Raw genomic sequence first — 131,088 nt, 5'->3', positions numbered from 1 at the left:
TTTTGCCATTTGCAACAATATGGATGAACTTGGAGGGTATTATGTTTAGTGAAATAAGTCAGACAAAGACAAACACTATATATTATCGCTTATATATGGAATATAAAAAACAAAAAAAAACTATCGAATACAACAAAACAGACTCACACATCTAGAGAATAAACTAGTGGGGAGAGGGAAAGGAGAAGGGCAAGATAGGGCTGAGAGATTAAGAGGTACAAGCTAAAATAAGCTACAAGGATATATTGTACAGCACAGGAAATACAGCCAATTTATAATAACTATAAATGCAGTATAATCTTTAAAAATTGTGAATCACTGGGACTTCCCTGGTGGTCCAGTGATAAAGAATCCGCCTTCCAATGCAGGGGACGTGGGTTTGATCCCTGGTCAGGGAGCTAAGATCCCACATGCCTCGGAGGAACTAAGCCCGCGCGCCACAACTATTGAGCCCTCGTGCCTCAAGGAGAGAGCCTGCGTGCCGCAAACTACAGAGCCCACGCGCTCTGGAGCCTGCGCGCCATAACTAGAGAGAGAAAACCCGCACACAACAACTAGAGAGAAGCCTAAGGGCCACAAAGAGGAGATGGCACGCCGCATTGAAAGATCCCACATGTCTCAACGAAGATCCCGTGTGCTGCAACTAAGACCCGATGCAGCCAAAAAGATAAGGAAAATAAATAAAATAAACATTTACCAAAAAAATTGTGAATCACTAGGTTGTACATCTGAAACTTACATAATATTGTAAATCAACTATACCTCAATAAAAAAAAGAAAGAAGAGAAAAATGGCATTTATATTCATTTATTTACTGTATAACCAATACATATTCTCAGGGAAAAATATGCAAATGGTTAGAAAAATTTACATCTAATATCATTCCATGATATATCCTCATTTTGATTTTCATCCTTCTAGATTTTCTCATATGCCTGTACATATGAATAAATATATATTCACAAAACTAGGATCATAACTTTGGAAACCTGTTTCCGTCACCTTATATGTTATGTCTATGATCATAAATACACATCTACATTATCATTTTTCTAGATGCTTAGTATTCAGGCTGATTCCCATTCTTCCCTGTGATAAACAACACTGAGCTGGGATGACTGTGTTTGTGGTGCTATCATTGTGCACTTGTCCAACCATTTCCTTGGGCCTCATTTCTATAAGGGGAATTACTGAGTCAAAGGAAGTCACATATTTAAGGCGTTTGTGCATACTAATAAATGCCCTCAGAAAAGGCTCTTGGCTTGGTTAAGTGCAGAGATGATATGAATTAGCAGTGACACAATATTCCATTTACATGCTTATTAACTCCAACAAATTATGCCCAATCATTCCTGTGATAAGGTTTGGGGCCTGTTTGTAGAAAGGAAGATCCCCCCTTGAGTTTCCTATAGGGCAGTGAATGGTAGACAGCAGTCTTCCCATTTAATAATCATCTGGATTAGTTCTTTTTCATCTCTCCATCATATCTTCATAGCTGCCTATGGCCCTACCAGACATCCCTGAGAGGGTTTCTGTATCTTTAGACCTGAGTTCAGGTTCAGACCCAATAACTCCAGGCTTTGTCTTCTCAAAGTCAGAGCTAGCTCTCCAAGTGAGTATGGCATGCGGGCTGGCCAGCCTTTGGGGGTTTCCTCCAAGAGGGGCTGGCTCTTTGCCATTTTGGTGCCCTCTTACCTCCGTTTCCCAGCACATGTGCCTGGCACATATTGGACCCCCGGGAAATGTTTGTGGAACAGGTGATTAACTCACCATCTCATCTGCAGCTTCCACTACTTTCCTATTATGTAAACTTCTGACACATTAAAACAGAACTATTATCTATCTTCCTCTTTGAGGATAGATCTTAATCATCTTTGGATCCCAAGTTTCTAGCACATAGTAGGTTTGCAATTAGTATGTGGGCCATTGTTCATTTCATTCCCTCTGCCTGGAGTTCTTCATTTTAGGCCCACTTCAGCCAGGCTCTGGACTTGGCTGAAATCTTACCTGTCCTGAAAGGATCAGCTCAAAAATGCCACCTTCTTCCTTGGTTACCTCAGCCCAAAGAGTAATAACTGATATTTTTTACTAAGTACTTTACACCTCAACCATTCAAATTAAGTATTATCCCCATTTTACAGTTCAGGAAACAGAAGTAACTTCCCCACCCAAGGTTAAATGGGAGCAAATGACAAGGTCAGGAATCAAACTCTGCATGAATGAACTTAAAGACAGTGTCTACAGCCACTAAACTCCTCTCTCTCTGTAGTGCATTCCTATCACATCTTTGTTTATTAGGTCGGTATACAATCTGTCATATCATCTGTATGTCTCCATGTTCTACTGAGCAGAGAGAGCTCCCTGAGGGATTTCTTTGTATTTCCAGGGTCTAGACTTATGGTTGATGATCCATAAGTATGTGTTGATTGACTTGTGCTCCATGTTTACCCATGTCTAACATTCATGCATACCAGGTACACAAAACCACACGGATTCATTCCCACAAATAAGAACTCTTCCTACTATCTTGAATCGGTGAACGTAACTCTCTCACGCCCTTAGAGTTCTTATTTATCATGATTTGTTTGCTTGCCCCTTTAAACTGGTAGCACCCCAAGGACAACTCTTACACGTGTTTAATCTCTTTATCAAACTCTTGACATAGCACTGAGGTGCTAATAAATGTTCATTAATATACAAACCTTGGTTACCCCTCTCCATCATTAGATGGGCTGCAGACATTTACAGGCACCCCACCCCCTCCCCAAAGGCAACCTTGCCCAGAGTACAGATACTGGGGATCACACCCCTGGGACCACTGGAACACAGCCCCAGCCAGGGTCCCACCAAGCTGGGAAACAGGGTTTAATGTTTTAGCCTCTCCCTGGGCTCCCTTGGTAGGGCTGTAGACCTGTCCCTAGTCTCCCCATGGCCTCTTTCTTTGTGTCCCTGTCTCTCTTTGTCTCTGCCTGTTTCACTCTTCGTTCCTCTGCCTCTGTTTCTCTCCAGGTTCCCTGCCTTTTCTTGTAGTTCTTCCGACTTTGCTTCAACGACTTTATGTCTCTCTTATCTGTTTCTACATGTGTTTGTTTCTGGCGGCCAATCTTTTGCTCTTGTGTTTCTGGTCTGCTGCAGTCTCTGTCTCTCTGCCTTTGCATCCTCTCTGATTCAGGGCTCTTAGGTTACGACTCCGGATCCAGGTCTGTGTCCATCGGCCTGCCTCTCCTCAGCATTTATCTGGCGTCTGCCACTAGCTCCCGCTACTGCCTGTCTCCCCCAGCCCAGCCCAGCCCCCACGCGCGGCCCTCTGCCTCGCCGACCGGTCCCGCTTTGTTTCCCGTGTCTCGGCGCCCCGCCCCCGCCCCATCTGGGGTCTCCGCCGCCCTCTGCCGCCCTTTGTCTGCCTTGGTCTTTCCCCCACCCCTTTCCCCGGGTCGGCCTTTGGATCTCTCTTTGTCTCTCCGGGCCGGGGTGGCTGGCGCTGTTGGCCAGCTCCGGAGTTCCGCGCGGGTGGCCCGACACAGCGACAATTAAGAAGTCTTCGGCCCACCACATCCAGCTCCAGACCAGGAGGCACACGGTTAATACCATCGAGTTCGGGCAACTGTCCTCGGCTCAGAGTAGCCCTCTCCACGGCACGCGGCTGCCCGCCGGCCACAGAGCTCTGGAGGACGAGGGCTGCCCCCCACAAGCGTGCAGCTCCTCCAAGGTCCTAGAGCGGCCGGGTGCCACCCGGCGCTTCCGCTTCCCGTCCCCGCCCCCGGCGGCCGCCCCAGGGGAACGCCTGGGACGGAGCCCCCTCCCCGTTTGGCGCCGAGCCCACATCCCCGAGCCGTTGGCGGCGCGGGCACCGGAGCCCCGCCGAGGAGCTCCGGAGGGCGCCGGGGTGGCGGAGGCGGCTGCTGCGGCGGCGGCGGCGGCGGGAGGAGAAGGGGAGCGGCTGCGCTCCGGAAGGAGCAGCAGGTGCAGGGACGGCTGGCGGCGCGGGCGGGGATCACCGGGAGCCGCGCCCCGCACCTCGGACCCGAACGCTGCCCGGTCCCCGTGCCGGCCAGCAGAGGGCAGGGCGCCGCCGTCCGCACATGGCTGTGTGACCGTGAAATTGTGTCTGTCCCCTTGCTCAGGGCGGCGTGCCGGCGATGGAGCGCTCGGTGGGGCCCTGGGGCGCGGATCTCCATGGCTCAGAGGACAGGGAGCAGCTGAGAGGCACCCGCACAGGTGAGGGCCAAAGCGGTGCACCGCCGTGGGCAGGTAATGGCCGGGTGAGGACCCCGGTGCTGGGCTCTGCCTGGCCCAGACCCAGAAAAATCGGACATGAACTGTGCTTCCGGGGGGGGGCGGGGGGGGGCGGGCGGGGAGGAGGGGAGCAAAAGCCAAGGGATGGAGCCAGTGTTTCTGAGCACCTACTATGCGCCAGGCCTTGAGGGGCATCATTTCAAGGACTCCCTCCCCGTCCCCGACAGTGATCAGCAGGCTTGCTGCCTCTGCCCTACTTCAGGCCTCATTCTGTCTCATCCCGGCAATTGCAGCAGCCTCCCCTCAGCCCTTTTCTCTCCAGTGATGCACTGTGCAGCCACATTGATCGAAGTCCAGATCTAATCCTGTCTCCCTTCACAAAAACCTTCCCTAGCTCCCTTCTGCTACTAATTAAAAGCCTTAGCCTAGTGTTCAATCCAGATCTTACATGCTTAATCTAGTCTCAGCATCCCTTTCCATGGTTTACTCTTTTCTCTGCTGTGAAAGCCCAGCCCTGTCTCTTTATTTCCTCTCTCTCGTGACAGCACAGTTATTCTGAGCCTGCAATTATAATTTTTTGTGCCTATCTCTCTTACCCATCCTGAGGGACAGGTGTGTGTCTGGGTTCTCTCAGGTACACACAAGATGATTGAAGTAATAAGTTACAGACTGGGCTAATATAAAAAAGATATAATGTAATTAGCAAATACCAGGCAATATAATGTAGGGGTTAACACAGGCTTGAGAATCAGACAGACCTGAGTTAGAAACCTGGTTTTGCTACTTTATAACTCACTTTGAGCAAGTGACTTAAATTCTCGGAGTCTCCATGTTGGGTAAAATGGGGGTAGTTAACAGTATTACCTCATAGGATTGTTTGCAAGGATTCAGTAATGCTTGGTTAAGTTATTGGCACGTATGAAGGGCACGGTAAAAGGAAGTTACTGTTACTGAGAGGCACAGACAATAATAAGTGCTTCAGAAATTCAGAGGAGAGAGAGCAAGAGAGATCCTTGCAACCACAGATGGTCAAGGACGCCTTTCTGGGGAGGTTGCTATCAAAGATAGCCAAAGGGCAGGGTCTACAACTCCTTTTTCTTTCCCCAGGTCTAGGGAGTGAGAACGTGGAGATTTCTCAGCCAGATGAGTTTGAACATGCCCCACAGGAGGATGACTTGGGGTTCAAGGAAGAGGAAGATTTGGCCCCAGGTCATGAAGTAGGAAATGCCTCTCTCAAACCCGAAGGCATTCAGACCTGGGATGACTTGTGGGTCCAGAGAGTGGGACCTGGGAAACCACAGGCCCAGGACAGAGGCCCTCGGCTCCTGGGAGAACCACGCTGGGGCCAGGCTAGTGATCGGGCTGCCGTGTGCGGCGAGTGTGGCAAGAGCTTTCGGCAGATGTCAGATCTGGTGAAACACCAGCGAACCCACACAGGGGAGAAGCCCTACAAGTGTGGGGTCTGTGGCAAGGGCTTTGGGGATAGCTCTGCCCGTATCAAACACCAGCGAACTCATAGTGGTGAAAAGCCCTACAGAGCCCGGCCACCAGCCCAGGGCCCCCCAAAGATTCCTCGATCCAGGATCCCTGCTGGTGAGCGCCCCACCATCTGCGGTGAGTGCGGCAAGAGCTTCCGGCAGAGCTCTGACCTGGTGAAACACCAGCGGACACACACAGGCGAGAAGCCCTACAAGTGCGGGGTCTGTGGCAAGGGCTTTGGCGACAGTTCTGCCCGCATAAAGCACCAGCGGACACACCGGGGGGAGCAGCCCCCCCGGCCCGTGGTGCCCCGACGGCTGCCATCTCGAGCAGCCACGGCAGCCGCACAGGGACCTAAGGCCCAGGATAAGCCATACATCTGCACTGACTGTGGCAAAAGATTTGTACTCAGCTGCAGCCTCCTGAGCCACCAGCGCAGTCACCTGGGGCCCAAGCCTTTTGGCTGTGATGTGTGTGGAAAGGAGTTTGCCCGGGGCTCAGATCTGGTGAAGCACCTGCGGGTGCACACAGGAGAGAAGCCTTACCTCTGCCCCGAGTGTGGCAAGGGCTTCGCTGACAGCTCCGCCCGGGTCAAGCACCTCCGCACCCACAGTGGCGAGAGGCCTCATGCCTGTCCAGAGTGTGCCCGCACCTTCAGCCTCAGCTCCACCCTTTTCCGCCACCGCCTCACTCACGCGGAGCCCCAGGACTTCAGCTTCCCAGGCTACCCCCTCGCCCCCCTGATCCCCAGCCCACCCCCCAGCTCAAGCCCACCCCCACCTCCCCTTGGCACCAGCCCCCCGCTGACGCCTCGAAGCCCTTCGCACTCAGGTGATGGCCCTTTCGGCCTGCCTGGCTTGGAGCCGGAGCCTGGGGGCCCACAGGCTGGGGAGCCACCTCCACCGCTGGCGGGTGACAAGCCCCACAAGTGCCCTGAGTGTGGCAAGGGTTTCCGCCGAAGCTCGGACCTGGTGAAACACCATCGTGTACACACGGGGGAAAAACCCTACCTCTGCCCTGAATGCGGCAAGGGTTTTGCCGACAGCTCTGCCCGAGTCAAGCATCTCCGCACCCACCGTGGTGAACGGGCTCGGCCACCACCACCATCCACTCTCCTGAGGCCACACAACCCCCCTGGCTCAGCACCCACGGCCCCTCGATCCCGAGTCCGGGCTCAGCCCTCTGGGCCCAGCCAGCCCCACGTGTGTGGCTTCTGTGGGAAGGAGTTTCCCCGGAGCTCGGATCTAGTCAAACATAGGCGCACACACACCGGGGAGAAGCCATACAAGTGTGCAGAGTGTGGCAAGGGTTTTGGTGACAGTTCTGCCCGCATCAAACACCAGCGTGGGCACCTGGTCTTGAGGCCCTTTGGGACAGGGGATGGTCAGGCAAGGCCCCTCAAAGAGGAGCCACCAACGGGACTGGAATGATGGGGTCCAGGGTGGGTGGAGGCCCAGGAGACCAAAGGGGAGGGTATCTGCCGCTTAAGCAGAGAAGAAAGGGCCTGGGAGGCAGTGGGAGGGAGAAGGAGGGGAAGAAACAAATGGGAGAAAGGAGTGGATAGATAGCAATAGAGATTTGGAGACCATGACCTTGAAGCTCAGGAAACTCCTGGCTGGGCTCAGTCAGGACCTTGCCAGTGTGGTTTATACCCCCAGCTTCTAGAACACTGCCTAGTATACAGTAGGCAATAAATATTTGTTGATGAACAAACTGACCTTAGCCTGAGGGCCCTTAAAGAACTCTAAATTCCTGCTGCCTCTTAACCTGTAAATTGACCCCTCCCAACCTTGCCCCTGGGAGACCAGCACCCGGAACCAGGGTTTGTTAGACCTATGAGCTTCAACAATGAGACTTCTGAAGTTTAGGGTGACAGAGTGAGGCAAGGCCATCTTGACCACCCTACTGATGGTGGGAGTATTGTGAGGCAGGCAGTACCCAGCCTCAGGCTGCTGGACGTGGTCTTAGCCAGGAAGAGGACACTTGGAGAGGCCAGACCTATCTGCCCTGGAGAAGCCCAAACTGCCCTGACACCTGGACACGGCAGAACAGGTCAGAGACAGCAGAAAGAGCAGTCATCTGCCCTGGGTGCTAAGCCCAGGTCCTGGTGGACGGCAGCAGAGATACACTGGCAGAAGGGCAGTACAGGGATGAGAAGCCAGGGAAGCACCAAGGCCTGACAGCCACATCTCCATGTGTCTCGCCAATAAACTGCTTCTTGTCTGAGGCTTGGACTCTTGTGTGCGTGTGTGCGTGGTGAGGGGTGAAAAAGGTGCCGAAGGGTCGCCACAGGCAAAACCCATAAGCCATGTTGTAAACTTGCTCTCTTTGAGCCCTGTCAAATAAAGAAGTTGGGTTGTCATAGCTGCTTTTTAGCTCTGACAACGGGTTAAGAAAACGGCCACCAGGCCTGTCAGCTGATGCCTCAGACCTGAGTTCTGGCTGCCCACAGGAGCCACCTACGCCACAGGCTCGAGCGCGACCCTTAAAAGGAAAAACACTCGGTGGGAGCGTGGGGGGTGGAGGGGTGGGCGGGTGTTCTGCGAGCGCTGTTGCTATGGCGACAGGTACCGGGAGAAAAGTGGCTGGCAGGAATTGGTACCAGCTCAGAAGACCCCGACACTGATGTTCTGCTTTCTGGGAAACCCCACCTCCCTGTGACCCTTTTTTTATTTGTCGAGAAACAGGTCATTTGGTTGCATAGTCCAAAGGCAGGGCCAAGGGGATGTCTCTATACCCCAGAAAAGGCAACCGTATTTCCCAGCCATCCATGCGTCATTAGGTGCAGGACTCCAACTCCTAGCTTTTTCCGAGGAGGGCGCCAATAGGGAGGAAGGGGAAAAAGGAACTGACCTGATTGGCCAGGGACAAAAAAGACTAGGGCGGTTCACCCATCTAAGAAATGAAGTACAAGACTCCCTACAACTTCGCAGGCTTGGCGTCTCAGCTAATTTGCGTGCGGGAACGGTCCCCGGGTAGAAGCTCTCGCGACATCTTAACCGTCGGCCGGGCTTCCTTAGAAACCAATGAAAGCTTGCTGCAGCGCGGGTCCTCCCAGTCCTCCCACCCCTGCCAAGTTGTTAAACAGATTCGAAATCCCAGAATTTTGAGTTCAGGCCTGGAGTGCTCAGCGGCTTCTGTCCTAAGTGCACACAAACACCCATAGACCTGAATGGAGGCCTTTGGGGCTTTGGGAAGATCCTCCCTGCTGGTTGCCGTGTCTCACCTCCCTACCAGGTTGGCCTCCAACGTAGCCTGCAGTGAACTTTGTAAAATCTGACCACTTCACTCCCCTATTAAAAACCCTGCCGTATATGCGCATGTCCTCTCTATAAAACTTAACTCCTAGATGGCATTCAAGGCCTTCCACTTGTGTGGTTTCAGACCCGTGCCTCTTAAATATTCTGTTTTTGTAACTTGGAATGCCCCCCTTCCCAACGTGTTAACCTATCCAAACACCTCAAGTGTTACTTCCTCCCAGAAGCCTTCCCTAAACCTCCAGCTTGGGTTAGAACCCCCTTCATATGATGTGTTTAGCTCCTTTAACACATCGAGAGCTTCTTTAGGATAAAGAGACACTCAACAGCATTACCTACTGTGTGCTGGGTACTGGGCATAGAAAGATGAATAAGACAAAGTTTCTGCCCTCAGTTTCTACGCAGAAGCTAGACATTGAACAAATATTTTCAAGCGTGGTAAAGACTATGCAGGAAGCAGGCATGCAGGAGAGACTCCCACATGGTTCAATGCCTCTCCAAAGAAGAGGCAATTATGTTAAGACGTAAAGAATGACTTGGAACAAGCCGAGAAAGGAGGAGGTGGGAGATGAGATGGCGGATGGTGTGTTCTATGCACCAAGTCCTTGGGATTCAAGAACTCAAGTAAACTTCTAGTGAGGCTGAAGGCAAATAGTGAAATGCAGAATAGTGAAAAGTAAGATAAAGATTTCCAAATTCAACTTTCTACCTCCCAGTCCTAAAAGGGGCCTGGCACACAATAAGGCTCACTCAATACTTTGGTGAACGATGTCCTTGGGACATGATGTGCTCTTCACGAGAGTTTACAGTCCCACAAACTGCTACCTCTTTGTCCATCTGGCAAACTCCCACTCATCTTTGAAGGTCCTTTACATTTATCTCTTTGGTGAGGCCTGCACCCAATATCCACTCCCTTCCAGGGGGCTGTCAGAACACCTATTGTTTCCTTTTCATATGTATATAATATATATATCATATACATATATATTTTTAAATCACCTTCTTGAGACTGTGAGATTCTCAAGAACAAGAACTAGCTCTGATTCCAGATAGATACTTGTACATGTTCCTCCTTCTGCAAGCATCTGTTCCAAAGTCCTCCCACAGTAGGAGGACCTTCCAGTAGGGACTTTCGCTGCTCCCAGCTGAGCGTCCTCACTGATTCTCTGAATTAGGGGAAGCACGCCTTGCCTTTCGCTAGAGTTCCTGCCATAATCTGGCCCTGCCTGCCTCTTCTCCAGCTCCCACACTACATTTCCATTAACTCACTTGGCTCCAGCCATACAAGCCTTCTTTCTTTTCCTCAAACATGCCAAGCTTAATCTCACCTTAAAGTCTCTGTAGTTCTGTCTAGAACATTCTTCATCTAGATTTTCAAATGGCTAACTTTTTCTCATCATTCAAGTTTCATCTCATATATTATATCCTAAGAGATGCCTTCCCTGCCCACATTAAAGAAGCTCCCAACCATAGCCACTCCTTGTTGCATCATCTGGCCCTATTTCCTTCTTACACCTATCGTTACCTGAAATTATCTTATTTACTTGTTGACATTTTTTACACCTTGAGAAGTGCCATGGTAGCTAAGATTTTTGTCTCTTTTGTTCACTACTGCATCTCCAATATCTAGAATAGTGCCAGGTACATAGTAGGGTTCAATAAGTATTTGATGAGAGAATTAACACAATCAAAGTGGCTTTTGGGATCCTGAGGGTGAGTATCACACTCATTTACCCCCTTTTCCCAGCTCTGAGGAAGAGCAAAACTTTGACCAGATGTAATCCCAACATCCAAATTATGTTATGGGCTCTGCAGACTGAGGATCAGGCTTGAGTCCTGGCTCTGCTACCAATTTCCTCATGTAACCTCATTTCTGAGAGAGAATTTGGTGCAACAGGAAGAGCATGAGGTTTGGAATTGGCTACTTACCAGCTATGTGACTTTGAGCAAATTACTTAAGTTTTTAGTTCTGTCATTTGTCAAAGGAAGGTAATATGATTGATCCCCACAGGGTTGTTGTAAAGAGACAACTAGGGATTGTAAGCACTTACTGAATGTAATTTCTCTTTCATCATTTCTGAATCTTCGTTGCCCCATTCATAAATTGGGAGAATTAGGTATCTTTTTCAAGAGAAGTGGGAAAATACAGATCTTTACATGAAATACCTCAATTTTTAAATGTTGGAAATTAAATTTTGTAAAAGACCTCTCATGCTTCTTTTGAAGTTAACTTTTAAGCTTGAGAGCCAAACAAGATACTTCTGTGGACTGGATCTGGTCCGTGTGCCATAATTTTCCACCTAGGCTACTGGGTTGCTGGGGATGCTGTGACAACACTTACTGTGTAACTTAGGCAAGTCAGTTAGCTTCAGTTAGCTCATCTGTGAATTTCAATTAGCTCATCTGTGAAACGGACCCACCTTTGTGCGGATCGAGATCAGATGTGCAAAAGGCTTAGCATAACGATGGCGCATAAGAGGCACACCACGCAACAAACAGCAGCGGTTGCTTGGGTGTATGTTGGTAAGTATGTATTCGAGGAGCAAGATATTCCAGAGACCAGGAGACCGTGAAGGCGACGCTGCGAAAGGAGAAAAGATGGGAGAAGAGGCAAAAAGAGGGAAGGGAAGAGGTGAGGAGGCAACAGGGTCCGCCCTCCAGGCGGGGCGCCAGCGAGAGGCCCAGGCAGGGGCGGGAGCGCACGTGGCCTATTTCGGGCGGAGCAGACGCGCTTGGCCGCAGCTGAGACCTCCGAGGCAGCCGCAGGAGACGAGCCTTTAAGGTAGGTCACTACCGGACTGTGAGGACCTTGAACACCGAGTAGGGCAGCCCGGGGTCTTTGGGAGTCGGAGTTGAGCGGAAGGCACTGGGTGTCGGCTCGCCACCCTCCCGGGGCAGTTTGGGCCGGACGCCTGGGTCCTCTGGCCCCTCCCCTAGGGGGCGGGGTTAGGTATTCTGACCAATGGCCAGTCGTCACCGAGGCCCCGCCCACTCCCCGCCCCCGGAGTCGCGGCGTCGCAGAGTGCCCAACCGCCCGGCGCCCTGGCCTGGGGCAGCTCGAGCGCCCGAACCTGTGGCTGGTGAGTGCGCACCCCCTCAGGGTCTCCGTCCCGATCCTGACTCCAGCCCGTGCCCTAGAGCTCCGGGCCGCGGACCCAGGCACCGGGGAGTGACTCAGCGCGGGGAGGGTGGTGACTCACTGGGGCTAGAGATTCGAAGTGTTCAGGGCCTTGAATGCCGGGATGAGTGGGGTGAACGAGAGTCTTCCGAGCTGGTCCCGGGATAGGGCTGGGGCCTAGGGCCGGGCTGGGATAGAGGGAAGAAGGTCATACACAAAGATCACAGGAGAAGCCACGGCTGCACCGCCTTGTGTGGGCCAGAGCCATGGTGGGGGGGCGGGTCCTGAGCTTCTGACTCAGCTCCCTGCCCCAGGACACCAAGATGCCCGGTGAACAGCAGACAGAGGAGGAGGAGGAGGAAGAGATGCAAGAAGAGATGGTACTGCTGGTGAAGGGTGAGGAGGATGAGGGTGAAGAGAAGTATGAAGTGGTGAAACTCAAGATCCCCATGGACAACAAGGAGGTACGTGTTCCACACCCTGGGGTCCCTTCGCCCCTAAACCTGGTGCAGGTCCAGCCTCCCTCACACAGAATCCAGGGATCCTGTCCCTACTTTCCCTTGACTCTCAGGGTTGGCCACCCATCCTTCTGTCCCACAGTCCATGCTGCCATCATACAGATGTCACGCCTACTGTGCCAGGCTCTGTGCTGGGTGCTGGAGAGTACACGCTCTCCTCGGTTCCTCGAGGAGCTTGATGTCTAGCAGGGTTAGACTGACAAGGGTGTTGAAGGTTTAAAGAGAGGAGTTTTAAGGAGATCAAAATATGAGTTAGATTTACCCATTAGAGACCCTAACTGCCACTAGGTATAGTTCTACTTCCCAAAACCCTACAGGACTCCCACCCACAGCCAGAGCAGCCCTGAGTCCAGCTGGAAGACTCCTGGGCCAGATTTGTGGGCCCAGGCTCCCTCTGATTTCTTCCTGCACAGGCGCCAGTTCCCAGAAAAAGAAAGTTCTGCTGCCCCCTAGTGGGTGTGGTGGGCCCTAGGGGGAGGGGGCTGGCTTCTGTGGCCTCCTCTTCCAGTCAAAATAACTATTTAGGGAATTCCCAGGCGGTCCAGTGGTTAGGACTCTGCGCTTTCACTGCGGTGGCCCGTTTAGTTCTGTTTTCTCAGGCTTCCTTGGCCCATCCTCCTAGCTCAGCCTGCCTCTTCCGGCCCTGTGAATCCCCTGGTCTCCACCTTTGGCCTATAAGTTAAGAACTCAGACTCCAGAGTTTAGGGTGGACTTCCAACACTGTCACTCACCAGCTGTGTCACCTTAGGCAAGTTTAACCTCTTTGTGGCTCAGTTTCCTCACTGGTACAAGGGAAATAATAATAGCACCTACTTCTTGGGGTTGGGAGGATTAAATGAGTTAATACATGTAAAGAGTTAGAACTGTGTCTGGCACATAATAAACACTATGTAAGTATTTGCTGCTATTATTCATTCTTCTCCCTAAAGTTCAGGACCTTGGGCTAGGTCATCCTTCTGGAGATTTTTCTACTCATTTTTATCAAGGCCTTTCTGGGCTGAATCCTGAGGCTTGGGAGTGAACAGGGAAACCTAGAACATGGAGGCCTAGAGGATTGAGGGCAAATAACTCAAGGCAGTGGGGAAGGCTTCATGGAAATGACTTTGACATGGGCCTTGAAAACTTAGTGGGAATTTGGCAAATGGAGGAGGAGGAAGGGCATTTCAGGATGAGGAAACAGCAAAAGCAAATGCTCAGAGAAGATAAGGCCAGAGAAGTAGGCGGGGCCAGAGAGTAAAAGGTGTTGAAAGCCAGCTTAGGAATTTGGACATACTCTGTTAGGTTATGCGGTGCCATCAGAAGCCTCAAATGAGAGGAGAGACATGATCAGATTTTCTATTTAGAAGAATCGTGGGCTGCTGTGGGGAGACCAGGTCAGGTATGGCTGGTAGCCTGCTCTAAGGTAGTGGCAGCAGGGGAGAGAAGATGGAAATAAGGGGGTTTTGGGGAACATTGATTGGACTGGATGGAGCTAAGGATGGGAAGGGTGGGTGTAGGCATGGCTAGTCATGAAAAGGCTGTAGAGCTAGACTCTGAATGGTATCCTGTAGCGGTTAAAAGCATTGGCTCAAATCCTAACCACTATTTACCAGTTTTGCCTCGACAGCCTTTTCATCTATAAAATGAGATAATGAAAGTAAGATCTTTGAAATCCAGTCTAAGTATCACGTGGGTGACTGGACTTGGAGGAGGGTGGAAATGAGAGTTACACACACATCCCACAAAGATTTAGCACTGTGCCCACAAGATAGCTCATCAACTTGCTGTGTGGTCTCCCTGAGTCTCGGTTTCTATGAAATAGTGGTCCCCAAAGCTCCATCTAGTGTCAACATTCTGTGACTCTCAGCTCTCACCCAGTCCCATGGCCGGTCATTGTCCAGAACAGGCCTTAATTATGCTGCACTCAGTAGCTGGAGTATTCTCTCACTGCCTATTAAAATCCAAACTAGATTTAATGAATAGAAGGGTTTTGTCAGAGGGCTCTATGTACATCCAGTCCTGTCTCTCCCTGCTTAAAACTGAACCCTTGAGTGGTATTCTGTTTCCCTCAGCTCCTGCGCCTGGCATTCAAAGGTCTTCATCGTCTGACCTCATGGCTTCATCTCTAGTCACTCAGCACCCATCCCATGCCCCAGCTTCAAACACACCTGACCCTTCTTACCTCGAAGACTTTGCCCATGTGGTCTTTCAACCTGTAAAACCCTCTTCACCTTTCCCACCTGCTTTCCCCAGGAGTAGTGCATCTCCTAGATCAGGTTTCTTCATTTTTAACATGCGTACATATCACCTGGGGATTTTGTTAAACTGAAGAGTTTGATCCAGTAGGTATGGGGGGGACTTGAGATTCTGTATTTCTAACAAGTTACCAGTGATGCTGACGCTGCTGGTCTGTGGACCACACTTGCTTTAGCAATGAGCGAGAGGATAGGGATTGTATTTTATACTCTGTACTCAAAAGAAGGGAGATTCTGACAGCTAAAAAAGCCCAGGTGAGGGAGACAAACTGTGTAGGTAACCTTAAACTTCTCAGTGAGATAGAATTGCATCATTCTATGAGAGAAGAGGTGTTTTAGATAATGACAGACTTCCAGTGTAAACCCTGACCCTGCCGATGGATTAGCTGTAGGACCTTGGTAGTCACTTACTTCTGAGTCTTATATCCTTATTTTAAAATGGTGCTAATACAGCCTAACCCAAAGGGTTGTGAGAATTTAAAATAAGAACATGGGTGGAAAGCACTTACCACACTTCCTGGCACATAGTGAGTGCTCAGTAAGTGGTAGTTATTGTTATTAATTAGAAAAGTAATGGCTGAGGAAAAAACTGGAATGTTTGCTCTGGTTTAAAACAAAAACACCTTAAGCAGGAAGACGAAATCACTAACTTTATTTTTTATTTATTTTTAAAATAAATTTATTTATTTATTTATTTTGGCTGCATTGGGTCTTTGTTGCTACACTCAGGCTTTCTTTAGTTGTGGTGAGCAGGGCTTCTCATTGCGGTGGCTTCCTTGTTGTGGAGCACGGGCTCTAGGCACGCGGGCTTCAATAGTTGTGGCTTCTGGGCTCTAGAGCGCTGGCTCAGTAGTTGTGGGGCACGGGCTTAGTTGCTCCGTGGCATGTGGGATCTTCCCGGACCAGGGCTCAAACCTGTGTCCCCTGCATTGGCAGGCAGATTCTTAACCACTGTGCCACCAGGGAAGTTCCAAAATCACTAACTTTAAATACTTGGATTATCATATTCTTATACTACATGTATCCCCCTAGTACCCTAATGTTATAGTACAGATACCCTGTATTCTAATTTTTAAATCTAACAGCTGTAGAACTTAAAAGGCATGTAAGTCTGGTATTTGCCAGGCTTCAGTCACTTACCTGTTTGCTCATTTATTTAATGCTCTTCTTCAGATAGATTCACATTGTTTTGTTAAATAAATTTACCCTCATCTGAGCAATAATACTGATGAAATTGTGGGTTTCATGTGATCTGTTGTTTTTCTAATATCCATGAAAATAAATACATAATGATCATAGTAAGATAAGAGTTAGCCTACATAACACTTAGAATCCTCTTGCATTCTGTGATGTGCATACCTCAAGTCGGGAAATATTGATCTCACCTAGCCTACCTCGCCTTCCTTGGTCCACTGAGGCAGGGGAAGGGAGGGACTTGCCTGGGGTCTTAATGAGCTAGACTCAGCCCCTCTTATGAAGATTCTTCCTAGGGCACCCGAGGCCCCTCCTCCTGGAGCTGGAGATACCAAGGGTACTTGTGTGAAGGATTTCTTCTTCACGAGATAGTGAATCCAGCATAAGGAAGTCCTCAGGCTGGTCAAAGTCACCTTAAAGAAGGGTGCCAAAGAAAAACGGGCCAAAAAATACAGATATGATGAGAAAAATTCTCTCCACGATGGCTGACGTGATGAAATAGATGTCAAAACCAGGGCAAGACTGGAAAGCATGACCTTGAATTCAGACTGCCGAATTTGCTGTGGGGAGTTTCTCGATTTAAAGTATCAAGTTGTATTTTAACCTTGAATCCCTCTTAGAGAGTGCCAGGCACTTGGAGTCCAGCGGCTGTCACATCTTCATGCTGTGTGTGCAGGGAAGCAGTGTAGCCTACTTGTTAAGGGTGAGAACCCTAAGGTCAGTCCTGACTCCCACTGGCTATGTGAATTTAATCTCTCTGAGCTCAGTTTTCTCAAAAGATAATGCCTGACTCAAGGGGGAGTGACAGGAAGATTTAATACAATAATGTACATAACATAGCACTGTCAGATCTTTACACTGTAATGTTATCATTATTATCATTATCATGATAATAGTATTTAAGCCAGAGTTCCCTTGGCTGGTGACCAGTTTCCCAAACTGCCTTGTTTTCAAATTTCTGAGGTGGTTACCAAAAAGCTACTGTCTTTTTAACAAAGGATCTTGAAGGCCCTGAAGGTGCCCTCCTTACAACTTCAGAAAGAAGAGGCCTCGCCACTCCCTAGTTGTCATTTACCCTCTCTTAACCTGTTTCCTTATCTATAGAAGAAGAATAGTGATAATCACTTGGTGGAGATGGAATATGGGGAGAAAGAAGCTAACACTGTCTTATCCTTAATATGTGCCTGGTTTTTCATTTGGTCATGAATTAATATCCTATTTGCTTAGTCCATAGTAGAGATTTAACACCACTTTTGCTAGGATGAGCCTTCTCTTTTCTAAGAAGGAAGCAATGTTTCCTCAGTATTCCTCTTTACTGTTAGTACAAACTGTTTTCCCTTCATCTGCCTCTTATAAAGCATTTCTTTTTCTGATTTTATCTCCAGAGGCCCAGACCTCATGAAACTGGCTTATTTTTGAATTTTTTTCATTTCAGGCCTCAGAATAGTATTTGGGTTTCACCCTGGCTGCCTTTTTTGCAGCTTAAAAAATGATAGGTGCTTGCTCTTGAAAGTTTATTAGAGAGCCTGGACTTGATGGTGGCCTGGTTTCTAAGACACCGTGCTCTCCTGGGTCTCTTACTTCACTGGCTGCTTCTGCTCAGTCTCCTTTGCTGGCTGCTTTTTGTCTTGCCACCCCCATTTCTCTCTGCCTATTCCTCGGGCGAACTCATCCAGTCTCAAGGCTTTAAAAACCACCTCCACGCTGATGCCTTCCCAATTAACATCTCCAGCCTGGGCCTCTCTCCTGAGCTCCAGATGTGTCAAGGAGAACTGCAGATAAGATCAGAAACGAATAGTAGGTACCAACTTGCGCCTCCCTCCACCCTCAGCTCTGTAGATGGCATTTCCGCCTTAGCAGTTGCTAAGCTCAAAATCCTTGGAGTCATTTTTACTCCTTTCTTTACACCTCATGTCTAATCTACTATCAAATTTGCTGTCTCAAACTGCAGAATATGTCCAGAAGCAGACCACTTCTCACCACCTTCACTTCCCAACTTTGTCACTGGGTCCAAGCCACTGTCTTCTCTGGCTTGCAGTACAGTAGCCTCCTCACTGGGTTCCTGCCCCCTCCCCTCCTTTATTCTTTTTTCTTTTTTTTAATTAATTTTTTTTTTGGCTGCGTTGGTTCTTTGTTGCTGCGCATGGACTTTCTCTAGTTGCGGCGAGCGGGGGCTACTCTTTGTTGTGGTGCGTGGGCTTCTCTTGTTGCGGAGCACAGGCTCCAGGCATGTGGGCTCAGTAGCTGTGGCTCACAGGCTTAATTGCTCTGGAGCATGTGGGATCTTCACGGACCAGGGCTTGAACCCTTGTCCCCTGCATTGGCAGGCGGATTCTTAACCACTGCACCACCAGGGAAGCCCCTGAAACCTTTTAAAATATGAGTCTAATCTGTTCCCCTCCTTGCTCAAAACCGTCTAACATCTCTATTGAGTCCTCACCTCATTCACATGCAAGGCCCTATGCTAAGATATCCCCTTCAGGACCACTCCATGGATTACTCTTCCCCTCCTGCCGTCCGCCCTAAGCAGTTTCTGGCCATTCGTAGAACAGGAAAACTCCTGTCTCAGGACCTTGCTTTTCCCTCTGGAACCTGCTCTCTCACCTCCTTAGGTCTTCGCTCATGTGACATCAGCGAGGTTCCTCAACCCTATTTAAATTTGCAGCACCCCCTCCAATACCAGCACTCCTTACCCATTCTTCCTGAAACTAGGAATTAAAAAAAAAATTTAATGTTGAATCCCCAGTTCCTAGAACAGAGTCTGGCACATTGTACGCGTTCAATAAATACTGTATGAATTAATAAAGAATAGCTAGAATTACACTAGGCATTGTGCTATGTGCGTTTATGTTAATCTCATTTAAAGCGCACAACCGTCCTGAGAGGCGCACCCCGTGGCTTTTCCTACTGTACAAACGGGGGACGGAGAGGCTGCAGCCGGCAGAGCCCCAGGTCTCTGGCTCCCGAGCCTCTCGGTCAGGGCTGACCTGTCCCCTGTCCCCTCTCCCCGCAGGTCCCGAGCGAGGCGCCAGCGCCGTCGGCGGACCCGGCGCGCCCACACGCGTGCCGGGACTGCGGCCGCGCCTTTGCGCGCCGCTCCACATTGGCCAAGCACGTCCGCATACACACGGGCGAGCGGCCCTTTGCGTGCACCGAGTGCGGCCGGCGCTTCTCGCAGAAGTCAGCGCTGACCAAACACAGCCGCACGCATACGGGCGAGCGGCCTTACGAATGCCCAGAATGCGACAAGCGCTTCTCGGCCGCCTCGAACCTGCGGCAGCACCGGCGGCGCCACACGGGCGAGAAGCCGTACGCATGCGCACAATGCGGCCGCCGCTTCGCGCAGAGCTCCAACTACGCACAGCACCTGCGCGTGCACACGGGCGAGAAGCCGTACTCGTGCCCGGACTGCGGACGCGCCTTCGGCGGCAGTTCGTGTCTGGCGCGCCACCGACGCACGCACACGGGCGAGCGGCCGTACGCATGCGCCGACTGCGGCACGCGCTTCGCTCAGAGCTCGGCGCTGGCCAAGCACCGGCGCGTGCACACGGGCGAGAAGCCGCACCGCTGCGCCGTGTGCGGCCGCGGCTTCGGCCACCGCTCCAACCTGGCGGAGCATGCGCGCACGCACACAGGCGAGCGGCCCTACCCATGTGCCGAGTGCGGCCGGCGCTTCCGCCTCAGCTCACACTTCATCCGCCACCGTCGCGCGCACATGCGGCGCCGTCTCTACATCTGCGCGGGCTGCGGCCGGGACTTCAAGCTACCCGCCGGAGCCACTGCCACTGAGCGCTGCCCAGATTGTGAGGGCAGTTGAACCGCCATTCTTGTCTCCGCGGGGTGCGAGCTGGGGAGGGGCACGCTAGTATCCCGACCTGGGGCTGCGTTAACCTGGACAACTCCCCGCCCCGCCTCCTGCGTCTCAGATGGGGTGGGACGGCGGGCCTGGCTGCCCTGGAACTGGGAGACAGGGAGGATCCCCTACCGGGGGTCCCTGGAAACGCACCCACCTCCTCTCATTACATCCCCTCGGCCCGTGTTAGAGTGAATAAAGTATTATATCCTCACCCCACCCGTGCCTGTGAATGAGGTGGGTGGGGTGTGAATTAGGAGGAAAGTTGGGGGTCTCTCCAGGCTTAGGTGATTTAGGTGAATTGTCATGGAGTCAAGTGGGGCTATAAGCCCAAAAGTGTTCCAGGAACTGGTTTTGTCTGTGTGTGGTCATTCCACGCTTGGCCCTTGGTTATGTCTTCATGACCTCAGACCTAGAAGGGTCCATAAATTTAGCGCATTTGTGATCAACAGGCAGTGCATTCTGCAGAGCTTTGAGTGAGCCGGCATGAACCTCATGGAACTTGGTCTAGTAAAGAGAAGCAATAGTGGAAACTTTAGCATGAGGTTAAAGAACTTCAGTGCTACATTATTATTAGCTCATTTTCATCCTCAAAGCATCCCAAAGTGAGGTAACTCTTTTACCTCCATTTCTGCAGATGAGTAAATAGGTACCGACAGCCAGTGAATGGCACGGTGAGGACGAGTACACAGGCAAGTGCAGTCCCTTGTCATTGGAACTCTGATGGGGGAGTTGCTGGATAGGAGAGGTCTTCGGTGCAATCTTGGAGTTTAGAGAGGCTCTTCTCAGAGGTGGCATTTAAGCTGGTCTTAAGGTCAAGAGAGTTGGGGTTGGGGATGTATGGAGAGAACCCCTGAACCTGCATGCCAGACTTGTTAGAGCTTGCAGATGTCCTCTGGGGTGGAAGGCAGGGACAACAAGCAAGGACGTTGGCAGGAGACAGACCACTAAGGACTCTGAAAGCCAGGTTAAAGGTTCCAAGGCCACAAAGAAGCCTTGAGGGATTAGAGGGGAGGGAGGCATATGGCATATTATTGAGCTAGAATTAATAGGAGTTAAAGTGGACATGCGGAAAGGAGAGATGGGGCTGATTTCATTTCTCAGCTTGGGTGACCACAGGCAGTGTCATTGAGATGGGGACACAGGAGCAGGAGCAGGAGCTGAAGTGGCAGCAATTGTTACACCCCAACCTGGACACATTGAGTGTGAAGTAAATGTGGACGGGTCAGGGAGGTGATTGGAAGTAACATCTTGGGGATATCAGGTCTGGAGGGCATGGCACCACATCCAGAAGAGGGTAGCAGAGAACTTGAGTCTGTGACAGAACAGCCAGAGGTCGAAAAGCAGAAGTGTCTTGTCTGGGAAATCTAGAGGAAAGTGTTTTATGGAGGAAACAGCTCAGCCAGATGCTGCTGTGGTGTCCACTGTGTGTGAATTCGGGGAAAGTGATGAGAATGGTTTCAGTGGAGGGGTGGGGGGTGAAAGCCAGCGTTGAATGGGTTAGGGTAGAAATGAGACAATGAAGAAGCAGAGTGGATGGGTGTAGATCCATTTCAAGAGGTTTGGCTGTGAAAAGCATGAGGGAAGTAGCTAGAGTTTTGTTGGTTTTGTCTTGTCAATACGAAAGAGACTCAAGTATGCTTTTTTATTTTTTTATTTATTTTTTTTTTTTGCGGTACGCGGGCCTCTCACTGTCGTGGCCTCTCCCGTTGCGGAGCACAGGCTCCGGACGCGCAGGCTCAGCGGCCGTGGCTCACGGGCCCAGCCGCTCCGCGGCATGTGGGATCCTCCCGGACCGGGGCATGAACCCGTGTCCCCTGCATCGGCAGGTGGACCCTCAACCACTGCACCACCAGGGAAGCCCTCAAGTATGCTTTATGTGCTAATGGGATGGGCTAATGGAAAGGAAAAGACTTCGATTATATGGAGGAGAGAGGAGATAATTGATCAAGGAGACAGGATGAAATAAGAGATCAATAAGCTAAGGCTCCTGCTATCACTGGTGGGCAGAGGAAAGGAGGGTTTGGGAAGTTAAAGCTAAAGCAGTTCCAATCTGATGGATTCTCTTTTACCTAGGAAGTAAGAGAGGTCACTGGTTAGGAGGACGTGACATCATTAATAAGAGTGAGGCCAGTAAAGGGAAATGCTTTATTTTACTGATGTGGAATCAGGTTTCACCCTGTGAAGGCGGCAGGCTGCTAGTTCCCTGGGTAGCTCTGAAAAGAAAGTGATGTGCCTGGGGTCACACAACGGGTGAATCATACATACCCAACACTATCTTTAGGTGTAGAAGTGGAACAAGCAAATTGGCCTTGGGAGAGAAGGAGGGGGCTAAGGGGTCCAAGCCCCAAAAGAGAGGAAGCCCTGTTCTGCTTCATATCAGACAGACCTGACCCTGATTTGTGCTGGGGGCCAAGGGGGAGGGGCAGAGAGCTCTCTCAGGGCCGGGGTCCTGATGGACAAGGCCCACGCCTGCCTTAACTGTTGAAACTTCCTGCTCTGTGCCCCTGAAAGTTTTGAGTTGAGAAAGCAAACATGACGACAACTGCAAACTTACACTGTCCTAAGCACTCTACTTAGAATAACTTACTTAAACCTTACGGCCCTATGAGGTAGGCAACATTATTTTCATTCCATTTCATTAACTAATTTATTTATGTTTGGCTGCGCAGCACGTGGGATCTTAGTTCCCCTACCAGGGATGGAACCCACGCCCCCTGCAGTGGAAGCGCAGAGTCTTAACCACTGGACCGTCAGGGAAGTCCCTTATTTTCATTTTAGATGAGGAACTGGAGGCACAGAAAGATGCCAATATAATCCAGAACATCATCCAGTATCAAAGATGGCATTTGAACCCATACAGCCTGGCTCCAGAACCTGGGCTCTTATCCAACACTACATAAAGCCTCCAGTCTTGTTTAGAGAAGGGGAAGGGACTTACTTGCATGAGGTCAGACAGAGAACTTACTAGAAATCAGACCTCTCTGCTCTGCAGGTGGGAAGTATAATAGAGAAACATGGGCTTTGGGCTCACAGGTATCCCTGGTACCCCTCTCCAGCATGTGCTGAGACAGAGAGCCTCCCCAGCTGCCCCAGGAAGAATCCAGAAGTTGCTAACCAAAACTTTTATTGAGAGAGAAAAAACCAGGAGGCTACCTACTGGAGGTTCTTGGGCCTCAGACCTCAAGAAGGGTAGCGCCCAGGCCCATGATCTGTTAGGAAAGGACTAGAATGAGGTAGCATGGCTGGAGCACCCTCTGCTCCTCAGATGCCGTGCTGAGTTGCAGGTTCTGTGCCCATGTTTCTAGGTTGAGGCCTGACCTGTGGACTCACAGGCGAGGTCTGCAGGCCCCACAGCCTGGTTTTCAGAGGTGGCCCCATGGGGCAAGTCTGTGTACTTGCGGGCAGAGCCGCGGGACAGATGCACTGGGTAGCGTCGCCGGTTGGTGTCCATCTTGGAGAGCACTGCTCGGGGCAGATCTACACGGCAGCGGGCTGCCAATGCTACCAGGTAGATGAGGACGTCACTGAGCTCCTCTTGAAGGGCTGCTCGTTCCCTGGGGGGCCAGGCTTGGGGCCCAGGCTCCTCATCCGGCTTCCACTGACTGGGGACAGGACACAAAGACAGGCACACACACATAGATGCTAGCTAGGCCAATGGGCTCCACCTCTCTTAGGGGCACACCCCAGGCCTTGCAGCAATGAACTCCCACCTCCTAGGAAGTTCCTCCAAAGACAAGTCAACCCAGCTAGGCCCTGGAATCTTCATGGTGGGGAAGAGACCCCATCAGATGATTCACCCAGACCTCTGTGTCCCTACCTGAGCCAAGGAGTCGCCAAAAGGACACTTCACTTATCGAGACACAATTCTACTCCTCCCCTGCCGGCCTTAGCCACTGCCACCCCAGGCTAAACCTTGGACCTGGACCACTGCAGAAGCCTCTAACTCATCTTCTAGTCTTACCCTGCACCATCTTTTAAAAGCACAAATTACATTTTGTCCCTCCCCTGCTTAAAACTCCCCCAAGTGTGCTTGGAATAACATCCAAACTCCTACCATGCCCTCCAGGTCCTGCATGAACTGACTCTTTCTTCCAGTGTCATCAACCACCATGCTCCCTCTCACTCCCCACCTAAACCCACTCTGGCCTTTTCTGCCTTGCAAATGGGCCAAACTGTCACAGGGCCTTTGCACTTACTGCTCCCTCTGCCTTGAATGCTCTTCCCCCCCATCCTTCCCATGGCTGGCTGTTACTCAGGTCTCAGCTCAGATGTCACCTCCTCAGAAAAGCCTTCTCCCTTCTGTTACCTTCTTTCTCATCACCTTGTGTTACTTTCCTCATAGAACTTGTGACAATTCCACATCTTTTAAAATTAGTTCACTTATCTATTGTCAGTCTCCTTGCACTGTGATGGTAGGAACTGTGTCTATCTTGTTCAAGGCCATATCTCGATTCTAGAGGACACAGCACACAGATGGTGGTCATGAATCTGTAATGAGCAAATGGCTTGCCCTCACACACATCAGTGCCCTCATTTGTCCATCCCACAGTGACTGCCCTGACTTAGGTCTCACCACCTTTTGCCTCATCTACACCAGCTTCCTCACTGGTCTCCCCTGACCCAATTCTCTTGGGGATCCAATGCACCCTGCAGACACAGTGACCTTTCTACCATTCAAATCTGGTCAGGTGTTCTGTCCAAACTCCATTACTTCCCAGCCCTGATTCTATCATTCTGTGTTCCTATCCTACCCCTGTCCTCCACAGCCACAGTATATTGAGTGCCTATTGTATCCCAGCCACTTGGGACACACCAGAGACCAAAACAGACAAAAGCCTTGCTCTTCCTCAAGAAGCTTACACTGAAGGAATCTTATATTCTCCCTGAATTTAACTTGCCCTTTCCCACCTCACTACCTTTGCAAATGTAAACTCCCCCTGTCTGGAATGCCAGAGGCAGGTCTTCTATAGAATACCTGCCTTTCCACCCCAGAGGCAGAGGTAAAGGACAGTTACCACTGTCCCCTCTTAGACCTGGACCTGCCTTGCTGTTTTCACACCTTTCTCTCCCAGGAGACTGGGCACCCCTAGAGGGCAGGGACCCATAAGTCATCTTTGTATGCCCAGCAACCACGTACAGAGCTTGGTAGTGAGGAGGGGAAATTGGATCCAGGGATATCTAATGGTCAAATAAATCCTCCCCTCCCCTCCCCAACACACAGACTCTTCCAGAAGCCTGTCATCTACTCACAAGAGCTCTGCCAGCTCCCCTACTTCCCCCACCAAGGCCAGGAGGAGGTTCCGAGGTTGGTGGAACTGGTCCCAGTCTCGTTCAGCAGCAAACTCAGCATGGAGGCGGCGGCTGGAATAGGAGAAAGGGGTGGAAGTCCAGGTCCCAAGGTTAGGGGATGGGGGAGGAGATGCAGGGCCCTGGCAGGTACCTCAGTGATATGTAATGGGGGCATGGGCATCAGGGGGGATTCTGCAACTAATTCCTTGGGTGGCCTAAGCAAGTCGTTTCCTCTTTAGGGAACTTGGTTTCCTCATCTATAAAATGGGTGGGACCTTACACAGACGCTAAATTATCGAAATCTAATAATACCTTCTTTTTCATTTTTCCACCTCCTGCTGCTGCTTCTGCAGTTTTTCTCCATCTGGAATATCCCTATCTCTGTAGATCTAAATCCTATTGATTTTACAGAATACAGCTCCAGGATACTTCCCCTAAGAAGCCCTCTTTGATTTGCTCCAGCAAGAAATGCCTCCCACCTCTCAACACTACATTTACCACCGTCCTACCTCCCGCTCCTGGAGGGCAGAGACAGGGCAGAAGCAGCATCGTACTCCGGTATATCCCCTGCCTCAGGTGTGCATTAAGCCCATTTTACAGAGGAGGCGGTTAGAAGGCTCGCCTGCGGGGGGTCAGCCAGCAGAGCTAGGACCTGAGCACAGCAGCTAGCCTTCTTCCCGACCACGTGGAGGGGCCCTCCCCAAACGGAGGGAGAAAGGGGGCGATCTCCCCAGCCCAGCCTGGGCAAGGACGGCTTACATGTCCTCGAGCGTTGGTTCCGAGCTGAAGCTGAAGGGGGCGGCAGCAGCAGTGCCCTCTCCTCCTGCATCCCCACGCGTCTCCCCACCCGCGGACATACCGCCCGCCCCGCCGCAGCCCTGACTTGCTGAAGAACCTGGAGCCAAGCTCGGAGCCCCCGCCTCCAGAGCGCCTGACCAATCACAGGCGTTCATGATTGCTTCACGGGGGCGGAACCAAAAGAAAGACCAATTTCTTACGTGAAGTTTGCTACAGCCCGCCCCTTACCCGGACAGGACCAACCTAAGAGGACTTCATGCTTGCGTTCTTTGGCGCCGGCCCCCTAATTCTTCAGTCTTGACCAAGCATCTTAAAGGTATAGGTACCAGATTCGACCAAGGGAAGAGACAAAAGTCAGAGAGTGGAGAGCGCAGGCGCATCACTTCCCTTTTGGGCGCCAGATGGCGCCAAAGCAAAATGATGGCGGGGAGCCCCGTGGAGAACCCCAGCAATGAAGGGTTTAAACGAGAAAGGGGAATTTATTAAAAGGATACAGGAATGTCTCCAGGATACAGCTGAGCCTGAGGAGTGAACTAGAAGTAGGGTAGCTGTTTCAAGCATTTTACATATTTATTTTTTGGAGGCCCTGCTAAATCTATAGTTTCTTTTTATTTTTTGATTTTTATTTATTTTTTTTATACAGCAAGTTCTTATTACTTATCTATTTTTTACATATTAGTGTATATGTGTCAATCCCAATCTCCCAATTCATACCCCCCACCCCACGCCGCTTTCCCCCCTTGGTGTCCATACGTTTGTTCTCTACATCTGTGTCTCTATTTCTGCCTTGCAAACCAGTTCGTCTGTACCATTTTTCTAGATTCCACATATATGCGTTAACATACGATATTTGTTTTTCTTTTTCTGACTTACTTCACTCTGTCTGACAGTCTCTAGGTCCATCCAGGTCTCTACAAATGACCCAATTTCTTTCCTTTTTATGGCTGAGTAATATTCCATTGTGTATATGTACCACATCTTCCTTATCCATTTGTCTTGTCAATGGGCATTTAGGTTGCTTAAGCATTTTACATATTTAATCCTCACAGCAACTCATTCAATCCTCAAGTCAACCCTCTGAGGTAGGTAATACTATAATAATCATCCACATTTTAGAGATACGGAAACTGAGAGATTGAGTAGTTTAACTCAACACCTAGTAAAGTGGTAGCCAGATTTCAAATTCAGGCAGTTTGGCTTCAGAGTCTGTTAACCCCTATGTCATATTGTCTCAAATGGTGATAAGTACGATGAAAAAAGAATCTGGGACTGGTAGGTAGCAAGACAGAAAGGACCGGGATCCTTGATAACATTGCTGAGCCACTTACTTTTACAAGTTACAGAGATGCCCTGATTTAGGACTCTGGTTATATAATATAATAAATCCCTTTATCGAGGGACTTCCCTGGTGGTTCAGTGGTTAAGACTCCATGCTCCCAGTGCAGGGGGCCCGGCTTCAATCCCTGGTCAGGGAACTAGATCCCGCATGCTGCAACTGAAGATCCTGCATGCCACAACTAAGACCTGGCACAGCCAAATAAATAAATAAAATATTTTTTTTAAAATTGCTTTATTGGTCAAGCCACTTTTAGGTTTTTTGTTTGTTTGTTTTGGGTTTTTTTTGTTGTTACTCGTCTTTGAGAAAGTGATATTTAAGCTGAGTAAAAGTCAAGGGGAAAAATCAAGAGTACTAGGTAGAGAGAACACCAGTGCTTAAAGCAGGAAAGGCTTGGCATGTTCTAAAGGCAAGAAGAATTCCAGCATGGCAGGAATGCAGTGAGCAAGGGGGAGAATGGTGGGATATGGTGTTGGAGAAGAAAAAAGAGGCTAGATCAGATCAATCAACCATGGATTTTATTTCATATTTTATTTTATTTTGGATTTTAACTATTACGGGAACCCTTTGGAGGATTTTAGGCAGGGGAGCAGTATGATCATGTGTTGTATTTCTGAGCCCTCTGACTGCTGTGTTAAGAATGAACCGAAGGGGGGACTTCCCTGGTGGCGTAGTGGATAAGACTCCACGCTCCCAATGCAGGGGGCCCGGGTTCCATCCCACGTGTTGCAACTTAGGAGCCCGCCTGCCACAACTAAGACCTGGTGCAACCAAATAAATAAATAAATATTTTTTTAAAAGTAGCATTCTATGTAATTTGACCTTATATTTAAAAAAAGAAAAAAAAATGAACTGAAGAGGGCAAGAGTAGAAGCAGAGAGATGAGTTACTGCAGTTTTCCAGCAACAGATGTTGGTGCCTTGGACTGCTGATGGCGGGTGAAGATGAAGAGAGGTGGATGCATATTTTGGAGATAGATCTATAGGCTTTGGTGGTTTTGAACTAGTGAGATGGGAGAAAGGATAGAATCAAGCATGGCTTACAGGTTTTGAGTGTTGAGCAACCTGGTGGATGGATGGTGATTCATACTGGGATGTGGAAGATGAGGTTCAGGATTGAACACATGAGGCATCAGAAGCGTGTTTTAGGACAAAGCAAGTTGAAGACGCGTATCGAATTGGCAGGTGGATTTATGAGCCTAAGTTTTAGAGGAGAGATCAGGGCTAGAGATTCAGATTTGGTAGTCTTAGTCATTTAAACAGTACCTAAAGTCAGGGAATTGGAGAAGAATAACTAGTATAAGAATCTAGGTAGACGAGACCAAGATTTGGGCTACTCCAACATTTGGCAGCTGAGCAGAAGAGAAAGGTGAGGTAGGAGAAAAATTGACAGAGTGTGAAGTTACGGAGCCTAAGGGAGGAAAGTGTTCCAGAACGAGTGGACATCTGATGCGGCTGAGCTGCTGGGTAAAATGAGAGCACAGAACTTGCTAGATTAGGCAACATGGAAGTTGGATATAGGGTGCGGGAGATAAGAGGGAGTCCTGGGTAACTCCTTGTTTTCTGGCTTGAGTAAATTGGATGGATAGTTTTGTCATTTGCTGAAATGAGGACACAGAAGACCTGGGAGTTGGGGTAGGAGGGAAGACAACGAATTTTAGTTTGGAACACGTTGAGTCCAAGATGACTCTAGAACACCCAGATGATGTCCAGCAGGCAGGTGGACAGACAGGTCTGAAGTTCAGAGCATTGAACTACCTTATGGATCTGGGTACTGAAAGTTTCAGGAGCCAAGTACCACCCCTAGCACCTTCCCTGGTGTTTGCTAAGCTTCTCCAGACCAGAACCCAAACTCTTACTGGAATGTAAAACATCACTTGGAGAGCAGTTTTCTCAGGAGTCCTCTGCATCTCGGATTTTTGAAGAGTCAGGTTTCCAGGACTTCTAGAGTTCCCAGGTCAGATGGTCCTTGGAGACGGACCTGAAGGAGGAGGCGCTCTCTCTGAGACTGCCTCTGCCCATCTCCCCTAGGAGGTTCCCTGGCTGAGTTGTAAAGCTCCTGCAAAGCATCCTGCAGGGACATCCAAGTTCTTTGCTCCAATGGCATCATCCTCTAAAGACCAACCATCAGCACGGCATGGAGTTGGGGGTGGGGGCGGGGGAGACCCTCACGAGGGAGAAGGAACAGACATGAATATATGATTGGCCCCATCATCTGGACTTCTCATCCCAGGCTCTTCCTGAACCTTCACCCCATATCCTGTTAGTTTTCTCCATTCTCCTCAGTCACATCTAGGCAACCAGACTTCTTTAGTCAGGGCCTCAGTGTACTTGGTCTTGCTTTTTGGTCCACATTTGTGATTAGCCCTTTAGAAGTCTATCCCCCCAGAGACTAGGTGCCCTAGTCTTTTCAAACCAAAGGTGTTTTCCCCAGTGCAGGCTAATAAATGTTTAATGACAGGGTGGACGGGCTGGAACAGGCAAATGTGTCAATGCACACATATGCCCTTCTGGTACTCAGGAGTTTGGCCACCTTCCCCACTACAGCCAAACAGATGCAGCTGGTTCCAGTAAGGCTCTTTGGGAAACCCTGGAGTAGAAGTGTCAACAGCAGCTGGAGAACAAAATAACAGAAGCCCATAAGCTGGGTAGGTGGTATCAGGGTGGGGGAACCTAAGCCAGTCGGAGGTCCCAGAGACAGCAGCGTGTGGTGGGAAACTAGGAGTCAGGTGATTGGGAACCTATCTACCAATGCTCTTGGGAAGATTGTTTCTCTTCTCTGAGCCTCAATTTCTCTATATAATGGGGGTCTGGCCTAGGTGGCCTCCACAAGTGTGCTAGGAGGACCAGGACAATATATATTTTGTTCATGGCTGGATCCCGAGAATCTACTGCAGTGCTGTTCTTATTTGAGGTAGATCCATAGGCCTTGTTGGTTTTGAACTGGGGGACAGGAGAAAGGGTGCTGCTATAATTAAAAATATTTCTTCTTGAAAAAAAAAAAGAAAAAAATATTTCTTCTTAAATTTTTCAGGAGGAGTCATGACAGAGGCTTTTAGGAACCTCTAGCCTAGCTCAGTCAGGCCAGGGAGTCCCCAACACCCTTAGAAGTCCTTCCCCAACCTACTTACCCAGCTGTATCCCCCTACACACATGCTGAGCAGGTGTTCCCCACTCTCCCTGCCTTTGCTCACATAGTTCCCTCCATCTGCAATGCCCATCCCCCTTCTCTGCATAGCCAAATCCAAATTCCACCCATCCTGTAGAGCCCTGCTTCAAAGCCACCTCCTCTGGGAAGCCTTCCTAAACTTCCTCCAAAAGAACATAATTTGGTTTTATTTTATTTTATTATTTATTTATTTTTGGCCACGTTAGTTCCCGACCAGGGATTGAACCCGCGCCCTTGTCAGTGAAAGCACAGAGTCCTAACCACTGGACCGCCAGGGAATTCCCAGGACATAATTTGGTTTTATAAAGCACTTCATCCACTCTCACTCTCGTGGCACTTACCACTTCTTGCCTTAATTTGGGGCTGATTGGTGTTCCTGTTCTAGATCTCCCCCTAGACTGGGTCTCCTGGAGAACAAAAGCAGTGTCCGGCTTTTGTTTCCCCGGGACCTGGTACTTGAGTCGATCTAATAAATATTAATTTAGAGGAGCAGGTCTCATGGGATCCTCTCCATAACTTGCCTGCCATAGGTGGGTATGGCTGCACCTATTTTACAGATGAGGAAACTGAGACCCAGAGAGGTCAGGAGACTTGTCTGAGACCACACAGAAAGGCGAAGGCTGAAGCTCACCAGCACTCCCCAGTGCTCTTCAGCAACTGAAAGACGTCTCCCCACAAAGGAGTAAAGGAGGCAGCTCACATGTGCTTGGGTATCTGCTGAGGTCACCTTGCCACTGCCTTTCCTTCTGCCCTTCTGTCCTTTCTTTTCATCTTCCTCTCTCTCTTTCTCTACCTTCAATTTCCTCTCCTTTTTCTTTTCTTCCTTTGGCTCCCTTTTCCTTTTCTTCCTCTTTCTTTTCCTCCATCACCTTTCTTACCTCTGTTTATACCTGTGATTCTGTTCTGATTTCCACCCGAGGCCTGTCACCTCCACTACCTGCTACCTCCATTTTGCTGCCCAGCCCCTCCCCAAGGAATAGTTGGGTGCCTACCTTGCTTCCAACCCTTAACCCTTTCTAGGTTAACTAAGAGGACCCAGGCCAGGGAAGCATCCAGTCATTTTCCTGCCCTTTTCTACTGCCCACCCCAAGCAAGAAAATAAACCAGTTAGAGAGCTGTGTAAATTGATAAGCAGAACCAAGGCCCAAATTTCTTCTCCAAAGCCTTGTCTTAAGAGATTGGTGGTACCAACTTCCACCACTAGGAGACACCAAGAGCAAGGAAAGTGTGAAAACAGAGGGTGCTGGGGTCCCCAGTGTATACCTCACTCAATCATTGATTCAGTATATTCCGAACACTAACTGTGGGCCAGACTATTCCGAACACTAACTGGGGGCCAGACTATTCTGAACACTAACTGGGGGCCAGACTATTCTGAACACTAACTGTGGGCCAGACTATTCTGAACACTAACTGGGGGCCAGACTATTCTGAACACTAACTGTGGGCCAGACTATTCCGAACACTAACTGGGGGCCAGACTCTTCCGAACACTAACTGGGGGCCAGACTATTCCGAACACTAACTGGGGGCCAGACTATTCCGAACACTAACTGGGGGCCAGACTATTCCGAACGCTAACTGTGGGCCAGACTATTCCGAACGCTAACTGTGGGCCAGACTATTCCGAACGCTAACTGTGGGCCAGACTATTCCGAACACTAACTGTGGGCCAGACTATTCTGAACACTAACTGGGGGCCAGACTCTTCTGAACACTAACTGGGGGCCAGACACTGTTCCAGTGCTGGGATACAGAACATCCTCTGCCATCCTGGAGCTTACACACAAGCAGAAAGGGACAATTATAAAGTAAACTAAGACATTTTCAAGATAATTACAGATTAGGATAAAAGCTATGAAGCCAATAAATACGGTGATGAGTTGGGAGAGTAGCTGGGTGTTGGCTGAGGTCAGAGAGGGCTTTTATGAAGAGGTTTTATTTGAGCTGAATTAGGACTAAGAGTGAGCCAGCTGCATAGAGGTGAGGTTCCAGGCGGAGAACAAAGGATCTTGATTTGTTTGAAGCACCATGGAAAGGCTAATGGGCTAGAGTTTAGTGAGAGAGGTAGGGAGAGTGCTGTGAGATGAAGGGTCACAAGATGAAGCAGGGATTTTGTGGAAAGCTATTTGAGAGCTTTGAGCTCTGAGCAGGAGAAAACCCGATTGAATTTATCTATTTATTATTTATTTGTTGTTGTTGTTAGATTACATTTTGTTTATTTTTCAAGGTTTTCTTTTTGGCTGGAGTTGATAACTGCCTCATTCTTTTTTTTGGCTAATTTTCTACATAATTGGTAATTGTCACTAATTCTATTTACATCTTCTGATAACCTTCCAATACAAGTTATCACACAATTAAACATACCAATCCTCTATCAGTTCCATTTTCCTTTTCCTGGAAGCCTTCCAGGCTTCTGCTCCAGCATGGACTGGTTCTTCTCTATGCCTGCTGGACCGCTATTACCTTGAGAGCTCCCTTCACCTTCCACCTGTGCTGGGTTGGGTTTCCCGGACCCCATGTTTTTCTCTTTCTCTGTTTGCTCCCTTGTTTCTCTGGAGCACATCTTCCAGTAGTTTCTTGAGAAAGAGTGAATGGGATGAAACCACTTTGATACCTTCCATGTCTAAAAAATATCCTTATACTATTTGTTTGAAAAATGTAGCTAAATATAGAATTACACAGAGAAGATCATTTACCCTCAAAATTTTGAAAGCATTGCTTTGTTGTCTTTTAGCTTCCAATTCACTGCTGAGAAGTCTGATACCAAACCTTTGTTTGTGATCTTCCCCTCCCCCCAGAAGATTTAGGAGAGCGCAATGATTAGAAGCCTGGACTTTGGAACCAGGCTGTTTAGGAGACTGCCAGGGCAACCTTGGACAAATTTCTCAATCTCCCTGTACCTCAGCTTTCTCATTTGCGAAATGGGGTGGTTGGAAGTTTACAGGAGTTAATACATATAAAAGCACTTAGAACAGTGCCTGGCAAAGAGTATGTACCAGGTAAGAATTTGCTATTGTTATTATTAGGGTCTCTTTATCCCTGGCATTTTAAAATTTAACAGTAAAATGAGTGTAGGCCTTTTTCCACTCACAATGCTGGGAATTCAAAAGGCATGTGACAGTCGCAATTTTAAACTTTAGAAAACTTTCTTGTATTATTTTTTGATCGTTTTCTTTCTTCCATCTGCTTTATTATCTCTTTCTGGGACTCTTCTCAGACGTTGAACCTCCTGGCTCATCTCTGATTTTCCTACTTTTTTTTCCTTCTATCGTGCATCTTTTTGTTTGTCTCCTTTCTGATAAATGTCAACTTTACCGTCTAAATCTTCTACTGAACTTTAAGATTGTAGCTATATTTTTATATTCTAAGTGCTTTGCTCTCTTATTATCTTTTAATGGATACTTTATCTTCTTTTATTTCTGCTTTTTCTTCTTTTGCTCTCTGTATTGTCTCCTTCTTGAGTTCGTTTGTTTGCTTTGACTTCTTTCAAGTTGGAGGCTTGCCTCAAATATCTGGTGATCCTTGCCTGCTCATATTTGAGAATGAGGCATTAAAAAGAACATGCTTGAGTGAAGCTTTTTAACTGGGAGGCTTCCCAGTACAGGGATTTTCACCGGGGACTCCCTAAATGTTTGTATTTATAGGTCTTTTTTCTGGGCAGGTTTATATTCTCCAGAGGAGTATATTCCACCTGCGCCAGGCAGGGGCGGTATAAGCTTCCTGGACAGTGTTTCTAATAGCTAAGCTGAGGGAGGGGGCTGGACAATCTCATTTTTGTCTTTATTCTTGTTTTTGGTGAGGCTCCCTGTCCTCTGCTCTGCCTGGTGCCCCTGACTTTACAATATTTTTTAAATTCACATTTTCCAGAAAACAAACCTCCATTTACCTACACAGGTGCGAGGCAGTCACCTGGTTGTATGACACAGGGGAGAAGATTGAGAACTGCAAAGATCTAATTGCCCTGTGCATAAATTTTTAACCAGTATCTCCGTTTTCATCCCCACCCTTTGACCCCACCTTCCTTAGGACATTCGGAGCGTATCTCCTTGCTTCCTGTTAGTGTTCCCCAGCTCTGAAGGCATTTATACTTCGCCTTCCTCTGTTCTTCTAAGTCAGTTACCCCTCTTCCACCCACTTTCCATGTTCCAAGATTTGTTGACACCTTTCTTTACCTATTTCCTCTCCCACCCCCTAGTCCTTGGGATTTATGCCTGTTCTCGAGTCCTTTACTGTCAACGCTAAATGTATCAGTTGGTTCATTTTATAAGACTGTTAAAGAATCAGAATTCCAAGGATACAAACATTAGCCAGAAGAATTTTTCAACAAAATCCTCTTTATTTCATTAGAAATCACTTTATTGATTAAATCACCAGGAATTTTCAACACAAGAATTTAACATCTTAATGTCCACCAAGGCCTGGGCTCTGGGGCTTGCTCTGCCTCTCCCAGTCCTTAAAGGGGTTTAGAGGGAGAGACGTCATTAACAGAGACCAAGTAAGGTGGTTGGAGGTCCTCCTTTCCCAGTCATTGGACAAGCTGCTCAATTCTTGTCCAGAGTAGGAAAGAGCCAGTATTTCAGAGTAATCTAATAAGAATTTGACATTGCATTTTAATCTCCCTTAACAATTTAGATTTATCAACAGTACTGGTCCAAACTTATTTGCTTCTGATCTAAATGTTTTTCTTTTTGCAACTCATTTTTGGTGTCTATGTAATTTTAAATAATCTCACTCCCTGGGCAGAAATCAATGAACCCTGTGCTGAGAAAAATCTCTCAAACCTGAGTAGCCTCATCTTGCTCTTGGAAAGAGGAAACAGAGGGTTTTCTGCTCTTTTTCCACTCAAGAGATTAGCAAACCTACCCCCCGAAAGTCCAAAATGTTACTTCTGGCCTTGGAATGTGCGGCTTTTGATGGGCTGATTCAAATCACCTACAAAGGGCAGCTGGAACTATTACGCAGGCAGCCTTCTTTGGAAATTTCCTAAAATCGACTCTTGAGAATTGTCCATGATTCTGTACAAAGGCTCTACAGTCCAAACAACTTCCCCTATTCCGTCTCACAAGCTAGGCTCAGAGGAGGTACTGGAATTCTCAGGAGCAAGAGCAGTAGCAGAGGCTCCTCGAGGCAGGACCTCGATAACTCGAGGCTTGTCAATGATCCGGGCTGTCCGGTTTCCCTTTTCCACAATGCCGACGATCCAGGCTTGGTGGCCCTCTCCATACTTTGAAGATTTGATTTCCGAACAAAAGCGAGCTGCCTGTTCTCTTGGCAGACAAATCAGTAACCCCCCAGAAGTTTCTGCTGAGGTTCCTTGAAGGAGCCCGAACCGCCCACTGGCCTTGCTGATGGCAGCCATCTTGGCAATGATTGGCAGATTATGAATGACAAAGGACACCTCATTTCTTTGCTGTTTTGCAAGGTTCTGGGAGTGACCCAGAATGCCAAAGCCCGTTATATCTGTGGCTGCATGGGCATTAAACGTGTGCATTAATCCAGCAGCAATTCTATTTAGGGTAGCCATGTTGAACATGGCTTCCTGATAGGCCAGCTCTACCTCTTCTCTGGAGACCACCATCTTTATTTTATTCCATCTTTCAGGATTATCCAGCCATTGGTGGGCATTGACAGCAACTTGGGTTCCTAAGGGTTTGGTTAACACAAGCACATCCCCAACAACAGCACTGTCAGGCATTATGAATTCATTTGGTTGACACACCACAGTGGCAACTCCACCGACGATAATCCAAGGGTTTACCACCGTTTGCCCACCAGTCACTGCAGTCCCTCCTTCCTCTGCAGCATCCCGAAAGCCTTTGATCATGAGTGGTGTTATCTTTTCTCGTTCCTCCTCAGTCATACTCTGGCTGACGCTGAGTAGCATCAACATGTTGTCACATTCAGTAATGCCCATGGCGTAGAGATCACTCAGCACGTTGGCACAAGCTATGCGCCCCATCATGTAGGGATCTTCCACCAAGGGGTAAAAGAAGTCGGTGGTCTGCACCAGGGACAGGCCCCCGTGCCTCAGGGGTATGACGCACGAGTCCATCCCAATGCCGAGGGTTGGTAAGGTTGGGCTGGGTTCCGCCCTAACCGGCAGGCCGGCTTCCTGGGCCGTCTCTTCACGGCCTCCGACCAGGCCCCGGCCCGGCGGAGGCCGCACCTCCGGCCGCGTCAGTCCCGCCAGGAGTTTGAGCAGCGTCTCCTGCGGGACCTTGCAGCCTCAGCCCTTCATGCCGGAGAAGCCGGTCAGCCGCCAGCTCGGGCTGAGGCCCAACGCCTGGGGCTCGAAGGGCCGGTAGCTCGAGAAGCCCCGGCCTAGAGGCAAGCCTGTCGGGCCCGAGGAGCCTTCCCCCGCCGCCACCGCCGCCATCGCCTCTCCGCCGGCGCCCGTCGCCGCGGCTTCCGCCATCACGCCTGCCCGGCAGGGAGGGGAAAAGAGGAGAGAGGAGCAGAGGTCCTTTTTACTTTCCACTCCAGTTATTAAGGAGTAACAGTCAGATATTACCGCAGAGCGCCTCCCCGGCACGACTCGCGCAGCCTGCCTGCCGCCTCCCCACGCGCTCCTGGCCGTCCGGGGGGAGGAGCCGCCGGCATCCCTTATTTATATCCCTTGTGATTGACAGCCATACCAGCCAATGATCACTTTGCCCTCGAGAGGCGGGCTTCCTTTGGTCTAAAAGATGTATTACTAACTAATCAACCACCAGCTTGGGAAATTGACCTCGGAGAGATTACAGAACAAATACCTTGGTTCATTTCCCTTGATGTAATTTAAATGATCTCTTGGGAGTGGCTGGCGGAGCTCTGTTTCCCTAGAGGCAGTTTACCAAATCCAGCATTTTCTAAGACGAGGGCAGTTGGGTCACTTGGCAAACCTCAAGCCGGTCAGAATTGTCCAAGATAGCGCGCATGATCAATCCAGGGTAGGAAAATAGCCCAGGGAAAAATCGGAAAGGGTAGTGAGAAATTAATTATTAAGTTACTACCATTATATAAGCAAGCCGCAGCATCAAAATAATGAAATATTAACATGGACTTTAAAGCATTTAAGACTCCAAGTCCAGACATCTGCATGGGTTCTGGTGCTGTTTCCACTACTAACTGCCTGTGCCAGTCATTTTCCCTCTCCCGTGCATCAGCTGACTCATCTGAACAACAAAGTAGCTTACCTAGGTCTATTCTATTCCAAAGTTTCTATCTCTTTAAGTTAATATATATGAGAATCTGTGATGTATTCATGAAGGGCAGTTTGCCAATATCCATTAAAATTATAACTGTGTTAAATACCTTTGACCCAGCAGTTCCAGTTCCAGAACTTTATCCTTTAGATGTACTCACCTATGTGAGTGGGAAATAATAGTTATTTACTGCTGTGCTATAAACATACAGGAACAACTTAAATGTTTATCAATTATGATTAAAATAGTGATACATTTATATAATAGACTATCAGGCAACTGTAAAAAAGGATGAGGGCTTCCCTGGTGGCGCAGTGGTTGAGAGTCCGCCTGCCGATGCAGGGGACACAGGTTCATGCCCCGGTCTGGGAAGATCCCACATGCCGCGGAGCGGCTGGGCCCATGAGCCACGGCCGCTGAGCCTGCGCGTCCGGAGCCTGTGCTCCGCAACGGGAGAGGCCACGACAGTGAGAGGCCCGCGTACCGCAAAAAAAAAAAAAAAAAGAATGAGAAAACATCGATGTGATTATCCTGATAGTAGTTACAGTTCTAATAGGCAGGATTCTAAATACTTTACATATATTAACTAATTTAATTCTCATAAAGACCTTATACTAATAATTATATAAGTAATAAGTAATTTTGATTGCCTCTGGGGAGAGAATGAGGTGGTTAGGGGACAGGAGATTTTTTCATTGTATTGTCTTTTTGTTCTTTTAACATTGGAACTCAAAATAATTTTTTTAAACATTTGAATGTAATGCGTACTTGAAAAATAAGTAACTGCCTATGGGAGTATAAATTGGTGCAAACGTTTTGGAAAAAAGTTTGGCCTTAACTGATAAAGTTGGACACATGCAAACCCATGAAATTCCACCCATAGGACATGTCCTGGAGAAAACTCCTGCACGTGTGCCCCAGATGATATGTTCAAGAATGGCTGTAAGAGCTCTGGAGATGTTTGCACGACAATGTAAATGTACTTAACACTACTGAACTGTACACTTACAAGTGGTTAAGATGGTAAATTTTATGTTATGTGTGTTTTACCACAATCACAAATATAAAAAATAGAGTAGATAATTATAGATAGTATAGTTCATCATTACATTTGGTTTTTATTACTGCACAATACGGTATTAAGTCCTGGAGTGAATTGGAAGGAACCAGAACGTTAGAATTAGACCGAGTTGCAATCTTGGCTCTCCTAATGACCTTAGGCTAATTGTCTAACCTCTAGGGACCTCAGTTTCATTGCCTAAAAAAAAATAGTCCTTTCACCTGAAGATAATAATACATATCAAATAAGAATGTTAAGAGAATTAAATTTTTAAAATGTGTGTAAATCTCCTAACACAGTTCCTGGCTGATGGTAAACTCAAAATAAATGATAGGACCTACTATCATACAGTACTGATAATGTGGGTGTAGGAACTGGACTTTAAATTCACAAAACTTATAACATCTTCAAAAGTTTTTTATAAAAACAAATTCATTTATCTCCCAAAGGAAAAAGAAGAGCTATAATGGTAAAACACTGGAAATGATCCAAATGTCTGTTAGCAGGGGAGTGCACAAATAATCACACAATGGAATATTATTTATTTGTAAAAATGAGATATAGGCATCATCAACATGAATAATCTCAAAAACAAAATGTTGGCAGTAAGAAGCGAGCTATAGAAAACATAAACTAAGATGCCATTTATAAATAAGCAATGATATATCACTGAGATGCATAAATGATAAAAACTCTTTTAAAAGGTAAGAGAATGAATGATTAACAAAATTTAACATAGGAGTTACTTCTGGGGAAGTGTATATAAGGGGACTTCTGAGCTATGTTAAATTCTGTTCCTTGGGCTGGGTGGTAGTTACATAGGTACTCCTTAAACTATACACATATATTTCCCCATGCTTTTTGTAAGTAAACTATATTTCAACATTTTAAAAAGAAGGAAGTATGCTGTATTTCAGAATTTTAAATAAATGATATACTAAAAAAGCAATAGATGTGGAAGCAAAGGACTTCTGGGTTTTGTCTGATCTCTGGGTGTGCTATCAATGAGCTGTCTGGCCTTAAGGAAGTTATATAACCTCTCTACACCCTAGTTTCCACTTCTGTAAAATGAGGGTCATCATCTCTGCTTTGGATCATATGAAAATCTCATCCACGAAAAGTTCTTTGCAAAACGTTCAGCATATTGTACATGTGAAGGATTCTCTTATCATTAAGGGAAAAACAAAAGCATTCTATTTCATCTGTAGTCACCTCTTCTGGGTTAAAAAGTGGCTAGGTCAGGTGCCCCTGGTTATATGTTCTCTTAGTTCTTTGGACTTTTCCTTCTCAGTATTTAGTGCAATTGTAATTCTTTATTCACGTGATTACACGACTATCTGTTCCACTAGTCTGTAAGCTCCACAGAGCAGGGGCTGCTCTGTTTCGTCCACCCTAGCACTTTACATGGCAATAACATTTGTTGAATGAATACATCATTTTATACAATACAGTTTGCTGAGCACATATAATGAGCCATATGATGGTGCTGAGCATTTTACATTTATTTATCTCCTCATTTCCTCCTCAGAGCAGCCCCAGGAAATTGGCTTTCTTAACTCCATTTTACAGATGCAGAAACTGAGGTCCCTGATAGGTTAGGAGTCTTGCACAGAGTCACCAGCTGGGAATCAACCTAGTGAGAACTGTAAACCCAAGTCTGTCTGACCGGAAGGCTGGTGCTCTACCCCTCATTCCGGGGGTCCCCTTGATAATACTAACAACCCTTACCACGCCCCTCAAGGAAGCAGGACTCTTTTGGGGGAAGATTTGCATCCATATCCCTCCCTGTCACTTCTACCTGGGAGCAATGTTCACCCGGGCCAGTGCAAAAAAAGTCATGAATTTGCCTTGGCCAGTGACCAACCTACTGGGCCAGAATGACGGGTTCACGTGCCTTTGTGCAGGCCATCCACCCGGGTGGATCCTTGTGACCGCATCATGAGCTTTCGAAAGCATCCTTTTTATCTTTTTCTTATTTTTTCACTGAGAGATTCATTGAACTACATTTACCATTTGGGTCAAAGACTGCAAAGGTAAAAACCTGGAGGTGGGGTTGGGAGAGCAGGCAAAGGAGAAGAAAGAGGGGTTTTAAAGAATAAGAGAATCTGAGGTATAGTTGATTTACAATATATTAGTTTCAAGTGTACAGCATTGTGATTCAAAACTTTCATAGATTTACTCCATTTAAAGTTATTTTATGGACTTCCTTGGTGGTGCAGTGGCTAAGACTCGGTGCTCCCAATGCAGGGGCCCCAGGTTCAATCCCTGGTCGAGGAACTAGATCCTTCATGCATGCTGCAACTAAGAGTCCACATGCTGCAACTAAAGATCCTGCACGCCACTACAAATATCCAGTGTGCCACAACTAAGACCCGGTGCAGCCAAAATAAATAAATATTAAAAAAAATAAAGTTATTATAAAATATTGGCTGTATTCCCTGTGCTGTACGATACATCCTGTAGCTTACTTATTTTATACATAGTAGTTTGTACCTCTTAATCCCCTACTCCTATCTCACCCCTCACCCACCCCCATTTGATTTTCACATACAACAAGAGCCTTGGGGCTTTTTTCCATTATGATAATCATTCAGAATTATAACACTGCACTTTAGGGTTCAGTACACTTTTTTGGGGAGGGGGCCTGCCCCACACCTCGAGGCATGTGGGATCTTAGTTCCCCGACCAGGGAAAGAACCTGCGCCCCCTGCAGTGGAAGCACAGAGTCCTAACAACTGGACCACCAGGGAATTCCTGAAAATATACATTTAGTGCATTTTCAGTACACTGAAAATACTTCAGTAGGCTCAGTACACTCTCCATTAAAATTTTTTCTTGTTACAAAATCACTGTCTTGTCATTGTAGAAAAATCACAAAATGCAACTTAGTAAAAAGGAAAAAAGTTAAAATCACTTGAAATCCCTCCTCCCAGAGAGAATTGCTATTGAACCTTAGTGGAGCAGAGCTAAGTTTAGACATTTTTCTTCCCATGCTATATGGAGGGCCACCACCTCACAATGGGCCCCAGGGGGCGCCCAGCCATTCCCTCCAGGCTGTACGGAGCGACATAGTGTGTGCTCTGTGCATTATATACACCTTTTTTTTTTTTTTTTAAACAAAAATGGGATCATCCCATTTATTTCTAGTAAGAAATAAAATAATGGCTGAAAAATATCTGGCATGTAATAGATGCTGGAGACTCTCCCTGGGTTCATTCACAAAAATGTATAGAAGACCTCCTTTGTGCTAGCCACTGCACTGGATATTGGAGCTATATCAGTGGACACAACAGACAGCAATCCCTGTCCTCATGGAGCTGACATGTTAATGAAGAGAGGGATAGCACTAGATAAGAGCAATCCTTTGTTGGTTAGGGATAGATATTAAGGAGAAAAAATAAAGTCTGGAGAGAAGGAGGTAAGAATTCTTGCATGTGAGTGTGTATTGTATGATTGTGGTCAGGGAAGGCCTCACTGAGAAGGTGACTTTGAAATAAAGGCCTGACTGAAGAGAGGAATAAGGATGCAGGTATTTGGGAAAGAGTGTTTCAGGCAGAGAGACTGGCAAGTTCAAAGGTCCTGGGGCAGGAAGGAGTGTGCCTGGGGTGGTTTGGGAACAACAAGGGGGTCAGGGTGACTGCTGCATAGTGAGTAGGGAGTGTTAAAGGAAATGAAGTCAGACAGATGTGGCACAGGGTAGGGAGGAGGTAGCACAGGACAGAGTGCTTCACAGGTCATTGTAGGAGTGACATAATCTAACTTTGTTATGGTTTTTAGTCTGCAGTCAAACCCCAAAGGTCCAAAACTTTTCCCATCGGCCTGAGCCCCCACCGCTCTGGCCTGACACCCAGGTCAGTGTCCCCATTGGTGGTCCCTGCCTTGGACCTGACCCAGGCCAGGTTCAGCCCTAGTTCCCAACTCCCACCTCTCCTGGACGTGCCTCATGGGATTTTTAGCAACAGGCTCTGCCTCAGAAGACTTGAGAAATGACACTCATGGCCACAGCTCTCACACTGTTAACCACCTTCCACCATCCCAAATGCCAGGAAGTTTCATCTTTGTGTCTGGGGCAAATGTGAGAAACCCTAGTGAGTGAACTCCTGCCATAAGACCTAGAGAGAGAAAGAGACTCGGGGTGAGGGCAGAACTCGGGGAATGGAGGATTCTGAGACAGAGATAGAGATCACCAGAGCGGCTTTGAAGATGAGGAGGGAGGGAGTCATGTGATCATCTGGGGAAACAGCATTCCAAACAGAGAAACACCCAGAGCAAAGGCCCTGATGCGATGGCGAAAGAGTAAGGAGGCCAGTGGCTGGGCAAGAGAAGGGCAGGAAGAGGTTATGTCAGAGGGGCAATGAAAGGCCTGATATGCAGGGCCTGTGGGCCACTATAAGGCCTTTAGCTCTGGCTCTGGGTGAGGTAGGAGCCATTGGAGGGTTTAGACTGGAGGACTGACATGATGACTCTGCCTAAGGTAAGGGCAGATGGGCTCGGGAGGTGGAATCATAGGGACAGTGAGAAGGCTCCTGCAAAAACCCAGGAGAGAGACAATGGTGGTTTGCACCAGTGGCTACAGTGAAGATGGTAAGAGGCAGTCAGAGTCAGGGTATTTTTTGAAACCAACAGATTTCCTGATGGCTTGAGTGCAAGATCTGATGGGTCATGTGGCGGATTTTGGGACTTTTTCTCCTAATAGAAAGAGGAAGCCACAAGATTAGTCCTGAGCAGGGGGATGACATGGTTGCCTTTGTGTTTTTGAGAGGTCGCTCTGGCTGCTAGGTGGAAAAGTGACTGGAGGGGAAGAATCCTGCCGAGGATGGTGAGGGATGGTGGTGGCTGGGACTAGAGGGAAGAAGGTGGAGGGGTTGGACGGACGACAGCGCAGCTCTCCCTGCCTCCAGGCCTTTGCAAGGCTGCTCTCAATCACCCAAAAGCCCTTTATGGCCAACAAACACTATTATCTTCAAGACTCCAGGAAGTCCCCCCACTGTGATCCCTCAGCTCTGTGATTTCCTCTGTTCTAGCATTTATCATGCTAGGTTTTCTCTGACATCTGTGAGCTTCTCACAGGTGGAATCACACCTCACTAGCCTCTAGAAGCCCGAGGCCCAGCACCAGGTCTGGCACAGAGAAGGCCTTAGAGAGCATTGGTTGAATGAATAAATGAAAAGAATCTGAAGGAGGAAATAGATCAACACCCTGATATTCGGAGCTCACCAAAGCATTGCAAATCCTTTATTAGTGCTGTTGTTGTTCTCTGATTATGAAAGTAATATGTGCTCTTTACAAAAAAAAAAAAAAATTACAGACGTAACAATCATAGCATGAAAGATCCCCCAAACCTTATCCTCTATATTCTAGAAATAACTCAAGACATCTCTAGAATTTAGAAATAACTATGCAGAGTTCAGTCATTATCCTCCCCCCAATTTGTTTTATATATACACGAAAAAACGAAATGTTTAAGAGACAGAGAGATGGGAGAGAGAGAAGCTGAGAAAGATAGACTTCCTGCCTAGCAGACAAATAAGATGTAACACACACTGCTCTGTAACTTGCTTTTTTTCTACCATGACAATCTTTCTATGCTAGTATATGTAAATCTACCGTATTTTGATAAAGGCTGAATAGTATTGTATAAAATCGATTTGTTTAATCGATATAACCAAATTCTTATTATGTTGGAGATTTAATTTATTTTCTTCCTTTTTTTAAAAAAAATTTAAAGATTTCCTTGAATATCCCTGTTGTATTTATTTTGAGACACCAGATTTTAGGAGGGTAGTTGACACGTGTTCCTCCTAGGATAGTCAGAGGACTTGAGACTGTTTTATGGGGAATATTAGACATAACTGAGGATGTTCAGCCTGGAAGAGAGAAGACTAAGGGTTGACATGAGCCATATCCAAATTGCTGAGGGGTTTCCTGGTGGGAAGGTGAAAAGATTAGTCCTAGGCATTTCCACAGGGCAGAACCAAGTCTAAAGCATGGAAGTCACAGGAAGGCAAATTGGCGTGTAATACAAGAAAGCATTTTCCTACAGGCAGAGACACCGGAGACACAATGGATCTCTTTGAGAAGTCATGAGCATCCCAGCTCTGGAGGTGTGTGAGCGGGGCCTGGTTGAAGATTTAGTGGGAGGTAATACATAAGGGACTTGTGTGAGACGAGGGAGGGTTGAATTCAGGAGAATTCAGGAGATCTTTCATATCTGAAATTGTTTTTACTACACTTCTAGTGGAAACTATCATAAAGGATGGCATGGAGAAGTTGGCATGAAGCCTCAGAGAAAGGCTCACGGGCCCAGCTGCTCCGCAGCATGTGGGATCTTCCCGGACCAGGGCACGAACCCGTGTCCCCTGCATCGGCAGGTGGACTCTCAACCACTGCGCCACCAGGGAAGCCCAAATTTATTTATTTTAAAGCCTTAGAGAAGATCTTGGGCAGATTTTGACACGTGGTGATGGGGAATGCACATTTTAGGCAAGTAGGATAGGCTGATGAGAGATTGAGGAAGAAAAAGTGGGACGTGAGGCTAAAGAAAGTTTGAGCCAAGTTATGTTGTAAGACTGAAATTTACCCCACGAAACAAATAACTTTTGGCGTTTCTGCCTCGCCCTAGCCCCACAACCTCTGCTTGAGGACTACTTCCACCCAGAGATTGAGGACGAGGTGGCCAGATGCTGGTTTGTATTTAGGATGTGACTCTGTTCCCTTGGCCTCAGCTGGTTACTGTGGGGTTGACATTTGACTCAGCTGGTCAATCAGATTCTCCCTCCTAAGGGTGTGGAAATTCAGAGATCTTAGCCCCCTCGATTACGTATATATAAAGTTGGGATGAGGTGGTCAATAAAGGGCGAACTTTTTTGAGCTTTGTTGAAGATGCGGAGAATGGTGGCCTGCAGAGAGGAAGGGAAGAATGGGGGAAGATGGGGTGCCCTCTCCAGCCACCCAGAGGACCCAGTTGTTTTGGGGTTCCCCTAAGGGTTTTGTGATATTCTTCAAACAAATTTATTCTTTTAATGTTAGCCAGTTCAAATGGGCTCCTATTACTTACCGCAATGTGAGATTTGGCCGAGACCCTCCAAATTCATAGGGAGTCATCCGAGGCCTTGAAGGGAGTCGCCCATAGTTCCTGAAGGAGCTTCAGGAATATTCAGCTGGAGGAGGGACGGCAGAAAGGGTTGAGGAGAGTCTGATTGGTCGTGAGACCTGGGAGGAGGCCTTCCTAATGATTTAGGTATTCCCCCAAACACTTCAGACAGTGCAAACACATCCTACAATAACCAGCCTTCCAGGTTCTGTTTTTCTGTTTTTCTTTTTTCTTTTTTTTTGGCCATGCGGCACGGCTTGTGGGATCTTAGTTCCCGGACGAGAGATCAAACCTGGACCCACAGGAGTGAAGGCGCGGAGTCCTAACCACTGTACCACCAGGGAATTCTCTTGACCTATTTTCTAGATGGACTCAAGCTACCCAGTGAGAAGATGGGAAATGTTTTCTTTTTTCTCACTGAGGTATAGTGATGGCAGGGAGTCATTTTCCTTGTTTTAACAAATTTTTCCTTGTTGGAAAAAATTTTATCAGGTGGGCATTACTGATATCTTCATTGTACACAAAGCAGGCCAAACCTGGGTTGTGGCCACTTTGGAAGTTCAAGAATGCCTGGGCATGCCTGGAAAACTTTCAAGGTGACCCTATAGAAGACGTTTTCAAGAGGGAGCAGAGGAGCTTCCTGAAGGTGGGGGAGACTCATATGACAATGAGCTTGACCCAGGAATGAAGTCTTAGTTGTCAGAGGGGAGTAGAGATCCTTCTTATACACAGTGGCTATTATCTAGGCTAGAGCAGCCAAGGTATGAAGTCTGGAGCAGCTTACACACCAGGGAATGGTATGTGAGACTTCCTGAAATAGCACAGAAGATTTGCAGGAAGCTGGAGATCTTGTACTAGCAGGTGGGGGTCATAAAGCAACAACATGGGGGTATGAAGATGAATACGATCCTATCTGAGCTCACAGACTAGTGAGTCCCGTGGAAGTCTGGGCGATGTACAGAAGAAGGAACCAAGGCCCAGAGAGGTGAAGAGATTCACTGGCACAACATAGCCAGACAATACGGCCCAGAACTGATTCCCAGATTGCTGGCCCTGAACTGTATGCTCTGTTGGCCACAAAAATGAACCCCACACCCAGATGCTGGAAATGGAGCCCTCGAAGTGAGGTCAATCAGGGACAACGGGGGGCCCCATGGACTACAGGTGAATGCCCAAGGGGTGCCATCCTTAGAAGATCCCTACCTGTGGTGTGTTCAGCTCAACCCTCCCTCCAGGTAAAGGGAAAACCCAGGTAGAGTTTCTAGAACCTTAGAATGCACGGTCCACCTAGCCATGAGATCATAAGGGCCTTGGAATAGGGTGGTGGCCTTAGTGACCTCCTCTCCCCCGAGGCTCCAACTCCTCCTCTGGGGAGTTTCTCCTTCTAACCTCCTGGCAGGTGGGAAGAAGGGGAAAGAGCCCTGTGGTGACCCAGATACTTGTGTCAGAACCATCCTGGCCAAAGCAGCTTGTGTTGATGCACCCAAGAGGAAGTCGTGGGTGAAGAGCCTGGGCCGAGAGAAGACAGCTGATGGCGGCCAGCAGCATTTGCACCAGCGGATCTTCCATGTGAATCTGAAAAGAGAACTTTGCCCTGATTTGTCTTGGGTTTCGAGACAGTTGGGCCTGGTGGTTTCATGTGGGAGGCTGGGAGGCCCCAGCCTGTGTTTCCTAATGCCAACTACATCAGCCAGAGGCCCGCTGGTCCCTGAGCGCCCAGAAGCTTCCTACTGCCACACCCTTGCCTAGTCAATATTTTATTCATCCAAGAGCCACAGGAGAGAAAAGTTTCAGCAGGAGGGTCCATGTGAACTGGGGCTAGAGAGGCCATTAGGAATGGACGCCGCCCTCCAAGTTATCGCTGTTCCTCATTCACGGAGCTCATATTTATATCTCTCATGACACATATTTCTATGAATGTCTGAACTGCCCTCTCCTCTCTTATAACTGGCCAATCCTCTCTCTATTCTCCAGTTCACAGTCTGGAAGGAGCCAACAGATTGCTTACCTGCCCCCAGTGTATTATGTCATTTTATATAGTCATTAAATAAATTCCTGGCTCTGGGAACTCAGCCCTCTTTTTTGTTTGTTTGTTTGGTTTTGTTTGTTGTTGTTGTTTGTAGTACACAGGCCTCTCACTGCTGTGGCCCCTCCCACTGCGGAGCACAGGCTCTGGACACACAGGCTCAGTGACCATGGCTCACGGGCCCAGCCGCTCTGCAGCACGTGGGATCTTCCCGGACCGGGGCACAAACCTGTGTCCCCTGCATTGGCAGGCAGATTCTTAACCACTGTGCCACCAGGGAAGCCCCCAGCCCTCTTCTTTCAACTCCTTCAGCCTCTCCGTTTTAAAATGATACAGCTTTTTGCTTCCGAGAGCCTAGACCTTGGAAAGCAAAAGCCTCTTAACTAACCTTAGGGACAAGGGCAGCCCCAAGCATTCATTCATTTAGTAAACATTTACTGATTCAGTATTTATCCACTCTGTTCCAAGCACTGTTCTAGGTACTGGGTGTACAGCAGTGAACAACAGCTGTCCAAGTGGAGTTTACATTCCAGTAGGGAAGATGGACAATAAACTGGATGAATAAGGAAATTAGACAGTAGAAGCAGTTTATAAGTGCTAAGGAACAAAGACCTCGAGGAGATGAGGGAAGGAGCCTGCAGGAGAACAAGTGCCCTGAGGCAAAGGAGTGATGGATGATCAAAGGGCCGGGACAGCAGTGAGGCTGGAAAGCAGTAAGCTGGAGGGGGACGAGCTCAAACAGATGGTAAGATGTCTGATGAGTTAAGCCTTTGTGGGACCTGGTGAGAGCTTTGGCTGGTATTTTGAGTGACATGAGGAACCACTGGAAGGTTTTGTGCAAGAAAGTGACGTGATCTGACATATTTTTAAAGGACCCCTCTGACTGTAGCAGAGGCAAGGTTGGAAGCAGGACCCATTAGTTAGGAAACTGCCACAAAATCTGGGCACAAGGAGCTTCTGGGTTGGTGAGCATGTGGAGGTGCCTGGAGAGGGCAGGGAAACTCCTCACACCCTGCCCTGTGCAATTTTCCCATCTGACTGCTCCTGAACTATAGTTTTTTATAATAAGCCAGTGATCTAAATCTCCTACTTTATCATCTGTTATAACTTTGTAAAAGAAGGGAAATTTTTTATACATCTTTATTGGAGTATAATTGATTTACAATGTTGTGTTAGTTTCTGCTGTACAACAAAGTGAATCAGCTACACGTATACATATATCCCCATATCCTCTCCTTCTTGAACCTCCCTCCCACCCTCCCTATCCCACCCCTCTAGGTGGTCACAATGCATCGAGCTGATCTCTCTGTGCTTTGCGGCTGCTTCCCACTAACTATTTATTTTATATTTGGTAGTGTACGTATGTCCATGCCACTCTCTCACTACGTCCCAGCCTCCCCTTTCACCCCTTGTCCTCAAGTCCATTCTCTACATCTGCGTCTTTATTCCTGCCCTGCCACTAGGTCTATCAGAGAAGGGAAATTAAGTTAATAAGATAGATAGATATATATTTACATATATGGCTTAATAGACAGAACTGGACATTACAAGGTAAACAAAGAATGTTGCCCCCCACCATTCCAGTTCTATAAGGATTAAGTTGCAACCCACTGCAGTTGCCCACCAACAGTGCCCCTGGAAGGGAATTCCGGAAGGAGAAAAGTAAGATGGAGCTTCCTGTGTTTTGGATATAGATAATTAAGATGCATATCTAAGGGAGAATGTCAATGACCCTAGATTCTTGCATCTTCCCAGACATAGAAAATACTAAGATCATTAACTTGAGGTATCTGGGTTTTATGATTAGATTAGTAATCTTTTACCAAGATATATGCTTGACTACATGTCTTTCCCAGCCAAAAAAATCACATATATACTGGGTCCTCCCCTACCCCTTCAGAGCAATCTGAGAGGCTGTCTCCTGGGCTATAGTTCTCAATAAGGTCCCCCAATAAAACTGAAACTCGGGCTTCCCTGGTGGCACAGTGGTTGAGAATCTGCCTTCCAATGCAAGGGACACGAGCCCTGGTCTGGGAAGATCCCACATGCCGCGGAGCTACTAGGCCCGGGTGCCACAACTACTGAGCCTGCACGTCTGGAGCTCTGCAACAAGAGAGGCCGCGACAGTGAGAGGCCCGCGCACCACGATGAAGAGTGGCCCCCGCTCGCCGCAACTGGAGAAAGCCCACGCACAGAAACGAAGACCCAACACAGCCAAAATAAATAAATAAATAAATAAAATTAAAAAAAAACCAAAAACTGAAACTCACTGCTTTTACGGTGTGCAGTGTTTTTTCAGTCAACAACAACATCAAGGGGAAAAAAGTGAGATAGATATTGACAAATAAAGAAAAGGAGAATTGGTAGAATTGCCGTAACTACTCTGAAAGACAATTTATTATCAGGTATTATTATACATTGTCTTTGAAGGTGTGTATGCCTTATGACTTAAAATTTATCCTTGGGGGTATACCATAAGGGAATTTATAAAAATATACAAAAAGACATATATTAGGATTTTTACTGAAACATTGCAACTCAACATCTATCAGAAAAGGAAGACTGCATATGAGCATATCAAAACAATGGAATATTATACAGCTATCAAAATGAATAAACCAGAATTATATATATTCACTTTGATTGATCTCATAGGCATAATAATGAGTTACCAAAGTGCAGAACATTTTATACAGTTTTGAAATCATTTTATGTCAATTAAAAGTCATAAATATCACACATATATAGATATATATATTGTGATACTTATACATACTAAAATATAAAAGCATCATTACCCTCAAACAATTGTAATTATTGCTTCTAGGGCATAAGGAGAAGGGAACATGGATTACAGTATTATTTGCATTGATATATTTATCAAAAAATATAAAATAATCTGATGCAAAAAAAAAAAAAATCTGGGCACAAGATGGTGATGGCTTGGACCATGGAATGAGCAGTGATGAAGATACAAAAGAGCATGATACAAAGTCCTGTTTGCTCTCTTGAGTGGAGCAAGAGAAAATTCTCTCTCATCGTTTTCAGATGAACCTACAGAAAAATAAGACATCATTAAGATCGTTTTACCCCGCAGAGGACACACAGACTTGAGGCATCCAGCCCACTGGCTCAGTCTTAGTTGCGTGGATTCTGTGTAACCTGGAACTTCCCAATCTGAGATCTCATTTGTCACTCCTCTGTGACATGATATGTTTGAGTCCATTTTCATGACCCTGTGGGGAACAATTCATAAGTGGAAAAACCAAGCCATCCTGGAGAGAGCTGCATGTGTTGGGTCCAGTCTATCCGTGGCCATCTTTGCCCCAGGCATCACCTCAGGTCCATTCAGCCATCACCATGCCAACAGAATCCGTTCCACACTGTTCATCTGATGCAGTCAATATGACATCATACAGAAACCACCTATTGAAGCTGCTTTCCTCAGAAAGGGGTGCGAGTATGGCCAACACTTTGTGTTTCATAAACTTTTCTCTAGATGCTCGGTCTGTTTGCCCACTGAGCAGACATTCAGTAGGTTAGACCATGGGGCACAGAGAGGCAACAAGGCCCCTGAAAGCCATACCAAGGAGCTCAGACTCAATCTTGTGTGGGCAAAAGGGGAATCATCAGGGGTTTTAAAGTGTGAGAGAGACATGCTCAGGTTTCTCAAGGCTACTGTGCGAGTAGCTGGGAGGTAGAACCTTCTCTAGGGGGAGGGGACTGAGAGAAAGAAGAGCTGCAGTGGCAATAAATTGTTCAGGTGAAAACCGATGGAGGTTCTAACAGAAGGGATGGAATTGAGAGACAGTTCAGAGGATCTGGGCCCTCAGAGAACTGACAGTCTCAGTTATGATGAAGGCAGCTGGCGAACATGACTAGGGAAGAAGTTGTGTGTGTGTGTCTGTGTGTGTGTGTAAGGTGCATCCTGCCCCTCAGGCCTTCCCCATGTGATCTCAGCCTGAGATCCTTGCAGCCCAGCTCTTCAGGGGAATCACCTGCTCTCTCCTGCACTGGGCCCCTGACTTCCTAGAATCTTTGGGGCTTACTTGTACTTTATAGTTCCTCAGCCTTATAAACCTTGAAAAGAAGTGGGGGGAAAATATATATATATATATATATATAATATATATATATGTATAGTTCTTTTGTTTTTTTAAACTGAAAACCAGAACATGATAAATACACAAATGAGTATACCCACCTACTGAAACATACACATAAACTAATATAATCCAAGCAATGGAGACTCTGAGATTGTTTCCTGAATCCTTTCATCCCAGGTGTTCTATTCGTTGCTACTGATACACTTAAAGTTTCTATAAACTTAAGCCCTAACTCAAGCATCTAAAATTTGAAGCTGGTGTAAAGGAAAACCTTCACACTGGAGATGGCTAATTTGACTATTAATTCTGGATTAGATGTTCCGTGGTGAGAGGAGAATTATAGTTTTTCCAAACAGATCAAACCTGTATGGTTAACTACTAGAACTAATAATTTTTTGTCATGAAGGACGTAGGGCTCCAAACTGGTAACCATGGTTATTCTAGAGTTTTTATCCTTTTACTTCATACACTTCTGTGATGTTTGAATTTTAAAATGTATATTCTTTTTGTAATTTCAGAACAAAACAAAAGAATTTGGTTAGCTGTAAATTGAAACTGCTGTACAGAGAATCAAAGAAATCAGTCTGACTTATCTGATTTTAACTGAATTTGAAAAAGACTGTTTAATATCATCTAATTAACAAGAGCCAGCTTGTCAAGTTGTAACTGCCTGGTGGTAAATTATGGGTAATCTGACTGCAAAAGCCTTCTCCAGGGCAGTGACACTGGAAGTGGCCTTGCAGGTTGAGCAGGATTTCCTCACAACAGAGAGAATAAGAAGTGTATCAGTATTGCTTTCCCATAAACAAATACACTTCCTCTATTCTGTTGTGCTTTTAATATTTTTATTTTTTTTAATTACCCAAGTTATACACCCTCTTCCGGATAATGCAGAAATGTGTAATCCGTATTCTGCAGAGGTAATCACTGTTTAGAGTTTGGTTGTGTGTCCTTTCAGATTTTTTTTTTACAAACACACCCATAATTTCAACTTATCTTTTCCATTTATTATTCCATAATTTATTCCATTTATTATAATGGAATTATAAATTATTATTTTTTATTATTTTATTTATTTATTATTATTATAAAAAATAATTATAAATTATTCCATTTATTATTCCATAATTTCCATTTATCTTTTTTTTCCAGATATAAATCACATACCTTTAGTGTTTTTTAAAAATATATTCAGAAAGTTGTGCAACCATCACCACTATCTAATTCCAGAACATTTCATCACTCCAAAAAAAATCTCTATACCCAAGAGCAGTCACTCCACATTCTCCACTCCCCCCGCCCTGACAACCACTCATCTATTTTCTGTCTCTATAGATTTGCCTATTCTGGACATTTCATGTAAATGCAATCATACCATATCTGACCTTTTGTGCCTGACTTGTTTCACTTAGCATGGTTTTCAAGGTTTGTCCATGGACAAACATTGTAGAATGTACCAAGACTCCATTCTTTTTTTAATGACTGAATAACATTCCACTGTATGAATAGACCACATTTTGTTTATCCATTCATCAGTTGGTAGACATTTGCATCGTTTCCAGTCTTTGGCTAATATGAATAATTCTGTTATGAGCACTCGTGTATAAGTTTTTTTGTGAACATGTTTTCAATCCTTTTGGGTCTAGACCTAGGAATCGCTAGGTCACATGGAAACTATGTTTAACTTTTTTGAGGAACTGTCAAAATGTTCTCCACAGTAGCTGCACCAGCTTAAATTCCCACTGGCAAAGTACAAGAGTTCCCATTTCTCCACATTCTCACGAACACTTAGTTTCTTTCTTTTTTATTCTAGCCATCCTCGTGGGTGTGAAGTGGTATCTTTTGGTTTTGATTTGTATTCCTCTAATGACTAATAATGTTGAACATGTTCATGTACTGAGTGGCCATTTTATATACTGTCTTTGGAGAAATGTCTATTCAAATTCTTTGCCCACTTGAAAACTGGGTTGTCTTTTTACCATTGAGTTAGAGGAGTTCTTTATATATTCTGTTTTGTTTTGTCATTGTTGTTTTTTTCCTTTTTTGGCAGTGCTGCACAGCATGTGGGATCTTAGTTCCCTGACCAGGGATGGAACCCGCAACCCCTATAGGGGAAGTGCAGAGTCTTAACCACTGGACCACCAGGGAAGTCCCACAAGAGTTCTTTATATATTCTGGATACAAGTCCCGTATCAGATGACTTGCAAATCATATATCTCCCATTCTGTGGAAATTATTATTTTTTGTTTGTGTTTTAGACTCAAAACGAATTATTAAATATACTGTTCTGTAACTTGTTTTTTTTCTTTGATGGTGAGTGTATCATGGGAATCTTTCAACATCAAGAGAAAGCTATATCATTCTTCCCCCCCCATCTTATTTTTTTTCAGTCCTCCTTTTTTGTGGCTACATAGCATTCCATTACGGTTGTACCACAGTTCATCTGACCAATCCTCCACTGAGCTTTAACAAATCTTAAGTTTGTGTGCTGGTGAAGGACTGAGATACAGCAGCTCTCGGGCTGCACTACTGTGGATGATAAGAAAATGCAAGCAGGCACAGGAAGTGTCTTTAACCTGCTTACACTTCCTCTCTGAACCCATGCGGTTTCACAACCCCTCCAGGCACAACCCTCTCTCCCCCAGTGCAGTGTCACCAGCCTGGCGCCTCTGTGAGAAATTTCCACTGCAAGAGGCCCTGAGGCATTATCATTTCCCTCTTTCACCCTGTCTAGGTTGCCAGTAAATCCCAAGAGCCCTCTGAGACTGCACCTAGGTCGGGTCCCTCCAGCCCCTTGAAAGATGAATTCCTGCATCATGGTGATGAGGCTGCTGCTGTCTGGGCCTTTTCTCTTTGGTAGGCAAGAGAGGTGGGGAGGGGAGGGGACATGTGTCTGTGACCAGGGAAACTGCAGGGCTTTGCGGAACCAGAGTAAATGAGCAACTGTTTTAAGTGTGGGATTGGCCATAGGTAACGTGGGGCCCAGGAATTCTGGAGGGAGAAGGGGGGAAAGAAAGAAAGTCAGAATCCAAAGTATAGGCAAGGTCTGAAGGAAAAGACAGAAAAGGGAGACAAGGGTGGCAGCAGTGAGAGATGGGGCAGTGGGCCCTTAAAAAAGGGGGATGGTTAATGGGTATGGACAGCTGGTCTAGGATCTGGTCCTACCCATGGTTCTACCTCTCTTTGCCATCTTAGGCAAGTCCCTTCCCCCTTTTTGGGCCTCAGTCTCTTCATCCGAACAAATGGTAGGGCCAGCATCTCTGACATCTTAAGATGTGAAACGAGCCTGAGGCCTGGAAGGAAAGCAAGGCCAAAAAGGACAGTTTGGGGCTTAGGTGGGGGATGTGATGGGGGAATTTGAGATCTAATGGTTATGGCAGAGACTGGTCCATGGTGGGGTGGGGAGGCAGGGAGCAGTACAATAGTGAGGAGGCAGCTTCCCAGGATCAGGGGATCTTGAACTTTCACGGGGAGGGAGCCTGAGGCTAATTATCTGAGTTTTCAGGGCGACGGGGCCCCAAGCCCAGGGGAGAAGTGGGTGTGTGTGGGGAGATACACCCTGCCTTGGGGCATCCCCACCGCCTCGGGTTGGGGGGGGCCCTTCGGACTGCTCCTCTCTTAGGGGCTTCCGCCTTCTCATCCTTCCTTCTTTGCTGATGGGCCAATCGGGAAGTTGTGTGTCCTCCCCAGGCCCTGGCGCTGCCAGAGCTCTGGGTAGTAGGGAATTGCTTTCACATTTCCTGGAGTCCAGGAAATGGGCTGCCAGCCGTGCCCGGGGTGTGGGTGGCCTGGGGAGAAGGAAGCGAGGTCTTTGCGGGTGAGGCCGCCTACTGGGGGCACGTGGGTTGCGGCCAATCAACGCCCGCCGCTCTGAGGTGGTCGTGGGGTGTCCCTGGTCGGAAGTGGCTGACCTAGTCCCGGTCTCCCTCAGCCCCAGCCTGGAGCTACAACCTGGATGTGCAACACGTGCAAAACTTCTCCATCCCAGACGCCGGGAGGCATTTTGGGTACCGCGTCTTGCAGGTTGGAAATGGGTGAGCTGTCGCCGCAGGTCCTCCCTGCCCTGGCCAGGACCTTCCGGTTTTGAGGAGTCCGTGGTGGGACCCAAGCAACAGGAGCAAGGCCATCAGATAGTAGGATGAGGACTATCCATCATTAAAGCACCTTATAAGTGCCTAATAGAAGGGGATATGTATCACAACCCCTAAAACACTTTGCCACACTTCCTAGATTCCAGACTCTTTCCCAGACTAGACAGTGAGCTCCTTGATGGCACAGATTTGGTTTTTCTCTCTAATCCCCACCCCTCCCTAGTACATACCACAGCCTAGCACATAGCAGGTAAGCCATAAACGACTTTTGAATTGTTGGCTGATTAAATGAACTCGTATTGTGACGCTCTAGCAGATCATTCTCTGGGCCTCTGTTTTTCTGGACTGTAAATGGAAAAGATCCTTAACTTTCTAGAATTTTGTCACATCGGATTATTTACCTGGGATTCAATAGGGACGAGATGGGGGCTGAGGAGTCATCCAGAAGAGGAGTGGCTGAATTGCTTTGAGATATCTTGTGGGGGGTCCAAACCCCCTTAGTAGGTAGGAGTGGGGGGGTAAAGGCCTGGGCAACTCCATCTCACAGATGCGATTTCTCATCAGGGTTGTCGTGGGAGCTCCAGGTGAGGGGAACAACATGGGAAACCTCTATCAGTGCCACCCAGGAACTGGACACTGCTTGCCAGTCAGACTGAGCAGTGAGTAACTGATTTGGGAGCCGGGAGGAATGGTATCGGGAAATCGAGGCTGGCCCCATCACACCTGGATTGCCTAAGTTCCTCCAGACCAATCTTCTGGTGCCTGCAGGTTCCAACTATACCTCCAAGTACTTGGGAATGACCTTGGTGACAGACCCCACAAGTGACAGCCTTTTGGTAAGAGTTCTGTACAGTGTGATATCAGCGCCTGTGAAGATTGATGCTAGGAAAGGGAGACAAAGGAAAGAAAAAAATGGATTAAAGATCCTATAGAACAGCGGTCCCCAACCTTTTTGGCACCAGGGACTGGTTTCGTGGAAGACAGTTTTTCCACTGACCGGGCTTGTGGGGGCGGGGGGGGGGGATGGGGGATGGTACAGGCGGTGAAGGGAAGCCATGGGGAGAGGCAGATGAAGGTTTGCTTGCTTACTCGCCGCCGCTCGCCTCCTGCTGTGAGGCCCAGTTCTTAACAGGCCCCAGAAGGGTAGCGGACTGAGGGGGTGAGGACCCGTGCTATAGAAGATTATAGGCATCAGAAAGATTCAGATTCAGTCAGTGTTTATCGAGAGCCATCTATCAGTCAGCTATTTTTGAGACCTTAGTTATCTCAGTGTTTTTTCCAAATGTACAATATCTGTGACCGTTAACATACAAGGTGATTTGTGGTGGTACACAACTTTTAATGTTTTAATAGTCATATATTTATTTAATGGCTTGTTAGAAAAAATATTCCACAGGTACGTTAAATCCATGATTTCTTGGCTCGCATTGCATAGGATGAGGCTGAAGTTTAAAACAGCAAATTTTAAACAAGTTCCTCTTGGGTTTTGTTTTTTGTAATTTTATTGAAGTATAATTGATTTACAACGTTGTGTCAATTTCTGCTATACAGCATAGTGACCCAGTTATGCATATGTTCTTTTTCTCATTCTTTTGCATATGGTTTATCACAGGATATTGAATATAGTTCCCTGTGCCGTACAGTATGACCTTGTTTATCCAGCCTATATATAATAGTTTGCATCTGCTAATCCCAAACTCCCAATGCTTCCCTCCTCCATCCTCCCTCCCCCAATAAGGCCCTATAGTATAGCACAGGGAACTATATTTAATATCCTGTCGTAAACCATAATGGAAAAGAAAATATGAAAAAGAATGTATATATATATATATATATATAGCTGAATCACTTTGCTGTACTCCAAAAACTAACACAACATTGTAGATCAACTATACTTCAATTTTTTTAAAAAAAAGTAAATTTAAAAAAAAAAAAAAAGTAAATTTTAGTTAAATGAAATATTAATAATAGTGTGGATGATATGCCCATATGACAGAAATTGTGAACTGGTACACAAACGCCTAAAGTTTGGGAAACACTGCCTTATCTCTTTTAATCCTCAAGACACTCAGGTAAGATAGGGAGCAGTATACAGATTTTACACATGAGGAAACAGGACCAAAGGGGTTAAAAGACCTGGTCAAGGTCACATGGTTTTAAAGAGGTAGAGCCAGGATTTGAATATAATTCCTATTTGATTACAAGTCCATTACTCTTTACAGTTCATCCCAGCAGCATCCTTCTGACACAGGTATATAAGAAATAGAAGGCTAAGCGAGTGAAACAGTTATCCAGTATTTAATTGGAGCTTGATTACTTAGCTACTCTTACATGCCTGGCATTGTGCTGGGTTCTGATAGGGGAAGGGGAGTGAGATGCAAAGATGACCATGACATGAGCCCTGACTTTCAAGAAATTACAGTCTGGCAGGAAAGATAGTCATAAATGAAAGAAACATCATTGTATGTTCTGGGAATAGGGAGTCATTTGATTTGGCTTAAACACAGAATGTGTAATTGGAAATAGAAGGGGATGGGTTTGGATAGTGCCTACTGTGAACTATATGAATGCCAGACTAAGGAGTTTAGACTTTGTCCTATAGGCAGCGAGCATCCGTTGGCATATAACATTGGTAGTGGGGATGGAGAGACTGATACAAGATACCTGGAGGCCGAATTACCTTGCCTTAGTAAACCAGTTGGATGATGGGAATGAGGTCAGGGGATGATGACCCTGAAGGCTTTTGTTCTTGGTTGATGATGCCCTAAAGACACACAGCAAGAGGAAGCCCCAAGCTTTTTAAAAATCTTTGATTCCTTCAGGCCTGTGACCCTGGGCTGTCTCGGACATGTGACCAGAACATCTATCTAAGTGGCCTGTGTTACCTCTTCCGCCAGAATCTGAGTGGTCCGGTGCTGCAAGGGCACCCTGGTTATCAGGGTAAGGAACGGGGGATCCAGTGGGTAAAAATACCTCCAAGTGGTTGCCCATACATGGGAACTGGCATGGGCAGGCCAACCCCCAGAGACTCTTTACCAAGTCCCTCTGTGTCTGGCCTCTGTAGAATGTATAAAGGGCAACGTAGACTTGGTATTTCTGTTTGATGGCTCAAGGAGCTTGCAGCAAGATGAATTTCAGAAAATTCTGGACTTCATGAAGGATGTGATGAAGAAACTCAGCAACTCTTCCTACCAGGTAAATATATTAGTTAGGATTCCTGGTTGTAGGCAATAGATGCCTACCTGAGCTACCTAAGGGCATAAAGGGAAAATTTAGTACAAGTTGTCTCTAGAACCTAAGGGCATGGCTATTACTGGACCTCTGCTTCCAGAATTCTCCCTAATTCTCATTTCTGTTTCTTTTTGGCTTTTGCTTCCTTCCCTCTTTCTCTTTCTCTCTGTAGACTGGCTCTCAGCTTCTTTGGATCACATGGGCCTGTGGAAAGCTCCCAAGTTCACATGTTAAAGTTTCAGGAGGTGTTTTTTGTTTTTTGTTGTTGTTTCTTTTCCAGTCTTCCTCTCAAGCAACCCCTCCCTCTGCAAATTCCAGTTTCTCAGAGGAGAGATTCTGACTGGCCTCACCTCAGTCCCAGCCAACTGTATCTTGTTTAGCAGGGTCACTCAGCAGAAATATGGTTGCTGGGAACCATCTCTATTGGTGAGGTAGGCAGAACCCAGAGAACCGGAGCCCAGCAGACAGCACTCCATAACGGGTTCCAGGCTGATTTATTTCTGTGTTTGTTTATATACAGCCTCACTTTCAAAAGAATGACTCGAGGGACTTCCCTGGTGAATCCATGCTTCCACTGCAGGGGGCATGGGTTTCATCCTTGGTCAGGGAACCAAGATCCCGCATGCCGAGAGGTGTGACTGAAAAAACAAAACAAAAGAACGATTCAAGGCAGGAATGTGGAGTTGGGTTGCCCAGGTCCTGGATAAGAAGTAGAGGGCTTCCCTGGTGGTGCAGTGGTTGAGAGTCCGCCTGCCAATGCGGGGGACACGGGTTCGTGCCCCGGTCCGGGAGGATCCCACAAGCCGTGGAGCGGCTGGGCCCGTGAGCCATGGCCGCTGGGCCTGCGCGTCTGGAGCCTGTGCTCCGCAACGGGAGAGGCCGCGACAGTGAGAGGCCCACATATCGCAAAAAAAAAAAAAAAAAAAAAGAAGTAGAGATGGGTGGGACTTCCCTGGTGGTGCAGTGGTTAAGAATCCGCCTGCCAATGCAGGGGACACGGGTTCGAGCCCTGGTCTGGGAAGATCCCACATGCTGCGGAGCAACTAAGCCCACGCACCACAACTACTGAAGCCTGCGCGCCTAGAGCCCGTGCTCTGCAACAGGAGAAGCCACCACAATGAGAAGCCCGCACACCACAACGAAGAGTAGCCCCCGCTTGCCACAAGTAGAGAAAGCCTAAGCACAGCAATGAAGACCCAACACAGCCAAAAATAAATAAATAAATTTATAAATAAAATAAACATAAAAAAAATGTAGAGATTGGAGCAAACAAGTGGGAAGGACTATGTAACGACATTTTTTGTCTTCTTTCCTTTTTCTAGTTTGCGGCTGTTCAGTTTTCCTCAAACTACAAAACAGAATTTACTTTCTTGGATTATGTTAACTGGAAGGACCCTGATATTCTTCTTGCCAAAGTCAAACACATGCGCCTGTTGACCAACACCTTTGGTGCCATCAACTATGTCGCGTGAGTTCCCTTCTGTGAGAGAGCCCATCCGTCGGTTGTTCTGTGCGTACTAGCTTCTTCAAGTTGCAGGGTGTAGGAACTCAACAGGTGGGTTCAGCAAGGGGCAGGTTAGTGTAAGCATTCTACTGGAGCAATTTTATTCCAGGTTCTTTATTATTATTATTATTATTGAAGTATATAGTTGATTTACAATATTGTGTTATAGTCCAGGTTCTTTTGATTATTTTTTATTTTTATATTTATTTTTGGCCACGCCATGTGGATTGTGGGATCTTAGTTCCCCAACCAGGGATTGAAACCAGGCCCTGGGCAGTGAAAGCACAGACTCCTAACCACTGGACCGCTAGGGAATTCCGGGGTTCTTTTGATTATGACAGGACTCTACACCAACTAAATCCCAAAGGGGAATTCATGAGAGGATGCAGGGATAGCTCATGAACCTTTGGGACAGAGAGTATTTCCAGGCCTCATGAGGGATTAGAACCAGAACTTGAAAAGAGATTGTGAATGATGGCAGCCACGGTAGAGTCACACGTTAGTTGGGGATCAGCTTTTGAAGTCAGTGTATGAATACAAATCTCAGAGAGTCAAGTTATTTTTGAATTATTCTTTGAATTGTTCATCAGAGTCAATATATCCAAGTCCCATATTGGAAACTAGCATATCCTGATTTTCTAAACCTACTAACCCAGAGTTGGATCAGATTACTGTGTTTAAATTGAGGCCTAGATGAATGTAGTTGGACTGTGTTAAAGGGCCATATTGTGTATTTTTTAAATACCTGTATTTAAACATTAGAGTGGCCATGGAAACTGAGACCACTTTGGGGAATAAGAGAATTACATCTCCTATCTCATGCTCCCCCGGGGCATATGCTCAGATTGAGTGAAATAGCAGAAAGGACCTCCTGTTCTATTACACTTGTATTTTTCATTTATATTTCTTTGCCAAACATGTATAGTTGGATTTGCATAAGTTAAACACGCATGTGACGTATCTCAAGACTCTGCATGTGTTTCCAGCTCTTTTCTTCTGGGGCTTACTTGAACTGTCATGTCTACTTCATTCTTCTCTCTGTAGATGGCTCTGGTGGGTACATGATCAAACAATGTCCATTGAAGAAATGGCAGCCTCAGTTCCTCAATTCAGGTGAACAACCTGAATTCTAGCCTCCAGGAGAGGAAATCTGATTGCTGAGCCTAGATTGTGTGTCCATGGGTCAACCCAGCTAAGGCCTTGTTCTACTTCATGACGTAGAGTCACATGGATTCAGGGGTCCCACCTCCATTGGGAAGGGGGCAGTTCTTAGAGAACTGGGTCCCCACAGGATGGGAAGATACCCCAAAAGGTGTCAACTGTGAGAGCAAAAAGAAGCGGTCATGGAAATGTATTTCATAAATAATTCTTGACCATCTGGCTGTGTGCCAGGCAGTGTTCCAGGTCAGGACTTGGCAGATTTTTTTCTATAAGGGGCCAGATAGTACTATTTAGACTTTTGTGGCCACATAACAGTTATCTGTCGCATATTCTTCTTTGTTTTTGTAACTCTTTAAAAACAAAAATATAAAAACCATTTTTAGCCCAGAGACCATACAAAAACAAGCTGTGGGCTGGCTCTGGTCTGCAGGTTTTTGTTTGCCATTTTCTAGGTGCTAGGAATTAACAGTGAACGAAACAAAGAAAAGTCTCTGCCCTCCTGGAGCTTAACATTCTAGTAGGGGAGAGAAATGTAATAAATAGGATAAATAAGTAAATTGGATCATATAGTAGAAGATGTAAGTTTTACAAAGAAAAATAAAGCAATGTTCAATGGGAAGATCAGGGAAGGTTACATCTGAGCAAAGACTTGTTGGAGGTGAGGAAGCAGGCCATGTGGATACCTGAAGGAAGACCGTTCCAGGTAGAGGGAACAGCAGAGGCCCTGATCCCATGCTTGGGATGTTCACAGAAGAACCAGGACACCAGTGTGGCTGGAAAGAAGTAAGTGATGAGTTCAAGTAGTAGGAGATGAAGTCAGAGAGACCATCGAAGTCTGGATGAGGCTCTAATGAGGACTTTGGCTTTTCCTCTGAGTGAGATGAGAATCATTGGTGGTTTTTTTTTTTTTTTTTTTTTGCTGTACACGGGCCTCTCACTGTTGTGGCCTCTCCCGTTGCGGAGCACAGGCTCCGGACGCACAGGCTCAGTGGCCATGGCTCACGGGCCCAGCCGCTCTGTGGCATGTGGGATCTTCCCGGACCGGGGCACGAACCCGTGTCCCCTGCATCGGCAGTTGGACTCCCAACCACTGCGCCACCGGGGAAGCCCCATTGGTGGTTTTGATCAAAGGAGTCATAATCTGATTTATGTTTTTAAAAGGATCCCCCTGGCTGCAGGGTTGATATTAGACTGTGGAAGGGGCAAGGGTGGAAACAGGGATGCCAGTTCGCAGACACTGAAAAATCCAGATGAGAGATGATAGTGGTTTAAACCAGTGTGGAAATCCATGAGGAGGATCCATGATAGGCCATGTCCAGGTGGTTGGAAGTTGGGGAAACATTTGCATCTGAGATAGAACAAGACGTGGTTTTGACCCTGCCCATCAGGTTCCTCTGTCTGTGGCAGCTTCCAAGTAGCTCTCCCGCCCTCTTCTCTGTATCTGTTCACCTCCCACTGTGGCCTCTCCAGGTGACGTTCAGCTTCTGTCCCCAGTACAGGTGATGCCATAAGTCAGGGGTTGTGGACTGGCTGCTCTTGGATTAATTGTCCATCTTTGGTTAGCTGTGGGGTGAGGAGGGGAGGATGTTCAAATAGAGTGGCTGTCCCAGTGGAAGCTGTGGGCAGCCTGTCTTGCTTCAGAAGGAGGCTGTGGGCAGGACAGGAATTTGGAGCCTCGGCCTGTCCAGAATTCACTCCTTCCTTCTTTCTCTTCTGTCACGTGCACTGAGCACCTACTCTGAGTCAGGAGCCAGAGATACAGCAGCAAATCTGGTTTGGGGAAAAATTGACACAGAAACAAGTCTCTTTGACTACCTAGGAGATTTGCTGCAGCAGAGATGTACAAGTAGCCTGGCAATGGTAGGGGAGGCAGAAGGGGGTGTTATATGAGCTTTCTCTAGAAGAGTGGCTTTCCGATTTCCTTCTGCCATGGAGCCCATCCTTCCACTGGAATCTCACCTAGATCACCAGCATATCTAACTGATTAAAGGGTAGTTGCCACGTGGTTGAAACGAAGAGTAGGAAGCCCAGAGTTTCCCCTCACTGCCCACAGACTCTGGGACAGCCTTGTGGCTGCCCCAGATTCAGTTGAAGACCACTGGCCCAGAAGGAGGGATATGGCAACCAGGGTGAGGAAGGAGGTTCAGAGGAGAGCTTTGAAGGCTGGGAATAGCTGTCTGGGAATTGTGAGAAGGGATTTGGCATAATCAGCAGGACAGTGACTTAATGAGCAGGGTAAGAGGGAGACCTTAGGTGATTTGCGGGGAGTCTCTCACATCCCCTCCTTCCTGGACACAGGACCAAGGTGTTCCGGCAAGAGCTGGGGGCCCGGCCAGATGCCACCAAAGTGCTTATCATCATCACTGACGGGGAAGCCACTGACAAAGCCAACATTGACGTGGCCAAAGACATCATCCGTTACATCATTGGGGTACGGGCTCCAGGTCCCTGCTTCTTCTTACGACCCATCTTCCCTCTCCTATTCCTGAACCCCACTCCTTTTCTCCCTGGGGCCAGGGTCTTGTGAAAATAACAGAAAATTGGTCTGCCATTCTGGGGATGCTAGCTCTTCACTCTTCATTTCTTCCAGATTGGAAAGTATTTTAAGACCAAGGAAAGTCAGGAGACACTCCATGAATTTGCCTCAAAACCTGCGGAGGAGTTTGTAAAGATTCTGGACACATTTGAGAAGCTGAAAGATCTATTCACCGAGCTGCAAAAAAAGATCTATGTCATTGAAGGTGAGTGGCAGACCCTGGAAGAGAGGGTTCAGGGGGATGTATACAGAACCTCACCTGGGACATTAGACTAAGGACACGCGGAATAATAATCACTGGAACTTACAGAGCGTCTGTCACTGTGTTAAGAGCTCTCCCGTTAAAAGACCTCAGGTAGGAATTTAAGGGAGGGTGATTTAGGAGCAGCCTCTATTTCCCTCTGAAAGTCTGTCTTCCTCTTGAAGCTCAGCCTGGTCCAGGATGGGTCCCCGAGCTGACCTATATCTTGTAGGCATCAGCTGAGCCCTGTAGAATGACTATAATCCCTACCTCTCCTCACTCAGCTCCCTCATTGTCACTTGTCCTGGGCCTCAAATTATTTAAGACAGGCAAGCAGGCAGGGGCCAAGTGCAAGGAGCCCACAGGCCCTCTTCTTTGGCCCAGAATAAGAGAAGGTTTGATTGTAGTCGCCAGATGGAGGACTACCTATGGGAGAGTATTTCCCCAGGTAGCTTAGTCTGCTGAAAGGTACCTGATTCCCCCAGGAAGCCCCTTCACTAGGACACAGCCTTGGTGTTCAGTTCACTTGAAGAGGCAATGGATTATATTTAATGGGACGGGGCAGACCTGCTCAAGAATTCACTCTGCCTGTGCTGTGTGACCTCAGCCATGTCACTTTCCCTCTCCGAGCCTCATTGTTCTCTGTTAAAGGGGGATAGTGATACCAGTCTCAGAGGGTTGTAAGGTTTAACTGCTGTATTCATTTCCTAGGGCTGCTGTAACAAAGTACCAAAAACTAGGTGGCTTAAAGCAAGAGAAATGAAAATAAAAAATTTTAAAAAGCAAGAGAAATGTGTTGTCTTGCAGTTCTGGAGGCTAGAAGTTAGAAATTAAAGGTTTGACAGGGCCATGCTCCTTGTGATGGTTTCGGAGAGAATCCTTCCCTGCCTCTTCTAATTTCTGGTGTTTGCTAACAGTCCTTGGTGTTCCTTGACTTGTAGCTGCATCACTCTGGTCGCCTGGCCGTCTTCTCCCTGTGTGTTTACCCATCATCTTCTCTCTGTGTCTGTCCCTCTGTGTCCAAATTGCCCCTTTTAATAAGGACACCAGTCAGATTGGATCAGGGCCCACCCTAATGACCTCATTTTAACTTGATTACCTCTGAAAAGACCCTATTTCGAAATAAGCTCACATTCTGAGGCACTAGGGGTTAGGACTTAGACATCTTTTCTTCAGGGAACACAATTCAAGCCCTAATGACTGCTCAGCAAAGTGCTTGGTACCTTGTAGACTCTTGATAAATCATAGCTCTTATCCTCTATCCTTCCCTGCCCTTACTCATCCTTCAGATCATAGTTTAGATGTCATTCCCTCTGATAAGTTCTCGCTGATCCCAAGTCTGGGTTCCCGTGTGCTACTTTAACCACTGTACATTCCCTGTGACATATATTGTATTAGAACTCTCTATTAGGGGACTTCCCTGGTGGTCCAGTGGTTAAGAATCCGCCTTCTAATGCAGGGGACGTGGTTTCGATCCCTGGTCAGGGAACTAAGATCCCACATGCCGCAGGGCAACTAAGCCAGAGCACGGCAACGGAAGATCCCACATGCCACAGCTAAGACCTGACGCAGTCAAAAAAATAAATTAAAAAAAAAAAAAAAAGAGCTCTCTATTAGGTGTCTGTCTCCCACACTAAACTGAGAGGTTTAGTGACAAGTATTGTGCCTGCTTTCCCACCCCTGTATCCCTGGCACCAAATATTTAGTGACTCTAAATGTTTCTTCAGTGGATGAACAAATCTTCATAATAATTGCTATGGTTCTTGAAAGCTTACAGGTAACAGGCACTTTATCTATATCATTGAATCGGTTCTTCTCAGTATCCTTGCAAGGCTGGTGGTATTATTTTCATTTTATTTATTCATGCTGGCAACAACCATGGAGCAGGCATTGTGACTCAGACTCGCAGGGATATTGCCAACATAGAACTCATATTCAGGTTGGATAAAGAAAGTCAGTAAACAAACAGGATGATTCAAGCTTGTGGTAAGTGCTATAAAGAAAATGAGTAAAGTGATAAGACAGATTTAATTGGAAGAAGCCACTTTAAATAAGCTTTTCAAGAAAGACCTTTCTGAGATGCAATTTTTTGGGGGCCGCACCACGCAGCTTGCGGGATCTCAGTTCCCTGACCAGGGATTGAACCTGAGCCAGCAGTGAAAGCCCAGAATCCTAACCACTAGACCACCAGGGAAATCCCGTGAGGTGCTTTTTTTTAAAGTGAGGTAAAATTCACTGAGATAACTTTTGAGCTGAGGCATGAAAGATGAGAATCAGACAGCCATGGGAGAAGTGTGGGCAAAGGGCATTATAGTCAGAGAGCAGATCAAGTGCAAAGGCCAGGAGATGGGGCAGGGCTCGGTGTGCTGGAGGAACAGGAAAAAAGGTCAGTGTAATAGCAGTGTGGGGAGTAAGGGAGACAGAAGTTTGGAGAGGAAGGCAGGGGCCTCCCAGCTCCTCATGAGTTTGGATTTTAGTCTTCAGACCAATGAGAAGTTATGAAGGGTTTTAAGAAAGGGAAAGATGAGGTCTGATGTACATTTTTTAAAAAGAGTACACAACTTGCTCTGTGAAAAAAGGCATAGAAAGAGGAAGAATGAAGTCAAAGGGGCTTCCCTGGCGGTCCGGTGGTTAGGACTCGGCACTTCCACTGTAGCGCGCACGGGTTTGATTCCTGGTCAGGGAACTAATAACCCATGTGCTGTGCAGCATGGCCAAAAAAAAATACATTTAATTTTTTTTTAAAAAAAGAAAAGAATGAAGTCAAAGAGACCAAATTAGCAAAAGCTCCTGCCTTAGTCAGGTACAAGAGGAGGATGGCTTGGGCCAGCGTGGTGGTGACACAGACAATTCACAGAAGTGGGCAGATGTGTTTTGCAGGTAGAACTATCATGATTTGGTCATGTGTTGGAGGTAGAATGGAGGAAAAAGGGAAGAATCAAGGTTGTTTCCGGGGCTTTTAGCGTGAGTCATTAGGTGGGTGTGGGGTGCTATTCATTGAAGAGGGGAAGCCTGAGTAGAAGCAGAAATCAAGATCTGCCTCTTAGACGTGCTGAGTCGGGGAACGGAATATCCATACCTGGGGCGCGTGGAGAGTCGTGGGAGACTCAGGGCATAAGTCGCTTCCCCGTCTGACGCTAAGGTTCATGCTCTTGGGAATTCCCTGGCAGTCCAGTTGTTAGGACTTGGCACTCTCACTGCCAGGGCCCCGGGTTCAATCCCTGGTGGGGGAACTAAAATCCCATAAGCTGCACAGAGCTGCCAAAAAAAAAAAGTTCATGCTCTTTCTACCTTGCCTACGGGTAGATGCTGTGTTGTTTTCCTCAGTCCTTTCTTGAGCATCACTGTTTTCACTGCTCCTTGGGTCTCGGCCCATTCTCCCTACCTCGTCCCTTAGGCACAAGCAAACAGGACCTGACATCCTTCAACATGGAGCTGTCCTCCAGCGGGATCAGCGCGGATCTCAGCAGGGTGAGTGGAGGGCCTGACACTACCGGCTGAGGGATGTGGTGGGAACGCAGCTGACCCGCACTCATCTCCCTCCCTGGGCAGGACCATGGCATTGTAGGGGCCGCTGGAGCCAAGGACTGGGCTGGGGGCTTTCTCGATCTGAAGACAGACCTGCGGGGTGATACATTTGTTGGGAATGAACCATTGACACCAGAAGTGAGGGCAGGATATTTGGGTGAGTACTTCTCTTTTCTGCTGGGTTCTTTCAGCTTTGGGGAACCAGGGAGTCACTCAGATTGACTTTCAAAATAATAATGAAAGAAATTAAGCAACAACATGAACAAACTCAGTTTAAATATGGTTATAATAGTCTTCACTTTTCCCTTACTAATCCTTCACCTGTGTATTAATCATGTTTTTATTTTCTGTACCTTATGATGCTTTGACATCGTGTGGCCTTGCTAATCCTGGAGAGACTGCTCCTCCCAGGTTCAGCTAATTCCTACCGGTAGAAAACAACTTGCCTGGGAGCAGGCCTTCCACAGGCCAACTGGCCAATCCAGACACTGCATCCCAACCACCCTTTTATCTAACTTTCACACACCAGGCCACTATCCACCCTGACGTAAATCACCCCAGGCCCAGGTACTAGATAACTGAAGACCACCTCTATAGCCCAGAGCCTGCCAACATCATTCAAACCGTCCAGTCCTAAACTTGCTCCAACTTGCCTTGCCTCCCTCATTTCTTCCCACCGAAACTGCAGTAACAGCTCTGGGCCATTCTCCCCTTGCTCCTTCCACCCTGGGGCTTCTCCCATGTCGCCCTGCATGGCCTGCTGTGGCGCCTGCTTTGGGGAGCTGTGAGTGATAAACTTTTTTCAATGGCAGTGACTTCTCTGTGTCGTTACTCAGTTATACCTATAAATTAAATCCCGAGTCCACTTTAAAACAACCTGTCTCATCGGTGGGAGGACCAGCCCCTCCTCCGTGAGGCTTCCTCCCCTTGAATTGTCCAGGAGCTCCAGGGTTGGTTCAGTCTCAAGAGTTCTCAGATACCAAGCACAGAGGAAACGAGGCTGGTCAATCCACCAACTGCTGTTGCTTCTCTCTGCCTCGTGGTGTCTTGTCCTGCACAGTCCTGGGGATGCTGTCCATCCAAGCTGATGCCAGTCTCAGGAGCAGAACGGCCTCACCCTTGCGCTTGGGGTTATAGCTCTTCTAGTTCACATTCAAAGAGTCAGCCTGTCTCAAGGCACGAACTGACTCCAAGAGCCCTGGGATAGGAGTGCTTCCAGGTTCTACCTCCTCATAGATCTAGAACCACCACCCTCCACCCTGCCTCACCCATGACCCTTGGCTGGGGGTGGGCTCAGTACACAAAGATTATTATTAAACTTTCAAAACACAAGATCTTATTAAATACTTTCCTTGGGAAAATTGGTGCTATTCATCGTGCCTCTACTCTTACCCTTCTAAGGGAGACTGCCCTCTGATTTTTTCCTTGTTTTCCTTTTCTTTTTCTTTACTGAGCAAGTATTACGTGCCAGGCACTGTTCTAAGCGCATGGCACATATTAACTTATTTTTATCTCATTGTATCCTCCCAACAACCCTGTAAGTAGGTATTTTTATCATCTGTATTTTACAGATGAAGAAACTGAGCCCAGGAGACTTTAAATGACTTCCCCAGGGTCATAGACTAGTAGGTGGTCCAGCCCCAGATCTGTGCTTAGTAACCACTGCACTTACACTGCAACACCTACACTACTGCCTTCAAGGTGGTTTTCTGTTCTTCAGTATCCAGTTGGCCCTCTGCAGCTGCGGGTTCCACGTTTATGATCCATGGTTGGTTGAATCCCCAGATTTGGAAGCCGGGGATACCAAAGGCCAGTTGTGGGACTTTGAGCGTCTGCGGTGGATTTTGGTATCGGGGCAGGTCCTGGAACCAATCCCCTGCGGTTACGTAGAGATGACTGTACTGCAAAATAGCTGGCAAATTTGCTCACTGAATAAGAAGAAATAACCCAAAGTTGAATCTCTAGTTAGGCACCCATACCACTATATACACACACACAGATGTATGTGTGTGTTGTGTACATGTAGAAGTAAATATAATCTTGATTGCCTACTATGCTACTATCCTTCAGATCTTAGTTCAGATCTCACTAACATGGTGCTAAGCATTTTACATCCACGGTCTTATTTAATCCTCAAAACCCCCCTATAAGGTTGGTATTGTCCCAGGTTTTTTTTTTAGACGAGAAGGCTGAGGCTCAGACACATGAAGTAATTTACTCGAGATTATACAGCCAGGAAGAAGTAATACTCGGATTAAAACCTTGTCTCTCTGATTTCAAAGGGCAATTTCTTAACCCTTGTACTTCAGGAATATACATGAAGAAGCAGGAGAGTATTCAGCCTCTTCACCCTTCCCCTCATGGGCTATAGAGTCTCGGACATCTGCTTTTTTCATTCACTTTCAACTGCTCTGAGCAAAGAAGGTCACGCGGAGGAGGGATTAAATTGGGAGATTGGGATTGACACATACACACTACTAAATATAGAATAGATAACTAATAAGGACCTACTGTATAGTACAGGGACCTCTACTCAGTGCTCTGTAATGACCTATATGCGAAAAGAATCTAAAAAAGTGGATATATGTATATATATAACTGTATATATATATGTATATATATATATAACTGTATATGTATATATATAACTGTATAACTGATTCATTTTGCTGTACAGTAGAAACTAACCTAACATTGCAAATCAACTGTACTCCAATAAAAATTAATTCAAAACAAATAAACAAAGAAGTTCAAATTGGGTCATCTTCAGAGCATTCCTGGGAGGTGGCTTCTGGCTCCCGCCCAATCCCTGGTCCAATTTCCTGCGGCATTTCCTCCAGCGTTTCATCAGTGTAGGAACAGAGGGCAGGGAACCTCAACCACAGGAGTTGTGAAGTATGTAGATAACCTCAGTGATATCTTGAAGCAGAGATGTTTTCAAGTCTCCTGCTTTTTTTTTTTTCTTGAGGTATAGTTGATTGACAATAACATGTTTGTTTCAGGTGTACAAGATAGTGGTTCAAGAGTTTTATATATTATGCTCCATTTATAGTTATTATAAAATATTGGCTATATTCTCTGTGCTGTACAATCACCACTCCTTATGGGTTTTTTAAAAATTAATTAATTAATTAATTTTTGGCTGCATTGGGTCTTCGTTGCTGTGCACGGGCTTTCTCTAGTTGCGGCGAGCGGGGTCTACTCTTTGCTGTGGTGTGCGGGCTTCTCATTGCGGTGGCTTCCCTTGTTGCAGAGCATGGGCTCAGTAGTTGTGGTGCATGGGCTTAGTTGCTCCTCAGCATGTGGGATCTTCCTGGACCAGGGCTCGAACCCGTCCGTGTTTCCTACATTGGCAGGTGGATTCTTAAGCACTGCGCCACCAGGGAAGTCCACCACTCCTTATGTTTAAATTTCAGTATTTTTATTAGGCTGTGTCTCCATGCTGACTGAGTTGTACTACCTTACCAAGCTTTTTCATTGAAATGCATCTTTAATCTTTTCTACCAAATTTTTCTGCAAAAATTTTCACACTTTGAGAAAAGTTAATAGTACAATGAATATCCATATACCCTTCACCTAGATTTATCAGTTGTTAACATTTGCCACATTTGTTTATCTCTCTTTATATATATATATATATACACATATATATGTAAAGAATAACATACATATGTATATATTATTTTATCAGTCAGGATTCTCCAGAGAAACAAAGCCCATAGGATATATCTATATGTATATCTGTGTCTGTATCTCTATATAGATACATAATTCTTTTTCTCTCTTTTTCCTATCTATCTATCTATCTATCACCTACAAAGAGATTGGTTTTAAGAAGTTGGGTCATGCAGTGTAGGGGCTGCCAAGTCTGAAACAGGGCAGGCTGGCAGTCTTGAGGCATCTGCTGCTTTATTTTTAATCTTCGTGCAAACTTTGCCTTCTTCTTACTAATATATTCCATTTCATTTTACTCTTTAAAAAGAAGATAGTCTCCTTTATAAACCCTTAGGTGAACTGAGCCTCAGGAAGATGTTTACCCTGCAGTACGCGGCCGCTTAGTCCTGCGCATGCGTGTTGTCCACAGTTCGAGAAATGCAGTCTTGGACCCTGACGGCAGGATTTGTACTCCTCGGAGCACGTGGCTGCTCTTCTCGGGAGAAGGTCTTCTGGCCGTCTCAATGCATCTTTGCTGCTAACCCAGCTTCCCAGGGTCTCCGCCGCCTTTCCCCCTGGGTTTTACCTTCGTTCAGCAGCCATTGTGTTCCTAATTCCAAGCCCCACGCTCGCTCTCTCCTCAGGCTACACGGTGACCTGGCTGCCCTCCCGACGGACCACGCCGCTGCTGGCAGCTGGAGCCCCCCGATACCAGCACGTGGGACGGGTGTTGCTGTTCCAAGAGCCAAAGGGCGGAGAACATTGGAGCCAAATCCAGAAAATAGATGGGACCCAGGTGAGCGTGATTGCAGGGGCGTCCGCCCAAGAGGGGGTTGGAGTGACACTAGTTATGCTTCCTGCTGTCTTCCGAACACGCATGCACTTGCTGAGCACTCGCCCCATGCCGAGCACTGTCACATTTGTTCCCCTGCAAAGCCTCTGAGGTTAGCCTTGTCATCCCCACTTGCCAACTTAAGATCCCAACTTGTCTGAATTCATACAGGCTCTAAGTGGGATCCAGGACTTGGACCTTCATTTGAGGGCTTAGAGTAGGACGGATAAGGAGCACTTGATGGGGAGGGAGGTGTCCTGCTCTAGGTTTCTTCCTCAAACGTCTTCCTCTCCCTGCAGATTGGCTCTTATTTTGGCGGCGAGCTGTGTGGCGTTGACATGGACCAAGATGGGGAGACAGAGCTGCTGCTGGTTGGAGCCCCCCTGTTCTATGGCGAGCAGAGAGGAGGCCGGGTGTTTATCTACCAGAGAAAAAAGGTGGGGACCAGGACAATGCGTGGAGGATGTGGGAGAAAGAGACTCCCATGCCTTCTCAGGTCTCAGTTATTCTGAAAGCCTTTCCCTGCCTGATCCTGTGTTAATCAGACCTTTAGAACAACGACAAACGATAGCAAATATGCAGAGGTGGGTAAAAATGTGTGCAAGGCCCAGTGCCAAACTTTTTATATATAGGATACCTCGTTTGATTCTCATAATCACCTTCTGGGATACTATGAGCTTTATTTTACAAATGGGAACGTCGTAGCTCAGCAAGGCTGGGCAACTTTCCAAAGGCACAAAGTCACACAGATAACAAAGGTGGGGAGTTCCCTGGATGTCCAGTGGTTAGTGCTGAGTGACTGAGGTGGGACCTGTTGCCTTGCTCCTTCCCAGTTGGGGTTCGCCATGGTCTCAGAGCTGCACGGGGATCCCGGCTACCCCCTTGGGCGATTTGGAGCAGTCATCGCTGCCCTGACGGACATCAATGGGGATGAGCTGACGGACGTGGCCGTGGGAGCCCCTCTGGAAGAGCAGGGGGCTGTGTACATCTTCAATGGGCAGCAGGCGGGGCTGAGCCCCTGGCCCAGTCAGGTGAGGTACCCCGCCTGCCAATCAGAACCCATTCCCAGGCAGCTGGCAGCCACCAAGCCCCAGCCCCACTCCTCAGCCCGACTCTTCCCACCCTTCCGCCCATCCTCTCCCCAGCTTAGCATGAATTTCTCTCTTGGTCTCAGAGGATAGAAGGGACCCGGATGCTCCCAGGAATTCAATGGTTTGGACGCTCCATCCACGGGGTGAAGGACCTTGGCGGGGACGGCCTGGTAGATGTGGCTGTAGGGGCTGAGAGCCAGGTGATCGTGCTGAGGTAAGATGGGACTCCTGAGTCCTACCTGGGGATGATTTCAGTCCTCATCCTTTCAGCAGTAACGATGTACTAGACATCGTGCTAAATGCTTATCAGCATCGGCGCATTTGGTCCTCAGCTCAACCCTGTGAGTTTGGTTCTCCTTTTTTTTTTTTTTCTTTTTTTGTGGTACGCGGGCCTCTCACTGTTGTGGCCTCTCCCGTTGTGGAGCACAGGCTCCGGACGCGCAGGCTCAGTGACCATGGCTCACGGGCCCAGACACTCTGTGGCATGTGGGATCTTCCCGGACCGGAGCACGAACCCGTGTCCCCTGCATCGGCAGGCAGACTCTCAACCACTGCGCCACCAGGGAAGCCCTGGTTCTCCTTTTATACCGGCTTTGTGTCTGGCTCCAGGTTAAACTGCTGTTATTCAGTGACAGACTGGAATTTGAACCCAGGCCTATCTAACACTAAAACCTCCTAGAGAGACGTGGGATGGCTTTAGAACCTGGTGACCTGTATTCAAGTCGAAGCTCTGCCGCTGACTTCTTGGGTGATCTTACCCCAGTCACTTCGCTTCTCAAGACCTCAGTTTCTTTTTTTTTTTTTTTTTTTGCGGTACGCGGGCCTCTCACTGTTGTGGCCTCTCCCGTTGCGGAGAACAGGCTCCGGACGCGCAGGCTCAGCGGCCATGGCTCACGGGCCCAGCCGCTCCGCGGCACGTGGGATTTTCCCAGACAGGGGCACGAACCCGTCTCCCCTGCATCGGCAGGCAGACTCTCAACCACTGCGCCACCAGGGAAGCCCAAGACCTCAGTTTCTTCATATTTGAAATGGTGATGGCATTTCCTGCCTGACCCAGATCTTAGAGTCACTGGAAGCCTCATGTAACGTCATCTAGTGACTAGATACTGTCTTCAATATGGAACAAGGCATTGGCTACAGTGTATGTGTGGGGAAACATACAATAAAAAAGTAAAGCAAATAAATAGATCATTACAATTGTGATAAGTGCCATGAGGGACATGAGCAGGGTTCTGTGAGAGAGAATAGCAGGGGAGACCTACTATAGACTGGGTGGCCAAGAAAGGCCTTTCTGAGGAACTGGGACTTGAAAGATGAGAAAGAGCCAGGCTTGCAGAAATCTGGGGTAAGAGCTTTCCATGTCGAAAGCCCAGGAGGTGCCAAGGCTGTAAGGCAGGCAAAAGTGTGACGTGTTCAAGGCACGGAAATAGGGTCAGTATGGTAGGAGGTGAGACTGGAGAGGAGGGACTTCCCTGGTGGTCCAGTGGGTAAGACTCCGTGCTCCCAATGCAAGGGGCCCAGGTTCAATCCCTGGCAGGGAACTGGACCCCACATGCCACAACTAAAGATCCCCCCGCATGCGGCACTGAAGATCCCACGTGCCACAACTAAGAACCAGCGCAGCCAAAAAAAAAAAAAGAAGACTGGAGAGGCAGACGGTATGGCACAGACAGTGAAAAGTTTAGATTTTATTCTGAATACCATGGGGCATCCTTGAAAGGTTACTGGCATGGAAGCTCAATATCTTTGTTCCCTGACCAGGGATGGAACCTGGGCCCTTGGCAGTGAAAGCTCGGAGTCCTAACCACTAGACCACCAGGGAATTCCCTGACTTTTCTTTTTATAAATTCATTCATTCATTCATTCATTCATTTTTATTTTTAGCTGCGTTGTGTCTTCGTTGCTGCGTGCCGGCTTTCTTTAGTTGTGACAAGCGGGGGCTACTCTTCGTTGAGGCACGCGGGCTTCTCATTGCGGTGGCTTCTCTTGTTGCGGAGCACAGGCTCTAAGCGTGCGGGCTCAGTAGTTGTGGCGCGCGGGCTCAGTAGTTGTGGCGCACGGGCATAGTTGCTCCGCAGCATGTGGGATCTTCCCGGACCAGGGCTCGAACCCGTGTCCCCTGCATTGGCAGGCGGATTCTTAACCACTGCACCACCAGGGAAGTCCCGACTTTTCTTTTTAAAAGCTCATTCTTCTGTGTGAGAAATGGGTCAGAAGGCTGCTAGGAAGAATTATCATTATGGGGAGCCCTAATGAATTATCATTATTATTTTCGTTGCAAAGAGACAGTGACATTGAGGTCTGCTTTAGGGAAGGGGAGTCCTCTGGACTCTGCTAGCTGGAGCCCCAGGTCTGGCTGGGGATGGCAGGTGAGGCCGAGGGAGAGCGTTGGTTGTTTCCTTCCCTGCAGCTCCCGGCCTGTGGTGGATATCATCACAACCGTGTCCTTCTCCCCGGCCGAGATCCCAGTGCATGAAGTCGAGTGCTCGCATTCCTCCAGCGACAAGAAGAAGGAAGGCGTTAACATCACAGTCTGTTTCCAGGTCAAGTCTCTCATCTCCCAGTTCAAAGGTCAGTGCTGCCTTCCTGCTTCCCAGCGCAGCTGCCTGCCCCAAATCCAGGCTCACAGCCCCAGGATCCGCCATCATTCAACTCTTGCCTTTCCACCCTGCCCAGGGCACCTGGTTGCCAACCTCACTTACACTCTGCAGCTGGATGGCCATCGGACCAGAAGCCGGGGGTTGTTCCCAGAAGGGAAACATGAGCTCAGCAGGAACACAGCTGTCACCTCAGTCAAGTCCTGCACTGGGTTCTGGTTCCACTTCCCGGTAAGGAGCCAGCAAGGCTGCTCAGGGGAGGGAAGGGGTGGACGAGCTGACCACAGCGGGAGGCAGCCCCAGTGCCAGGCTCGGCTCCATCGCTGTCCAGCACAGGTCACAGGTCACCTTGATCTCCTGGTCCTACTGTTTCCTCTTCTGTATCACAGTAGTAACAATACCTTCAGCATATTTTCTTCTAGTCCTTAATCCACATCCATAGGCATTTTAAACATGATTACAATTGTAAAGTACTTACCATTTCTTCCCTACTCTTTTCACACATCATATATTAATGCTGCAGCCCAGTTTTCAGATTATTTTTAATGGCCACAGAATATTCGGTCCTATGGAATATTCAGGCACGGTGGTGTGTCACTATTTGCCAGGTACACGTGGTCATTTTTCATTATTATTATTTACATATTTATTTATTTATTTATTTGGCTGCACCAGGTCTTAGTTGCGGCACTCGGTATCTTCATTTGCCGTGTGGGTGTTTTATTATTAACATCCATCCCAGGGCTTCCCTGGTGGCGCAGTGATTAAGAATCCACCTGCCAATGCAGGGGACATGGGTTCAAGCCCTGGTCCAGAAGATCCCACATGCCGCGGAGCAACTAAGCCCGTGCGCCACAACTACTGAGCCCGAGTGCCACAACTACTGAAGCCTGAGTGCCTAGAGCCTATGCTCTGCAACAAGAGAAGCCACCGCAATGAGAAGCCCGCGCACCGCACAAAGAGTAGCCTCCCGCTCGCCACAGCTAGAGAAAGCCTGCACGCAGCCACAAGGACCCAACGCAGCCAGAAATAAATAAATAAATGTGTTTTTTTTTTAAAATCCATCCCAGAAAGAATTTTTTTAAGTTCTTGTTAGTTTAGATAACTGCCAAAATACCCAAATTCCATTTGCTTATACCTGTTCTGTATGAAATAAGATTGATATTAAATTTTATTCTGGCCTCAAATATTTCATAAGAGACTGAATACGTGATTGGTATACTCAGTATAAGATTTTGAAGTTTGTTTTCAAGTTTTTATTATGGAGAATTTCAGACATACAAAAGTAGAAAAAGAGTTTAATGAACCGCCAAACAGCCATCACCCATTTTCAACAATGATCAGCTCACGATCTCATTTCATTCAGAACCTCTCTGCCTCCTCATACCCGTAACCCGCATTACAAGATTTGGAAATTTTAAACATAAATTTGCCAGAGAAGAGGCACTGTGACATGATGGAAAGACTTTAAACTTGGGAGTTGGACAGATCTGGGTTCACCTCCCAGTTCTAGTCCTTAGGAAAATTGTGTCACCTTTTTACACCTCATTTTCCTCATCTCTAATGTGGGGATAATAATGCCTACCTCTTCGAATTGGGGGAAACTTTAGGTGAGGACAAAAAGTCCTCCAAAGTGAGCGTCTCCAAAGTGTCAGGCACTGGTAATAACATAAAAGACTGAGACCCACCCCTGTTGTCAAGGAACTGGGATATTCTACTTATTCTAGAGTATTCTTTTCTTGTGCAAACTTTGATAATGGTTGCCTAGAGGAGTTTGACAAAGATTCAGGGACTTCTGTTAGGACTCAGGGGGGAAAAGTGCCGTGGTTGATGACTGATGTCTGCCTTGGGATTGGGGCTGAGGGATGAACACTCGTACTGAGAAGCAAGCTGGGCATATTATAAACACCTGATGTATAGTAAACATACTTCCACTCCTGGTAAGGTCTCAGACAACTAGCTACTGGAATTTCATCCTTTATAAAGTATGGACAAGTTGTGCCTTTAACTGGAAGTGTGGTAAAGGTTAAACTCATGACATAGGGTGTATTCTTATTGCCCTCAGGTGTGCACTCAAGACCTCATCTCTCCCATCAATGTCTCCCTAAATTACTCTCTCTGGGAGGAAGAAGGGACACCGAGGGACCAAAGTGCGGTAAGAAGAGATCAGCTGGAGAAACTGATAGGAAATAAGGGAGAATAGAAATTCAGTTTGGCAGGACTGTATTACATTGGCTTCAAGCAATAGAAATGAAATATGCTTACTTAAGCAGAAAGGAGTCTATGGGAGTTTGTATTTAAGAGAAATTTGGAAAACTGGGATTGGGAAGATGGAGGACCAGGGTAGGTGGAGGCTCTGGGGGCTCTCAAGAGGAAGAAATAATGGATGGACTTCCCAGGGCACGGCCCCTTCCATGCGTCCCTCTGTGTATCAGCTTCAGACCTCATTAGGCCTCTAACCTGGGCGAATACTAACAGGTGCAAATTACAGGGAGAGAACATCAGAAAGCCTAGGACCATCCCTGATCTGTGGAAGGACAGGGTATCCTAATTAGCCTTCTCGCCCAAGGGTATTCCGTTGAGGGCAGGTAGTTCCCTCAAAGCCTAATTGGGGTGCCCTTGTTATGTAAAAGAAGAGGAAAACACTCTCTATCCTAGTCTCCTGGATCCCACGCTCCCTACCCAGTGCCAAAAGCCTAATTTCCTCTTCTGAAATCCTTGACACTCAGCTGGTGGTTTGGCTTCTGTCGGAAGGCAGCAGGGTCTGATGGAAAGAACCTGGGCCTGGAAGCCTGAAGATGTAGATTTGTTTTTTTCTGGCACAAGCAGGTCTGTCTTTCTTTGGGACTGTTTCTGCATCTCTGCATTCTGAGGCCGCTTTCCGAGCCGGAGCTCCGTGACTGATAAGCACGCTCCTTCTTGTGGTTTTCGGCAGCTTGCGCTGAGTGCCCTGCCCCGCAACCTGCCACCCACTCAGGATGTATAGGGACAGCCAGCAGTTTCTCCCATCGGCACTAATTAAAAGAATAAAATAAAAAAGTCAAACTGTGTGGTGCAGCAACTCAGGCTTAAAAGGAGACCTGGGAATTCCCTGGTGGTCCAGTGGTTAGGACTCGAAGCTTCCACTACAAGGGGCACGAATTCGATCCCTGTTTGGGGAGCTAAGATCCCGCAAGGTGTGTCGCCCGACCAAAAATAATAATAATAATAAACAAATTAAAGGCTAATTTTAAAAGAAGAGAGAGACACCTGAGGTCACAGTTGTCAAAAAGTCTTCCTGGGGGAAGTGTCATTGGTTCCGGATCTCGCAGAATGAGTAGATTTTGGGTAGGTTGAGAGAGAAGAGGCATGATTTTAAGTTCGGGGGAAATGGGGAGGTGGGCTTAGCTTCTGGCAGGACAACTGAACAAGACAGAGGCCCTGGATGCCCCTTTGGGGACGGGCTGTGGTCTGGTGGGTGGTGGGAAATCTGCGTGGGAATGCTGGGGTGGCTGCGAGCAGTCAGAAGCTGCCAGGAGCCCCGCCCTTAGGGGAGGGTCTGCAGGCTGCTTGGCACGTGGCCTGGAAGTGGAGGAGGCTGGAGTCTCTCGAGAACATAGAGTTGATCACCCATAGAACAGTCCTGTGTCACCATTACCCTCAACTGCCTAATATGGCTTGCAAGGCCGGGGGGAATCTGCACCCTGCTTCCCTCTCCTGCCCCTCCCGACACGCGGCACTCCCGCCAGTCCGAGCATCTTCCTGCTCCTTACACGGGCACAATCTCTCTTGCCTTGGCCTTCACGTAAACTGTTCTTTCTTCGTCTCTTTCCATTCTCTTCACCTGGCTCCCTCCTCCTCACCCTGTGGATTTCAGTTGAGATGCCATCCCTTCAGGAAGCTTCCCTGATCTCCAAGCGTAGGATAGGATCCCCTTCTACATCCTCTAAACATACCCTGTACCTGTCCCATCCTCACACTTGAGGATGCCGGGCCGTTTCTCCCACCAGCCTGGGAGGACGGGCAGTGTGTCTGTTTTGATCTCTGCTGGGGGGGTCTGGCCCAGAGCAGAAATTCTGGAAATGTTGAAAAAACTGGTCTTGATCTGATAAGAGATGGAGAGTTGGAGTTCACAGAGGAGAACCACAGGAGGAGCTAGTCCCAGGCAGGCGAGTCTAGAGGCTGCGCGGCCAGGTGTTGCTCCCAGCAGAGGCTGGGAGAACCTGGGAGAGCTGCTCGGTCAAGGCCCAGATCTCGTGGCCAGGACAGGAAGTGGACACCCTGAGCCTCCCTCAAGGAACTGCCACCAGAGGACTGTGGCACAGACAGCCTTGGGCTGAGTCGGGAGGTTGGGGCCTGCCCCGGGAAGGCGTTGGCTCCTGAGAGGGCCCCGACCACAGCCAGCCCAGCTGAGCACCAAGCCCTGAGCCCCTCCAGCTCTCCTCCATCAGTTCTGCTGCCTCAACTATTCTCTCCTGTCTCCCCCTCCTCCGTGCTCGGCAGGGCAAGGACATCCAGCCCATCCTGAGGCCCTCACCACACTCGGAGACCAAGGAGGTAAGAGGGGAAGAGGGGCAGACAGAGAGGCCAAGGTCCAGTCCTCCTGGGTGTGGGGATCTGAGCCACCTGGTCCTTTCTTCTTGGCCTTTCAGATCCCTTTTGAGAAGAACTGCGGAGAGGACAAGAAGTGTGAGGCTGACCTGGGGCTGACCTCCACTGCAAGGTCTGTAAGACCTCCTATTTCACTCGATGTTTTCCTGAGGCAGCTCCTGTGTATAAAAAGAACATAGGACTTCAGGTCGGAAGAGCCCCACAGCCACTGACTCCGTTTGTTGTCTGGGCCTTAGTTTCCCCCTCTGAGAAATGCTGGTGACTTGCAGCTCTCCTATCAGGAATAGATGAGATCGCAAAACTTAAAGCCTGTGCATAGGAGTTTATTTTTGTGTATTTCTTTTTTCTGGCCTACCGGATCCCTCAGTTCTGAAAGTCCCCACCTCTGATCCTGCTTCCTTTGTTGGCCCCCATAACTTTGCCCTGATCCTCCCCCCAGATCCAGAGTCCTGCGTCTGACCCCCTCCGCCAGCCTCTCTGTGGGGCTGACACTGAGTAACTCGGGAGAAGACGCTTACTGGGTCCATCTCAGCCTGAGCTTCCCTCGGGGACTCTCCTTCCGCAAAGTGGAGACACTCAAGGTGAGCGAGAGGGTGGGGTCTGCCCGCAGACCACGTGCCAGGCTTGTCCTGCCTCTTGGAGCCCCAGGCGGTCAGGACAGCCTGAAGATGTGGGTGGAGGTCTTCGGACCACCTCTGGGTTCTCAGCCTGATGGCCACCCTCGAGCTGTGTGAGCTGAGATACAAGGTTCATCCTCTGTGAGCCTCTGATTCGTGACCAAGAAATGAGGCTGGGGACATCACAGCGTTAGAGGGTCGCATGAAATGGAGAGTGTGACAGAGGCTCATGGACCTGGTGGCCAAGAAGGTGTGCACAGGTTCAGGGAGACTGAGCTACCTTCCTCCTAAAGGTGGACCTAAAGACCAACTTGTCTTTGAGGGATGGCCTGGGTTGTTTTATTTTTTTTTCTTCTAATTTTATTGAGATATAATTGACATACAGCACTGTATAAGTGGAAGGTGTACAGCATAATGATTTGACTTACATACATCATGAAATGATCATCACAGTAAGTTTAGTGCATATGCATCATCTCGTATGGATACAAAATTAAAGAAACAGAAAAAACATTTTTGTGTGTGATGAGAACTCCTAGGATTTACTCTCTTGAGCTGGGTTATTTTAAGTACAACTTTTATTTTTTAAATTATTGTTACAAAAGTAATACATGATCACCACAGAAACTTGGAAATTACAGAGAAGTTTAAAGAAAACAAACACCCGTACTTATACAACCCACAATTATGACTTTTAATATTTTGGTGTTTATCCTTCTGTTTATCTATACACATAGGTATAAATTATTGATACATTGTATATTTATTCTATATTTTAACTAATTGGCATTTTGCTCTCCATATGGTTATTTTTCCTCCATGTTTTTTTTTTTTTTTTTGGCGGTTCGCGGGCCTCTCACTGTTGTGGCCTCTCCCGTTGCGGAGCACAGGCTCTGGACGCGCAGGCCCAGCGGCCATGGCTCACGGGCCCAGCCGCTCCGTGGCATGTGGGATCCTCCCGGACCGGGGCACGAACCCGTGTCCCCTGCATCGGCAGGCGGACTCTCAACCACTGCGCCACCAGGGAAGCCCCTCCTCCATGTTTTTAAAAAAATTTTGAATTTTGAAATTTAAAACAGAAATGTTGAGCCATACAATATTTGTCTTTTTGTGTCTGTCTTACATCACTTAGCAAGATGTTCTTCACCTTAGCGTTATGTTTTTGAGGTTCATCCCTGTGATAGCAGGTATGAATTTCATTCCTTTTTAAGGCTAATATTCCATCACATGGATATACCACATTTTGCTTATCCGTTCATCTGTTGATGGATCCTTGAATTATTCTTATACAGCAACATTAAATGCTTTCTTAAGGGGTATCTAGTAGAGTGATTGAGAACTTGAGATCTGGGGTCAAACAGACCTGTATTCAAGTTCCTACCAGATCCCTGCCAGGTTACCCAGTTGTGAGACTGGGGGGAAGTCTCTCGACTGCTCTGAGCCTCTATTTCCTTATCTGATTTTCTTCCCAATCTGAACTGAAATCTGTGGCTTCCAGACAGTGATGAAGATGAAGGGTTTTGTCCTCTTTAGCCCAGGATCAAGTTCATTTTGTAAATGGTTGCTGAATGTGTGGCTGTAGCAGCATTTTCACTCTCTCCTGTGATTGTACCACGATTCACTGAACCATTCCCACCTCTTTGGATTGTTTGATCACTTCCAGTTTTTCCCTGTGATAAACAGGATTGCAGTGAACATCTTTGTACTGAACCCCTGGCCGTACCCCTGACTCTTCGGCCCCACCTTTCTGCAAATGTGCCCTGGCCGGGGGGGAGGGGGCCTGAGGGTTGGTGGCCTCTGGGGAACCCTTAGCCTCACCCACTAAAACGCTCTTTCTCTCTCTTCTCATCCCCAGCCCCACAGCCAGATACCTGTGAGCTGCGAGGAGCTTCCCGAGGAGACCAAGCTTCAGAGCAGGGCCCTCTCTTGCAACGTGAGCTCTCCCATCTTCAAAGCAGGCAGCTTGGTGAGTGCTTCCAGCTCCCAGGAGTCAAGCAGCCAAGGGGCTGTAAGCTCAGGAGGGGAGGGAGCTCCTGGCTCTGGGGAAGGTGAAGGTGATTGGAAAGGCAGGGCTTATCCCTACCCCAAGAGAATGTGTGCAGAGGTGTCCTGTGTCGTGTTTGAGAGCCTGGACTTTGAAATCAAGAGAAACCCAGGATTAGGTCATTCATTTTGTGACCTTACACACATGACTTAACCACTCAGAACCTCAGTATCCTCATCTCTACAATGGGGATAAAACACCCAGCCCAGGGCTTGAGATAAGCTGTCACTGTGACTATGGCAGTGGGGGCATGGGGGCTGTGAGGGGCTAAGGTGGCCCCCTGAGGGCCAGGCGCCTTCCTTCTTCATTCCCCTCTCCTCCCCTGACAGGTTGATATCCAGGTGATGTTTCACACACTGCTGAACGGCTCCTGGGGGGACTTTGTTGAGGTGCACGCCAATGTGAGCTGGTGAGCAGGCCCCAGGCAGGCCCCTGCCAGCATCTCCTCCCACCCTGGCCTCAGACTGTCACACAGTCCTGGCCAGACTGTCTCCTAACACCGCCCTCTACCTTGCCCCCTGCAGCAACAATGAGGACTCAGGCCTCCTGAAGGACAACTCGGCCACCACCAGCATCCCAGTCATGTACCCCATCAACATCCTCACCAAGGAGTGAGTCCTGAGCGGCCGTCCCCCCTCTCCTCCCACCTCAGCCTCCCCACCCAGGGCCCCAGCCTTCCTCCCGGGGCTATCGATCTCTGAGTCAGGTCGATACTTACTGGCGGAAGAAAATGTGACTGAATGCTGACCTGCTGTGAGCTTCTGCTCCAGCTGCACTGCGCAGCTGAGGGCTTCCCCTGGAGCTTTCGACACCTCGCGAGGCACCTTGCCTCTCTCTGATTTACTGATGGACAACAAGGCTCAGAGAAGGGAGGAATCTGCCCAGAGTAGTACAGCTAGGAAGTACTGACACCAGGATCTGAACTTAAGTCTGTCTCACTCCAAACTCCAGCCAAGCTCTTGAACATTTCCAGCCGTGCTAGATTCCCTCTTCCCTGGGGCCAAGAGTGCTGGAAGAGATAGAAAAGTTTTCACAGTGACTCTTGCCCACAGAGAGTTTATGGTCAGGTTGGAGAACCCAGACACACAGAGTGAGTGTCTTAGAATGCCGTGGCAGGAAGGACCCATAGGGATCACTAGTTGGGTTTTCTCATTTACAGAAAAGAGGATGAAGCCAGAAAAGGGAAGTGGCATTTTCAAGTCGGCTCAGTGAGATAAGGGCGGGACCATGTCTGAGCCGGGGTCCCCATTGCTTTTGAACATAAATGCCAAACACAATATTGTCTGAGGTGTGATATGAAATTAGAGCCAGGAAAGATGATGTGAGTTGGAGGAGACTTGAAAGGAGTCATGCAGAATAGGGGCTTGAACTGGGGTCTGGAGGATGAGGAGGTTCAGATAAGGGCTAGGAAGAAAGGCAGCCATTCTCATCAGAGAGACTAGCAAAGGGAAAGGCATGGGGGCGGCAAACAGTGGGGCAGATCCGGGGAGCAGGGGGTGGGCAGGCCCAGAGGATGTTGGGTATCTGTGGGGAGCAGTGGGCAGGCAGACTCGGAAGCGGGCAGGTCTGGATGTGGGGGAGCTTTGGACATGACCCTTGGGGACAGCAGGGAGCCATTGATGGATTCGGAGGAGGAGCGTGGCAGGATCAGAGAGTGATATCAGGAAGGTCATTAGACGGATGGGGTGGGAGAACCAGACGTTTGTGCCCTTCTCGAGGAGATGAGCTGTGGGGCCCAAGGGCAGTGGAGGCTCCGGCGAGGTGGCAGCTACTGGGGAGAACACAGCTCCAAAAGCCATCCACTTGTGTTCCAGTCCTTGTCCCCCACTGCAGGACTTTGGGCAAGACTGACCCCTTCAGTGAGCCCTAGTTTCCAAAGGGCAAGAGCAGAGCAGTGTCAGGATGACATGAGATCGTGCCTGCGCCGTCTCTAGCACAGTGGCTGGCAACTCCGAGGCTTCCCCTGGCCCGGGGCCCCCTGGGTGACTGGGTTGCTGTCTTCTCTGGCTTCTTCAGCTGCTCCTCTCTCTCCACAGCCAGGAAAACTCCACACTCTATATCAGTTTCACCCCCAAGGGTCCCAAGATCCACCATGTCAAGCACATCTACCAGGTATGAACCTCAGTGTGAAAGGGTCCTTAGAGGTTTCACGTTCAGCCCCATCCTGAGGACCAAGGATGCAGAGACCAACTAGGCTCAGTCCCATCCTCAGCGGGCCCAGTCCTCCACCCCGTTCTGTGATCCTTTCTCTGAAATGCTCCCAGTGGCGCATACTCACCAGCTCCTTTCCAACTCTGGATAACTTATTTCTGGAATCACAGAACTTGAGAGCCAGAAGGGCTCTGAGAGAGAACCTAGTTTTGGGGTTGTTGTTGTTTTAATTTATTTTATTGAAGTATAGTTGATTTACAGTGTCGTGGGGTGTTTTTGTTTTTTGAAGTAGAAAGTTCCCATTTATTTTAGGATTCAATTATATAGACATTTGATCTCCTAATTGCGTTCTCAGTTAGGTACGGAATCAGATTCATGTTTTCCGGAGAGAACCTAGTTTGGTTTTTTTTGCTGCACTGTGAGGCTTTTGGGATCTTAGTTCCCCAACCAGAGATCGAACTCGGGCCAGCAGTGAAAGTGCCAAGTCCTAACCACTGGACTGCCAGGGCATTCCTGAGAACCTAGTTTTTATTCAAACATTTAATGAGCTACCATTCCAGTTTAGGTACTTTCCTAGGTGGTAGGGCATCAATAAATAAAACAAGGTCCGCAACCACTCACCAAACCCACGTTCTGAGCCTGGACCTTTATACATGCAAGCCCCGTAATTCACACCCAACCGTGAGAGATTGTAAGACAGGCAGTGTCGTTCCCATTTTACAGATGAGAAATCTGAGGCATAGACAGGTCAAGTAACTTGCCCTGGTTACCCAGCTAGTAAGGGGAACAGGTCAGATTCAAGCACTTACTTGTATACAAAATCCATGTGTTTAAGTTAGTGGTCCTCATTTCTCCTGCAATGCTCGGTGCTGTAGTAGAGTCATCATTATGGGAACTCAGAAGAGGGAGGCCGCCCCCTGAGTCTAAACCTTGAGGCGTCTAGGGCTTTCTTGAGGTAACCTCAGAGAGGAGCAGGCTCTGAACAAGCCAAGAGCATTTTCATTTTACCGTGGGGGAAACTGAGGCCCCAAAGAGGCGCCATCTTCCCCAAGGCCGCAATGAAGTCAGGGCCTGACTGGGCAGTAGCTAGCGGGGAAGGACCCGGGGCAGTTCAATCCCCTTCGGAACAAAGGTGGGAGCCATCTCACCTTGACACCTCGATGTCAGGAGAGGAGGGGCCTTTGGGAAGGTCAGATGCCCATTTGCATTGAAATAGAACGTTCTGAGTGACCAGTGGAGTTGGCTTCCAGTGTCTTTCACTGGGATGGCTCTGGGCTCCCTACTGGGTCGACCAGGCCAGTCCTTTTACCACCAGAAGAGCGGAAAGAGTCCGACAAACCCCAACTCTGTCGCCTGCGCTCTGTATGACCTTGGGCCAAGGATTCACCTGTCCATGCCACAGTTCCCCACTGTGACAAGTGAGGTTTGGGATAAGAACTTCACAGGTGGTCGTGAGGTTTAAATGGGTCACCTGCTTCCTCTAGAGTGCTTGGCGCAGTGCCTGGGGACGTGGAGGTCGCCACAGGGGTGACGTGGGTGTCGTGCTGCAGCCCTGGCCTTCCCAGCTACTTGGAAACCTACATTCTTGCCTCACTCTGCCTGGAACCAGCTCAACCCCTTGAGCACGCGCGCTCTCTCTCTCTCTCTCCGCCTCTGAATAGTCACCAGGGCTAGATGCCTCCAGTATCTTCAGCCATGCATTTGTCTCACTACTGCCTGGCTTGCCAAGTAGCCACTCTTGCTAAAGGCCCTAATGGTCTCCGTTTTAGCTAAACCCAACACGGCATGGGTCATGGGTGATCCTGTCCCTCCTTCCTGAAGCTGTCCCATTAGTCAGGCCCTGTTTGCCTCAAGGAGGTCAGCTCTAATAACTAAGGTTTACTGTGGGCTAAATAAGCATGGAAACCCAGTGAGAGCTGGCCAGCTGGGCCACCGGATCTCCTTCCTCGTGGTCTTCTGCTCCCATGGCTGGTTAGGAACATAGGCTTCAGCCAGACCCGAGATCTTTTTGAAGCTCTGCCACTTAAAGCTGTGTGACCTTAGGCAGCTTACTTAACCTCTCTGAGCCTCGGTAAAATGGGGATAATAACACCTACCTTATGGGGTTGTCAGGAGGCACAAATGAGAAAATGCAATTTAATTTAATTTTTTTTTTTTTTTGGCCATGCACCCGCACCCTCGACAGTGAAAGCACAGAGTCCTAACCACTGGACCACCAGGGAATTCCCAGAAAATGCAGTTTAAGAACTTAGCACAGTGCTGACACAAACGGTATCAGTCAATATTGGCTGTTTTTAGCATTGTTGTTTTCCCCATCATCCAAGGAAGGTGATAGAACAGAGTGGTTCCAGTCTCTGGAGTCACAGCCTGGGTTAAAATGCCAGCTCTACTACTTGATAGCTTCAGACAAATTAGTGAATCTCCCTGAGCCTCAGTTCTCTCATCTGTAAAATGGGGATGATAGTACTGCCCATCACATAGGAATATTGAAAGAACTAAATGAGATCATGCATTTAGTGAGACTCAGACGAGGCCTAGCATGCTAAGTGTTCATCAAGTGGGGATTGTTACCACCTGCGTGTTCTAACCCTCTGTCCTCTGCTTTGCCACCATTGCTATTGCCTCCTAGCAGATTCGGGGCTCTGGGCTTGCGCTACTGATGGTTCTGTTGTGTCTGTTTACACTAGGTGTGTCTCACTTCCAGGGTAAGTGTCCCCCTTCCAAATGACAACTCGGAATTGTGTCCTCTTGCTCCTCCAATGCACCTGTGCCTGCAGCTGGTCACTGATCTCCTCTGGGATGTCTTCCTAGCATCTTTTGTTGTTGTTGTTGTCTTTCAATGGCTTTATTGAGGTAGAATTCACATACCAATTTACCTATTTAAAGTATACAATTCAATGGCTTTTAGTATATTCACAAAGCTGTGCAACCATCACCATAATCTAATTTTAGAACATTTTTATTACTCCCGAAAGAAACCTATTTGCAGCCACACCCCCTTCCTCCCTCCCCCAGCACCTGGCAGCCACTACTTTTGTCTCGATAGATTTGCCTATCCCGGACATTACATATAAAAGGAATCATACAACATGTGGTCTTTTGTTACTGGATTCTTTCACTTAGCATAGTATTTTCAAGGCTAATCCATGTTGTAGCATGGGTCAGTATTTCATTCTTTTTTTTTTTTGCGAAATAATATTCCTTTGTAAGACAGGCCATACTTGATTTATCCATTCTTCAGTCTGTGGACATTTGGGTTATTTCCATTTTGGGCTATTATGAATAATGCTGCTAGAACATTCCTGTACAGGTTTTTGTGTGGACATACGTTTTGTTTCTCCTGGATATATAACTGGGAGTACAGCTGCTCCTCTTGAAGCTTTGGTCTCAGGATGTTCGAAACCAAATTTATCATCTTCCTGTAAGCCAGCATCTCCTTTGGTTTGCTTAGAATCCTTTAAAAGCACCACCTTTTCCTCAAGCAAAACTTCCAAGTCTGGGTGAACGTCTCCTTCCTCTGTACTTGGTTCCACTGTCTCCTCAGGTCCTGTTGTCTATATCCTCTTCTCTCTTCTGACCTCACTACTGCTCAGACTGAGTTCCTCACCTTCTTGCAGCTGGACTATGGCACAGGCTCCCAACTTCTTTCCATTCCATGCCTGCAGTGGGTGCAACCCCCTGGAGCCATCTTCCCCTTGGCTGCCTTCCAGGACTGCCCATTGCTTAGTCGTTGGTCCCTAACTTCTGGCCCTCCAGCCTCTGGACACCAGATCCTCATCCCAAGTCTCCTTTCCAGTTTTATCTCCTATCTCTCCTTCCCAGGCACCCTACCCTCCGCCACATCACACTCACCTGGTGCTATCCTAATTCCCTGCATTTTCTCTTCCCGCTGGCTCCCCCCATCTTTATCTGTTAATCCCCTCTCTACCTTTTACAGCTAAATTCAAATGCTGCCTTTAACATTAGGCCATTTAAATTTAACTTAACTGATGCTTTTAAAGAGTCCACAAATGTTTGTTGAATGAATAAATGATAGAACCCCACAAACTGGATATGTATTTCCCTGCTTGACCTGTGATTCATTGGTGCTACTCCTGTGTCACCTTCTTCTACATTTCTGGGTCTTCCAGCCCTAGCACAGACAGATCTTTTTTATAAAAGGCACTTAGGAAATGCTTTTTTTAAAAAAATCTTGGCTGCGCCGCACAGCTTGTGTGATTTCAGTTCCCCGACCAGGGATTGAACCCAGGTCACAGCAGTGAAAGCCTGGAATCCTAACCAGTAAGCTACCAGGGAACCCCCAGGAAATGTTTCTTAAATAAATTCGGTGCACTTGCCAAAATGTTTTTCCCAAATAATTTTTGCATCTATCCTTGTTAAATGTCCTTCCTTCTTTCACTCATTCAAAAAACTACTTTTTGCGAGGCTGGTTATGTGCTGGGTAATGTGTCAAGGCCGTAGGGAATTGCAGGTGAAATGAGCCACAGCTCCTGCCCTCTCACAGCTCACAGTCTAGGGGGGATAAACGCACACAGGCAGACGCTTTGCCATCTTGCTGGGGAACGAGGATGCTGTGGGAGAGTCAGCCAAACCTTCAGGGATGATGTTTGAGCAGTACCTTGCAGGATGGGCAAGGGTTAGCCACATGGAGGAAGCAGAGAAGCGCGTGGAACCCATGCTGTAAGGTTATGGTTGACCACTGCCCACTGCCTAATGAAGAGCGGGCCCTTGGGTCCCAGCCAAGCAGGATGGGATCTGGGGTGGCATTCAGGGCTCTGCAGCCCCTTGTCCTCTGTACCAGGTGAGGATCCCGCCTTCTGTCTATGACCACAATGTGCCCGCCCTGGAGGCCTTGGTTAGGGTGCCACGGCCTCACGGTGAGGGGCCCATCATGCACAAGTGGAGCGTGCAGGTGGTGAGTGTGGGCCACAGAGGGAAGGGCGCGCAGGTCTCTGGGGGTGAGTTCATGATGTGGGGGTGGGGGGAGATGTGTGGGGACAGGAGTGAGCATGATAGAATCTGCCAGGGGCCAGTGGGGAAGAACTGGGATGCAAGGTGGTATCTGAGAGTGGGGAAGAATGCAGGTCTGGCCTCAAGGGGCGGGCGTCCCCTCTCAGCTCTGGACTAACTGAAGACCTCGCCTCATCCTTCCCAGGAGCCTCCTGTCACCTGCCACCGTGAGGAACTGGAGAGTCCATCTGATGTGGCTGAGGTGTGGGCCGTGACCTCAGAAACTGGGGTGGGGGCTGGCCAGAGGGCAGGTGGGAGGAGACCTCCCTGACCCCCCGCTTTCCTTCCCGCAGCCTTGCTCACTTGGAGCCGAGTTCCGCTGCCCAGTGGTCTTCAGGCAGGAGATCCTCGTCCAAGTGATCGGGACGGTGGAGCTGGTGGGGGAGATCAAGGTAGCTGGCAACAGACTCCAAGTGGTTCTGGGGGGGCCTCGAGGGGTGGGGGGTGGGCTTCCCCCCCAGAGAGCCTCCTTGCATTTTTTGTTCTGTCTTGAGGAAATAGCCCCAATGTTTACACAGTTGCAGATGAAAGAGGACCACGATTTGTTTAAAATTTGCAGGACTGTTTTCAGGGGCCTACAGATAATTCCTAGGTGTTCTTTATAGGAAAAATGTCCTCCCAACAATGGCAAACGGCACGTTAGAACGCTCCAGGAGAGAATGGGGTAGAGATGGCGCACCCACTAGGACCCATTTTCCTCTGCCTCTGCCCCTTGAGTTGCACTGGGGGGCAGAAGTCAGTGGGGTCTGGGTCCTTGTTCCCTCTGGCCTGATGCCCCACCCCCGCCCCTCCCTCCCACAGGCCTCCTCCATGTTCAGCCTCTGCAGCTCCCTCTCCATCTCCTTCAACAGCAGCAAGCACTTTCACCTCTATGGCAGCAATGCCTCCCTGGCCCAGGTATCTCTCTACCTCCTCAGAAGACCCGGGAACAGTGGGCAGCAAAGGAACGGGAGGAACCCAGGGCAGAGCTAGGAGAGCTGGAGCTGGGAGTGTGGGCAGCCACAGAGGAGGTTTGGGCTTTAGTGCTGTAAGAACCTCCCCACAGGGCTTCCCTGGCGGCACAGTGGTTAAGAATCCGCCTGCCAATGCAGGGCACACGGGTTCGAGCCCTGGTCCGGGAAGATCCCACATGCCGCGGAGCAACTAAGCCCGTGCGCCACGACTACTGAGCCTGCGCTCTAGAGCCCGCGAGCCACAACTACTGAAGCCCGCGTACCACAACTACTGAAGCCCGTGCACCTAGAGCCCGTGCTCCGCAACAAGAGAAGCTACCGCAATGAGAAGCCCGCGCACCGCAACGAAGAGTAGCCCCCGCTGGTTGCAACTAGAGAAAGCCCGTGTACAGCCACGAAGACACAGTGCAGCCAAAAATAAATTAATTTAAAAAAATTAAAAAAAAAGAACCTCCCCACAGCCAGAGCCATCAGCCTTGGCACAAGCAGACCACAAGGTCAAGATGGGTTTGATGGCAACTCAGCCAAGGCGCCCCCACCCCACACGCAGGGCGTGATGGGAGGGGCCCAGCACGTGCAGAGCCTGGCGTTGAGAGTGTGGGCGAGATGGGTTTAAGAGCAGGAAGCTCAGAGCAGGAGAAGGGAAGGGGCAGCTGAAAAAGTAAGCAGAAGCCAGATTCTGAAAGGCACTGCGTGCTGAGCTGGGGTTCTGGCATTTCATCCCGGGGCTAAGGGAAGACTCTTAAGGGTTTAAGGGGGCCGTGGTGCATATTTGCCTGTTCATTCTGGTGGCTGCAATGCAAGGTGTACTGGAGAGGGGGTCTGGCCCAAGCCCCATGTCGTGCGTGACACAGTCCAGATGGGAAATGCGGAGACCTAGGGATTGAGGCCAGATTCACAAGAAACGTCAGGGGTGGGAACGGCTTCTTCCCTGCACTCCCCACCTCTCCTCTCCCCACAGGTCATCATGAAGGTCGACGTTGTATATGAGAAGGAAATGGTCTATCTCTACGTGCTGAGCAGTATCGGGGGACTCTTGTTGCTGCTACTGATCTTCTTAGCTCTGTACAAGGTAGGAGCTTCTGCGAGGAATGGGCACCCAGCCAGGCTGGGGAGAGTGGAATTGGCAGGAGTCAGGGAGCAGAACACCAAGATGAGGGGGCTTTAAAGCCAGAAGGGGCCTCAGCCTACTCCTCCTTCTACAGATAAGGCTACTGAGGCCCAAAGGGCAAGCAAGACTTTACCGGCATCCCTCAACAAGCACTGGCAGAGCCAGACCTGGGTACCCAGGGAGAGGAAGGAGAAGGACTGTCCCACATATTGAGGGCCAGGCACTGGGATACAGGGGCACAGAACACACACATGGTCCATGGCTTTGAGATGCTCACAGTCCGTGGGGGACACAGACATAAACATGATGGGGGCTATACTATGTGCTCTGGGCCTATGATACAGGGACCTAACTGAGGTTGGGGGGAGTCCAGAAAGGCCTCTCAAGAGAGGTGGCCTTTGAGTTGGGATTTGAAGGATGAGTAGAAGTTAGCCAGATAAAGAGTGCTGGAGGGCAGCTGTTCCACATGAAAAACTCAAATATTCCAGAAAAGAAAACATAGAAAATCAAAGTTTCTCCCTATTGCAACCCCAGAGGGTTGTCATTAACAACCATTTTGTTTATATTCCTCCATATTCTAATTTTATTGTTAACGTATATGTGAATGTGTGAGCATGAGAGAGAGAGAAAAGCCAGTGGATGTGTGGATGTATACAAAACATTACTGTATATACTGCTTGGGAGCTTGTACTCCCCCCTGGATATTATATCTTGATGTCTTTCTGTCTGAGCACAAACAGATTTGCCTCTTGCTCTTTAGTTTTGTTTTTATAATTTTTTTTAAAAACTTATTTATTTTCTTGGCTGCGTTGGGTCTTCATTGCTGCGCATGGGCTTTCTCTAGTTGCGGCGAGCTGGGGTTACTCTGTTGCGGTGCGCGTGCTTCTCATTGCAGTGGCTTCTCTTGTTGCAGAGCACGGGCTCTAGGCGCACAGCCTCAGTAGTTGTGGCGCACGGGCTTAGTTGCTCCACGGCATGTGGGATCTTCCTGGACCAGGGCTCAAACCCATGTCCCCTGCATTGGCAGACAGATTCTTAACCACTGCACCACCAGGGAAGTCCCTGCTTCTTGCTTTTTAACCCGGGTGGTTTTCTACTGTCTGGATGCCTCACCTTTTATTTAACAAGATCCTTATTGACAAATGTTTAGATTGTTTGGAATTGACCTTTTTTTCAAACTGTGTGCCAAAAGGCGCCTTTTTTTTATTATTATTATTTATTTAGGTTTTTTTTGGCTGCGTTGTGTCTTCGTTGCTGCGCGCAGGCTTTCTCTAGTTGCGGCGAGCGGGGGCTACTCTTCGTTGCGGTGCACGGGCTTCTCATTGCGGTGGCTTCTCTTGTTGTGGACCACGGGCTCTAGGCACACGGGCTTCAGTAGTTGTGGCACGCGGGCTCAGTAGTTGTGGCGCACGGGTTTAGTTGCTCTGCAGCATGTGGGATCTTCCCGGACCAGGGCTCGAACCCATGTCCCCTGCATTGACAGGTGGATTCTTAACCACTGTGCCACCAGGGAAGTCCCAAAAGCCTCTTGTTACCAACATCTTTGCACACGTGTCCAGATGTTTTTTAGAATCAATTCCTAGAGCTGGTATTACTGAGCCAAAGAATATATATCTTTTGAGCTTTTACCAGAGAGTGTATGGCCCCTACTAATAAGCCCTATATAAGTGCAGGCTCTTGCTGTTAGTATTACTAGATATTGTCAAATCACCCACCCGCAATAATGGTACGTGACATTTTGATGAGCCTCAGGAATGAACAATTAAACGTACAGCTTTTTAACATATTGCCAAGAAGCAGGCGTGGCATCGCCCCTCGCCCCATCCCCAGAGCAGATGCCACCTGTCTGTGGCATGTGTGACTTATCCCTATAAATGGTACTTTCATGTTTTGCAGGGGCCGAAGGGTCCAAAGGGCTCTGTGGACTCTTTGTTTACTCAAGTCTTGTCTTCCTACAGGTTGGTTTCTTCAAACGGAACCTGAAGGAGAGGATGGAGGCGACCGTAGATGCTTCAGATGAAACCACTGGAGAAGACGCTGGGCAGCCGGCGCCTGGGGAAGAAGCCACGGACCCGGGCTGCCTGGAGCCCCTCCACGAGAAGGAGGCCCAGGATGGAGGTGGCAGGGACTGAGGTGCAGGCTGGGTGCAGAAGGCCCAGGACTGGACTCGGGATGCCTGGTGCCAGCCTGCCTCTACCTGAATTTCACCATGTGTCATTGGGCAAGTCACTGCCCCTCCGTGAGCCTCACTTTCCCTATCTTGAACATGGGCCCATTCCTGCCTGCCTCCTTTGCAGGCTTATGGTGAGGATCCTTTGAGGGATGGGCCAGGAAGGCCACAGAGGTGAGGCCTTGTAATTATCATGTGGTCCTGGCTCCCACCAGCCCCTGTGAGTTTCCTTCCCTGGAAGAGAACATCTGATCTAAATTTTGGAGAAACAGTCATCTCAGGACCTAGCGACACTCCAGGCCCTCATACCCACCTGCACTTGGATGTCCGCAGAGGCCTCAAGCCCCCAGAACCTTGCGTTGCATCCTCTCCTGCCTGGAATGCAGTCAGCTTTCAATTCTCCTACCAGAGAGCAAATCTCATCTGTGCCACTACATTGCTCCTGGAAACCCCTTGCCCTTTGGCTAACAGTCAGGTTCCTTAATAGGCCTTCCAACGTCTGCAAAACTGGGCTGTTCCCTTCCCAGCCTCTTCTCGAGACAGCTCGCCTCCCTTTCTAAGCGCCAGTTAACCAGCCTTTTCACCTGCCCAGCTCCTTCCTTCACCCAGACTCTTCTCACTTCCTGGAACATTCCTCCTGCCTCCTTTTCCTGCCTAACCCTCTCTCAGCCTTCAGATCTCAGTTCACACATAACTTCCGCAGGGCAACCCCCCAACCCCAACTCAGTTTGGTTCCCATATTATACACGCTTACACTAGCCCGCACTTGTCCTGCATAGCACTGATCATATTCGTTAATTGTTTAGTGATTTACTTAAATTAAACAGTGGACTCCAGCGGGGTAAGGATCATACCTTTCTTGTTCACCTTGGGACCCCTGGTGGTATCACAGAACCAGACAATTTCACTGAATTGTGAGGGTGCCTGTGGGAAGATAGAGAAAAAAGCTTGTATGGGCCCCATGGCAACCCCATCCGACAAGGCTCAGTCTGCCCCAGGCGCCTGCCCCCTCCCTCCACAGCCCCACCCCGTACTCCATCACATCCCACTGTGGCCCCCACCATCAAGGATGGAAACTATGTCCGTTTACCTGGCTCCCAGTGCCAAGCACAGCACCTGTACATATTTACCAAATAAATTAAAAATTCTGCCCAATTTTGTGATGTTTTTGTGCTGGTGCAACATTCCAGCCTGGCTCAATTAAATGAAAATTTCCTGGAATTAAATGAGAATTCCAGTGGTCAGAACTTGGAGTTTTCACTGCCAAGGAGCCGGGTTCGATCCCTGAGCAGGGAACTAGGATCCCACAAGCCACCTGGCGTGGCCAAAAAAAAAAGAACATTTCCTTCTCAACCCTCCCACTAAGTGGGACCAAAACAGTCAAATCTTTTTTTCTTTCCTTTCTCCCTTCTCCTTCTCCTTCTCCTTTTTCTATTTGCCGTGATGACCCTCAGAAACTGACATGTGCAGGACGTTGTCAGTTCATTCAAAGGAAGCAGCGAGAGAGACACAGAAAATGAGGAAAGGTTAGGGAGGCATTGACAATTTATTAAGCTGTGAGAATAGACCTTCTCTGATACCCCCGCTTTAATTTTTTTTTAATTGAGGTATAGTCGATTTATGCCCTCCCCCTTTTTTTAAAGAAATGGTTGTTGGGCCTTGACCCTGAAACCGCCTCCCCCCACTCCCCCACCCCTGCCTTAGAAGGAACAGAGGGGACTAGTCACTGCTGCCCTCTTGTGGTCAGTAGGACACCGGGGGAATATTGAGTAACTCTAAGGTCAGCTCCTGTCCAGCAGTGGGAGGTGAGAAGCAACATTTGGTCCCCCAAGCAGTGACCTTTGATGGCTCCCTTCTGCCTACAGCGGAGTAAGTAGACATTCCTGAGCTGGGCACACAGGCTTTCAAAGCCTACCGGCCTCTCCAACCTCATCACCCCCTTCTGGTCCAGCCTCCAAGGAACAATGGGGCTGTCTCCAAAGCAAGACATCAGGAAGGAAGAAGTGAGGCTTATTTTCCTAGAGAGGGGAAAAAAATGTTTTGACCATCAGGAGTATCACTGAACTGCTAAAAGTACATGAAGTGATCTGTAAGCCTCATGAAGCATAAGTTATTCATTCCTGCAGGATTTCTCGAGCACTCTGTGTCAGGCCCTGTGCTGAGTCTGAGGGCCTGCTTGTGAACATGACAGACAAGTCCCTGGCCTCGGGAAGCTTCACTTCAGTGGGAAAACAGAGCGAAAAAGTAGAAATGTGATTCCAGGTAGGATAGGGCCGTAAAGAAAGTGAAGAGGGACAAGGGGTAGGGGGTGATGGAGAGGGCCCTTTTACATAGGTGGGCGGGAAAGTCTCTCTGAGGAAGCGAGCTTCTGTGACACGAGGAAAAAGTGAATATTTTCATCAAGGCTGGCAACAAAACACAGAAAATCTGGGAGGTTCATTTCAGGAACAGACCTGCTGTCATCACGCCAAGGAATCTCTCTTCCAACTCGCTCAAGAGTACTGTCTTTGTGGTAGTTCCCTGACAGTGCAGTGGTTAGGACTCCACGCTTCCACTGCAGGGGGCACGGGTTCGATCCTGGTCGGGGAACTAAGATCCTGCATGCCGTGCTGTGCAGCCAAAAAAGGAAAAAAAAAGAAGAAAAAAAAAAAGAGCACTGTCTTCAAACACCTATGCATCCTTCCTGCCTCTGTGCCTTCACACGTGCTGTTCCCCTTGCCAGCCTGTCCACCTCCACCTGTTTCCTTTTCTTTTGAACTCTTCTCCATTATGGTTTATTACAGGATATCAAATATAGTTCCCTATGCTATACAGTAGGTCCTTGTTTCCACCTGTTTTCTATCCTTTAAAATCTTTCTACTTCAAAGTATTGATACTTCCAAGCTTTTCTCATCCCCTTGGTTCCTGGACAAAGGACCCAATTCATCACCACTTTGTTTATGGCTCATCGGAGCACGTGATGCTGACTCTGTGGGCCCCTCTCTCAAGACTAGGAGATTCTGGAAGGCAGGACTCAGGCCTCACGTGCATTACCAACACCGACCCCTCACCAGGGCTGGCACAAAGGTATTGTTCAATAAATGTTTGATTCAGTGGCCCTAAATGTATATGGGTTAAATCTATTGGTTTTACCCAATTAGAAATTAAACCGGAGAAAAACTTAAAACATAAGAACATCCATGCCTACATTCCACGCAAGCCATCAGAGTGATGACATATGTCATCACATGTCATGCAGCTTCTAGAAAACAGTTCTTTATGGGAAAAACAGAGTGAAAAAAAAGTAAATAACAACAAAAAAAAAAGCTATAGGGGCTTCCCTGGTGACGCAGTGGTTGAGAGTCCGCCTGCCGATGCAGGGGATGCGGGTTCGTGCCCCGGTCCAGGAGGATCCCACGTGCCATGGAGCGGCTGGGTCCGTGAGCCATGGCCGCTGGGCCTGCGTGTCCGGAGCCTGTGCTCCACAACGGGAGAGGCCACAGCAGTGAGCCGCGTACCGCAAAAAAAAAAAAAAAAAAAAAAAAAGTAAATAACATCTTAGTATCGTTAGGAAAATGGTCAAAACCCAGTCAGCCCTAGGATGGAAACCAGGCTCTGCTGCTTCCTAGCTGTGTCATGTGGGGCAATTTCCTTAACCTCTCCGGGATTCATTTCTTCATCTGTTAAACAGGAATAATAGCAGTCTATACCTCAGAGTCGCTCTGAGCGTTAAATAACACGTGTAAACTGCTTAGCACTGTTCCTAGCGTATAAGTGCTAATGGTGGTAGACAGAAATGGTTGGTCTATTGTGCAGGAGGAGGGTGTAGTAAAAGCAGCAGGCTGACCACAAGTCAAGAGACTTGGTGCTGGAGCTCTTCCATTAGCCCTTCCACCTCGACCTTGGGGAACACACATGTCCTTTCTGGGTTTGGTCTGCTCCACCTGGCACCTGAAGGTACCTCAGGAGCTGTCATGAAGAGAGGGGTAGAGGCTAAGCAGCTAAGTTCCCACCCTCATTTGAACCAATATTAAATACCAAGGCTACTGGGATTCCCTGGCGGTCCAGTGGTTAGGACTCTGTGCTTTCGCTGCTGAGAACGTGGGTTCAGTCCCTGGTCAGGGAACCAAGATCCTGCAAGCCACATGGTGTGGCCAAAAGAACCCCAAATACCAGGGCTACTTTATCAATTAAGCACCACAGGCACTGTACCCAGGTCCTTCTAGCTTTCAAGTGCCTACAGTTGGGAGCCGAAGAAAATTTCAACTCCAAAATAAGGAGATTAGGGCGTCCCTGGTGGTCCAGTGGTTAAGAATCCACCTGCTAATGCAGGGGACACGGGTTCGAGCCCTGGTCCGGGAAGATCTCACATGCCTCGGAGCAACTAAGCCCATGCACCACAACTACTGAGTCTGTGATCTAGAGCCCAAAAGCCACAACTACTGAAGCCCACGCACCTAGAACCTGTGCTTCGCAACAAGAGAAGCCACCTCAATGAGAAGCCCACGCACTGCAAGGAAGACTAGCCCCTGCTCGCTGCAACTAAAAAAGCCCACACACAGCAGTGAAGACCCAACGCAGCCAAAAATAAATAAATAAATTTTAAAAAACAAAAAAACAAAATGAGATTAAATTGTATAATTGAAATAAATGTTGTAGTAAATGTCTACAAATGTAATATGTCAGGTAGTCAAATGCAGTTCTGTTCAACATATACAGTTATATATATGAACTATATTAAATGCGGGAGTTGGGGTTTTTTAATATTTGAAATTATGTGTGGTAGGGTGGCTGTACAAAAATGTGCATAACGTTTACAAAGGTCTTTAAAAGACTGTGAGATTTCCCTTGAAAAGTAATGTTCTACATCCAAAATTTAATCTTTGAAAACCACTAAACACACCAAACCGTACTGAACTACATGATCTCTAGGGCACCTTTCCGGAGTTGGTAGATCATGAGAGGCTGGATTGAAATGTGCTTAGTGAGGTTATTTGCCCTTGACAAGTTATAAGGCCTGAGGATGGGCGCGGGGCCGAGGGTGATGTCAGGATCCTGAGGCCCAAGAGGCCTTGTGGAGCGATGACTCCCCACTCGCCTGTGAGGCTGAGCTGCTGGGGGCAGGTGGAGCCAGGCAGACATGGTCTGAACGTCTCCTTCATAGGGAACTTAGCAGGTGTTCATCTCAAGATGTGCCCTGCAGCTGAGTAATTCCCTGAGGTGTGGCCTGTCCTCCTTAGCTAAGTTCACGACAGGGCACACTCCAGAATTCCCCCAGACTCACTGATGGCACCAACTCCCCATCATTTCCTGAGGAGCCAAGTGTTAGGAGGCTGAGGCTCAGATGTGAAAGTAGGATAGAGATGGGGTGGTAACAACATGGTCCTAAAAAGGACCAGCCTAGTGGGTCTTAAAGGCTGAAGTTGTCCAACCTTCGTACTGGGTCCAGTATGCTCCCCCTATGGGTGGGGTTGGAACTGCAGACAACCCCTGTAATTCCGGTCACAGTGTGCACAGAGGGGTGGCTAGAGGTTCCAGCTGGCAGCGGGGAGGGGACAGCCCAGCTGGCTGCTGGGAGCCTGAGAGAGCTGGAACGCAGGCACTAGGTCTGGATATGAGAATCAGGGTCTGTTTTCTGGCCCAAGAACAGACCCTCCGTGTTTGGGAATAGGGACCTCCACAAGGCTGAGGGTTTTCTCACACCTGCACTGGACCCCCTTTGTGTTTGTGCAGCATTCAAAGCACAGGACGTGAACTTGCACAGATATGGGCAAGTCATGTCTCCTGAGCCTCAGTTTATAAGATTCAAGTGAAACACTTAATATAAAAGCACTTCCCAGACAAGGACTTACAGCTTCACTGGCTGTAGTGATGACCTAGTACCTCCCACTGCCCGGGGCACTATCCGTGCACACATTTTTAAGGACAAGTCTCTTTTACCACATAAAGGTTTTTATTGAACTCAAATTCAGGGGCTCCAAAGCCTGAGGAAGACAAGGGAGGCTGGGGTTTGCACTCAGAAGCCAGGCCAAGCTTCGGGGCCCCACTCCCCGCCCCGCCTACCCTCACCCCTTCCTGACTCAACGAGGGTCTCAGTAGCTACCAATCTAAGCTACCCACTCTAATTAAGTAACCCAACCCCCCTCCCCCCACCCCCACCTAGCACTTTGCCAAGCCAGGCTTGCACCAAGGGGCATGCTGCTGCTGAGGCCAGCTCTCTGCTGACCTCTTTCTGGATCTCTCCCAGGGCCTCCGGCTGCCAGCTTGGCCTCCCTCCAACCCCTCTTCATAGCCCATTTCCCATAAGTCTCCGTGTCATGTCGCTTCCTCCATCCCGGCCCCCTCTCCTCCTAGAACCCTCGACTCCTCCCTCCTCCAGCGTTTCCCCTATTCTCTCTCAAGGTTTCTCTAGCTCCCTGTCCCCTTCTCTTCTGCCCACCACCTCCCCACCCCGACGGGGCCCCAGGTCAGCGCCGGCCGGCCGCGTGGGTCCGCTGGTGGCGGATGAGGTCGGAGCTCTGAGAGAAGGCCTTTCCACAGTCATCGCACTTGTAGGGCCGCTCCCCGCTGTGGACCCGGTGATGCTGCAGCAGCGTGGAGGAGCGGCAGAAGCCCTTGCCACACACGGCGCACCTGTAGGGCCGCTCGCCCGTGTGGGAGCGCTGGTGCTGAATCAGCGTGGAGGAGCGATTGAAGGTCTTGCCGCAGTCGGGGCAGCTGTAGGTGCGACCCGGCAGGTGGGTACGGGCGTGGATGGCCAGCACCGAGCTCTGGCCAAAGCGCTTGCCGCACTCAGGGCACTTGAAGGGCTTCTCGCGGGCATGGCTGCGGGCGTGGGGGATAAGTGCCGAGCGCTGGGAGAAGCTCTTGCCACAGATGCCACAACTGAAGGGCCTCTGCCCGGTGTGCACCCTCTGGTGACTACGCAGGGATGAGTTCTGGCTGTAGCACTTGCCACACTCGGGGCAGCTGTAGGGCCGCTCATGGCTGTGGGTGCGCTGGTGCCGCAGGAGGTAGGAGCTGTCGCCGAAGGCCTTGCCGCAGTGTGGGCACTTGTAGGGCTTCTGACCAGAGTGCGTGCGCTGGTGGCGAAGCAGGTAAGAGCTGTCAGCGAAGGCCTTGCCGCAACGGGGACACTTGTAGGGCCGCTCGCCCGTGTGCGTGCGCTGGTGTTTGATGAGGTCAGAGCTCTGGGAGAAGGCCTTGCTACAGACCTCACATTTATAGGGTTTTTCACCTGTGTGGATGCGCTGGTGCTGGATCAGGGTGGAGCCCCGCCCAAAACTCTTCCCACAGATGCCGCAGATGTTAGGCCTCGGGCCCTGCCCACCCCTGGCCCGGCCACCCCGTCGGCCTGGACCACGAAGGGTCCCCGTCAGGCCCAGGGGATTCTGGAGCATCTCAAACTGGGGCGTAGCCAGCAGGGCCCCTGTAGGCATCTCAAAAGGGGGCCCTAGGGGCAGGCCCCCAGTGGGCTGCTCCCCAAACCCCTGGGTGAAAGAGTCCAAAGGGTGGACTCCCAAGGGGATGCTCAAGGGATTCTTTTCCTCAGGATTCAGAAGAATCTCTGCATCTTCCTGGAATTTGGAACTTTGAGCTTCAAATTCAGGGCTCTGGGTTTTGAACTCAGGATTCTGGGGTTCAAATCCAGGGTTCTGCGTTTCATACCCCGGGCTCTGGGATTCATACCTGGAGCTCTGAGATTCATATCCAGGGCTCCGGGGTTCATACCCAGGGCTCCGGGGTTCATATCCAGGGCTCTTGGGTTCATACCCAGGGCTTTGGGGCTCGTACCTAGGGCTTCGGGGTTCAAACTCAGGGCTCTGTGAATCTGATTCAGGGCTTCTGGGTGCAAACTCAGGGCTTGGGGGTACAAAACCAGGGCTTCGGGACTCAAAACCTGGACTCTCAGGCTCAAACCTGGGGCTTTGGGGTTCAAACTCTGGGCTTTGTAGCCCAAACCCAGGGCTCTGGGGTTCAAGCCCAAAAGGTATCTCTTCCACCTCATAGTCCCCAGTGCCTTCTTGCTGAGAAATTTCCTCTTCCTCATTCTCACTCATGTTGCCTGCAGGATCAGAGAATTACAGAAAACCCAGATTGTGTGGGGCCTGGAAGGTCACTGGGTCCCACCATTAGTTGCCACAAACCTTTCCCTCCTCCTCAAGCATGGTCGCTGGCCCTCGGGCAAGTGCTGAAATTCCCACCTCCCCCTCAGCAAACCCAGGACACCGGGTCCCCGCCCCCGCCCCCTCCAAGTCCCAGGTGTCTAAGCCCCCGGCTCTCTTCCCCTCCCACCCACTACAACCCCCTCTCCCGCTCCCAGTCACGCTCCTCGGAGGGGCGCTCCCTCCCTCACCTTTGAGAGACCCTTCGGGGCTCCCCATTTCGTCAGGACTTTGCACATCCCGGGGCTCGAGGCCCCACGGCGACGCCTCCCGTTCCATCCCCGCCGGCTCCCAGTGCGGCGGCAGTGGCGATGGCGGACGATCCTGCGACCCGGTCTGAGTGCCCCGAGACCCGGGCCCTCGCCGCCCGCCCGCTTAGCGCCACCCAGGGGACCCGGCTGTCCAGCCCCGGCCCCTGAGGCCGGACGTCTTGACCCTGGGCCTCTCCGGCCCGCTGGGCCCCTCCCCTATCCGCGGCCCCGCCCCCACCCACAAGGTCTCGGCTTGCCCTGGGGTCCTCACAGGCCCCCACACGTCGTGACCTCGGAGATGAGAGACTTCACGACTCCCCTTGCCGCCCCCGGATACCGCTCCCCGCCCGGGACCCCGACGTCTGGCCTCCCAGCCCCCGGGTGGGCTGCGGCTGGCCGTCCCCCTCCCTCCGCACAGGAAGTGTCCGTCCGCGGCCAGTTTCCCCCGCTGGCTAGCGCCGCGGCCTCTCTAGGAGCGACTGGAGGTGGAAACTCGTTGGCATTAACCCTGGGCTGGATGGCCCCGGCGTCGAGGTAGGGGAGGACTGGGCGCCCTGGAGCCGGCGGGAGAAGCTGGGGCAGTTTGTATGCCTATGTCCTAGGTCCTGTCCTCCCGGGGGCCTATGTGTCCGCCTCCCGGCCCTGCGTCCGTCAGTGCCTGTGGCCAAGGGCGAGGCAACAAGCGAGACCAAGGTCAGCGAGAAGGAGCGACGCTTCCCGGTGCCAGCGGGGGCGGTGTCTAGCTCCCCTCCCCTCCCGGGCCTTGGGGTCAGCTCTGGCCGCGCCTCGGGACCCCACCCCGCCCCTTAGGCTCATCGAGGCTCCTGAGTCTGGAACCCCCCACCTCGAACTCCACTCCCCCACACCGGCGCGCCCACCCCCAGTCCTCCTGGCCCCCTCCGCTCGCTGTTTCTCCTAATCTCACCCTTCCCCCTTCAGGGAGGGCTAGGATCGTTGCCAAGGAAACAGGCCTGCCTCCAGTTTCCAGAGGCACCGCCCCTCCCTCCCAGGGAACTCACCGATTGGTCGGTGCAACGCGTGCTTTCACCGTCCCGCCTCCTCCCACTACACCAACTGCTAGGCGTTAATGGTCGCCAGGGAACGCGAGGCACCTTTCTGATTGGTTGCAGGGTGCGCAGGCCGGTTCCACCTCTTCTGTGCTTCAGAAGTGCTAGCGGGAGGAGTGGGAGGGACGTCCCTGGCGTCTCCCTTCTTGTCGAGCCTGTGCTTTCAGACATTTTCCCGCCCTCATTTACCCTTCATTAGGTTTTATCTTTCTGAAGAATGAAAGACAAGGCATCTGAGGAAGACACCCTTGACTCCCCAGTCTCTTCTCACACTCTCTTTCCCAGCACTTTCCTTCTTCCTACAGGTTCCAGGTGCCGAAGTGGCCAGTCGGGGGGGATCCTGCCGCAGAAAGAAGGTTGTTTCCTCTTCTGTTACCCTGCCCCTCCCCTCCACCTTCCCCAAAGACTGAGTTTAACTCAATCCCTTGGAGCCTTTGTCCCTGGTTCCTGGATTTTCTCAGGAGTGGAAGTGGATAGGAGAGAACCACTCTCCAGTCCTGTCTGACTTGGATAGAGGCTTGTAGAGGAAGGGAACCTGAGAAACACTGCCCTAGGTGCAGCTTTGAATCAAAGGAAAAGTGACCCTGGAAAGACAATTTAATAGGATCCAGTTCTTGTCCTTCTTGTACCCTTGCTGCTGAAACTAATTGGTAGTGTTCTTTCTTCGTTTTTTTTTTCCCGGTACGAGGGCCTCTCACTATTGTGGCCTCTCCCGTTGCGGAGCACAGGCTCCGGACGCACAGGCCCAGCGGCCATGGCTCACGGGTCCAGCCGCTCCGCGGCATGTGTGATCCTCCCGGGCCGGGGCACGAACCCTTGTCCCCTGCATCGGCAGGTGGACTCTCAACCACTGCGCCACCAGGGAAGCCCTGGTAGTGTTCTTGACAATTAATGAACCAAATTCTCTCTGTGGGAGTGATGCAGGAACCATAGATTGTGTTTTCTTGTTGCCTTACCAGACAAAGGAAAGGAGGAAACTACTTAGGAGGAAAGATGGCATCTTCCATTCTCCTGAAAGGAGATGAGAACAAGAATTTGGAGAATTCCAAAGGAGAAAAGGCTGGAGAGACGCGATCTCAGTTCTCAGTAGATGCTTACAGACAGAATCACAGAGATACCTTCCTACAAATAAAGCAGGAGTCCTTTTCTGCCCTCCAGAGGATCAGCTTCCAGCTCCATGCCTCTCTCCCATCCCACTGTCTGTCCCAAAACCTTCATGAAGAATGGCTCACAGGGTCCAGCACTAGAGGGCCCATACAGGCAGAACACCCTACAAGTGCAGTGATTATGGGAAGAGCCGGACCTGGGCCACCTCCTGGTCATCCCCAAAGCACACAAATGAGAGACAAAAGTCTCCTTCATGAGACACTTTTCTCTGACCTCCTACCTGCTTACCCACCAGAAAATTCCCACAGGAGAGCAGCCATCCCCTGCAAAGTATGTGGCGAGTCCTCCAGCCCCAGCTCTGACATGGTCCCTGCCTGCACTCTTCATAGTGTGGGCCACAAGCCCCACGAATAGCAGAAGTTGGGCCAGGGCTTCAGTCTGCTCTGGCACCAGTATTTCCATGTGGAAATTCAGTCTCACTAGTACCTGGCTGACTTCCAGGCAGCCTCCTCCAGCACCTATCCTCTCTATGCAATGGACCTTCGAGAGGCAGCCAGCCTCTGCCAGCCACATGCCCATAGCAGGGATAGGCTGTAAGCACAGGGAAGACTCTGATGAGGGTTCCAACTTGACCAAGTGCATGTTCTGAGTTGGGCAGCCACTTTGTCCACAGCATCACCCCTCAATGTGCAGCAGCACTGGGGCAGTGTGCAGCCACAGTTCATGGTCCAACCAACTTGGCCCACACCCAAGAGAGTCCCGACAAAGGTTCTGTGTGAGAGGGGCTTCTGTGTGATCTGCTTCCTCCCTGCATGCAAAGGACAAGCCCTCTAAGAGGGCTTCTGTCAGATGCTACAAGAGATGCCCAGGTATATTCAAGAAGCTTTGAGGTACCCAGAAAGAGACCAATCATGACACAGTCCCCTTTGGGAAGAACAAAGGAAATGGGAGTCTTTGTGTATGGCGAAGTCATCAGCTGGCCTGACACATTTAGACCAGGCCCTGACACCAACCCCTACTCTTGTAACGCTAAGAGCAGCTAGAAAATAACATTTTTACGTCGTTCAGAGCAGTGGTTCTCTCAAACTTTAGCAGCCATGAGATTCCATCGCTGGAGATACAATAGACTAGGGACAGGGCCCAGGGAGCTAGCTGCATTTTGAAGAGATAACTGCATGTGATTCTGTGGCAGAAAGGCCTTACTTTGAAAAATATTGGCCTAGAGCAGGTTTTAGCTTCTGAGTCATAAACATCTTTGCATGTACTGTTCCTAGAAAGATACACATAAACAAATATTCCCCCCAAATTTAGGGGTCTTTGGAGCTCAGATCAATACTTATCCTTTACATGGCTTGGACAAACTAGGAAGGGGCCATGTGGTCATGGCCTTGACCTCTCACTCTGGCCATGTGGATGGGGCTCATGTTTTCACTGGTGCAGACAAGCATTTCTCCTGATGCACCAATGAAGCCCTAGGAAAACCCTCTTCCTGGCTTAAATTGCTTCAAGGGCTGAGCCTCAAAAACCTGTGGTAGTGGAGAGAAAAGGGAGCCTTACCTTTAGGGGAAGTATCCGTGCCAAGGAGTGAGGAGCTAAGAAGGGGGTGAGGCTGAGGCTTAAGCGTTCCATGATACTCAAATATTAAGTGGGGGGGAAATTGGGTCACGAGGGCAGGAAGCAGAGGAGTTGGTTCTGGTTTGGGGGCCCTACGCAAGTCTTGAAAACTTCAGAGCACTCAGAGAAAGCAGTAATTATACCTTTAATTGGCAAGCTCAGACAAGGGTCCAGATCTGGCTTTGAGGCTGACCTGAGAAGTGGTATTGCAGGCTGAGCTTCCCCCAGGCAGTGCTGAGGGACAGGGGAAGGATGGGTTGGACACTGGCTTCTCTAGGGGAATAAAAGCTGGTACAAAGGTAGCTACTACTGCCAAGGTGCCTCTCCTCACTCCCAAGGTGCCTCTCCTTACTCCCACATTCCCCCTGTGACAGGTGGCATATAAGCCAATCCTCCTGGTGAAGTTTAGTCTAAGAGAGATCTTGGTGGGGTCAGATTGGAAGATTAGGTTGGAATCAAGTCAGTCCATCACTTTACCTGAAGTGTCTTTTCCCCAAGTTTTGTACCTCTTCCTTTAGAAGTTTCTTTAGGTTGACAAATCTGGTTTCTTCCTAAGGCCAGACACAGGGCTGAGTTCTCAGAAGGGAAGTGCACACAGGCCACCGAGGACATAAGTCCTTGCTACTCCTACTTGAGGGGAAGGGTCATCCTGACCAGAGGCAAGAAAGGGTCTGCACATGGCTGGCTGCTTCCATCACCTGGACAAGGCTGGACTCTGACCACAAAGGAATGAGTGGTAGATGGATGATGGAGTCACAGGGTGATGGGGGAGGGATTCTGTGCAGAGCTTGGGAATATAGAATAGTACAGTTCCCTCTGGCTACTAACCCCAAATGTTCCTGGCCTTGTCCCCCTTTGCTGGTGATGGAGGTCTTAAAGAGAGTGAAGATGCAAGCTTTGATTTTGTTGGCCCTGGAACTCTCATCCAAGGCTGCTTTCTCCCTTGCCTTGTTGGCTATGTGGCTGTTTTGTCACTCATCTTGTACCTGGGCTTCACTAACACTGGGCTGCTTTGTCCCTAGTCTAGGTCAGTGCCTGGGTGTCATCTCAGGGAGTGGGGAGATGCTTCCAGAACCCTGGCTGAGACACGGACAAGGAACTCAGGAGTGGTATGGTAAAGACAGCAGGAAACAAAGAATCCTAGCATCTCACTCCGTGTGTGACCTTCGACAGGTTGCTCAGCTTTCCCCAGTCTCAGTGTCCCCAGATGCAAAAGGATGGAAAAGCTAAGATCTCTTCCAGTTCAAAAATGTGATGAGGCCCTCCTGGCTGGGCCTAGAATAGCAAAGCCTGAGCCATAGGGCTCTCCGAGGGAGGCCCAAGGAGTACTAGAGGGGTCTCTCAGGCCCCTGCCCTTCAAAAACAGGAAGTGCAGGTCAGCTGAGTGGTGCTGAGGTGGAGACACCACTCCATTTGGGGCAAAACATTCAGTCCTGACTGCCTCTTCCTGATGGGCTGTCCTCTCCAAGCAAGATGCTTCCTTCCATATGCAATTATGAGGGTGAAATGAGTTGATGGGCAAGACAGTACTTTGTAAACCATAAAATGCAATACGAGCCAAGATCTAACATAAAGCCTCCTTTTACTTCTCTCCTGCCACCCTTTTACAAATATGCTCTCTACCTGAATCCCTGATTCAAGAACAATTGAATGCTGTAGACTACAGTTTGCAAACTCAAATGACTACAGGAACCCAACAGGTCATGTAAATGAGTAGAAAAATGCCAGATGGAGAGGGCCTGCTTTGCCAGAGATGTTGGTGAGCCATGATGAGTGCCAGCTGACACTGGTCAGGAGGTGACAAGGAGTGGCAGGCATGCTGAACTGGAGGGCCTGGTCTCCATCCAAAGGGGCAACTGCCCCTCAGCTCCCAACAATTGTGGTTTTGTGGGAGCTCAGGTGGAGTTGCCAAATCTTCGGATTTTTCAAGAGAGGCCAGAAACCTGGTTTTCTGTGTGAAATATCCTGATTTTTAAATCTTAACCAATAATTCATAACATTTAAAAATGCTGGCTGGGCTAAAAAAAAAAAAAAAAAATTAAAGGCTGCTACAGACCACATTCAGTACCCAGCCATCAGTTTTTAACTTCTGCAGTAAAGTCAGTGGGTAAAACAAAGTTCTCCACCTCAATCCTCTTAGAAACAGCCTTTTCTTCCCCACAGTCAAAGTCTAGTGGGGGTTCTAACCTCAGCCCTAACTCAGCAAAGGGGGCTTCTAGAGTCTGGGACAGTAGGGAACAAGGTATCAGCAGATGAAGCTCGTGAGGGTCTAAGATGAAACAGTCCTCCTCCCCCAGGTCCAGCTCTGGCTGGGAATTCTGTGGCCTCCCCGGAGCTGCCAGAGTTTCAGGCCCCTGAGGCCACCCTGGGCCTCAAACAATGTCTAGATGTTCACCCTTTGCCTTGTCACTGTTGAGGCCATCACCCACACTCCTGGAATATCTCTGGGTAGTGCTGGAAGCCCACGGGTGGGTCCAGGTCCCCTCGGCCAGAGGCCAGGGGTACAGGCAACCCACTGGCACCCCGGCCCCTGCGCCGCCCCGCCCCCGGCCGATGGACCCACTGGTGCTTGGCCATGGCTGACTTCTGGCCGAAGCGCCTGCCGCATTGCGGGCAGGCATAGGGGCGCTCGCCGCTGTGGGTGCGCCGGTGGGCTGCCATCTCGGAGCTCTGCCGGAAGCAGCGCCCGCAATCTGGGCATGGATAGGGCTTCTCGCCCGTGTGGGTGCGCACGTGGCGCCGGAGGTCTGAGGCGTGGGCGAAGGCACGGCCACAGTCGGGGCACGGGAAGGGGGTCTCGCCGCTATGGACCCGCTGGTGCTGGTACAGGGCGGAGCTCTGGCTGAAGCAGCGGCCGCAGTCAGCACAGCTGTAGGGCTTCTCGCCCGTGTGGACCCGGAGGTGGGTGGTGAGGGCGGAGCGCTGGGTGAAGGCCCGGCCACAGTCCGGGCAGCGGTGGGGCCGCTCCCCTCGGTGGATGGCCCGGTGCTTGCTCAGAGAGGAGGCCTGGCTGAAGCCCTTGCCACAGTCAGGGCAACTGAAGGGCTTCTCGCCCGTGTGGGTGTACAAATGCTCCACCAGGGTGGAGCGCCAAGCGAAACTCTTCCCGCATATGTAGCAACCGTGCCTCTGGTCTGCCCTGGGGACCGGGGGATGGGCACAGAGTGGTGGGCGACCCCGGCGAGGCACCTTCGATGGCTGCTCCCAACCATAAGAAAACCCAGCAGAAAAGGGTTTGAGAGCCGTCAGCCCGGGAGGCTGAGCGTCCACAGAAAGGATCTTCCCCAGTGCCTCGGTCCCTTCTCTTTGTCCTTCCTCTTCCTTGTCTCTGGAACCTGCTGGGAGATAAGGGGAGAGCTCAGACCCTGGCTTATCCTGGTCCCTGATTCCCACAGCCCACATGGGGACAGAGAAGCCTCTTAGATACAAGCACCTTCTGGACCCACAGCTGCCTCTGGGCCTCAGCTTGGTACAGGCAGGGAAGCTAGGAGTGACACATTTTCCTCAGCTGCACAGGATGGTAAGAAAAGCTGCAGAGACTGAGAGAGAGGGAAGGAACAGGGGCACAGTACATTCTACCTCAGGGCTGGGGAAATGAGGGTCAGAGGGATAACAATTTAGCTTGATCACGGAGGATGAGTGGATGGTAAGGATGCAGCACAAAGAGAGGCATGAAGGTGACTGGCATTGACAAGTTCAGAGGGGCTGGGCACTGTGCAACAGGTGGACAGGATGAAGTGGAGGAAGAAAGCCGTGCAAGCCAAGAGAAAGGAGGCTGCTACAAAAATACAACAAAAAGGAAGTAAACTAAAACAGAGGAGGTGGCAGAGGAGCTAGAGAGCAGGCAAACAGCAGACAGGGTGATGCGGAGCTCCAAGGAGCTTAGAGACCAACTAGATGTGAGGGGCTCAGATACCGCGGAGCTGGGAGTGGAGAGGCAGGTATGCCTGGGTCACACTCACAGCCCCTTTCTAGGCTGAATCCAGAGCTAGGCAGGGACCAGGCATAACAACCTTAGCTGGGAAAGCAATTCAGGGAGGAAACCGATGAGCAGGTAAGGAGTTGGCAAAGGGTAGCAGGATGGGTCAGACCCAGAGGAAGTCCCCACGGGACAAAGTACCCACTACTTCACCTGTGTCTGCTTCTCTAAGACACTCTCCCGTCTCAGGATCCCGGGCATCTGGACCCCACAGTTCGGCCTCTTCCTCCACCCAGGAGATGAGGGCTGGCTTGGTGCCTCGGAAGCCTGGAGGAGAAGAACGCAAAGCCCACGCTGCGGGGGAAGCCGCCGCCCAGAGTCGCGACTTTCCGGGGCCTCCCACTCCACGTGCAGGACCCAGAGGTTGGGCGGGGTGGACGGGGTTGTGGGCACAGGCGAGCAGGTGGAGCCTCACCGAGCGCGCCCAGGTGGCCGTAGGTCTCCCGCATCACGTCCCGGTACAGGGCCCTCTGCGCGGGCCGCAGACACCCCCACTCCTCCGGGGAGAAGTACACGGCCACGTCCGCGAAGCTCAGGGGCTCGGGTGTCCCCCCCTGGCGCCCGGCCCCGTTAGGTTCCCGCGCGGGGAGCGGGGCCGGGGGCGGCGCCATCGTAAGTGCCACCCCGACGGCGGGCCAGCGCCACCCCTACCCGCCGGGGTCCGCGGAGCCTCCGCGATCCAGAACGCTCTGTGGCCCGGCCCGAGGGTCGGGGCGCCGTCGTGAGGCCGGGAGACCACGGACGGCCCCTCGAGGGCCCACGGGGAAGGCTGAACACTAAGAGCGGGTGGCTGAAGGTGCACCGAGAACCAGAACTGGAAGATGCCTTCCTAAGAAATGGCGGCAACGCGGCCCCACGAACTTCGCTCCCGCGCCATCGTGCCCAGATGACGCCGCCCCGGTGTCTCCAGGTGGCTTTGTCTTCGAGCCCTCAGCCAAAATGGCCGCGGCGGCTACAGGCGCCCAAGGAGGCGCTGCCACCAGCCCGGAGGCGGCGTTCCCCAGAGCTTGGCGCCCGGCCCCGGAGGCGCGGCGGCCCGGCTTCCCCGCCGGGTCCCCGCGCCCGTCGCGCTGGAGGCGCAGCCGCGGCCCCGCCCAGGTTTGGAACAGCGACCTCCAGCCCAGACCCCAGGCCGCTCCGCGCTGTTAATTCAGACGTTCAATTTCGTCGCTGGCCATCACTGGGTGACAGCAGGCTTCCCCCAATGTTGAGGGTAAAAAAAAAAATGAAGCGGGTAAAAGAACCTTCTCTACTGGAAGCTTGATAAGCCTGAAATTATAGGAGCTTCTGTTTCAGGAGATCGTGGGGGCGACTGGGGAAGAGTAGGGTGAGGTCTGAGAAAGGTCGCAAGGACCCTCTTTCTGTAAGCTTACGCTCCCCCGACATGCCCTACAGGACGTCTCCCGAACATCTCTTTACCTCTAGCTCAAGCTTGGCTCCTGAGCTCCTGATCACAGAGCCACCTGCCACCTTGCCCCGGCATGGATGGCCCACAAGCACCTCGGACTCTGCGTGGCTCAAACTGAACTCATCCCTTTCTTCCCATAACCTGCCCCTCCTGGGGTCTTTGTCTTAGCAAATGGCACCAACTCTCTCCATCATTTCTACCTCCAAACCCTCTCTCTCACCGGACACATTTATTGACTGTCTAGTCTGTGCTTCCCACAAGCCTTCATAAATACCCTGCCCTAAGAAGCCTTGATATTTTTCCTTTGGCCACTTAAATCAGTCACAGCATTTCACACACTTCATGGACATGCACTTCACATCTTCAGCAGCACTGGCGTCCACTCTGGAGCTCTTGTCTGTTTGCCTCCTTCCAAAGGCCCCCCTGAGGCTTCCACCTGACATCCTGTACCCAGTGGCTGCTTCTCCCTAGGGGAGCTGGGCAAGTAAAGAGTTGATCTCAGCAGGAGGGAAGGAGACGACTTAAAACTTGGGAGGGGTCAGCCTGGCCAAGGAGAGAGGCTTGTTGCAGGGTGGTCCGTGGAGGGCAAGGACTAAGGGTGCAGAGTTGCCCAGGGGCTCAACCCCAGCAAGTTCTCTTAGCCTCTCAAGCCCCCCTGAAGGACACAAATTAGAAAATTTCCATTAAGAGTGATGGCTTTTTGTCACCTGTCAGTGCCCATCCCTATCACACACTGGAAGAGCCCTGGGTAGTGCTGAAAGCTTGCAGGGGGTCTGGACTCTCCTGGAGAAGAACCCTGGGCAGAGTTTGCACTCCTGGGTCAGAACCTGAGGGCCATGGTACCAAGCTGGTGGGTCTACTAGTGGCCTCTGGCTGAAGCACCTCCCACTGTGGGGACAGTAGTAGGCCTGCTTGCCTGTGTGAGTCAGCAAGTAGCATGAGAGGTACTGCACTAGCTGCAAGTAAAGGGTCCCTCTCCAGAGTGCACTGGGCCAGGACTTCCCTGGAGGTCCAGTGGTTGGGACTCTGTGCTTCCACTGCAGGGGGTACAGGTTCGATCCCTGGTTGGGGAACTAGGATCCTGCATGCTGCGTGGTGTGGTCAAAGAAAAAAACACAAAACAGAGCGCACTGGGCCAAGTTGAAGGTAAAGGTAAAGCATGACTGCACTTGGTGTGGGGATGAGGGTGTGGTGTGAGTGCCAGGTGTTGAAGCTGGGCACAGACTGAGGGCCTGGGAAAGTCCTGACTACAGGGAGCCTTGGCCACAGGCTCCATGGCCACGTCAGTGTCTCTGACCCCAGAGCCTCACGACAACTCCCAGATAGACTACTGCTCAGCCCTTCCAAACGTATCATTTTTCTGAGTGAGTGCTGGGAAACATAGCAGATTCAAAACTTACCATTTTTCCTGTTAACTCTCCAAGGCCTACGTATGTTCAGGTAATAGAATCAACCTTCACAATGACAGAAGCATTCAGATGGGTACCCAGCCCTGGAAGCCCCCTTCTAGACTGTATTGGCCAGTTGAGGGCTCCCAAGTCAGGGACATTCCCACCCACTCCAGGGCCAACCAGAAGAGATACTCTCAACCAGAAGGGCAGCTGTTATAGGAACCAGGGACCTGGAAGACAGATGAACTGCCTCCATCCTAAACTTGAATTCACACACTGCCACTGACCTACGGTCTGGATGATTCATACAGTGTGACCTAATCATGTGACCACTTGGATGCCTCAAAGCCAATTAAGTGAGAAAGAGAAGGTCAAGATTGCAATCTCCAGTGGGTGTCATAAATTCAGGTCAGTGAAAATTAGTAATGCCAGCAGTAAAGAGCATATAGATGGTGTTTCTTGCTCAACAAACGTTTTCCCTTACAGCTGACACTGGGACATCACCTCCACTTCCCATCTTTCTGGCTTTCTCTCAGGCTTCCTCCTCCAGAGGATCCTGAGCACCTGTACCCCACAGCTGGGTCTCCTGCTCCACCCATTTGATGAGGGCTGGTTTGGGGTCTGGCAAAACTGGGGAAGAACCCTAATCATCCAATAAACAGTTCTTAAGACTACCTACGCATGCATTTAATGAAAATGTATTGGGCATCTCATGTGTGCCAGGCATTGTTCTAGATGTTCCAGGTATTGGAGACATTGGTGAACCAAGATAAAGTACCTGCTGTAAGAGAGATACCAGGTAGGAGCTTTGCTGGCAGAGAGGACCTTTGGGCAGATTGTACTCAGGGCTACAGAGATGGACACAGAGCTGCAGTTTAGAGGAGACTTCCAGCACAGGGCAGAAGAGCTCCAGGAGGAATTTCATTTCTTTTCTTTCTTTCTTTCTTTCTTCCTTTCTTCCTTCCTTCCTCCCTCTCTCTCTTTTCTTTCTAATTTTTATTAGAGTCTAGTTGATTTCCAATGTTGTGTTAGTTTCAGGTGTACAGTGAATCAGTTACACATATACATATATCCACTCTTTTTTAGATTCTTCTCCCATATAGGCCATTACAGAGTATTGAGTAGAGTTTCCTGTGCTATATACTAGGTCCTTATTAGTTATCTATTTTATATATAGTAGTGTATATATGTCAATCTCAATTTCCCAATTTATCCCTCCCCCCCAAGGAATTTCTTGAAGATGGCATTTGAGAAAGGCATTGAAGGGTGTTAGAGTTGGAGGTCAGTGTATAACACAGCCGAATAGCAAGAACAAAGGCTCATTAAGCTAGAAGCATGTCCAAAGAACAAAGATTCTACTTAGCTGGAGTCAAGGAGATGGCTTGCCTGTAGGGAAAGATCTGGTTTGAGTCCGTGGAGGTTAGTGTGCCATGCGCCTTTAAAGCCGGTACAGCTTCTGAACTTTTTTTAGAAGTTTTTGCAGTGTTGAAATCTGACCGGAGAGGGTCACTTATGAACTTAGGCTGATCTGGCGAGGATGCCGGGAAACAGAGTCACTCTGACTCTGTTGGAGTCAGGCTCAGTGGATTCAGGCACCTGGCCCTGTTCGTCCCACCCACCCCCTTCCCTTTTCAGAGATCCGGGACGCTGGATCTCACCGAGCACGGCCAGGTTAAGGTATGCCACCGCAGACATCCCCACTCCTCGGGGAAGAAATACAGGGCCACCTTCACGAAGCCCGTGGCCTTCGGCCTTCTCCCAGCTCCTTCCCGCCCGGCCTTCACCGGCACCTGCGCAGGGAGCCCAGAGCAGGGCCGGGGACGGAGTCTTGGGCTCACCCCCATATCCCCGGGTTGGGACGCTGTTGATTCGGCCTGCGGTGCTGGGTGGGGGTGGGTCCCTCCGGGCCCAGACGACCGGAAGTAGCTTTGGGTGGGGCCACTCTAGGATGGCGGGAAACGGCTCGTTACGCGAACTCGTTGGTCCCAGGGCCGGGAAATGAAGAATCCCTCAGAAGAGATGGTGGCGCTCTACCGTCCTTCTACTTTAGCGAAAGGCATGTAACAGCTTCAGTGTCGGCCTGGCGTTGATGATCTGGTATACTCCCCCCTCGAGTTGTCTTCTCTTGCTGTTCCGCTAGTGGCTTTGCAAGGGCCTGTTGCCCGTAGTTAAGATGGCCGCAGCCGCTTCGGCGCCCGCGCTCAGGTCGGGTGGGTGAAAGGTGAGACGCGGGTGCAGGCGCGGGTGAGGGAGGGCTGGCAGCGGCGAGGGGTTTGGGAGGCGGGGACGCCGGCCTAGGAGTGCAGGGGCTGTCCGGCCAAATGTCCTCTTCCCAATCCCCGCAAGAAGGCCCACTCAGTGACCCGGTCATTAAAATATATTTTTTTATTATTGGCAAACTAATTCATTTCTCAGGTTTTTGGGTTTTGTTTTTTCATTTACAAGGTACATAAGAATATTCAGTGAATGTCCTCTCCCCCAGCCCCCCACCATTCCTCTAATAGTTTCTTAAATATCCCTACAGTGATTGTGCCTTATAGAGCTAGTCAGTCTGTTTGTCTATAGTACTTCCACACATTTACTAGCTCTTACTGAGGACACTGGGCCGAATGCCTCTCAGTCCCTTAGAGTTCAGTCATTTTACAGAAGGGAACTGAAACCCAGTTAGGACCTAAGGTCAGGCAGCCCATTAGTGACTCGGGGGTTTTCAGACTCCTAATGCGAGCCTCTCCACCGCCTCCTGGCGCTGCCTCCTCCAGGCTCCCAGAAAAGTAACATGAATGCTTCAAATTTACTGGCCCCTGCTGACATTGTGAAACAAACTGGATTCTCGTTATTAAGTCATTATTGTTGTATAAAAAAAGTTAGACGAGGGACTTCCCTGGTGGTGCAGTGCTTAAGAATCCGCCTGCCAATGCAGGGGACATGGATTCAATCCCCGGTCCAGGAAGATCCCACATGCCGCGGAGCAAATAAGCCCGTGCGCCACAACTACTGAGCCTGCGCTCTAGAGCCCACGAGCCACAACTTCCGAGCCCACGTGCCACAACTACTGAAGCCCGGGTGCCTGGAGCCTGTGCTCTGCAACAAGAGAAGCCACGACAATGAGAAGCCCGCGTACTGCAACGAAGTGTAGCTCCAGCTTGCCGCAACTAGAGAAAACCCGCGCACAGCAACAAAGACCCAACGCAGCCAAAACTAAATAAAAATTTTAAAATAAACTTATTTTAAAAACAAAAAGGTTAGGGACTTCCCTCATGGCCCAGTGGTTAAGACTTCACCTTCCAATTCAGGGGGCACAGGTTCGAGCCCTGGTTGGGGAAGTTCCACATGCTGTTGGGCGTGGCCAAAATAAAATGTTAAAAAAAAGAAAAAAGTTAGATGAGTTACTGGATGACAGGACTCATTTGCTTTCATGCTCCATCTGAATGTGCTTCCATTTCCAAGCTCCCCTAACAGAACAGTGGCCGACTATGCAAGAGCTGCAGTTGGTTCTGTGATGTGACTAAGACATTAATAATATTAGCTTATCTTGATCGATCACTTACTGCATGCCAAACTCAGTTCTAAGTGCTTTTGCCTGTTAACTCAACCCTCACAACACTTCAGAGATAGGTACCCTTCTGGATCAGGAAGCTGAGGCGCAGAGGAATGACCTTGCCCCAGGCCACACAGCTAGTGAGGGTTCTGACTCCAGAACCCATGCCATGATGTCTCCAATTATTGAAGGCACAATGTCAGCAACCAGAGACAGGTGGGATTTTAGGCCAGGTATGCAGTTGTAATGTGGGGTAGGGCAAGAAGCAGGGACGTAGGAAGTCAGAAGAACTGCTTCTGGTCACCTATGCAATTCCATACTGTTGTATTAAATGTAAAGAGAAAAAATTAAAATGATGTGCTCTAAGCATTAAAAGGATTGTGTTTAGGGGTCAAGTCACGGGGAAAAAAATATATCATTCGAGTGCTTGGGAGGTATGTGAAATTGCCCTGCAGGAGGGTGACAGGCTTCACAAAAGGCACCCTGTAGCAGCTCTTGCTCAGGCCATTGCTGATTTAGGCCTGGGGTCTCCTACCTGGTCTCTGGGCATCCAGCCCTTTGCCTTTCCCATCCATCCGGCACTGCAGCCAGGTGTAGTGAAAAGATCAAGAGCATCAGCTGAGAAATCGGGAGCTTTAGGTTCCAGGCTTGCCTCTGCCACTAACTCAACTGTGTGGTCTAAGCCAGGCCCTTCCCCTCTCCGGGCCTCAGCCTTTCTCAGGGTGTATTCTGTGGAACAGTATTCCCATGAGATAGGAACAAGTGTTCTTCCCCGTGCCCCAGAGAGTCCCCTCCCACCCTCGGTTTCCCAAACCCTGCTTCAAACATTGGACCAGACAGCTCCAAGAGCTCCCCGCCAGCTCCAAGATGCCACAGTCCACCCTGTCATCACCTCCAGGTCCACCCCAGGAACTGCTCCTCCATCCTTCTCACTCAGCCAGAAACCTTATCACGGTCCTGGTGCCCCTCCAATGACCCAGCCCCCATGTGCAGCCCTGGACAGGCCCTGTCCCTTCATCTTCCAGTGTTTACCTCCAGCCCTTCAACTACTCTCCATTTCCACTCTATCGCCCCCCTGCAGTCCACTCTCAGAGCAGCCAGAGTGGGTTTTTAAAATGCAAATCGGATTACCTTGACCCTTGACACTCTGCTTAAAACCCCCTAGTGGTTTAATCCCTAAAGTAGTCAAATTCACAAAGACCGAAAGTAGAATGGTGGTTGCCAGGGGCTGGGGGAAGGGGGAATAGAGCATTATTGTTTAAGGGGTACAAAGTTTCAGCTGGGAAGATGAAAAAGTTCTGGAGAGGGATAGGGGTGATGGTTGCCCAACATCGTGAATGTTGAGCAATGTTGGGCAATGTTAATGCCACTAAACTGAACACTTAAAAATATTTAAAATGGTAAATTTTGTTACATATATTTTACCACAAAACAAAAACAGAAATGATACAGTGGCTTCCCAGTATATTTAGAATCAGATCCAAACTTCACATCATGGCAAGCAAGAGCTCTGTGACCTGCCCCTTTCCCACTCCCCACACTCCTTCCCCTGCCTTCAAACTCATTTTCGGCACCTCACCCAAACTCATCCCTACCTCAGAACTTGGCACTTGCCGGTCCCTGTTTAGAAACCCCTCTCTCCCACACCCTGTCCCCAGCACCCCCCCTACCCCAGCACCCACCCACCCCTGCCTCTGAAACCCTGCCCTCCCCCACTCCCACATCCTGTGACCCTACCCGGTTCCCCTTGGCTCCTTTTTTTTTTTTTTTTTTTTCTGGCCACGCTGAGCGGCCCTTTGGTTCCTTCTCATCCTTTGGATCTCATCTCAAGCGTCCCCCCACCAAGGCCCGGCCTAGGTATGCCCCCGCAACAGGCACTTCCAGTATGTCCTCTGTTTTAGTTCCTTTGTAGTGCTTGTTATTTGCAATTACAGTACCTTGTCTTATTTATGTACTGGCTTATCACTTGTCTCTCCCCACCCTACCCGAATGTAAAGTCCAAGAGGATGCCTATGTCTGTTTTCCTTGCTATACCTTGGCACTTAGAATAGTACCTAGTACATGGTAAATGCTTAGTAGATCTTTTTTTGTTTTTTGTTTGTTTGGTTGGTTTTTCTTTTCTTTTTTTTTTTTTGGCTGCGTTGGGTCTTCGTTGCTGGGTGCAGGCTTTCTCTAGTTGCGGCGAGCAGGGGCTACTCTTCGTCGCAGAGCACGGGCTCTAGGCACGCGGGCTTCAGTAGTTGTAGCATGTGGGTTCAGTAGCTGTGGTGCACGGGCTCTAGGGCACACGGGCTTCAGTAGTTGTGGCGCACGGGCTTAGCTGCTCCACGGCATGTGGGATCTTCCTGAACCAGGATGGAACCCATGTCCCCTGCATTGGCAGGCGGATTCTTAACCACTGTGCCACCAGGGAAGTCCCTGTAGATATTTGTTAACTGGATAAACGAGAAAGAGCAGACAGCACTTGCCCTGTGCTGAGACAGCTCTGCTTGACACACTGTGCCTGGTTCTGCTCCCCCCTCCTTGGTGGCTCCTCCACTCTCCAGCTCCCCCTCCTCTTTGACTTGCCCCCTCCAGTACTGGCCACCCCTGGACCTTCACACCCTCCCACTCCTGATTGCCCCTTGCCCAGCGCCCAGGCTCCCTTGCTTACCTGTTCACAGCTCATGTTGTTCATTCACTGAGCCATGCAAATTCTATGGCAGAAGCCTCTCAGGAGTATCTTTCTTCCCAATTCCAAGGTCAGCAAACAAGAGCAACTGCAAGAAAGAGTCTTGCTTTCTAGCTTTGTCCCACTCCTGATTGCTTCTACCTGGGGACAAACGCCAAACAGATCTCTCACGTGCAGGCTCTTCCCACGGAACACACTCCACACTGTTTGACAAAGACATCATTTTTTTTTTAAGAATATTTCTTTTCTTTAATATTTATTTATTGGCTTCATTGGGTCTTAGTTGCGGCACGTGGGCTCTTCCTTGTGGTGCACAGGCTCTCTAGTTGTGGTGCATGGGCTTAGCTGCCCCGCAGCATGCAGGATCTTAGTTCCCTGGCCAGGGATCAAACCGGCGTCCCCTGCATTGCAAGATGGATTCTTAACCACTGGACCACCAGGGAAGTCCCGGCAAAGACATCTGATGGGACCTGTCAAACAGCCTTGCTACTGCTCGGGGATTTTCTATGGCTCCTCAGTGCCTACAGGGTGAACTCCAAGGTCCCCGCTGGGATCCTTGGTCCTCCCAGATTGGTCCCACTTCTCCGGCTGCATCTGTCATCCATTATTCTTTACTTTCAATCTTTATGTTTCAATCAAGTGGAACTGCCAACCATTCCCTATACATGCCCATCCTGGTTGAAATCTTTCTCATCCTTCAAGGCCAGTTTGAACCACCTCCAGAAAACCTTCCTCGGTCTCCTCTTGGTCCTCCTCACATATTATTTTGTGTTGTATTTGAATAATAACAATAACCAATGTTTATTAAACACTAATATTCAAGGCACCATTCTGTGTTATCTCATTTAATCGTTATGTCAGTCTTATGAGGTAGGTGCTATTATTATCCAGGTTTTATAGATGAAGAAACTAAGGCAGAGAGAGGTAACTTGGAGCAAGAAGTGATTTGCCCACGACTGCAGAGCTATAAAGCAATTGAGTCAGGATCTGAACCCAGACAGTCTGACTCCAGAACCCATGCCCTTAACCTTTACTCCATGCTGTGTCCCTCTTTTATCCTTTTTAGGAAATAAGGCTCCTTCGCTGCTTCCTCTGCCTAAAAATCTCACTACATACCAATTCCTCTTAATGCTATGGGAAGCACAACCACCTCCTTCTCCAAGCTACACTTCCTGGCGTATCACCAACCAGGATGGGTTAAGTGGTGCCTCTGGACTTCCTCCATCACAGCCCAACTCACTGTTTTGAACATTGGACTTGAGTCAGTGTCCCTGGCGCCCTGCACAAAACCCCAGTCTTCAGACGGTGTTTGCTGAATAAAGGAAATTAGCCTTCCTCACCTTGGGATTCCCTTATCACCCGGCAGTCTCTCCAACAGAAGCCACTCAATATATGGTCACTGAATGTTGACTGCCAAAGGTCTCTGGCCTTGGCGGGGCTCTCATTTTCCTGCTGAGACTCCCCCAGACAGGTGAGACTGGCTCCTTCACTTCACCCTCACCTGAGCCCCTGACCCCTGTTCTGCCCAGATCTGACTGCTCATAGGAAGTGGTAGATATGTGTGGGCACAGTGCCAGTTTCCAGCTTTCCTGCTTTGTAGAGGTGAAACTTTGATCCCCAGTTTACTCATCTGTGAAACACAGCTGTTGCTATCCATCCCTGCCTCCTTAGCAGACTTCTTTTCATGGTCTTAAGTGTAAAATATCGACAATCATTTTCAATTGTGTTTCAACAAATGTTTATTGCACATTTACTGTGTCATACATATTGTTACAATTTCAGTCTTCACACTAACCCTTTGAGGTAGATATTATTATTATTATTATTATTATTTTTTTTTTTTTTGCGGTATGCGGGCCTCTCACTGCTGTGGCCTCTCCCGTTGCGGAGCACAGGCTCCGGACGCGCAGGCTCAGCGGCCATGGCTCACGGGCCCAGCCGCTCCGCGGCATGTGGGATCTTCCCGGACCGGGGCACGAACCCATGTCCCCTGCATCGGCAGGTAGACTCTCAATCACTGCGCCACCAGGGAAGCCCAAGGTAGATATTATTGATCCTCATTTTACAGATGAAGGAGCTGAGGCTCAGGGAAAGCATGTGACTTAACAGCTACGCCTTGGGGGCAAGTTGCAGAGACTAGGTCTGCACCCGGTGTTTCTGTATTCTTTCCACCCACTTCACTGCCTGAGCCTCCCGTTGGTGTCAGTTACCCGCGGCTAGACCATGCCCTACATCTGAGGCCTCCTCCTCGGCCTTAGTCCCCCATAGCATTTACCTCTGCTGCAGATAAGCAGCAGGGATTTTTTTTGGAGACAGTGTTTGCACATGATCTTGGCTGCACCTGCTACTGAGATAACACTTTGAGAAAAATCCAGCATGTCACTCTCTTCATTTTTTAAGAAAGACTAGGGAGAGGAGGTGTCAAGTTTAATCTCTGAATCTTTACAGGCACTTTTATTTTTACAGGTTTGGAAACTAGAGGGATCCTTGAGGGAAAACCAAGGGATGAATTTTGGGTCCCAAATCCCTGACTCAGGAGCCTCCCTCAGGGCCCAGTTAGTCCTTAGCGCTGAGGTCAGGCTCAAGCCCAGCCAGCGGGAGCCGCTCACCCGCACTCTTTAAAGATGTCCGGGTAGTGCCGGAACAGCACCGGCGGGTCCCGGTCACCTCGGACTGGGGCCCGAGGCACAGCCCGGATTCCGGGCCTCCGGCCCCGCCGGCCCCCAGAGCAGGAGCGGTGGATCCACTGGTGCGCTTCCACGGCAAACTTCCTCTTGAAGCGCATGCCACACTCGGGGCAGGGGAAGGGCCGCTCACCCGAATGCATGCGCCGGTGGCTGACCAGCAGCGAGGGATAGGTGAAGCGGCGGCCGCAGTCTGCACACACGTGGCGCCGCTGGCTGGCCTGAGCATCTACACTGGGCACCAGGGCCGGGGGCTGCGCACCTGCGCTCTGGTCACAGGCAGCTTTGCTGGGTGGCTCTGCTCTTGCCGAGGTTTTGCTGATGGTTGAGTCAAGGTTGTTTTTAACCAGCTCTTCAGGCCTCTCCTTCCTAGGAGTCTTTTCGGATCCTTTGGCTCCTGGCCCTGTCTTGGGTTCCTCTTCCTTTTTGTTTGGGGCATCTCCTAGGAAACAGGAATCAAGTTACATTTTAAAACACATTCGCTTATATAGTCTCAGGTTATAGGATGCTTTTACTTAAGGAAGTGCCAGAAAAGTACTGCCCAGTGATTAACACACAGGCTCTAAAGGATGGTAAACAGGGGTCAAATCTCTTAAGAGTGACTTATCTGGCCCTTGCTTCCTCATGTGTCAAACGGGAATCATAATGGTTTCTTTAGTTCACAAGTTTGTTGGGAGGATTAAATGAGTAAAAGCATCTTAAGTACTTAGTAAATGCTCAGTAAGCAATAGCAGGACTTCCCTGGTGGCGCAGTGGTTAAGAATCCGCCTGCCAATGCAGGGGACACGGGTTCCATCCCTGGTCGGGGAAGATCCCACATGCCGGAGCAACTAAGCCTGTGCGCTACAACTACCAAGCCTGCGCTCTAGGGCCTGCACGCCGCAACTACTGAGCCCATGTGCTGCAACTACTGAGCCCACGTGCCCCAGCTACTGAAGCCCGCACCCCTAGAGCCCCTGCTCCGCAACAAGAGAAGCCACAGCGATGAGAAGCCCACGCACCGCAAGGAAAAGTAGCCCCCGCTTGCTGCAAATAGAGGAAGCCTGCGCGCAGCAATTAAAACCCAATGCAGCCAAAATAAATAAATAAATAAGCAGTAGCTGTTATTATCGTGGTTTCTCATTTTTTTGCAGGGTTAAGACATTTACAGAGGAGTAAAGATATTTGCTCAAGATCACTCTGCTGAGGGATGGTGAAAGGAGAAGAGCCAAGTTGTCAATTACTGGCCAATTACTGCTTTGCCTTGTTTGAGAATGTGAAAGGCAGACCTGAAGCTGCTTTCATTCTTAGGGGATTTTAGTTGTTCCTGAAAAGGGGAGAATGAACAGCGCTTCTCCCAGAGGGAGTCTCAGACTTGGGCTCCTGATTATCTTACTCTGGTCTCAACTTGACTACTGTCCCAAATTCTGAAAAATTTGTATCAGGTCTGCCTCTTTTCCTTCTCCCGTATCCAACATCTGTTGACTCTTTCATTCCTTTAGGGATGCTGGAGGTGGCGATCTGAAAGAAAACACTGCTAGACAGGAAACCCTGGAATACTGGGGTTGGGGGAAACTTGGGACCATCCCTCACCTCTCAGAGCTCCTCCCAGGCTTTCCCCCTCCTCAGGATCCTGGGCGGCGGGGCTCCAAGCCTCACTCTCCTGTTCCATCCAAGAGATGAGGGCTGGTTTGGGGCCTGGGAATCCTGGGAGAGAACAGGGATCACAGTGCTGGCCTGAGAGGCTGCCCTGGGAAGATGGCATCCCCCTGTCAGGGTGAGGTCACCTCCTCAGAATTTAGGATCAACCTGGACAGGGTCTGCAGTGCTCCTGCCTGAAGCAAGCGGATGCGAGATGGAAGGACTCTCGAGAGGGTACCTTAAGCGCTGGGGATGGGAGGTGGCTGGTGTCGTTGGTGGAATAGTGCGGGATTAGGCCTCACAATCCTCCGGGTCCTCGTGTCATCTCCCCTGTGAACCCCAGTGAAGGAGCAGGCGAACTCTGACCCGGAGCCTCACCGAGCGCGTCCAGGTGGCCGTAGGTCTCCCGCATCACGTCCCGGTACAGGGCCCTCTGCGCGGGCCGCAGACACCCCCACTCCTCCGGGGAGAAGTACACGGCCACATCTGCGAAGCTCATGGCCGCAGGCTTCTTGCAACCAGGCCCGGTCTCCCCCGGTCTCAGCACCAGGAGCGGGGCCGGGGGCGGCGCCATGTGGCCTCCAGCCCAGAGCAGCGGCCGCCTGCTCCCCGCGCCTGGCCTCAGCTCTCGTCGTCCACAGGAAGGGCTCCCGAGCCCGGGGCCCCGCCCAGTCTTGGCCTCCGAACTCAGCCGAAGGGAACCGAAGTAGCAGGGTTGGCTGTTTGGGATTCGGGATTCTGATGGGACAAATAAACACCCTCGGTGTTTAGTCACTTCCTGGCAGCTTGGCCACAGACACCCGGGTTAAGGGACCCGTAAGGTGCCTTCAGAAAATATGGCGACATCCAGGCTTCAGTTGTCACTGGCTGCTCTTAAGGGCGCCGTCCCTTGACCGTATCAAACATGGCGCTGGTCTGGCTCTTCATTGTCCACTTGACCTTAAATACAATGGCCGTGCAGGTGAGTTTTAACGGGTGGGAGCTGAGAGGAGCTTTCCTGCCATCAAGAAAGATGGACGTGCCCGCGGCTTCCAGCACTCCCGCTGGCCGCGTTGCACGCCGGTGATTGGCCGCGACAGCAGGAAGCGGCTGTGCCGCGACGCGGGACTGGCGGGGCGTTTTCACGCGGAAGTCTCTGTAGGCGGGATCTGGAACCCACCAACGATCTCGGCGTTTGTGGAGCTCGGGACTTTGAACTCGATGGTCTCCTTCTGCGCCTCCCGGCAGCGGGATCCGCAAGACGGTCTCTGGCTCCTGCGGGAAGACGCAGACACCTGGCCAAACCCTGGGGGCAGCCGAGGTAGAGATCAGGTACACGTTTACACTTGGGTGCACAGCTGCGGAGCCGACCCGACTCCTTGCACCGGCAGTTCCGCTCGCTTATTTTCTGGACTGGAGCCACCGGCGAAGGAAGGTGCTTGGTGAGGCTGGAATTGGAATGGAGAAGTTTTAAATTACTTTTTAAGTTTTTCCAAAATAATTAACGTACGTGGTATTTTAAAAAGTAATACAGAAGGTTTGTAATGAAAAAGGCAGCCTCCCTACCCATTCCCCCTGTTCCCTAGAGGCAACTACTTTAAACTTTTTATTAACTTGAATTATATTGTACATACAGTAAAATGCACGGATCTTCAGTGTGAAATCCGTCGAGCTTTGATAAATGTATGACATCACCCAAAACAAGATGTAGGACATTGGTATCACCCATGTTTCCTTTCCAATCAATACATAGTTTTCTATTGTGATATATGGCATAAAATTTTAACCATTTTTAAGTTTTTAATTCAGTAGCATTAATTACATTCACAATGTTGTGCGACCATCACCAGTGTCATTTTCCAAAACATGATTTTCATCCTCACAAAAGAAAACCTGCAACCCGTTAAACAGTCCTTCCCCATTCCTTTCCTCCCCCCCCACCCGCCCCCTCCCCACCCCTGGTAACTTCCAATCTACTTTTTCGCTTGGATTTTTTTTTTTTTTTTTTTTTTTTTTTTTTGCGGTACGCGGGTTTCTCCCTGTTGTGGCCTCTCCCGTTGTGGAGCACAGGCTCCAGACGCGCAGGCCCAGCGGCCATGGCTCGTGGGCCCAGCCGCTCCGCGGCATGTGAGATCCTCCCGGACCGGGGTACAAACCCGTGTCCCCTGCATCGGCAGGCGGAGTCTCAACCACTGCGCCACCAGGGAAGCCCCCTTTTCTTAAAAATTGTGATAAAATATACATAACATAAAAGTTATCATTTTAACCATTTTTAAGTTCAGTGGTATTAAGTACATTCACAGTGTTATGCAACCATCACCACCATCCACTCCAGAAATTTTTCATCTTCCTAAACTGATTCAATACACTTCACTCTTAGCCATTTCTTCTGGAGCTTTCATTTTAAAATACACTTTTTTAAAAAATTGCTTTTTCTTGGTATACTCATTTTAGACACTATGGGCACCCTGCTATGATACTTGATACTTAATTTCTAGCCCCATTCCCTTGACCTCTTTACAACATACTTAATGCAATAAATTATTTATTTATTTATGGCTGTATTGAGTCTTTGTTGCTGCATGCGGGCTTTCTCTAGTTGTGGCGAGCAGGTGCTACTCTTCATTGCGGTGCGTGGGCTCCTTCCTCATTGCGGTAGCTTCTTTTGTTGTGGAGCACGGGCTCTAGGCGCGCGGGCTTCAGTAGTTGTGGCATGTGGGCTCAGTAGTTGTGGCTCACGGGCTCTAGAGCACAGGTTCAGTAGTTGTGGCGCACGGGCTTAGTTGCTCCACGGCATGTGGGAATCTTCCCAGACCAGGGCTCGAACCCGTGTTCCCTGCATTGGCAGGCAGATTCTTAACCACGGCGCCACCAGGAAAGCCCATTGCAATACATTATTGTAAATAGCATTTCCTATATATGCTATTATTATACTTCCTTTCTTGTCAAATGTTTGTTTTTCTTCAATTTTATAATTGTCTTTTCTCCTTGTGTTATCTGCTCTGCTTCTTTAAGTTGTTGCAAATTACCAAGGGGAGCATCAAATCTCAAATCCCCATTTTTTTTCCTGGGAAATCTCCCTCCTTGGACCCTCAGCCCTCTCTCCAAAACAGACTGGGCCTCAGCTGTCATCCAGGGTCTTCCCTCCCTGCCCTTGGGTTGTATCCTCTGCTTCCTAGACTCAGTGTCTTCCTGTTTTTGAGTTGAGACGGGTCATCTTAATGGCTTGCATTGGACTGACTACAGGTGCTAGATGTTTTCACTCCCACCTTTGGAATATTTCTGCAGTCAGGCAGGATGCAGACTCTAGTTGCTAAGCGTGGGGCCGGTCACTGGAGATAACAGACGGATGAGATCTACCAGGTGTCTGTTGGCAGCAGCCCACAGTCTGGTCTTGGAACAATTCCTTGCTTGCCCTCCTGCCTGCCCTACATGCCGAATCTCCCCTTTGTGTTCAGAAATGTTCTTTGCTGATCATGCTAGTGCCTTTTCAGTCTTTATATTTTCTGGCCTTGTCCTTGCTGTTTTTCACCGGAAATACTTTCTGGCTTTAAGTGTGACTTCTGCTGATTTTGCCTCAACAATTATGTGCTTATTTTAAAACATTTTGAGTTCTGGAGGTACTTCACTGTGTGAACAGTGTAGAAATGGGAGTGAGGAAAAAAACAGATCCTCAGAAATAAGTATCCTTTTAAACAGGGAATCAGGGGCTTCCCTGGTGGCGCAGTAGTTAAGAATCCGCCTGCCAATGCAGGGCACACGGGTTTGAGCCCTGGTCCGGGAAGATCCCACATGCCACGGAGCAACTAAGCCCGTGCACCACAACTACTGAGCCGCGTGCCTAGAGCCCGTGCTCTGCAACGAGAAGCCACCGCAATGATAAGCCTGCGCACTGCAATGAAGAGTAGCCCCTATTTGCTGCAGCAAGAGAAAGCCCGTGCACAGCAACAAAGACCCAATGCAGCCAAAAATAAATAAATTTATTAAAAAAACAAAACAAAACACGGAATAAACTTTATGTAAAGAGAAGCTATAAAGCATTTCACTTGGACCAAAAAATACTTCTGTTTATTCAGGTACTATGTTGTAAATCATTTCTCTTTGCACTAGGGATGGAGAAAACTTAAGAAGATGGAGCTAAGTACACTTGGCTATTAACCATCAGATTGCAACGTTCAAGACTAAAACTGTTTGCTCATAAGTGGTTGGTGTCATGTTTTTCCTGCCAATCATTATAAAAATACAAAAATGATGCTTTCAAATTGTTTTATTGCCCACCAAACTGTAAATGTTTGTTGAAGAATCTTGATCAGATAATTATGAGAAGTTAGGAAACACGCAGGAGGTCATTATAGTTCATAAATTTTACTTGTCAGTTTACATCTGAATAATGTAATAATATAATATGCTTAAGGCCACACAGCTAGTGGGGACTGAGCTGAACCTGGAATCCAGGTCTCCCAATTCAGGAGAGGCTATGTGGTGAAGTAAAAATAACCCTCAGTTCCCATTAATAATCATCTTTGGAACCCAGGTATTTGGAGAAGCAGTCTTTTGGTCAAGAGATATTTGAGCCACCTAGCACCACTCCTGACATGCAGACATGCTTAGTCCCCCCCACCTCCTTGCTTTTATCCCTTCAAGAGTTTCCTGTTCTAAAGTAGGGCTAGCAAATCTAAATAGGTCAGAAAGACCTCTCAACTGTTGACACATACAAACATTACAGTAAAAATTAAGTCGGAAGATAACTATGCCTTGATTTCAACTCTAATCACAAGTAATATACTCCTTTAAAAAAAAAAATTCCCCATCATCATATTTCCAGCTGCTGTGGCCCAAGAATACATCTTTACTCAAAAGATGCAAAATCCAGGAAACATGCAAATATCTGGGAAAAAAAAAGCACATTGCAATTACTATTCATAAAAATTTGGAGAAAAAACCCTTTAAGCTCACTAAGTTTGATACCTTTGTGCACTATGTGCAGAGCAAGTGTGGGGCAGGAGAGTTCCTCACCTGAAGCCACTGTCCTCTTTACGGCCACCTCTTAAAGTCTTCAAGACCAAACAATGCCAACAGAGGCTTGACACCACATGTGTGTCCTTGCTAGCTACTTGACCTGCTCTGGGTAAAAGACAGAATCCTTGGATGAGCTTCCCCAGTGCGGACAGGCCCGAAGCGTGCCCTCTATTCCAGGGAGCACCAGCTCCTTTAATTGGCTCTTGCATCTAGGGTACTCCGTCTCTGAGGAGCGGGAGAGATACAGTCCAGAAAGCAGAATGCACTAAGGGAGAAAATAATCCAGAAAGAAAAGCCAGTTAGGTGAATGGTTTTCAGTGAAGTAACCTCAAGTGGGACTTGGAAGAGGGACCAGGAGCCTCAGCCCAAGAACTGAACACTAGTCGCGGGTGGCTGAAGGTGCACCAGAACCAGAACTGGAACGTGCCTTCCTAAGAGATGGTAGCAACGTGGCCCCAAGAGTGCTACCAGTCTCAATTTAGCTGTTCTGTTGAGCCCTTTCTGCAGATCAGGTGCAGGGAAACACGGAGGGGCTCTGGAGTGGGCAGTGTGTGCTGAGGCTCCGAGTGGGGGAGGAGGTTCTCCAAGGTCACAACCTGGGGTTTGAAGTGAAGGACCTTTCCCTCGTTTCTGCTCACAGCTGCCGAGATCTGGATCCTGGGCCTCTGGGCTTCACGCCTCCACCTCTCTTTCCACCTAAATGATAAAAGCGGGTTTGGGGCCTGAAAATCCTCACAAAGGAAAACACTGGGCTCGGCTGAGAACCCGAGAAGAGAACTGAGGGCGCTTGCTCGGTGCTCCACACTTCCAGCCCATCGCCCCTGGGCGCATCAGTCCCCGCTTCCCACAGATTACTGGGTCCTGGCTGGGCCGCCGGACCTCACCGAGCGCGCCCAGGAAGCCATAGGTCTCCCGCGTCACGTCCCGGTTCAGGGCCTTCTGCGCGGGCCGCAGACACCCCCACTCCTCCGGGGCGAAGTACACGGCCACAGCCGACAAACCTCACGGCCCCTGGGCTGCTTCCCTCGTCCGCCCGGTCCCGGCCTCCCCGGGCACATCCGCCACCGGGAACCGGACCGGGGGCGGCGCCATGGGAAACCCTTCTGTGCTTCGCAGAGAGGCTTCCGGAAAATGTGGAAACGCAATTACCTGTTTCCGCCCTTCCTTGGAAAACGTCCTGAAGGCCCACAGTCCTGCCCTTAGCTAAGATGGTGCCCTCCCCGGCCTCAACATCCCTCGCCTTTCTTATCTGCCCTTCCATGCCAAGGGGCAAATCGGAAGGGAGGTTGGACTCCACGGCGTAACCGTAGAGAGATAGCGTGCGTTGATTGGACAGCGCCGGTCGCTAGGGGAAGAAGGAAGGCTCTGATTGGTCTTTCCGGAGCGGTCTGTTTGAAAGGCCGAGAGTGAAGTAGCGGCAGATCCGAAGGTGGCCGGCGGTGCAGGATTTCTCTTGATCTGGCTTTTCTGGGTCGGCATCTAAGAGAGAGGTTCTAACGGAGTAAAGGTACTCATTTCTGCTACTCTCATGAGACCTCTTATGGGCAGG

General features: G+C 49.2%; 8 protein-coding genes across 14 annotated transcripts; 3 read left to right on the top strand and 5 right to left on the bottom strand.

The window, feature by feature from the left end:
- The first annotated feature begins 3,776 nt into the window (after positions 1 to 3,776).
- On the top strand, positions 3,777 to 8,189 carry ZNF48 (zinc finger protein 48). Its single transcript, XM_022588300.3, has 3 exons — positions 3,777 to 3,963; positions 4,125 to 4,218; positions 5,344 to 8,189. The coding sequence occupies exons 2-3, from the start codon at positions 4,140 to 4,142 to the stop codon at positions 7,143 to 7,145; spliced, it is 1,881 nt and encodes a 626-aa protein (XP_022444008.2). The 5' UTR covers positions 3,777 to 3,963; positions 4,125 to 4,139; the 3' UTR covers positions 7,146 to 8,189.
- Positions 8,190 to 11,918: 3,729 nt separating this feature from the next.
- Positions 11,919 to 20,594, top strand: ZNF771 (zinc finger protein 771). The gene is made up of 3 exons (XM_022588298.3): positions 11,919 to 12,052; positions 12,405 to 12,554; positions 19,050 to 20,594. Exons 2-3 carry the CDS (start codon positions 12,414 to 12,416, stop codon positions 19,851 to 19,853), a joined length of 945 nt encoding a protein of 314 aa, XP_022444006.1. The 5' UTR covers positions 11,919 to 12,052; positions 12,405 to 12,413; the 3' UTR covers positions 19,854 to 20,594.
- Positions 20,595 to 20,774: 180 nt separating this feature from the next.
- Positions 20,775 to 26,064, bottom strand: DCTPP1 (dCTP pyrophosphatase 1). Its single transcript, XM_022588296.2, has 3 exons — positions 25,941 to 26,064; positions 25,143 to 25,253; positions 20,775 to 23,494 (listed from the first exon to the last, which is right to left on the bottom strand). The coding sequence occupies exons 1-3, from the start codon at positions 26,036 to 26,038 to the stop codon at positions 23,194 to 23,196; spliced, it is 510 nt and encodes a 169-aa protein (XP_022444004.1). The 5' UTR covers positions 26,039 to 26,064; the 3' UTR covers positions 20,775 to 23,193.
- Positions 26,065 to 34,800: 8,736 nt separating this feature from the next.
- Positions 34,801 to 37,078, bottom strand: SEPHS2 (selenophosphate synthetase 2). The gene has a single exon (XM_022588295.2). It carries the CDS (start codon positions 36,899 to 36,901, stop codon positions 35,546 to 35,548), a length of 1,356 nt encoding a protein of 451 aa, XP_022444003.1. The 5' UTR covers positions 36,902 to 37,078; the 3' UTR covers positions 34,801 to 35,545.
- Positions 37,079 to 54,672: 17,594 nt separating this feature from the next.
- On the top strand, positions 54,673 to 95,903 carry ITGAL (integrin subunit alpha L). Of its 2 annotated transcripts, none has more exons than XR_016387781.1 (31): positions 54,673 to 54,811; positions 55,887 to 55,989; positions 56,611 to 56,705; positions 56,815 to 56,882; positions 58,869 to 58,986; positions 59,111 to 59,241; positions 60,600 to 60,745; positions 64,241 to 64,373; positions 64,533 to 64,683; positions 68,117 to 68,190; positions 68,272 to 68,404; positions 72,546 to 72,697; positions 73,033 to 73,170; positions 73,567 to 73,764; positions 73,908 to 74,038; positions 76,235 to 76,395; positions 76,501 to 76,652; positions 78,487 to 78,576; positions 80,904 to 80,957; positions 81,053 to 81,123; positions 81,451 to 81,592; positions 83,484 to 83,594; positions 84,002 to 84,081; positions 84,197 to 84,283; positions 85,709 to 85,784; positions 90,625 to 90,738; positions 90,979 to 91,035; positions 91,127 to 91,225; positions 91,635 to 91,730; positions 91,925 to 92,283; positions 92,748 to 92,848. XR_016387781.1 is itself a non-coding variant. In XM_022588294.3 (31 exons), exons 1-31 carry the CDS (start codon positions 54,757 to 54,759, stop codon positions 95,027 to 95,029), a joined length of 3,501 nt encoding a protein of 1,166 aa, XP_022444002.2. In that variant the 5' UTR covers positions 54,675 to 54,756; the 3' UTR covers positions 95,030 to 95,903. The 2 variants fall into 2 exon arrangements, 1 of the variants encoding a protein (XP_022444002.2); XM_022588294.3 differs by lacking the exon at positions 91,925 to 92,283 and adding an exon at positions 94,856 to 95,903 and having other exon boundaries at positions 54,675 to 54,811; positions 92,748 to 92,858.
- Positions 95,904 to 100,980: 5,077 nt separating this feature from the next.
- Positions 100,981 to 103,689, bottom strand: ZNF768 (zinc finger protein 768). The gene is made up of 2 exons (XM_022588293.3): positions 103,403 to 103,689; positions 100,981 to 103,111 (listed from the first exon to the last, which is right to left on the bottom strand). Exons 1-2 carry the CDS (start codon positions 103,488 to 103,490, stop codon positions 101,514 to 101,516), a joined length of 1,686 nt encoding a protein of 561 aa, XP_022444001.2. The 5' UTR covers positions 103,491 to 103,689; the 3' UTR covers positions 100,981 to 101,513.
- An 871-nt stretch (positions 103,690 to 104,560) lies between these two features.
- Positions 104,561 to 116,190, bottom strand: LOC111182139 (zinc finger protein 764). 2 transcript variants are annotated; one of them, XM_089895897.1, is made up of 3 exons: positions 115,687 to 116,190; positions 111,383 to 111,496; positions 104,561 to 110,585 (listed from the first exon to the last, which is right to left on the bottom strand). In XM_089895897.1, the coding sequence occupies exons 1-3, from the start codon at positions 115,721 to 115,723 to the stop codon at positions 109,672 to 109,674; spliced, it is 1,065 nt and encodes a 354-aa protein (XP_089752023.1). In that variant the 5' UTR covers positions 115,724 to 116,190; the 3' UTR covers positions 104,561 to 109,671. The 2 variants fall into 2 exon arrangements, with proteins under 2 accessions (XP_089752023.1, XP_022443999.1); XM_022588291.3 differs by lacking the exon at positions 115,687 to 116,190 and adding an exon at positions 111,645 to 115,656 and having other exon boundaries at positions 104,562 to 110,585.
- A 6,468-nt stretch (positions 116,191 to 122,658) lies between these two features.
- ZNF688 (zinc finger protein 688) lies at positions 122,659 to 130,706 on the bottom strand. 5 transcript variants are annotated; one of them, XM_089895901.1, is made up of 6 exons: positions 130,689 to 130,706; positions 130,136 to 130,235; positions 129,537 to 129,804; positions 124,920 to 125,968; positions 124,494 to 124,607; positions 122,659 to 123,363 (listed from the first exon to the last, which is right to left on the bottom strand). In XM_089895901.1, exons 4-6 carry the CDS (start codon positions 125,113 to 125,115, stop codon positions 122,843 to 122,845), a joined length of 831 nt encoding a protein of 276 aa, XP_089752027.1. In that variant the 5' UTR covers positions 125,116 to 125,968; positions 129,537 to 129,804; positions 130,136 to 130,235; positions 130,689 to 130,706; the 3' UTR covers positions 122,659 to 122,842. The 5 variants fall into 5 exon arrangements, with proteins under 5 accessions (XP_089752027.1, XP_089752026.1, XP_089752025.1 ...); XM_089895900.1 differs by lacking the exon at positions 130,689 to 130,706 and adding an exon at positions 130,424 to 130,676; XM_089895899.1 differs by lacking the exon at positions 130,689 to 130,706 and adding an exon at positions 130,541 to 130,676.
- Between the last annotated feature and the right edge of the window lie 382 nt (positions 130,707 to 131,088).

The sequence above is a fragment of the Delphinapterus leucas genome, chromosome 15 (genome assembly GCF_059928025.1).
Source record: "Delphinapterus leucas isolate spDelLeu-1000000601 "Yukka" chromosome 15, BTC_Dleu_Yukka2, whole genome shotgun sequence".
NCBI classification, from domain to species: Eukaryota; Metazoa; Chordata; class Mammalia; order Artiodactyla; family Monodontidae; genus Delphinapterus; species Delphinapterus leucas.
Note: the sequence above shows the minus strand (reverse complement) of the source record. Positions and strands in the feature narration are given on the sequence as shown.

Coding starts and splice junctions, on each gene's coding strand:
- ZNF771 (XM_022588298.3), top strand. CDS start 12,414: ATGCCCGGTGAACAGCAGACAGAGGAGGAGGAGGAGGAAGAGATGCAA. Junction 12,555..19,049: donor TCCCCATGGACAACAAGGAG/GTACGTGTTCCA, acceptor CTCTCCCCGCAG/GTCCCGAGCGAGGCGCCAGC.
- LOC111182139 (XM_022588291.3), bottom strand. CDS start 111,840: ATGGCGCCGCCCCCGGCCCCGCTCCCCGCGCGGGAACCTAACGGGGCC. Junction 111,497..111,644: donor CGGCCACCTGGGCGCGCTCG/GTGAGGCTCCAC, acceptor CTTCTCCTCCAG/GCTTCCGAGGCACCAAGCCA. Junction 110,586..111,382: donor TCTTAGAGAAGCAGACACAG/GTGAAGTAGTGG, acceptor ATCTCCCAGCAG/GTTCCAGAGACAAGGAAGAG.
- ITGAL (XM_022588294.3), top strand. CDS start 54,757: ATGAATTCCTGCATCATGGTGATGAGGCTGCTGCTGTCTGGGCCTTTT. Junction 55,990..56,610: donor GTCTTGCAGGTTGGAAATGG/GTGAGCTGTCGC, acceptor ATTTCTCATCAG/GGTTGTCGTGGGAGCTCCAG. Junction 56,883..58,868: donor CCACAAGTGACAGCCTTTTG/GTAAGAGTTCTG, acceptor TGATTCCTTCAG/GCCTGTGACCCTGGGCTGTC.
- ZNF768 (XM_022588293.3), bottom strand. CDS start 103,490: ATGGAACGGGAGGCGTCGCCGTGGGGCCTCGAGCCCCGGGATGTGCAA. Junction 103,112..103,402: donor CCCCGAAGGGTCTCTCAAAG/GTGAGGGAGGGA, acceptor CTGATCCTGCAG/GCAACATGAGTGAGAATGAG.
- DCTPP1 (XM_022588296.2), bottom strand. CDS start 26,038: ATGTCCGCGGGTGGGGAGACGCGTGGGGATGCAGGAGGAGAGGGCACT. Junction 25,254..25,940: donor GAACCAACGCTCGAGGACAT/GTAAGCCGTCCT, acceptor CTCCTATTCCAG/CCGCCGCCTCCATGCTGAGT. Junction 23,495..25,142: donor GGGGAGCTGGCAGAGCTCTT/GTGAGTAGATGA, acceptor TCCTGTCCCCAG/TCAGTGGAAGCCGGATGAGG.
- ZNF48 (XM_022588300.3), top strand. CDS start 4,140: ATGGAGCGCTCGGTGGGGCCCTGGGGCGCGGATCTCCATGGCTCAGAG. Junction 4,219..5,343: donor GCTGAGAGGCACCCGCACAG/GTGAGGGCCAAA, acceptor TTCTTTCCCCAG/GTCTAGGGAGTGAGAACGTG.
- ZNF688 (XM_089895901.1), bottom strand. CDS start 125,115: ATGGCGCCGCCCCCGGCCCCGCTCCTGGTGCTGAGACCGGGGGAGACC. Junction 124,608..124,919: donor CGGCCACCTGGACGCGCTCG/GTGAGGCTCCGG, acceptor GTTCTCTCCCAG/GATTCCCAGGCCCCAAACCA. Junction 123,364..124,493: donor CCTGGGAGGAGCTCTGAGAG/GTGAGGGATGGT, acceptor CCTGTTTCCTAG/GAGATGCCCCAAACAAAAAG.